The sequence below is a fragment of the Orbicella franksi genome, chromosome 5 (genome assembly GCF_964199315.1).
Source record: "Orbicella franksi chromosome 5, jaOrbFran1.1, whole genome shotgun sequence".
NCBI classification, from domain to species: domain Eukaryota; kingdom Metazoa; phylum Cnidaria; class Anthozoa; order Scleractinia; family Merulinidae; genus Orbicella; species Orbicella franksi.
Genome location: NC_138149.1, coordinates 28,712,656 through 28,856,053, shown reverse-complemented (window position 1 = coordinate 28,856,053; position 143,398 = coordinate 28,712,656). Strand labels below are relative to the sequence as shown.

At 39.0% G+C, this 143,398-nt stretch overlaps 8 protein-coding genes, 3 non-coding genes and 1 pseudogene across 14 annotated transcripts in view; 9 read left to right on the top strand and 3 right to left on the bottom strand.

Annotated features, from left to right (window-relative positions):
- LOC145487981 (cyclin-dependent-like kinase 5) overlaps positions 1–6,293 on the bottom strand; it is a 15,798-nt gene extending 9,505 nt beyond the window's left edge. Inside the window, exons 1-9 of the mRNA XM_081466746.1 lie at positions 6,134–6,293; positions 5,918–6,006; positions 5,229–5,296; positions 3,047–3,107; positions 2,774–2,830; positions 2,297–2,392; positions 1,494–1,568; positions 1,314–1,410; positions 135–204 (exon numbers count right to left, since the gene is read on the bottom strand). Coding sequence (XP_081322872.1) covers positions 135–204; positions 1,314–1,410; positions 1,494–1,568; positions 2,297–2,392; positions 2,774–2,830; positions 3,047–3,107; positions 5,229–5,296; positions 5,918–6,006; positions 6,134–6,170 — 650 coding nt within the window. The 5' untranslated portion in view covers positions 6,171–6,293. The remainder of the gene's footprint in view (positions 1–134; positions 205–1,313; positions 1,411–1,493; positions 1,569–2,296; positions 2,393–2,773; positions 2,831–3,046; positions 3,108–5,228; positions 5,297–5,917; positions 6,007–6,133) is intronic.
- A 110-nt stretch (positions 6,294–6,403) lies between these two features.
- LOC145487979 (unconventional myosin-Ia-like) lies at positions 6,404–45,003 on the top strand. 2 transcript variants are annotated; one of them, XM_081466741.1, is made up of 38 exons: positions 6,404–6,596; positions 10,533–10,614; positions 11,019–11,172; positions 11,474–11,589; positions 13,038–13,132; positions 13,719–13,823; positions 14,329–14,375; positions 14,502–14,565; positions 14,701–14,714; positions 15,239–15,323; positions 15,757–15,863; positions 16,477–16,636; positions 17,103–17,221; positions 17,751–17,837; positions 18,127–18,192; positions 18,679–18,783; positions 19,886–19,948; positions 21,305–21,358; positions 21,810–21,950; positions 22,727–22,841; positions 23,725–23,780; positions 24,296–24,361; positions 24,818–24,885; positions 25,456–25,527; positions 26,177–26,252; positions 26,786–26,854; positions 27,475–27,567; positions 28,362–28,418; positions 29,002–29,070; positions 31,238–31,324; positions 38,519–38,605; positions 40,666–40,740; positions 40,912–41,043; positions 41,432–41,538; positions 41,620–41,752; positions 42,474–42,626; positions 43,305–43,438; positions 43,681–45,003. In XM_081466741.1, the coding sequence occupies exons 3-38, from the start codon at positions 11,023–11,025 to the stop codon at positions 43,796–43,798; spliced, it is 3,345 nt and encodes a 1,114-aa protein (XP_081322867.1). In that variant the 5' UTR covers positions 6,404–6,596; positions 10,533–10,614; positions 11,019–11,022; the 3' UTR covers positions 43,799–45,003. The 2 variants fall into 2 exon arrangements, with proteins under 2 accessions (XP_081322867.1, XP_081322868.1); XM_081466742.1 differs by lacking the exons at positions 31,238–31,324; positions 38,519–38,605.
- Positions 45,004–49,702: 4,699 nt separating this feature from the next.
- Positions 49,703–55,381, top strand: LOC145487978 (uncharacterized; annotated as a pseudogene). Its single transcript, XR_014049467.1, has 4 exons — positions 49,703–50,092; positions 53,052–53,441; positions 54,129–54,185; positions 54,535–55,381. The product of XR_014049467.1 is annotated as an uncharacterized LOC145487978 (transcript).
- Positions 55,382–58,001: 2,620 nt separating this feature from the next.
- Positions 58,002–76,932, top strand: LOC145487976 (WD repeat-containing protein 75-like). Its single transcript, XM_081466739.1, has 25 exons — positions 58,002–58,483; positions 58,574–58,703; positions 60,307–60,372; positions 62,370–62,463; positions 63,050–63,216; positions 63,817–63,887; positions 64,147–64,242; positions 65,095–65,183; positions 65,653–65,808; positions 66,392–66,454; positions 66,792–66,907; positions 67,128–67,235; positions 67,342–67,418; positions 68,018–68,172; positions 68,831–68,940; positions 70,491–70,567; positions 71,887–71,978; positions 72,354–72,452; positions 73,242–73,408; positions 74,275–74,334; positions 74,705–74,774; positions 74,883–74,956; positions 75,702–75,796; positions 75,939–75,982; positions 76,495–76,932. The coding sequence occupies exons 1-25, from the start codon at positions 58,374–58,376 to the stop codon at positions 76,692–76,694; spliced, it is 2,586 nt and encodes an 861-aa protein (XP_081322865.1). The 5' UTR covers positions 58,002–58,373; the 3' UTR covers positions 76,695–76,932.
- LOC145488748 (small nucleolar RNA SNORA16B/SNORA16A family) lies at positions 69,317–69,454 on the top strand. Its single transcript, XR_014049532.1, has one exon. It is a non-coding gene; the product is annotated as a small nucleolar RNA SNORA16B/SNORA16A family (small nucleolar RNA).
- LOC145488747 (small nucleolar RNA SNORA16B/SNORA16A family) lies at positions 70,996–71,133 on the top strand. Its single transcript, XR_014049531.1, has one exon. It is a non-coding gene; the product is annotated as a small nucleolar RNA SNORA16B/SNORA16A family (small nucleolar RNA).
- Positions 73,702–73,838, top strand: LOC145488749 (small nucleolar RNA SNORA16B/SNORA16A family). The gene has a single exon (XR_014049533.1). It is a non-coding gene; the product is annotated as a small nucleolar RNA SNORA16B/SNORA16A family (small nucleolar RNA).
- Positions 76,933–77,035: 103 nt separating the features above from the next.
- Positions 77,036–79,290, bottom strand: LOC145487977 (uncharacterized). Its single transcript, XM_081466740.1, has one exon. It carries the CDS (start codon positions 78,177–78,179, stop codon positions 77,352–77,354), a length of 828 nt encoding a protein of 275 aa, XP_081322866.1. The 5' UTR covers positions 78,180–79,290; the 3' UTR covers positions 77,036–77,351.
- A 2,609-nt stretch (positions 79,291–81,899) lies between these two features.
- LOC145487246 (RYamide receptor-like) lies at positions 81,900–84,935 on the bottom strand. The gene has a single exon (XM_081465973.1). The coding sequence runs from the start codon at positions 84,598–84,600 to the stop codon at positions 83,533–83,535; it is 1,068 nt and encodes a 355-aa protein (XP_081322099.1). The 5' UTR covers positions 84,601–84,935; the 3' UTR covers positions 81,900–83,532.
- A 4,872-nt stretch (positions 84,936–89,807) lies between these two features.
- On the top strand, positions 89,808–103,928 carry LOC145487974 (cytoplasmic dynein 1 intermediate chain 2-like). 2 transcript variants are annotated; one of them, XM_081466737.1, is made up of 16 exons: positions 89,808–90,190; positions 90,949–91,108; positions 91,491–91,572; positions 92,246–92,309; positions 92,940–93,000; positions 93,551–93,640; positions 94,266–94,428; positions 94,752–94,851; positions 95,085–95,210; positions 95,751–95,897; positions 96,596–96,709; positions 97,200–97,333; positions 97,999–98,143; positions 98,689–98,829; positions 99,579–99,704; positions 100,033–103,926. In XM_081466737.1, exons 1-16 carry the CDS (start codon positions 90,110–90,112, stop codon positions 100,165–100,167), a joined length of 1,869 nt encoding a protein of 622 aa, XP_081322863.1. In that variant the 5' UTR covers positions 89,808–90,109; the 3' UTR covers positions 100,168–103,926. The 2 variants fall into 2 exon arrangements, with proteins under 2 accessions (XP_081322863.1, XP_081322864.1); XM_081466738.1 differs by lacking the exon at positions 89,808–90,190 and adding an exon at positions 90,197–90,449 and having other exon boundaries at positions 100,033–103,928.
- Positions 103,929–109,922: 5,994 nt separating this feature from the next.
- On the top strand, positions 109,923–116,019 carry LOC145487863 (uncharacterized). The gene is made up of 2 exons (XM_081466651.1): positions 109,923–110,544; positions 112,343–116,019. Exons 1-2 carry the CDS (start codon positions 110,182–110,184, stop codon positions 113,150–113,152), a joined length of 1,173 nt encoding a protein of 390 aa, XP_081322777.1. The 5' UTR covers positions 109,923–110,181; the 3' UTR covers positions 113,153–116,019.
- Positions 116,020–123,076: 7,057 nt separating this feature from the next.
- On the top strand, positions 123,077–128,735 carry LOC145487920 (uncharacterized). Its single transcript, XM_081466690.1, has 2 exons — positions 123,077–123,439; positions 126,098–128,735. Exons 1-2 carry the CDS (start codon positions 123,077–123,079, stop codon positions 126,902–126,904), a joined length of 1,170 nt encoding a protein of 389 aa, XP_081322816.1. The 3' UTR covers positions 126,905–128,735.
- The last annotated feature ends 14,663 nt before the right edge of the window (positions 128,736–143,398 follow it).

Below are 143,398 nucleotides of genomic sequence, written 5' to 3'. Positions count from 1 at the left end.
CCTGTACATAATGGTAAACCTTGAAAAGTTGTAAAAAAACGCTTGGTTAGCGACGTATTTACCCCAGTAGAGTCAAAAATGGGAAGCGATACCACTAATTAAAACTGAAGGGTTCAAACTTCATCAAAGGATACTTAAAAATTCGTCGCAATTGGTCGTCAATATCGTTTCCAGGAAAAAGCGGTCTGCCCCCATTCGCCATTTCTGAGGAGAAAATTCAAGGCATTAGATAAATCTACAAGCAACTGTACAGTTGAACCTCTATGACACGGATACCGAAGGGGCCAACCTAAGTGACCCTGTTGCGAAGGTGTTCGCGTCAAGGTAATAATATCGTCCCTAAGACCCACGCCTTTTCGGTCAGCGGATTCTGTACACATAATATGTGCACTCCGGTACAAATTGTGTCCCCATACATGATGTACCTACCCTGACCAAAAGGATCGCCGCTCTGGGAACAAGATTGTCATTGAAGAAGTAGAAATTACCTGAATGCTGGTTTCTCTGGGTCTAAGAGAACTGTCTGTAATATTGAGCTCTCCTTCTCACGGAGAAGGCAAGCAGAGTCAGCTGTTCTTTATTGCGTTAGCTAGAGCGAAGAAGTCTAGGCATTCTTTAGTTCGTATTGATCGAACAGAGAAAAGTGTTTAGTGTCATTTGGTCATTGCTTTAAATGGTTTTCAATTTTCATGTGTTGGCTTAAATTTTGCCATTGCTGAGCCCTACAAATGGGTTGAAAAATTAGCGCAAAAGTACTCTCAGAAACCACTAAAACGCAGACGATGTTTTTTCCCCTTTTTCGACCAATCAGAAGCAAAACAAATTATGACTTAGCGTGCGCACGCCTCCGCACGTTTTCCCTTGTGTGGCCTCGGTTGCATGTTTTACTCTTCGAGTTTTGATTGGCTGATTGCGTTTAGGCTAATGCTAGTACCAGAGTTGCTCAGAGCGAGCATATGTAATGTACGCTTGAATTGCCGCAACACAAGGAGAAAGAATGGAAAGGTTTCCATTCTACTCCGCTTGGGCCAGCACTTACGCTGCGGCAGTTCACCTGAACGTATGTTTGCGCTTGCGTTTCCGTCGTAAGTGAACGGAACTCAATCCTCACAGGGGATTTGCGTTTGCCGTGATTGACCAACTTCGGTTTTTGCTGTTCGACTGCCATTAGAAAACAAAACATAAAAACAGCGAACGCGAAGAACAGCCATGAAGGAGACTAGAGAACTGTTGACGCCATATGCATTACGTTCAAGATTGTTCATGCGCACACGCAAACGCGTTTAAAACGCGGTCAAGCTTATTTCTCTCACCTGCAAAAATGCAACCAGCTGACCACATGTCTATGGATGTCGAGTAAAGCTTTGCTCCCATGAGAACATCTGGAGGTCGGTACCACAATGTTACCACCTACAACAATTGAGATAAAGAACAAGGTCTTTATATAAAAGAAAATAAATATAATATGTCAATACAGAGGAATGTTTCCTCACCTCAGCTGAGTAGCATCTGACTGGAATACCAAAAGCTCTAGCGAGACCAAAGTCTGCAAGCTTGAGCTCACCATCCTGACAACAGAAAAATACTGATAAACAAATCCAGGGATCTATCTTAGCTACATTTCTGTAGTTTAGTGAGCTCCCTCTAAAGTGGACATACACAGAACACCAGCTGCTATTAAGTATCGTTCATCGCAAATGAGCTAATAAAAGTGAAGGGCTGAACTGGTAAACAGACTTCAGTTGGTTGCCTCCACTCTCTCATGTCTGGCCATTATTCTCTGTGCAATTGGAGGGGAGCGTACCCCTTCTATGCTGACCAGCAGAAGGCCGGTATTCCAGGTTACTGCTTAGGCAAGGGCCAACTTCAAGTGGTATGCACACATTTTAGAGAGGTGCTTGGTGAAGGTGGAAAATGGGAGAACCTGGAAAATAGCCCTGGAACACAGTCACGATGAATGACAAACTGGACTTACATCACTTCCAGCTGGAATCGACTGGAGCAGTAAAAGTAGGAGATAAGCAGTCAGCCAACCCAACCCTAGGAGTCAAGGGGCTGCTGCCTCTCCTCCCCTAAAACATGAATAGCACAGTGGCACAAACATCACTGAAATCTAAAACATTGGTATTCATAAGGAGCCCATTCTCTTGGCCTTAGGTGTCCCATGGGGCATGATAAGGATGAGTTTAGCTGACTCTCCCTTGTCAAAATTGTTCTGCTAGCCATAGCCACCAATGAAGAAAGACCAGTTTGCAATCAGATCCAGTGGCAAAGTAAAGTTAATCATATACTGTACCTTGTTGATGAGGAGGTTCTGAGGTTTGAGGTCCCTGTGAAGAACATTGCAACTGTGACAGAAAGCAAGGCCTCTCAGCAACTGATACATGAATGACTATGGAGAAATTAAAATAGTCACAAATTAGCACAAAATCAGATAATGGGAAACTTTCAAATAATGTGCTACATCACCAGTGGGTAGGAGCCCCATCCAGCATTTTCACTCTGAGATGCATAAAATATTTTCCCTCCACAATATGCCAGAGAAATTTGAAAACACAGCTTACAATCATTGGTTGTTTTAGATTTGTGTTCAAGGAAAACTCAGGTAGGGAAATCACACGATTATCATCATGCCATCATTTTTGAAAAGCTCTGTTTTTATATTCCTCCAGTTTGAAGAGTGTTTTCGGAAAGCTCCATTTTCATGTGGATTGGTGTAATAAGGTAAACGTTTTAGCAACACATGCTTCTGCATTAATCCTTCTTTATGTACCTTCACAACAGCTGCATCCACTTCTCCCTGGCAACTGTCAAAGTACTTTTTCAGATCCTAAAGAAACATTTATGAATAATAAATGTTTAATTAATATATGCTGCAAGCCTAAATATAAACAACCTGTGACAAATCTAATAGCTTATTTCAAAAAGTAACCACAAGTAACATTATTACAGCCATACATGTATCTTTACGAGCTACGAAATTGTAATACTGTTACAAGTTTTATTACATGTACACCCAGAATATGTAATGTTTCTTATACTTTACCTGATCACAGTACTCAAATACCAGGGTTAACCTTCTCTCACTATGCATTACATCATGTAACCTAAAAATACAATCATGTGTTTAGTTCTCCTAGTAGCTAAATGTCACATCATACTTAAGATGTTATTTTGACGTTTTTTTTTTTATGAATTAAAATTTATAAGGTCAGGGAGATGCAAAATCTTCTTGGAAAAAGATGAAAAGATGTTCTCGTAGAACTTTGTGAAATCTTTCTCCATTAAGGAGAACACACTCTACCTATCAGTGGAAGAAATCCAACCTATCAATAGTTGAGGAAGAAATTTAATGAAAATCTACAGGAAACCAGCAATTCTTGAATTTGGAAGCCTCACATTGTATCGTAATGTCACCTACCTTAACATCACATTGTCTGGGAGAAATGGAAGATTAACATCGCCATACATGACATAACAAGATACCAGATCCCCCACATCAGCGTGGACCCTCCACTACATGTACATACATTTCGTAAGATTTTTCTCTTTGCAGTATCTAGTGTGTTTTTGTGAATTTCACGGGATTTCGCAGGTTTACTTGAAATTTGCAGGTCCACGACCATGCGAAATTTCAGAAGCCCTGTTGGAGTGGTGACCATTGGTCTGAAATTGGGTCTGGATAAAGAGAACCCTGCAGCACACCCAACCGAAGAAGTACCCTACTAGGCAAGAAAATTACTCTGATCCTTGAAGATAAATTCATGATCATTATTTAATTTAATTTATATTTATGTCATGGCTTGACAGCTAAAAAACTGTAATATTAGTTTAATGGAAGCTTGCAATTTGAAATACATGTAGCCTAGCTAGTATATTCTTGACTGATAATTTTTCTCCAGTACATGGTGACAACTGGATCTCCCTTGACTGTATGATACACATACATAATTTTATGTCAGTAGTAATTTCCTCGACTTGATAGATGCACAGGCATGAAAACTCTGCAGGTTGCCAAGACCTCTGACAGCTGCATATTAAAGATACACCACTGAAAGTTAGACTTTTAATTAAAGCCAAAAAAACTCAAATTGATGATTATAAACTCGTCTGTTGATTTTTTGGTATTTCTTGGCCGTGTTTTCTACCATAAAATATACTGAGACTTAATAATCTAATTTCATCCTGTTCTTCAAAAGTACAAAATTGGAATCATTATCACAACAGCTAAGTTATTCATAACAGGAACAAACAAATTTCAGAGTAATTTTGTATCATTTGTAGCCAACCACTGATGTAAATCAAATTGGACAAGCTCAGATGATCAAAACAAAAATAATTATTTAATGAATTCTGTTGCGTCATGCAATATAGTAAGAATTAAAAGAAAATCATAAAACATATATTACAGATTTTTTTTTTTTTTTTGTAAAAGACAGTATTTACAACAGTTTGGAGACCCTTTTTTTGTGGTGGATTATAAGTAAAAGCATTTTCTATAAGATAAAATGATTAATTGAATGAATTCTTATGAAACAGCTGGCTAGCTTGGACCATGTAATGTATCCCTTCAGTTACTGTACATATAGATGTGCATAAATTACAAGCAATGATTAAATTACACAAACACTGCCAACCAGGTTGTGCACTGTTAGAATCTCTCGTGCCAACCCAAACCAGATCTGAAAGAATGTCTCATCTACTGCACAAATTTAAGTTGTGTTTTTTATTGTAATCCAATAGATTTTACTTAATTGAGTTTGCTTGGCTGAATATTGTTTACAACTGAAAATGGTTAATATTAAAGTAAAATATACATGTATTAAATTATAAAATGGAACATACATGTACCAAACAAAAAACCTCAACCATTTTAAATGTACGCTGAAAATTTTGTCAACCACAGAGCAGTCAAATTTAATGCTTAATGTAGCCATACTTGAACTTAAAATACAGGGAATATAATAATATATCTATACAATATAATGGGATTTCCTGACTTCTCAAACCATTGATTTCTTCACCCTTCCGATAGTTCAAACTAAAAGTTGCTTCCCTCTGAAGTTTTTTCCCTGTAATTTCCCCCTCCCCACCAATATCTTAAACTTCTGATTTTTTTGAAACCATTTTCATCCCCCTACAGTTGGAGGAGCAAGAAATCAGGATTCTACCACAGTGTGCGCATAGTAATTACAACCTAAGGCGTCAGAACCCAGCTGTCCTCTTACCTAACAATATTTTTGTGCTTGAGCTCTTTCAAAATGCAAATTTCTCTCAGAGCTGAACTAGGTATACCCTAGAAATGAAGACGACAAGATTAAACAATAAAGTAGAAAAACTTAATACATGTTACATTTGAGGTGAACTTCAGATCTCTGCCTCACTGCCTTGTAAAAATGGCTTACAAGCTTAGTATGCTGTTGTAGATACCAGAGAAATATAAGGTATCAAATTTCAATTACAACATGAAGAAGCTTAAAATCATACTTGAATTTTTTTTCAGCAAAATATATAGAGTTTTTAAATGACCGTGACAAGAAATATACTGAAATGTTCGATTGACATGAATTGACTTTTGGCAAACAGCTGCGGCACAAATTTATTACAAGGCATTTTATGTTACAGTGTAGCTATTAGTTAAAGAATGACACGTTTTCGATTTCGAAATATCAATTAGAACAAACTGTGACATGATACAAAAATATTATTTGCATGAAATATTTCCATTATCTACATTTTAATATCCCACAAGATTCTTTCGGTTAATTCCTGTTTAAACTCTATGAAAAAGGAGACAATTTCCATGTAAAGGAATAAAGACTAGAAATCGGGAAAAGCTCTTATCTCATCAGATCGGAGCTGTACTGATGAAGGAAGAAGGCAAAACACGGTCGTAAACATTCCAAATAATATTTACCTCATCATCCTCGTCGAGTCGTACTCGTTTCAGCGCTACTATCTCGTGCGTTTCTTTGTGTTTTGCTTTGAAAACGGTTCCATAAGTACCTACGGATCGTTGACGACAATGAAGTAAAAAAAAATTTCCCGCGCATTACGGAATCGAAATTAAAATTCAGTAAACCGATCGACACTCGGCATTCATGCACAAAAGCAGGAGATGGTCGAGCCATACCTTCGCCGATCTTCTCCAGTTTTTCATATTTCTGCATAATACGATACCGCCTTTTGAACAATCAACATTCAGAACTCTGTCTGGGATGTTTTAGGGCTCAATTTGGCTAAGACGATTCGGTGAATTCACCGACCTATTCATCGATGACAACAAAACATCATTTATCTTCGTCCAGGCCTTTGTTGATATTTGTCGGGGATCTGGAACTAATGGGAGTCTCCGCTCTCGGAAATAGCGCGGGCTCAACTTCAGGTATCGCGTAAACTTTCTTCGGGGTAAGGGTTAACCAGGGCAACGCCGGGGCGATTTCGAATGAAAAGTTTGCCAAAATTCTCTCCTTCTCTTGGAATTTAAGCCTCGCAGATGCTTAATAATAATGAATTTGACGAGCAAGCATAATTTGGAGTTTGGGAATTGACGTTCGCGCTTTCAAGCTGCTTTTTCCGTCGGGCGCCAAAGGAAGGTGAGCTTATAATCAACGTGTTTACCTGTGTAAACTGTGAGAAATAATTAAGTTTTGGCACTATCCAGTTCTTTTGATGTGATATTTCAATCGTCCATTTCCATTTGTTCGATCGAGAACCGAAGTTAATTTAAACATATAAACTTCTTGTGAACCAACCGTAAAATTGAGTACACATAACCGGCCTGCCATGGCGTGGGAAAATTAAAAAGCCAGATTTGCAAAACCAAATATCACTTTAACAATGGAAAATTAAATTGAGATAAGGGTACTTGAAAGCTAACTCTGGTAGAACAGAAAAATTCTGGCCGTTTTGGTGGGCAAAGCTATGAATTTTATTACAAGCTGGCTGATGGCGCGTGTGCGAGTTGATATTACATACGTGAGATCTGGCGAGATTTGAAAACTAGACATCTTTGCAATTAAGAGCATTGTTTTGCAGCTTGCCAAAATGTATGACAAAGTAAAATAAAATTATAAGATTTGTGGAAATTGTAATTTAGAAACGAGAATTATTTTCACATAACCCACCTGACTACCCGTTGCAATGTAATCTTACGCACTTTGCCTCGGGGCCTGGAACCTCCCAACGTCTAGTTCGAGACTTCACTCTTCACTTAATTAAATTAAGTAGTCGTTTAGAAAAACCACGGGGATGGCATTTGTGCGAGTGAAATGTTTTGAATAAGCCTTTTTTTTTGCTAGATTTTACTCCGGACGATATTTGTATTTAAAGTTGCAATCTTTACAGTTCATTAGCTTCTTTTTTATTTATGATAATTTGTACGTTCTACAAAGACCATTCATTTGTAAATTTCCTCTTCTAGAAACATGTCTCGTCACGTATTTCCAAATTAACATTTATAATGATCTGATAATTTTAAAGGCTGTTTAAATTCCCTTCAAAATGAGATACACTGGAATCATTCAGTCTGTATTTTATTTGAGGCTTTGCCAATATTTTTGTTTACTATGTAAACTATACCGTCAAGAACTTACATGAATAAAATTTTCATCAGTCTGGCATCAGTGGATTAATCAGTCAGGTTTGCTGGGATCGAGCTAATGCTCAAACAACATGAGTTGGTTTTTCAAAGGGTTGGGAAATGTTACTGACTGCTTTAAATCGCTGTGCACCACAATGAATAGTACAGTCTCTGGTTTGTTTATTTTACCCACCAGATAGTGATTTATGTGCTGGATAGTGTTTTACAACCAATTAAAAAAAACAGTATTATGTTTGTAAGAAATGCAAAAAGATCTGCCGATATGAATGATATTCTGTTGCCTTGAATGAGCAACCATACTAAAAGAAAAGGACAATGAAATTCTGATGTCTCAAACTCTGCAATAACTCCAATCCAAAGTCGCTTTTGTTAGATTTGTTTCACTGTACCTTCACCCCTGAGATCATGACCTCTCGACTTCTCAAGCCAATTTTCTGTTCCATTAGAGGCTCAAGAAAGTCAGATTCCACTGTAGTTTGATACAAATCTGGATGTTATCCTGATTGTCTTGACATGTAACATGGTAATATCAGCCTAGCTACCCATTCATGGATATAGTTGTTTATTTTACTATTCATCTTGTTATTTTATTAATATTCACTTCTTAGCATGTATAGCTGAGCAGAGCATTGGGTAATCTTTTAAGTACTAATTTAAAGCAAATATAAAAAGTGAACAGTCACTACAAGATATTGATTCAGAGTGTTTATCTGACTTTTAGTCTTGAAAGCTTTTAATTAATTTTCCGTATATCACCTCTCTTACAGTTTCCCATGACTAACAACCATTATCATATGGCAGTTTCTTTATGTTCAAAAAAAAACCTTCTCAGACTAATGCTCATCCGTTTAAACTGTGTTTGAACTGCAGGGGTTTCATTGATGTTTTCTGCAGAAGGGCAACTGTTTTTCACATGCAGGCAAAACTATTTGAACTGAACTTTGTTTTTAGAAAAACTTTCCTCTAGATGGTCAAACCAGCTGGGGAAAATCGTCTTCACAGCTGGCTTAATGAAACCCCTGGAACTGTTTGAACCATTTTATCAATATTCATTTGCTATTATTTAAGTGCAACCTGTGGGCGCTCAGTCTTTCAGCCAGAAAATTTTCTTCAGGGCCAAAGTGGCCTGTGAAGACCTTTTTTAGGGGCCAGTTTTTGAGGGAAGGGGCCAATAAATTGAAAGCTACAGAAAAAAAATGGGTCAGGGTACCAAGGAAAATAAAGCAGTTTATTAGGATCTAGGATAAAATTTAATAGTAAGTGCTTTTTGAAGTGTTTCTACTTGATAAATTTCTTTTGAATCAGATACTAGTTGGATCCATGCATTACAAGAGAACAGTCCTTAGGTATACATGACATAGTCAATGATCAAGGGTTTGTAATGTATTATAGGATGATTTCAAACTTGGAAGTTTTCCAATGTGAGATAATCAATACAGCAGAGCAACAGGATGGATTGACTTCTCTTCTTATGTTAAATGTTTTAGAAGCAAAGATCTTTCAATATGAATGTCTAGAAGGACATAATGTGTGACAAAATAACCGGATTGATTGTCAACACAGAGAAATGTGGTCACCATTATGGTGACTAAACCAGAATTTTTGCCGAACTTTGGTCGCCTAGGATGAAATGTTAGTTACAATGGTGACTGTATCGGTCGCAATTTCGAGCCCTGGGATGGCTGTTAAAATACTACGCCTGGTTAAGCCTGTAGTCTTGTAAAAGGAAAGGGCCAAATTGGCCCTTTCTTCGTTTTTCTGGGGGCCATTTCTGATTGCAACGCTGGATTCCCACAATGGCGTGCGCTGGTGGAAACTCTGGGCCCTTTCCTTTGGTTTGTTTATTCATATCTGTTTTGACATATTCAGCTGTTCTGAGACTTAATTTGGATATAGTGCCTGTCAAGGAATCAAATCAAGTCTGTTCCTCATTCACAGAGGGAAACAAGGATAATTATAAAGAAAACAGTAGAAAACAAAGTTAATGTAGGTTTATACTGAACTAAGAAATAAATGAGCTTTTAATATGGGTGCAGCAAGCAAAGTACATGTAGCAGTGGGAGCTTTTGAGTTGGCTACTGCTCATTCACAGCGAAGGAAAGGAAAAGCACACAATGCATATTATTGCGTGTGCCTTGGTTAGCACTCCTTTGACTTACAGCCAAATGTACAAACTGTTAGGCCACTGCTTCAAATTTTTTCAAACCAGTTTCATTTTTTTTTTTTCACACCCATAACAACCTTGTGCTTTAAGGGTGAATTGCATTCTGCATACAATGTACATTGTATAGGTTCTGTACGTTCAACAACAGGCAAGTTAACCTACAACACCGAGGGCTGGCCATCCAGCATACTCAGTTGTAACAGGTGTTACAAGTATAGCCCTTTATGACAACTCTGACATAAGTCAATTGTTTTTTCTTGTTGTCTTTTTTTTCAATCACGTCTTTGTCCGAATAACTTGTTTTTAACTGCCAGTAGCTCTTCAGACATTTTGTCAGTATGTCAGTGTACATACATGTACATAATTGCTTACCATAACAGGTGGTAAATTTTCCTTTACCTGTTATCATCAGAATGTCCAGATGCACATTTACATTTTTGTAGAATATTTTTTATGCCAAAATTTTGTATTCAACCTCAACTATTCTAGAAAGAGACCTGTATTTTTGTAGAACTTTACATGTACAGTGACTTGGAAGGGAAGATATTGTACATTTTTTGACCAGGTTTGCATTTTCTTTTTCGAGAGTTTTTTACCGTACAGACATGGATTGTTATGTAGGCAAATGATAACACTTACTTTGGCACCAGTTCTGATATATATATATATTGATCAGTGTGCTATTGTGTAGGGCATAATATATAAAGTACATTGTAAATCACTGAGTTTGGTCTCTTTTTTATTAAAACTTTTCATTCTCTTCAGAGATACTGATCAAGCTAAATGCTGTACAGATGGTTTTTAACCTAAGGATAGAAACTTCCTGAAGTTGTGATACCAACAAACGGTAAGTATTAGACTTAACAAATCATGAGAATTTCTCACTCCTATCCACACATGGACACATGGACACATAGTCTTCACTTGTAATGACAAACAAAATTTTAAAAAAATGACCATACTAAAACTTGCCCAGGGCAAGCAAAATCTGAGAGCTGCTTGTGCGAAGGGCAAGCTGGAGTTTAATTCTTTGTGAGCCCTTTAGAGGGGCAGTGCAAGGGTGTTGCTCAAGAAAGACAGTGACAACACAGTGACCCCAAGCCAGGCCTAGAACCCAAACTACTCAATCTTGAGTCTAGTATACTAACTATTAAAGGTGCACTTCTCTGCCGAGGTCTCACTTCAGTTGATGAAAGTAAATCTGCAGACTGATTAAAATGTTAAGCAATACCTTTGTCCATTTCTTTTAAGAGCCATGACTGAAACAGGAGGCCAGGTGGCAGGGGGTGGACGGAGCATGCTGGACAACATGGTTGGAGTCAGTGACATGGTGCTTCTGGAGCCCTTATCTGAAGATGGTTTGATAGAGAACCTGTGGGATAGATACAACAATAAAGATATCTATGTAAGCAAGGATATCCAGCGTTCTATAACCATCAGCAGTTTTGTTTGCACCACATACCAATCAATGCCATTACTTCTATTAAAACGTCCCTATAAAAATCTCCTGCCCCAAGAAAATAAGCCCCTCAAAACTAAGATGCAAAATTCCTTCCTGACAAATAATAAGTAATTAAAAGCCCCTCCAAAAACTAGCCTACTGTAGAATAAGCCCAGCAAAACATTTTATAGTATTAAAAAGTAATGCTTGATGGTAAAAGAAAACATAAGTTTACATCCAAGTGATCACAAATTTTATATTGCAGACATACATTGGGAATGTGGTGGTATCAATTAACCCTTATCGGAAATTCAACTTATACACACCTGAAAGGATTTCTGAGTACAGATCTAGAAACATCTATGAATTACCCCCACACATGTGAGTATCAAGCCTTATCCTAAAAATTTAGATTTTATGAACAAACTGGGCACATATAATTTTTCAGGTTGTTATTGTAAGATAGTTTTGTGCTGGTATGTAGATTTGTTGGTATGCAGGTTACGTAATTATGCCAAGAAGTTAGTATTTAAGGAGTTTGTCCTTTAGGAGTTGTCACTTCGATGGCATCTCCACTTTTGATCAGTTCATTTTGGAAATTTTGTTTTGGTAAATTTCCGTGTTTTTGTTTACTACATTTATTGTGTTAATAACTATCCTAGGGCAATTTATGTCTGATCAATAAACGAGATGCCAGCTCATATATGACTGATGTTTTCTTACTTATACTAAGTTAGAAATTATTTTGTTTTCGTTTCACTGCAGTGGGATTAGACAACAAATGTATTTAACTTATTAGTTGACAAGGGTGCAGCCCGAGAAATCAAGAGCGAATTATCTTTATATGGGGCTAAATGTAATTTAGGCAAAGTTTGAGTCAAGCCAGTGCTGGCCAGTGGTCTCTCAGGGTGATCATGCCCAGTGGGGTCTCATATGAGGTTTTGCAGGGCTTGCACATACATGTACGTGTTTTGCTTGCCAGCTGTGTGAGAATGTGCAGTTTGCCTTTGAGTGCCATTTGTGCCTGTTGAGTGCTTCTTTATTGTTAATTAGTATAAATCTAGTAGCTGTTCAAAACTTTAATCTAAATCCTCTTCAAAGACATACACTTTGAAAATGCAAAGAAGCAGCCCCCAGTGCACGCTGCTGGGCCACTCGCTTTCTATAACAGAACAGACAATGAATAGCATAGCCAATCAGAGAATTGCATTCATGATAGAATGCTACAGCACTGACAGGGAATAAACTTACTCTGATTCGCTGTGTAGCCTAGTCAGCATGTGGCCAAGCCCAGTGGCTCATTGTCTTTGTCAGTCTTGCCTACAGAAGCAAATTATTATTTGTTGATAGCCATTTCAGGGCATCTGACAGGATGCGGTAGTGTGGATCCGCATAATTCATTAACATCCACATCTTCTGCATAATCAAAGCTTGAAAACAGTTCTAAAAATTGTTTCATATTGGTGATAAAGCAGCTGCTTACCATCCCCACAAGCAAAGATTCTGAAGAGATTGGAATGATTGTTTTGGAGTAGTTTTGCTCCTAAAGAGTGACAAAAACATGCCATTTTGTTAGAGCTCTTGGACCTGGTTGTTCAAAGGTTGGATAGCTCCGTGTAGATGGTAAATTGGCATCCAATGTGTAGTGCAGTTGTTTGATTGTTAAAACTTGTCTAACTGGAGAGTGATTTATCTGGAGCCAATAGTGTTACCCATTCTTTTAACAACCAGGCCCCAGCTGTGTATTTTGAGTACAGCATGTTACCCTACTAAACACAATTATACCTTCCTGGCACAAGTCTTAAACCATTGCTGCTTGTTTAAAACAGATTTGCTATTGCTGATGTCGCTTACCGATCCATGAGAGATTACAACCAGGACCAGTGTATTCTTATCACTGGGGAGAGTGGTGCTGGCAAAACAGGCATGTGGTTTCAAATGCTCCAGAAAAACTTTTCATTTGGCTGGTCACTGTCCAGAAATACAGGACTTGTTAATTGAAAAATATTAATTTCAACTGTGCAAGAAACATGCATGATAATCAGTGTTCTAGATGATGGACAAGAAATATCTTCTAAAGGCAAGGTGAAATCCTTTCAATTTAAATCAGTAAATACTGACCTTGGGTTCAAAGTACAAATTTGGAATGAGCTTAACTTATTCAACCCTCCATGTGTTACATGTTGTATACCACTGTTTCCCCAGAGCTCCCTAGAACGTAACACTGTACTCTCCTTTTGGCCAGTGATGGGAAGGAATGAAATAAATATGGCTCTGAAAATGAGTTAGGTTATTGGTTTGAAAGTAAGAAGTTAGACTTCTAATGTGATCTGAAGGTCTCGGGTCAAAAGATCCATCAGGCTTATTCAAGACAACCAGTTATAGTTACTCATTTGAAGAAGATGAAGCAATAATTTAAAGTCTGGCAGAGTCAACTGTGTTTTAAAGCAGCCAGCAACATGCTTAAATATTTACTGTCTCCACATGTTTTTTTTTTTTTTTTGCTTTAGAGGCATCAAAGGTTGTTATGCAGTATGTTGCAGCAGTGTCTGGCAAAGGCTGGGAAGTGGACAGGGTCAAGGAACAGTTGCTGCAATCTAATCCAGTTTTAGAAGGTGAATGAAATAATAAATGCAACATTGAATTATTGAATGTTTGCGCATATATGCTTTTTTAATGCAAGTTGATGAATAAACAAATAAATAAAAGAACAATTGTTGAAACAAACAAACAAATGGACAAGGAAACAATGATTGTCAAGAGCAATTGTGTGAACAAACGGGCAATTTAATGAATGGAAGTATAAGTAAACAAACAAATAGAGCAAATTGGTAAACAGACAGTGGAAGGTATGAATCAAGGAAGAAACAAGCAATGTCAATTACAGACTAATGAACTTTGGTTTGTTTGAAAAAAAGAGTAATGAGAGAACTACATTACACACTACATTGTAGTGTATAATGTTTGTATACATTATGAGGCAATACTACAAGAGATTGTATCTGATCTGTGTAGCCTATTTTCTCCACCTCTGAGGATAGGCCAATGACGAATAGAACAACTACAAGGGAGAGTTTTATTAAATGTTGGTTGTTGTTGTTGTTGTTGTTGTTGTTGCAGCTTTTGGCAATGCAAAGACACTTAGGAATGACAACTCGTCACGATTTGTAAGTACAGAGTCATCATATTTCGCACAATAAACCGTTTTTCTTTTCAAATTGTTAAGAAAGCTCAAGAATGAATTGTGTACAGTTTACATGTTTTTCTGATTGGAATCTTTTGTATATTTTTAGGGCAAATACATGGACATTGAGTTTGACTTCAAGGGAGATCCTGTTGGAGGAGTTATCACTAAGTGTAAGGATTGGGAAGCAATTTTGAAAAATTGAGTGGGCATTTAAAAATCCAAGAAAATGAGTACTTTTATCTTTCTAAAACGTTTTTTGACTTGTACAAATTCTCTTAATGACATTTCACTCATTTTCATTGCAGATTTGTTGGAAAAGGTAATTGCAAGATGTGTGGTCATTTGTCCTTTATATTTATTTTAAATGTATTTTGTATAAATTTATAAGTTGAAAGAAAATAAAGGTTACAGTAACTGTTAAGTAGCAGATTTATAATACATGTAGTATTCACCTCAAATTGTGAGTATAGAAAGGTGCAAGATTTATGTAATCTCTGCATTTTGGATACCAGTTTGAAAATGAAAAAATTTAAACAAGAACCTATCTTTGATTGATTGGTAAATAAACGTTACTAATAGTTGAATTGGATCGTGGAGTACATATTATTACCAAACAGTTTTGAATTGTTTGAACAACAGATTTTGAAGTCAGAAAGACTTTGAAAACCTCTTTTGAGTGAAAAAGTGAGTGACATAATTATATTATTTTGCAAACAGCACAGACACAGCAAGAGAGAATGGCCAAACAGCATCAGGAATTTTGTTATAGAATAGGATTTTAATTTTTGAGTTGTTTGGAGTAACTGATTAGTTATTAAGCTAAAATACTGTTTTTCCTTTCAGTCACGCGTGGTTCACCAAGTACAAGGAGAAAGAAATTTCCACATTTTCTACCACCTTCTTTCTGGTGCCTCTGATGAGTTTCTTGGTAAATCATCAATCATATGTAATGCTTTTTAGAAAATAGCTGAAAGAAAACATGTACACTGATTGGTTTAAAATTGTGTTTCTATAACTAACTTGAGCTGTTGATGTAATGATGGCATGGACAAAGAGAATTTACATTTTGATGATCAAAGGAAACATAATGTATAAGTTTTTTTTCTTTTTTGGGTTGTGGAATTTTCTAAAAAAAAAATACAAGGTCTTGGTGTTTCTATTGAGCTACAGAAATCCTCATGGAAGTTTGTGAGAACTCGAAAAAGCTGTGGAAACACTTGCCTGTTAGCCCGTGTCCCCACAGCATTTCTGGTTCTCCCAAACTTCCACTCTTGTTGCAGAAAATTGTGCCTAAACCATTTAACACAGAAACAGCGCAGCTCATCGCTTTCGGCTAATAAGCTACCATTTTTGCTATACAGGCAAAATTAATCTCGAAAGGGACTGTAGTACTTACAATTACCTCAATCAAAGTGGATGTACAAAAGTCGACACAATTGATGACAAGAAGGACTTTTTAGTAGTTGAGGTGGGTATATATGTTTTCACCTTCTGTAAGACTTACAGTATGCTGGGTAAACAAAGTTATTAGGGCCTCCACAGACTAGACACTAATTAAGTTGTCGACAACTCTTTTTTATCTGCAACTAAATGTTATCGACAACTAATTGTATCTGATGTGAACATTCCACACATTGGAGTTTTGTTTGTCGATGTCTAAGTTTTGAACTAATATACAGGGCTCGTATGGGTCATGGAAAACCTGGAAAGTCATGAAATTTATTTTTCAATTTCCAGGCCTGGAAAGTCATGGAATTTCAACAATAATAATTATTATGCTTTCTGAGAATAAAAAGGCAAAAAGACAGAAATTAAAAAAAAAATAGCAGACAAGTCAGAAACAGGCTTTAGTTTCAGTACAAATAGACACAAGCGTGCATTTTATCCATCATAATGCTGGGAAATACATATACGTTACATAAATGATTGTTTTGATACTACTGTGAGGACAGCTGCTTAACATCAGTCATGGAAAACTCAGAAAGGTTATGGAAAAGGTCATGGAAAGTCATGGAATTTTGAAAGCTTAAAAGAGTGCGAACCCTGATGTATTCAATCCATTTTTTTTTTTTTTTTACTAGAGGGCAATGGACATTGTGGGGTTTGCTCAGGATGAGAAGCAGTCCATCTACACTCTTTTATCTGCTATCCTGAACCTTGGAAACGTTACATTTGACGAAGTTTTTGATAAAAGCAGCGGACATAATATGCATGATGCAGTTGCTCTTACAAATGAGAAATGTAAGTTGTCTTCAAATTATACTCGTCCTAATTAAGGGAGTGGTACTTTTTAGGGGTATGGATATTTTGTGGAAAAACTTTATACGTTTAGATTTGTTGCAGTTCTATTAGTTACAGATTGCTAATAATCATGATTATAATATGAAAGTTTCCTTAACTCGACTTGTGCCAACAACGCCTTAAGAGAAAATTCCAGAATATTTGATCTGATTTCCAAGAGACTACCTAATGTTCTTGGTCCATAATTGATCATTGGTATCCACTTATTGTCTCATGAATGTTGAGAGACACAAAGTCAAAGTTAAGTGCCCCCAGTCTTGCTCAAGACAAAATAACCCGACGAGGGTTTGAACCAGTGTTTGTTGATCCAGGAAGTACAGGGCACTAGCCATTTGGCATCTTCATCCCCCACAAGACAATTATCAGGGCATTGACCTTTCAAATCTTTATTACTATGTGATTGTAGATTTAGACTGGGCTTGTGAGATGTTGCAGTGTGGAACTCATTTACTCAAGGATGCCCTGACAAAGAGAACTGTGGAAGCTGGAAATGAGAGAATGACCACCCCGCTTACACCTGCACAAGTACGTATAGAAAAATTATGCATTACATATTTGCATTATTAGCTGGGTAAAGTGTAGTCACCTCTGCAACTGATTGTGTTCAAGTCAACACTCCCTGTCTCCATGCTGGGATGTGCTTCCTCACACCAACCTGCATTCCTTTCCCATTGTTTGCCAAATTTTTGGTTGGACCAATCAACACCTTGTTATTGTATACACTGCACCAATTACACCATATCTTGCCACCTTGATGTCTTCTTTCCTGAAAAAACCCTGACTGGCCATTGATTGATGGACATTTTTGGCATGAACCACTGTAAGGAAATGTGTGACTTCGGCCCAGGCAGCTGCAAGGGAGACTGCTGTTAGGTAAAGGGGGAACTTATGAGTTTGTCACACAAACAGTTTTTTCCATGTGCCATGTATTTCCCACTTAAACAAACTTTACTTCTGATACCATACACCTGTACCTAATTGTTTTCACAATGAAAATAATGGTCTGCAAACCCCTACTTTACATTCATCTGGTAGTTTTGTGTTCTTCTGACAGGCTTACTATGCAAGAGATGCACTCTCTAAAGCAACTTATCGCAGGATGTTTTCTTGGTTAATTCAAAGAGTCAATGATAGTATAAAGGTAACACTTATTATAAATTACATCAGTTTTGATTGTGGAATAATTCTTTAGTAGATGAATTTCTCATAGTGTAATCCCAATTTTTGGAAACTCCAAAGGAAACCAAAATTGGTTTGAAAACTTAGGTAGCTCTAATAGTTGGGGGTAAGATTCAGTCTGTGTTCAATTGAGGAGAGGGAAATGACTTTTCATTCAAGTTCGAAAATATCAAGGATTCAAGAGATCAGGATTCTACTACATAAGTGCATTATTACTTTCACCCAATGACAGTCAATGATTCTTTTATCAGGTGAAAAAGAGGGGCAAGAGAAAAGTGATTGGTGTTTTGGACATTTATGGATTTGAAATATTTAAGGTACTAAAATAAAAATGTATGCTCAAGACAAGATCTGTTTATGTCCACTAACCTTAAGACTTCAGCATTTCCACCCTTTCAATCTTTAACTCAAAACTTTGGTTCTGCTTCGCACTTAGCTGCCACTGACTAAGTCATACACTTACTGTATAACCTAGAGATTCTGAATTCACCCCCCCCCCCCCCCATCTCACTGCCCCGCATTCAATGGATATGTTCTCAGTAAGCCTTAGTTCAACTTTCAGTACACCACATTGGCTGCCAGCTACTCTCTAAGTTTCTTGCTAGGCATTTCTTATTGACACTGCATTTATTTGAAATGATTTCATTTGTGTCATGGATCAAAGTGAAAACTATCGAGGGTACCATTAACCTAGTGTTTTCAATTGCTCAGGAATTTTTTTTTTTTTTAAATAATAATAGTAGGAAAAAAGTAACAACATTCTTGATCAAACAATCAAAGGTTGCTGATTGTTTCTTTTGCAGAGGAACAGTTTTGAGCAGTTCATTATCAATTACTGCAATGAGAAGCTACAACAGATTTTTATCGAGCTGACCCTTCAGTCTGAACAAGAGGAGTATGTTAGAGAGGTCAGGAAAATATAAAGAAACAATACAATTAACACAGGCAGGGGTTTCATTAAAGGCCAGGCACCAGGGAATTGATGGGCTTTGACCACCTAGAGGACAGTTTTTTCTTATAATGAAGGTGCAGCTGAAAACATTTTGCCTCTCTGTAAAAACCAGTTGTCCTCCTGCTGAGAATGTTAATGAAACTCCTGTACAGGTAAGCACAGGAACTTACAGGAAAACAGAATTAATTTAAGATCAGTCTGTTTTTTTCTGGTACATAGTTATAACTAGCCAAAACTTCGTAATGATAGACAAGGCAGTACTAATTATAGCATATTATTGTGGAAGTATGAAAGAATATTAGAGGATGGTTGACTGGAATAATAGTTCAAACACATTTTAAGGGGAGAATTAAAGGGAGCAATAAACATTTTAGTTTTCTTCTTCATTGGCCAAGTAGTACAGGCGGCAAGGAGATAATTATCATGTACTGGTTTCTTTAATAATTGGTTGAATGTACTGTCAATGCAATGTGAGAAGTATGAGGGGAGATGAAGTTGGAATTTCTGAATTAACTGAGTTTTGAAAAAAGTGTGAGAATTTTGCAATGGCAAGCCTTGCATACGAATGTTTTGTCCCTGTCAAGGGAGTCATCAGAGGCCTTTCAGCTAACTTGTCAAACATCGCATTTGAAGTACCGCTAGCCTCAAAATGATGGTTGCAATCTGGCCTTATATCACATAAGGATTCCCAATTGCATAATATACCATTCACCGACTTGACTTGACTTACAATGGCTAGCCTACTGAGTTTTGTTTGAAAATACGATTGTAATGTATTCACACTCACTCACTCAATCTTCTTCATCCCTGATGGAACAAAGGTCATCAACTAGTGCCCGCCACCTGACCCTATTTTGAGCAGTGCGCTTCGCTTCCTGTCGTGTGAGCTTTCTCTCCTTCAACTCCGCCATTCTTGTGCGCCTCCAGGTGTGCTAGGGTCTGGCTCTCTTGCACTTCCCCTGTGGATTCCACTCTATGGCCTTCTTGGCTATGTATCCGTCTGGTCTCCATGTATTCACACACTTCTGTATAAAATAAATTGTGCATTTGCTTTGCAGGGTATTGAGTGGACAGCAATAGAGTATTTCAACAACGCGATCATCTGTGACTTGATTGAAAAGGTTGGTGCAAGTAGTCCAAGGAGCCAGAGAATCGTTTGCCAGAGAATGAAGTTTAGACAAGTCTTTTCTGCATTTTTATCAGCTCTTCTTTCAAATATACAGTTGTCAAAATGCAGAATAACAAGGAATTAGCTTCTTTATTATGGTCACTTTCTTTTGGACTGACTGTTGTAAAGCTAAGTCACTCATTGCCTTATGTAAGGTCTCCTCTCATATGTTCACTCCAGTATCAGTGCCAACACGTTTTGTTTATCCATTAGGGACCCAGAAACAATTTTAAAGTAGTAGGGCTTAAAAAATCTGGCCAAGACAAACCAGCATTAGGGGTTACTTTCAAGTGACAAAATTCATACATGTACATTATCCATGTGATCTGGAGCCCTAAAAAAATCAACCCAAACAAGACAGCTGTGGGGCTATAGCCCTACCATTCCCTCCCCCTCCACAGTCCCTTTCCATTGGCAATCTGATCACAGATTGCCACTGCCTGTTAAAATTGTACATAACACATTTCTTGGCAATGTTGATTTTGAGTTGTTACTAGTTAGAAAATGATATTTTACAGTAAGATAAATCTCATGTTTGGTTTTGCTTGCATCATACATTTTCTTTTCCAACATACTCCTTTATTTTCTTTGTGCTTCACTTTAGAGATGCTTTGCAGTTAAAAAATGGGGTAGTAGGAAGGCTTGTAGTCAAGAGAACATTGTTAGTTATTTAATTTTTACATTGGCTAATGATCAGTTTGAGATTAAGAAAATAAAAGACAAATTTGCCAGTTTAAAAACGAAAAGAAACTGAAGCATATCACATCTCGCAGTGGCTTGTGGGATTATTACTGGGGACGAAACAAAAGACGAGAAACTACATTGTATGTTGTTCCCCAGTAACGATTCCACAAATGACTACGAGATGAGACTCGTCCCAGATTCTCGTTTCTAAAGTGGCAAATTGACCACCATAGCAAATTCGAAAAAGCTCTTTAGTTCGTCGTTGTAACCCTTCAATGAAGAGCTAACACTTGAACTCATTACATGTAGGTACGGTGGTTAATGTACCTTCGTCAAATTCAATTTGATAAATAGCTGTATCATTTGCCCACCAACCACTACAACGTTTTGTTTTGAAACTAACAGCTTTGTTGTTTTTTTACATGCACTAATTCATTTCCCCCATAAGCACTGTCACAAATCATTACTCACAGCTGTATCTGGCAGCAGTGAACTTGTACAACTTGTAGGCCATCTGTCAGCTTAAGTTTGTAACTATACCCATTGTCAAGTTTGATTAGGATAGGGAAGGTTTTACCCAATTTCAATTACTCTTATGATTATTACCGTGATCTTTTCCTCCCAGAGTCATGTTGGTATCATATCCCTTCTTGATGAGGAATGTTTGCGACCAGGAGAGGTAAGGAAACTCACAATCTGAACCCTCGTTTGTAGATTTTACCTTTAAGTGTAACAGCAAAGCCAATGACTGCAGTGACATATATATTTCATTTGACGTCGATTGCTCAACAGTGTGCCGTTTTCCTGTTACACGTTAACAATACAATTCAACCTACTACCCTATTTTACACACTTTTTACCCAAATTGTTTCATAAACCAGGGAAAATGCTACTCTGTTTTGAATTTCCAAATGTCAATGGATAACAACCACATGTATTCACATGATTTCACGGCTAAACCATTTATAGGAAAGAATGAAGCTGAACTGGAATTTCAGGTGGTGGAGGTGAGGCTGGGGGTCAACGCTGAAAACTCTCCAGAGGAGTGATAATGGATTTTTTAGGGAACAACGCAATTCTCGTGAGTATTCACTGTGTACGAGAAACGTGATGTGCACTTTATTTTTCAGGTCAGCGATGAGACGTTACTGGCCAAGCTCAACAAACACTGTATCGAGCATCCGCACTTTGAGAGCAGAGCAAGCAAGAAATTCCTATCAGATCTCTCCCTGCCTCACGACTGTTTCAGACTAAAACACTATGCTGGAAGTGTAAGTGATTAAGAACAAACTACACCCTGTTTGAATTTTTTCTTTTTCTTTTTCACAGAAATTCTTCAAGTATTAACTCGCAAAATTCTTTAGGCCGTATAGATCATGCAAACAGCTTTGTTTTCAGATTCAATCTTCTCGCACAAGCACTGTTAGATAACATATTAATCTGATGTTTGTTGGGAATTCAACAGTGTTTTGTACCATGGTGGTAAACGTTTCCTCAGTCGCGAATGTTAGTAGTTTGGCGGGTTTTTATCTGGGATCAAGCAAATTTCTGTAAAATGTGGATTTCAATAGAAAAATTATTTTGCCTTCAATGTTGTTCTTCAAGTGAAACGTTCTGCAAATTGTCGTTGGAGGGGCTTACAGTTGTCTGCTCGGTGACCTGGCCTTTGAATGGCAGCGAGGCTGGAGGTGACCTTGCTTTGATACAGACCTCTCTGCTTTTGTCATGTAAATGCACCTAATTAAGATTAGAACAACTTCGTTTAACACAACTAAAGCAGGGAGGTCTTTATCGAAACGAGGTCACCTCCAGTCTCGCTGCCATTGAAAGGCCAGGTCACTGAGCAGACAACTGTAAAGTGGTTTATTATACAAATGTAAAAGCTCTTAAAATACAGGGCATTTTATGGAGGTGCTGACCCCCATAAAATTGTTTTATAAAAGAACTATCTCGTTTTAGATGCACGATGCAGTAATTTTCAAAAGATTTAAGCTGTGGGCCTTGTATTTTGTGGAATTAGTTTTTGTTTTTGTTGACCTTTCTCTAGGTTACATATTGTGTGACTGGTTTTATGGACAAGAACAACGATCTGTTGTACAGAGACCTTTCGCAGTGTCTGTATGCATGTGGTCACCCACTGGCCAAGACGCTGTTCCCAGAAGGTAAGAGAGTCATTGAAATTGTTTACTCAGCTTGTGTATGTTTTGACTGTTACATTGCATTTTTTCCACTGTTTTGACTGTTACATTGCAGTTCACGAGTTGCCCGATAGGAGCCCTTTGTTTTTAACCAGGTTGTCGGCCACGCTTGTAAATAGCCAACTGGTTTGCCTCCGGCCAGTTGGGATTCTTAACAATGTTATGTTCAATTTTGAATCATTTGTTTCAGTTGTTTGATCAGCCCCACTAGCACTTGTGCTATAACTGACAATGCCGAGGGTAAATAAAGGGTATATTGTTGTTGTTGTTGTTCGGCTAACGCTAACAGGCTTCCAGATAAGTTTTCAAGGTATGGTGCCAATGAGGAATTCCAACGGGTCAATTTCCAATGCTCCCATCAAATCATCATAAATTTTCTATTAATTTGTCGGGTCATGTTGCTGACCTTGTCGGGTTTTTGACCTGAGACCCCTTGCTTATCTGGAACACTGGCTAATCCAGGATTATAAGTTAACCGAAGTCTTGATTTTTTTTGTATGATATATTTTTTTTGACTGCTTACGTTTAGTGTAGTTTGAGATTATTCAAACTCAAAACTGAAAGGCAAACAATATAAACAGAAAACTTCCTCGAAAAGGTACAAAACTGAAATCAAAATTCTCGCTAATCCTGGGTTCAGTAAATCGGGTTTTGAACAACCCGGGCCATAGCCAGGCAAAAAAAATGATTGATGCAATGTCCATGATTAAATTCTCTTCCTAGGTATTTAGGATGTTTATGATGACTATAAACAATAAAAGCGAAAAATTTGTTTGAGGCAACTGCCTCGGTTTGCCTGTTACTAGCTACGACCCTGTTCGGCCCTGATTTTTCACTGTTTTCATAGGTTGCCCTGGCAAGGCATCAAAGAAGAGACCTCCTACAACAGGAACTCAGTTCAAGGTGAAGCTTTGCTTCAGTAATGGTTGCTTTTGTGAGACCGTCGTTATTGAGCAATGGGTCTTCCATTGATGGGTTGTTTGGTGGTGATTAAAGACTTACGCTTGTATTTTCTGTTTATTTGTTTTTGAACACAGCACAGCTGTTAGCTTGCTGTTCGCGACAATCCCTTTCACACTCACTGAATAAGAGATGGAGAAGTGCGATTGCGCTTGAGTGAGTAGGAAGTGTAAAACGATTGGTAAAGGGAGGGATTGGAGACGAGAAGCGCGGTAGCGTGTAGAAGAAAGCGAGAAAGAGAAACAACATGTTGCGGCTGCCAACAGCCTTAGGATTCTTTGGCGAACTGGGCTGAAATGATATGCCCAGCTCTTGTTTATACTCGCCTAGTAAGGAACCGGTGCGAATAAGGAGAAAGAGTAATTTTTTGCCGTCTGCTAATCTGAATTTGAAGACTGCGAGCAATCATGGCCCATCTTTCTTCGAGGATATTATGTAACCGCTTTTCTTTCTGGTAGGTTTCAGTCTCCGAGCTGACGAAGAATCTAAAGTCCAAGAACCCTCATTACATCAGATGCATTAAGGTATGTATTTCCTGTAACAAGTTGTGAAACTTCCTCTTCCACTTTAAAGCCGAGAGGAGATGGAGATGGCAATTTGAACTACTAATACTTACACTACTACGACAGTGGCGCCGTCAGTTTTCTCAGTTGTTTAGGATCTACAGTTTCTTCCACTCAACTGGGAGCCTCTCCACTGCATAATCTTCACCCTGGAACTCTGTCCAAGCTATGATCGAGAATAAAATTAGGCGTTCCTGACGGGGTGAAACAAAACAAAACAAACAAACGCTTACGTATACAGACTATAAAACACTGGTCTCAATGGATGGAAATAAAACCATTGTGATAACTGACTGATTCTTTCGCCAACGATAGAGATCTAATACTTGACTATGCTATTTTTATTTAATTTCAATATCCATTCCAGTTATTATTTTTTTCTCAGGTATTTTTTTTTCTTGTGTTTCCTTTACGCAGCCAAACGACAAAAAAGTAGCGGGGCTTTTTGACGATAAACTAGTCCGACATCAAGTCCGATATCTTGGGTGAGGATTTACATTTTTACGTGACACTTCAATGCTTTACAGTTGAACCTCCAGAGGGGACCATACGGCCCGTATCTAAATGCAAAGATCCCGTATGGGGAGCACAGTTGAACCCCACTATTTCGAACTCTCGGGGGAAACGAAAAATATGGTTTAAACCCGTTATTTCGAACTCTCAGGGAAACGTCTTAAGGGCAGATGTAAGTGAAATGGTTTTGAATTTGAAGCAACGGGGAATACGAAATAGCCGAGTTCGAATAACGGGTTCCAACTGTATCTGCAACTCATTTAGTCTTACTGGAGGGAGGCAATCGTGAACTTGTATCTGGGTGGATGTACTATGCACAGAATAGCAACATCATACGGTATGACACAGGTGTCATACCGTGTGCAAAAGCATTGTTTTCGTTTGGGAGAGACCATGATACTATTCAATTGAGAGGTTCAGTTGTACGCAATTTGGATATTTATATCTAATGAGAAATATTGAGAAATAACAGATGTTGTTGTTGTTGTCTAACAGTTGAGTTGTATCTGCTGCAAGTTTTGTTTGTTTTGGTTCGTTGATAGTTTGATGGAGAACGTTCGTGTCAGAAGAGCAGGATTTGCATTCAGACAAGAGTACGACGTGGCTCTTGAGAGGTACGAAAAGTTTTCTCTTTTATTCCCCCAAGCATGTGGTTTATATTGATATACTGCATTACTTGTAGAATTTTTCGGACATTTTTACCTTACTTCAGACAAATTTTGGACAAAAATTTAGAACACTTTGCTAAAACATAGCCTAAGTAAATTTACGCCTACAAAACACGTTTTAGACTTAAACATCGTCTGTGAAAAGTGATAGTTTCACTGCAACCTCAAAGTTTTAAGATTACACTAATGTGAAGATAAGAACAATCCTATCAAGCCCCTACGTATCTCGATTAGTGTCTTGACTAGAGTTCGCTCCATAAAGGAAACTAACGGCTTTGGAGCTATTTTAAAGTTTTATACTGTACTGTAAATCTTTCGGACGCTTAAATTTCGAACGGTTTTATTTTCGGATACTTTTTTACAAGTCGGAAATTAAAATCGTGCGAAATTAATGATCAGCTCTGCGAATTTAGTGTACATAAAGGCAGTGTCCCCTAGTTGATGCTTTCCTCTCTTCTTACCACCTGACTGCTTAACAATACTTTGATATTTTTAAGAGAAACTACGCGTTCATCACTAAAGGGAAACCCCTGCTGTTAATCAGATGTTCGTAACTGTCGAGCTTGTCGGAGAATTGAAAGTTTAAATTTTTCAGGTACAAGATGCTTTGTGATAAAACTTGGCCAAACTGGGTAGGCATGCCAAAAGAAGGACTTAAAGAACTACTCAAGGTAATAGATGACGTTTGTTCACAATCGTTTTACCTACAATTTGACAGTTCTGTTATCTTCCTCTTGAGGTGGCTGTTCATCTCAACAGTGAGCTTGCTAAGTGTAACAAGCTAACGAGAGTGTTCGCGTTATTTCTGATTGGTTAGCAAGAATTGGAAAATTCTGGGGTCCTGTTAAGAGGACGTGTACGGAGAAACGACCTTATTGCCTGAATGGCTTTGCTTGTTTTCACCGAGTAGAGGAAACTCGAGTGGGTGTTTCGGAGAACCAGAAATGCCGTCGATTTTGGACTTCAAGCTCTCATTTCCACAGCTCACCTTTTCTCCTTAACATCTAGTTGTTTTATCTTAGCTCTGTGGAAGCGGGGCGTCTGTTTCGTTAAATGATAAAGAGTTTTGGCAGCGGTAGGGACAGAAATCGCAAATACTGCGAATTTGGTCATGCTATGTGTGACAAAGTTCCCAAAAAAATGTCACATGATATTTCTTTAAATGCCTGAAAATAAACCTACATAATACGCTTGTTTCTTTCAGAGTCTGAATATCAAACCAACAGCATACGCTTATGGCAGAACGAAAATCTTCATTAGGAATCCACGAACGGTAAGCAAGGAGTCTGACAGACATTGCTTCATAGTAGTTTTGTACAGTTAAAACTGAACATTAACCCAGGAAAAGTAGGTAAAAATTAAGAACCCTTCTCTTAATCACCGCTTTTGAAATAAACTATCTTCGGATTAGGTAGCCTATCATATCTTTTCCTTAGGAAGTTCGCTGTTCATGTGTAGCTAAAACTTGTACGGTGCAATGTAATTGACGTATGTGAACCCACGTAAGAAAAAATTGTTTGATATAAATTTGAAAACATCACCTTTTATATCAGTAGAGATGACACCGTAGATAAAGCTTGTTAAAAAAAAAAAAAAAACGAAATCCGAAAATTGGCGTGGGAAGAAAGGCAACATTCTTTTGGGTACACAACGTGTTGTGTAAGTTTTTTAAATTGAATGTTCATTAGAAAATTCAAATTATGTCTGAGCTCGCTCCTTTCTGGATTGACAAACAACTGTCAAACGAACGTGAATTTTTCATTCCTTCTTTCAGAGAGTCGTTACTTAGTTCTGAGCGATTGTTACTTTCGCAACCTTTACGGTTCGTGACCACACGGTGAAATCTTGACGTCCGAACCTCTCTTGTAACCTGATACTGTTGTATCTCCTCAGTTGTTTGACCTGGAAGAGAGACGTAAACAAGGAATGAACCGCTTAGCTGTTATCATTCAGTCGATTTTCAGGGGCTGGAGACAGCGAACACAGGTATGTACAGTGGATCTATGGAGAAGCCGGACTGGACGAGATAATGACTGATCTATGAGCCATCCACCAGTCCTTCCTTCGGTCTTTTCTGAAAGGGAGGAGCTAATGATAGTCGGCTTGTCGTGGTTTGTTGAAATTTACAACCTTAAACTCGGCGCGTTGCCAAAGCCTTTGACGGTCAGGAAAAGTCAGGATTTTTTTTTTGTACTCTCGATCTTGGGGTTAAGTAGCTGGGCAGGGAATTCAAAATTTATTCTCCATGAAAGTTCAGGGAGACTGAAGTCAGTAATTTCCTATACGATTGCTTCAGGTTTCGATAATGATAGATAAGGATTTCACCCTTTTGAAACAATTCAAGCTTGAGGAGTTTGTTGCAACATTGTCAAGTGCCTGCTTGAAAACATGATTAATTTCCTTTTCTCCTAATTGCATATAATGATAATAACGCAACACTCACTGAATGTTAATTGTGAATGTTAAATGTTAACCCGGAAACAGGAAATAAGCCTTAATTGATGACAAGTTGTGAGCAGTTTGGAGCTAATTTTCATTACGCTAAGCATCCTCTTTGCTGTGGTGTCGAAGAGAGTGAGCGACAAAAAAAAAGCATTGTGTAAGGAGAACCAATAAAGACACACGACTTTTTTGGAATTCTTAACTAGAGAGTGGAATCAATTACGACTGTGGTTTTTACTTTCTAAGGTCGCTTAAGTACTTTGCTTACACGAAACGAAAGTTTGGCGCGTTGAATTTTAAATGGGGTTTAATCAATTTCTTTCATCATCAATCAACAGTATCGAAAGATGAAAGAAAGTGAAATTATCATTGCCAAGTATTACCGTGGATTCAGAGTAAGTAAAACTACAAGCTACATGTTTAAAGAACAATTTAACCCCTCTGTGGTTTGTCGTGGAGAAATCGCGCTATCGTGTGATAAAGATTTTTGACTAGTCAGGGCTCGGAAAAAAGCTTGAATTTTAGCTTGCCCTTAGGACAAGTATCTCTGAAATATTGCTTGGCCTGGCAACTCTTAGTTTGCCCTTTAAATGATTCAGTTGGCACATGACTTGCCTGATCCCTCACCCATGGAGCAAGTGAGAAAGAAAGTCTACTTGTCCTGGAAGACTGGACGGCACTTTTTTCGAGCCCTGCTAGTTCATCTTTGTTTTAAATGCGACTCGCAAGGTTCTCTGAACGGATGTGCCGATTCCTTGAACATTTCTGTTTAATCTAAGTAGCCTTTTACCCGTACGATCGTTGAATCTAACCAAGAAATACTGCTATTTTTAAGGCACAGCTGCATGTAATACAATTATGAAAACGAACAAATACAATTAGTGAAACCTGGACTACGAAGACGGGATCAGTAAGGTTTTGTAGTGACAGTTTATGTGGGTACAAATTGGCTGGATAATTTGTCTTTTGTTTACATAGGATCGACGTCTTTATCTGAAGAAGAGAAGCGCTGCCATTGTGATTGCGTGTTATGCCCGTGGCTGGAAGGTAGGTTTTATTGCCGGGGGGAAGTAGCGAGCACTTATTTTTGTGTTCTTTTCCATTCTGTTGCCACAAGTAGCTGATAATAACTAATTAATGCCATGCATGAAATATTGTGCTTCATCATTCAGTGTAGCTGTACATGAACTTATCAATTCTAAGTTTGGAAATTGCACTGAGCAGTGTTTTTTCCTCAGTAACGCACGTGTAATTACATGAATTAGGAGCGGCTTTCGTTACTTTTAATGGACCGTGAGTATTCGGTGTGAGAGGCTAGGCGAGGATAACTTTAACAGCACTGAAAAGCTATGCCTAAAATTGACCGTAATACCAAGTAGGCTTTGGTACATTATGCTTTTATTGCCCCGCTAAAATGCCCCTTCTTAATGCTCCATTTTTCCCACTAAAATGCTCGATCTCCCCCCAGAAAGTCGCTAAAATGCTCGGTTAATGCTCATACATAGGGTTTTTTAAATTTGAATAATTTTAACGTTTTAACACAATTAACAGCTCAGGGTGCTTAAAAAGACGTATATACGTAGTATAACTCAACATATATAATAGTTTTAATACACCATAAGATAATTCTGTAAATGATCTTTGAGTTTGATTTGACTACCACTGACCTCTCCTCAGTCTCCACTCGGCTATATTAGGGTGGCATTTGAAATCTTTTCAAATTTCAAGTTAAGTCTTCATTTTCTCGTAAAAAGTAATTTTTATTTGTATTTTCTGTACGCGGGAAAAAAAATTAATTTTCCGGGAATATGCCACTAAAATGCTGTAATAATGCTTAATGTTTTTGCCTCACTAAAATGCTCGAAAAATTGCTAGCATAATGTACAAAAGCCTAATACCAAGTTTATCTTACAATGTAAAACCTAAGCTGACCGTAAAACTAACCTCACTTACCACAAACAAACTGCTTAACCATACAAGTGCTGTTATTATAAATAGTACCACAGACTCGCGAGTAACACTTGAGGCCTAGAACACACCATACACACCTTTGCGCGCGATCTTTGATTCCACGGAAGAAACTGTTCCTGGAAACTGTTGCACTAAACATTGCTCGCAACGGTAGGTCTTCGATGGGTCGAGAGGTCTATACCGCCGGGGTGTATCCCGGTTTCCGTAGCATGAAGCGACTAGGAGTATTTGCACTCCCCCGTAGAAGGGATTCTAGTCCTTCACGGTGTTACACCCATCATTAAATCACCGGTTCACGTTTATACGCCTGAATGGAGAAAAGCAATGGGTACAGACGAAGAAACGCTTTCTACTTTTGCAACAATGTCTGAAGTCGTGTGTCAACTATCAGCAACATTGTGAGACATAAGGCTTGGCACGAAAGTTTTGTTGCCTTTCTGAGAGGAACAGCATTACACCATTGCTCTTTCCTCTTGTATGGCCAATGATCCTAAACTCGTCGACATTTTGGTTCAGCTATTGCACTGAAACATCAAAACTTGCCTGTCGTGTCAGCAGTATTGCGTTAAATGTTGCAGTGTGTTACCAGGTCGAGTGAAACTGCCACGCGCAAAATGTTGCGTTCAGGTTTTAACTAAGGTAACGAAAGCTCTAACAGCTAATTATAATTAATGCTAACACGTCACAACTTCCACGGACTTTCATCACATGCATAGCTGCCATGTTATCTTAATTTAAAATTTGTTTGTTTTTCACGGTTTGTTTGTTAGTTTGTTTGTTTACTTTGCCTTAACTTTTCTCATTTCTTTGACGCTGGTTTTTTTTTCTCGTTTCGTGGTACTCGCCCCGTACCCCTGTGTTTTTTTTGGGTCACGCTACTGTCATGCCGTATAAAAGGGGCTATGTCACGCTAGTGTGAAGTTCTGTGGTTATATTCTTTAATTTTTGAACTGCAGATGTAAATGTAAAAACGATTTTTTTCCTTTTTCGATGCATTCCGTGGTACATTATGATCAAAGGTGATTTCTTGGTGTTGTAGACCATTTTTTCATACAAAATTGAGCCTCGAAACTTGTTTCTCCCCGTTTGGCAGATGTCGAGCTCGTGTCAATGTCACATTGTGCAGTTTTCACCATGCTTTATTTCTCTCGTTCCTTTTCCTAGTAAAGACCAGTTTTTATATCGCAGACTCGCCTAAAATAACGTAAAATAGTTACGTTAAGTAAGCCGTTTTATTTCTTAGGCGCGGAAACTCTACAAAGCAATGTTATATGAGAAGAAGTGCATTTGGGCCGTTGGTGTTATTCGGACTTACTTTTATGGATGGCAGGTCAGAATAAATTTAACAAATAGATTCCATGTTGCCGGGCGTCTGTTCAGTAATAGATCGCAGATGATGTCAAAATGTGGTAAGAACAAAAAAGTGGCATACGAGAAGATTAAATTTCAGTTTTCACTTGCTTCACTTAAATATGACTTGCCGACGAGGCGGCCAGTATGGCAATCAGAGGACAAACGCGAACAAGGTATGCTTGGATTTCAAACTAGCCCATGCTTTCAACCTAATGGTTGACTAATCTTGCAGTCTTACTGAGTTTTGAAATAGTTTCTGACTGGAAATTATCATGTATCAGGCTGACATTTTCATTCCGACTCACAAGACTACTGAGGCTAATTTCACTTGCCCAAGGGGCCACTGAACTTTTATTTTCACTTGCCCAAAAGCAAAATTTACTTGCCCCGGGCAATCGGATCCGAGTTTTTTCCTTCCCTGAGATTCTGTGATCGATTACTGAACAGACGCATGGAATCTACCTGTTTTATAATAAAAGAAAGCCAAAAAAAGTTAATGACGTCACCTATGCGTCTGTCCGCCAATTGATCACAAGTAAGAACCAATCAATATGCGAGAATAATTTGACTTATTATATAATGCAGAATATGATGATTTATATTTTGTGTTATTTTACGATGATGTTTGGAGCACTTTTTGGCTCGTAAGCCTTTTGGTCCAAATCTTGAAGATTTTGCTTGTAACGGAATTTCAAAGTGTAACAAATTGCACTTTATTCCTGTTGTTCTCGTCCGTGAGTTTAATCGTCAATCAGTTAGTGCCATTGACAACATTGAAGTTCAAATAACATATCAAATACGAATGATCGTGCTTGACCACATTTCCAAACACAGAGAAGAGAGTTGAAAATTTTTGACACATTTCGAGTTGTTTCAAAATGTAGCCAAACCTTGTCTTAAGTATTTAAGAGCAGCTTCGCCTAAATATCAACTAGACTTGGAAATAGCGAAAAAATCGAATTTCTTCAAACTCGCTCAGAATGAAGCCCTACGGGCACTAGTTACAAAAATATTGTTTTAAGTTCGATAAATCAAAAATTATATTTTTTACGCAATTTTTTCGTTCGAGGCCCCAAATCGGCCAAAATCGATCGAAAATGAGCGGCATATTCAGAGGCTCGTAAACTCAAAAGTAAAAATCTTCATAACAAACTGATTGTACGTTGTATTTGTACTTCCTTTCTTGTATATTTAGAGCTAAACAGATCGCGATTTGATTAGAACTAAAATATTTGACGAATTTTCAAAGGTAACAACCCAAGACAGCTAAACAAGAGGTCTACATTTAGCCTATTTTCAAATGCTAAAAAGGCGTTCTGGTACACGGCTTTTCCCAAAACGACTTCTTTGGTCTGAAAGAGCATTGTTTCTTCTTCAAACAAGAAGATCTGTTAGATCTTATAACCGCGCTTTTAAAATTTAACTGTTTGCTTAGCACTACCGTCGGAACGCAGTGCACATTCCAAAGCAGTCATTGATGATTCTTTTCTTACTGTAGACATCACATCACTTGATCAACACAAACTGTATTATTGCACCATCAGTGGTAGCCGTTGACAAATCTCCAATGACGTAATGGTCCTAATCTAGAACTTTCTTCGGGATATGTATGGTCACGAACGATATGAACCACACGATAATAACACTATTAACAACAGCTTTCTTTCTTAAAAGTCATGATTAAATTTAATTGGTGTTTTCCACGAGTAAAGGGCTAGCAAAGTAGTCACACAAGACATATAAAAAAACCCTATCCCGACCGATGTAACGATTTTGGTCACTGCAGTGACCACAGATTGAAAACGTGACAGAAAATTGGCGTTACTTTTGATTCTCACCAAATTTGTCATATCCCCCGCTCGGGAGAATTTTGTTAAGTTAGCTAATTTAGTATGCAAGCCACCGTAATGGCGGTCGCCGCGGCGAAATGTTTATTTGCTCAAAATTGGGGCAAAATCTTTCGGAGATGGAAATCAGGACATTTGTAAGGATACAGAAAGTAATTTGGGACCAGTTGCTGGCTTCTAAGGCTGAATTTATCCAGAAGTAAGCTGTATTTTCGTTTTCGTGCCGAAAGCCACGCGAAATTATCGGTTTGTTCTGCTGTCTTGTTCTGTTTTTTCTCTTGGTCTTTATTGTAGCCCGCCGAGGCCAGTCTTTCGTCTAAATCAGTTGAAAAAAGTTCGAAAAAGATGTTCCCATTCAAGTTTAAGCTCTCAGGCGATAATTCTGGAGTTTTTTGGCCGAAACGTCGGCTTTGTTATGTTCGTGTCTTTCGGTTGCTGTGGGCGACCGTGGCTTCCTTTGTTAGGTCAAGTCTGGGGAGTGAGGTCACCAAAAAAAATTCTGATTAATTCTGGTTTTGTTCGATTTCGCTGAAATTTTAACACGATAAAGCTGGATTGTTAAGGAATAGATTTACCGCCTGCCAATGTGTGGTAGCTATTAACGCTTAAGTGATATATCGCTTCGAAATCAGGGTTTTGAAGAGATTTTTTTGCAACGTGTGGGTTCGGCGTGATTTTGTAATCGGAGGTTTCGGTTGACCCCGAAGGAAAAAATATCCGGAAAAGGTCATTTCATCGACGATTCAAAGGAATATAAATATGTATATGTTCCGAGCTAAATTTCTGCTGAAAAAATATAATTTTTGACGAACGCTGGGTTTTTAATTTTTTCCCGCGAAAGTCAGTATCGGAGATGAGATTTATAAATGTTTCAACAGCTTTTGGCGAGTAAACATCACAGGTTGCGTGACTAAAAATTTGACCGAGTGGAAGCTTGGGTCTTGTCGCAGACAAAACTGCGAAAAACAAGAAGATCTGTTAGATCTTAAAACCGCGCTTTTAAAATTTAACTATTTTCTTAGCACTACAGTTGCAACGCAGTGTACATTCGAAAGTAATCCTTGATGATTCATTGATTACTGTAGACATCACATCACTTGATCAACACAGACTGTACTATTGCACCATCAGTCGTAGCCGTTGCGAAATCTCCGATGACGTAATAGTGTTAATCTGGAACTTTCTTTGGGATATGTATGGGCATGAAGATACGAACACTATTAACAACAGCTTTCTTTCTTAAAAGTCAAGTTTAAATTTAATATTTTCCTTGAGTAAAGGGCTAGCAAAGAAGTCACACGAGTCACATAATTCAAGAATTGGGTTATCGACGGCTATCTTTAGTACGGTGGTTATTTCCCTACCAATGACGTAATCATTGCATGTCCTGACATGTTCTTTGCTTGGCTTGCAAATATTTCATTTTCCTTCCGATCTATGAACTCGCTGCGATGAAAGAGCCAAAGAATTTACTTCATTTGCCTAAAACCACAAGAAATACTCGCAAACTTGCAAATAAATTAATGACCGTCGCTTCTGGCGAAATAAACTTCCAAAGTAAACACGATCTTATTAGTCACGTAGCGAAAGTGAAAGCTGCAACGTTAACGCATTCCATGGCTGACGTAATACCTTTTTTTAGCGTATTTATTAATCCCTTTGAATCCAACGCTTCGATAAAACCAAAAGAAAATATATTTTACCCACAACAAAGGAAACAATATCCGTAAAATTATCCGTGTATTAATGTTTTAACAGCTTCTGGCGGAAAAAACATCACACGTTGCGTGACTCGGAATTTGGCCGAGCGGAGGTCTGCGTCTGGTCACCGACAAAAAAAAAAAAAACAAGAAGATCTGTTAGATCTTATAACCGCGCGTTTAAAATTTAACTGTTTTCTTAGTACTACAGTCGCAACGCAGTGCATATTCCAAAGCAATCTTTGATGATTCATTGGTTACTGTAGACATCACAGCACTTGATCAACACAAACTCTATTATCGTACCATCAGTCGTAGCCGTTGTGACATCTCCGATGACGTAATAGTCTTAATCTGGAACTTTCTTCGGGATATGTATGGGCATGAAGATACGAACACTATTACAAACCGCTTTCTTTCTTTAAAGTTACGATTAAATTTAATTGTTTTTTCCCTTGAGTTAAGGGTTAGCAAAGAAGTCACACGAGTCACATAATTCAAGAATTGCGTTATCTACGGCTATCTTTAGTACGGTGGTTATTTCCCTACCAATGACGTAATCTTTGCACGTTCTGACACGCTCTTTGCTTGGCTTGCAAATATTTAATTTTCCTTCCGATCTATGAACTGGCTGTGATGAAACAGTCAAAGGATTTACTTCATTTGCGTAAAACCACAAGAAATACTCACAAAATTACAAATAAATTAATGACCGTCGCTTCTGCCGAATTAAACTTGCAAAGTAAACACGATCGTATTTGTCACGTAGCGAAAGTGAAAGCTGCAACGTCAGCGCATTCCATGGCTGACGTAATACTTTTTTTCAGCGTATTTATTATTCCCTTTAAATCCAACGCTTTGATAAAACGAAAAGAAAATATATTTTACCCACAAAAAAGAAAACAATATCGGTAAAATTGTCCGTGTATTTATGTTTTAACAGCTTCTGGCGGAAAAAAATCACATGTTGCGTGACTCAAAGTTTGGCCGAGCGGAGGTCTGCGTCTGGTCACCGACAAAAAAAAAAAAAATAAACCACGGGTAAACCTAGAACCGCGCTCGGCCCATGGCCGCGCGGTTAATAAACCACGGGTAAACCTAGAACCGCGCTCGGCCCATGGCCGCGCGGTTAATTAGTGAAATAAAATTTTTGGGTAAATAAAATCGCGAGCGCTGAGATAGCGAACTAAATGCAGTACTTCTTCCTGAAAACGTGACCTTTGACCCAAGCGTAACGAAACCGAATACTGCAAGAAAACCCGGAAGAAAAGCAAACGCTTCGTTATTTTGAAACATTTTCAAGTGATTTCTCGCCGAAACCATTATTGCAAGAAACTATTTCCAGATATGAAATCTTACAGGGTCAAAGAAGGAGCTAAAGGGCGCATTTTGACACAATAACTTTGTTTGCTGAGAATTGAAATCAATGACCGTTAACGAATTCCAGTGAAATTTGCGAACTTGAACTATGTTAGCCGATACTTACCTGAATATTTATATTTATAGCAGAATCGTCTTCTTGGATTAGCCTTCAAAAGATGCTGGATCCAGCTTTGGAAACCTCTAAAAGAAGAAATGGTTAATGTTCCGTGACCTGCCCGCTGCTATAAATTCCATGCACACGCCGACCGCATGTTTGTCGTAAAACTAACTGAACTCCACTGACAGTTTCCATAGGCAACCCCAAAATACACAATGCCGCAAAATGTAAAGTGAAATTGGCTGTCTTCGGGAACAGTTAGAAGCTAGAGTCACGTTCCATTGCCTTTAAAAAGTGCTTGATTTTACGTCGTTCACTCAGTAGTTACTGTCACGTTCGAATACTGTGTATCAGTCACGCCAAAACACTGCAGACCGTGCAGACTGAGTAAGTTTCCCATACAAAGTCTTTTACGCGTTTGTCTATTGAATCAAAAGTCACATACTGCGCTTGTGCTGCCTGTTGATAAATGACAAACTTTCAGATATATTGAACACCATTTTGTAACTAGCGCCAAAAAAAAGAGTCAAAATTAAAGGCTCAAACAAGTCTGCACGGTCTGCAGTATTTTCGCGTGACCGATTTGCGGTATTCGAACGTGACAGTAAGAAATACTGCGTGAACAAAGTCGACACAAACAAATAAAATCAAGCACTTTTTAAAGGTAATGGATCTTGACTCTAGCTTCTAACTGTTCCCGAAGACAGCCAATTTCACTTTACATTTTGCGGCATTGTTTATTTTGGGGTTGCCTATGGAAACTGTCAGTGGAGTTCAGTTAGTTTTACGACAAACATGCGGTCGGCATGTGCATGGAATTTATAGCAGCGGGCAGGTCACGGAACATTAACCATTTGTTTCCAAATGTGGATCCAGCTTCTTTTGAAGGTTAATCCAAGAAGACGACTCTTCTATAAATCAGTATAAATATTCAGGTAAGTATCGGGTAACATAGTTCAAGTTCGCAAATTTCACTGGAATTCGTTAACGGTCATTGACTTCAATTCTCAGCAAACAAAGTTATTGTGTCAAAATGCGCCCTTTAGCTCCTTCTTTGACCCTGTAAGATTTCATATCTGGAAATAGTTTCTTGCAATAATGGTTTCGGAGAGATATCACTAGAAAATGTTTCAAAATAACGAAGCGTTTGCTTTTCTTCCGGGTTTTCTTGCAGTATTCGGTTTCGTTACGCTTGGGTCAAAGGTCACGTTGTCAGGAAGAAGTGCTGCATTTAGTTCGCTATCTCAGCGCTCGCGATTTTATTTACCCAAAAATTTTATTTCACTAATTTGAAGAAGAAACAATGCTCTTTCAGACCAAAGAAGTCGTTTTGGGAAAAGCCGTGTACCAGAACGCCTTTTTAGCATTTGAAAATAGGCTAAATGTAGACCTCTCGTTTAGCTGTCTTGGGTCGTTAATTTAGAAAAATCATGAAATATTTTGGTTCTAATCAAATCGCGATCTGTTTAGCTCTAAATATACAAGAAAGGAAGTACAAATACAACGTGCAATCAGTTTGTTATGAAGATTTTTACTTTTGAGTTTACGAGCCTCTGAATATGCCGCTCATTTTCGATCGATTTTGGCCGATTTGGGACATCGAAACGAAAAAATTGCGCAGAAAAATAATTTTTGATTTATCGAACTTAAAACAATATTTTTGTAACTAGTGCCCGTAGGGCTTCATTCTGGGCGAGTTTGAAGAAATTCGATTTTTTCGCTATTTCCAAGTCTAGTTGATATTTAGGCGAAGCTGCTCTTAATACATCTTCTCAATCGAAACCAAAACAATGGAGAAAACGGAGAAATAAAATCGTAAGAATCTTTGGTGAGAAAAGACACTCGAACACCGTCACGACCATTATTTCCTTTGTTGAAATCTTTATGAATTATTAATGAGTTTTGAGTTTGAGAATAGTTTATCTTGATGTAATTTGATAAAGCAAACATGGACAGATTCCTGGAAACAAGCTTACGGTGCATTTCAAGTTTCATTGAGTTTCTGTTATGTGCCAGTTTTCGTTGCACCTCACATTTGTGTTCTTTATCAATTTCTTATTTTTTTCACGCTAGATCATTATTCTGTTGCTTACTTTTTGTTTTATTTCACATTCATTCCTTTCCATTTAATTTCATTTCATCAGGCCCGTAAACTTTACAGATCCATGGTTCTTGAAAAGAAGCGAATCCAGGCCGCCACTACAATAGCGGCTTACTATACCGGCTGGAAGGTGATTGAAATGTGAACTCTCTCAACTGTTTGTCATACGTTTTTTTTGGTTGGTTGTTTAGAGAGTTTAGTAGTACATCGAGGCAGTGCCCATCAGTTGATCGTGTTCTTTGTTCTTATTAACTGTCTGATAATAATAGTAAGGAAAATTAGAGGAGCTCAGTCACCTTTGAGTTATTTTGGCCTCGTGCAAAATTATTACGATAGAAAAACACCAAAGGTATAATAATAAACCATAAAGAGACGAAGATGGTTAAGGATGGAGAAGATTAACACGGATTACAAACTACGAAAAATTTAGGCTAAACTTTTCAAGATGCGCAAACCGTGATGGAGCTCCTCTAGAGGTGGGGGTCACGAATTATAAAATGCCCGCATTCTTGTCGTGAAACTGGATCTACAAGCCTCGTCAGGTGACCTATTGAATTACCTTTCGGCACGCCTTGTTTTTTTTTAATGATGATGACTTGTCTGGGTGTGTCTAATGTACCTGGAATGTTATTATTTGCTACCAATCAGAGGCGAAAACAACTCAAAATACCGAGAATAAATTATACATTGCATGAATAAGTTACACATTGCATGAATAAACTACACATCGCATGAATAAATTACTACACATTGCATGAATAAATTACACATTGCATGAATAAATTACACATCGCATGAATAAATTACACATTGCATGAATAAATTACACATCGCATGAATAAATTGCACATTGCATGAATAAACTACACATCGCATGAATAAATTACTACTCATTGCATGAATAAATTACACATTGCATGAATAAATTACTACTCATTGCATGAATAAATTACACATTGCATGAATAAATTACACATTGCATGAATAAATTACACATTGCAGTAATAATATATACTAAGATTTCTACTGGTAAAGAAACTACTTTAGTTTAGTCAAGTAACCAATCAGCCAGGCAATAAACAAATAAGTAAATTGATAAATGAATGGATAAATAAATTAGTAAGGTAATAAATATTTAATTAAAAGTAAATAAGTGGACTATAAATGCATAAGCACGTTAATAAAAAAAATAATAGTTGACAAATAAATTGATAGCCATGTTTAACATCTTAATTAATAGAGCTCAGTCACGGTAGTTTGAGTTATTTTTGCCTGGTACAAAGTACCTTTAAATTGAAGGAAAGCTTAAAGGATTACAAGCGACTAACTTGAAAAATTGTCATACAAATACATCATTATTGCATGCATGTATGTATACTTAATGAGAAACTTTGTAACGTAACATTGAGGTTAGTTTATATTCAGTAAGTTCTGATAATTCTGCTCTTAGTTTGGTTGAATTGAGTAACAGTGAATGATGTCTGTGAACCTCTAAATTTGTTGCTTAGATTTCTTTGAAAACAGAACAAAATAGATCCAACATTCGCCACTTTAGAAACAAGACGAAAATTGGGGGAAAGTCTCGTCTCATAGTGGCTTGTGGGACCGTTAATGGAGCCAAAAAAAGACGAGAAGCTATACTGTTATACCAACTTAAATACCAACTTAAATACGTTTTCTGATTGGAGGAGAACGTGTCACGTGTCGTGGGTCAAAACTCACTAACTTCCTCAGGAAACAACAACTTGAACTTTAGACTCGCTGGTGATCAGGTCGTGCTCTTTGAAACCGCGGCAAATCTGTGAGCCAGCCGGCTTCAAGCAAACGATTTCTTCGCAGTTTTTTTTTTCTCTATTTTTGAGTTGGGAGGTATAACAAAACACTTAATGACTGGTCCCGCGGGAAACAGTGAGTTTTGTTTCCCCTCGACCTCAATGTCTCGGGGAAAGAAAACTCACTGTTTCCCTTGGGGCCAGTCATTAAGTGCCTACTGTCCCCGGTAACGATCCCACAAGCAACTGCGAGGCGAAACTCATCCCAGATTTCTTCTCGTTTTTAAAGTGGCAAATTAGCCTCGGGCTACGTAGACGCAGACGTCCCTTGGGCTCGTCACGCAATCCTCCCCCGCGTGACAAGTCCAAAAAGCGTTTGATTTTGATAAAAGCTCAGAATGTCTTCTATTGTATGTAGATTCGTCGATTGTACCATCCCAAGTTCAGACGGAATGCTGCTCCAAAGATCATGAAGTTCCTTCGACTCTTCTTGGTATGTCGCTTGCTTCTTCGCTTGTTTCATTGTCCATTTGTCCTTGTTCACTTTTCGCAGTTTCCTAGGCGGCCTTCGAGATCGTTCTCGAATTAAGAGTACTGGACTTGATTTCTTTGACAAGAAACAAAGAGGAACTTGAACTGCGCTTTTTTTTCTATTTTATAATAGTGCTATAGATATCTCACCACACTAAAGAAGAATCTGCCGTCTGTGTCACCCACGGATACCCACTGGCCGTCATCTTCACCCATGTTTAGGAAGACTAATGGGCTCCTCAAGGATATATACCACTCCTGGAGAGTAAGTTGGTGTTTTGATAATGCCTTGCAACGTTGCTGTTCTTAACTTTTTCAAGCCTACGACTGTTCAAGTTGGAAACTAAAAAAGAGAAGACAAAAACAAGTAGGGACAGAACAAAGAACACATCCCGAGTCACGTGAGCCTTCTTTGCTGCGATTGGTTGATCTCAGTGATTGGCACGTTTATCGAGCCAGTCAATGAGCCCGACAAACGCAGAGCAAACACGTGATTGCTTTTGAAGGGCCTTGCAGAATAGTTTCATCTGCCAGCTTTGGTATAGGACACAACTGTGTCGCTTAACGAAAAGGACTTAGTTTTATTGTTAATTGTGCTATCTGGCTGTGATGTTTTCAGCAAGAGACATTTCTACCTCGTGTTTTTATTTCAGTGCAAGAAGTTCAGAGACCGTTGCTCTTCAGAAAGACGAGCGATTTTGAAAGAAAAACTTCAAGCCAGCGAGGTGTTCAAAGACAAGAAATCTTCCTACCCTTCCACGTAAGCTGAGAAGCTATGCTATCTCTTGCTCTTTGTACTTCTTTCTTGTTCGTTGTATTTATCGCTGGTGTGTATTTGTAGGGTACCAGTTCCTTTTCAAAGCGATCGTGCCAACCTCATGGCAAATCCAAAGTGGAAAAAGAACGCTAAGAACAACAACCTTCGCATAGTGTGGGCGGACTCTGTGCTGAAAATCAACAGGAAAGATGGCAAGGTGAACTCCATTTCCTTCCTTTCTTTGTCTGTCTGTTTGTTTTTGCAAACAGATCTGTAGAGAACTGAATTCAGGTTCCCTATTGCTTCGCCCGAGTCTCCCCTCTCGCTTTTTTCCCTTCCAGAAGTCTGCTCTATGTTGAGTTACGTTCCATTGACATTCTTCGTGCGTTTTGCTACGACGGTCAAACAATGAGTACACTTCAAACCCGTCTGAAGACTTAGGCGTTACGCAACAGTTGCGTGACGATCCAAATAACATCAAAACATTGGGAGAATTGTTGCGTGACGTGCCTAGAGATACGAAAGGGGACGAAAGGGTGGTTCGGCACCGTGTCCCAGATTGCAATCTCGGATAACTGTCAGCTTTTGTTGCGTACAGGTCGCGCGATTGCCATTTCTTTTTCACAATAGGGAAGTTGTCTTGATATGTGAACAAACTCCGCCAATTCTCAAAATTATAAGAAACGTATGAAGACCAGTGATGGGGAACATTGATATCAGGACTTTAAGATTTAATATATCGTGAATTCTCCCAACTAGTACCATAAAAAATGTATGGAGACATAAGGAGAATTTGTAAGTTGATGCCAGGGCTTAAACAATTACTACATCATCAAATTCCCACAACCAGTATTATAAGAAATGTGTTAAGACATGTAAGGAGAACTTGTGTGTTGAGGCAATGGGATTGTGACAAGTTGTGTGCTGTTTCTTTCCAGGCGGTGCCTCACATCTTGACTGTTTCAGACTCAGAAATGCTGGTGTTAGACCCAAAGTCATTCTTAACAAAATACAACGTGGACCTGGGCGATATCACGAGGATCTCGGTGAGCCCGCTGAAGGACGGAGTCATCGTGTTCCACATTCGAACGGTGGGTCCTGTTTGCGTGTTACACGAGGCAGTGTTGTTGAATAGGGGAAGGGCGATAAATATAGGTTATTGATCATGCGTGAAGTCAAGATGGCTGGATATTGGCCTAGGTCTATTGACCGAATCCGTAAACACTAAAAGAAAAAAGAAAAATAAAGATCGAGGCCAGTATCCGGCTACCTTGACCGAACAAGCAAGCTCAGCTAGTTAACAATCTATTATATGGCACAGAATAAAAAACCACCTTTTTCGTTGCGGGAAGCAGTGGGTGATCCCGAGCGGGCAAGGGCAGCCAATCATAGCAAAGGAGTTGGTTTTAACTTGCTTGCCGAGCTAGCCATATAATAATTGTCCTGAATATTAAACAAGCTGTAATTTGTGTGAGGCATCATCCTTTGTTTTTTAGAACATAAGAGACTACCTTTACCACCATCATTTTTTTGAGGGGGGAGGTACGGTTGGAAAATTCCAAAAAAAAATTCCTGCACAGCAAAAACTGCTGGAAAAAAAATCGTGCAAGGGAAGCCAAGGAGAAAAAAATTAAGCAAGTGCTTACCCAAAAGTGCAAAAAAAACAATGCCTGGGAAAATTACCTGAACCCCCCTCTAAAAAAATAATGTTCCGTTCCTAAATCTTCCTTTATCTGATTGTAATAATTTTGTCTTTGATTGTTCCATAGGATAAACAAGATAAAAATCATCTGAAAGGCGACTTCATGTTCCACACTGAGCACGTGGTGGAGTTAGTGGCTAAGCTGTTAGTTCAAGTTGAATCTCAACAGGACATGTCGGCCCCTGTGCACGTGTCTGACAGGTAAGCAAACGCGTCACGCAAGGTATTTTCCATGGAAAGGTTGCGTGACGTGGTAAATAACTGCGACGAACTTTCGGCTCCTGTAACTTTCGATTGGAAATGAGTTCGGTTTACGGACATGTTTAGGCGTGACATATTTGTTTGGAAAAAAAAAATGGTGGCCAACAATTCACTCACTTCGAAGGCATGAATTCTGTGCTTTAATCTTATTCTTACTCTAAGGTAGTTTTGTTCTTTTCCAGAATCGCAGTGAACTTTGCGGGGTCTTCCGTGGAGCTTAACTTCAAGTCAGCGGACAAAGATCTTCCTCAGCCGTTGCTGTGCAGACGAAAAGGAGCTGTGGTGGATGTCTTGGTGTGAACACTCACTTTTCACTGAAGTCATCTCTCAACGGTCGTGTGTCCGCTTAAGCCTGGTTCACACGAGCGACATAACGACATAAACAGAACGACTTAAGAAAGACGTTATGTGGGTATGTTTGTAGTGTGAACATCCTGACATAATTTACAGTAGCGACATAACGACATAAGTAAAAGATCAGTTTGATCTTTATGTCGTTATGTTCGTGCTGTTATGTTGTTCTTATGTCATTATGACTACATGTTCACACTACAAACATAACGTCCTTTAACGTCGAGATAACGTCCGTTTTATGTCGTTCGTGACGATGTCATTACGTCGTTATGTCACTAGTGTGAACCAGGCTTAACAGTATAAACATAATGACATAAGGGGAAAATGATCTTTTCCTTTTGTCTTTATGCCAATGTTCACATTGCGACATAAGCTATTATGTCGCTTTGTCATTACGTCGTTTTATGTCGTTATTTTTCGGATGCGAAAGTCAAATTGTGTTCTCGAACTCATTGCTCATTGTGGAGTCAAACGTCTTGTATAAAACTAAAGCTTCCTTCAGAATCGCGTAACATTAAAGTAGACCAGTAAAAACAAAAGATGTATGAATTGAACTGTTTTAACAGAACCTTGTAGCAAAACTGAAAGAGAACCTGTTTTCGTAGCAGTTGTAGAAACAAAAATTGTTCTGTCAGCTTTTCACACTCTGGTGCTTCAAAAGCCTCTTCTCGTATAAGCAGATGCTCATCTTAGTAATTGAGAATTATTGATTTATGAAAATTATGACTTGCTTGGTAACAGAGCGCAGCTTTATAGATGCTGTAGTTTTACAACTTTTGGCAAGAAAAAGAAAGTGACAATTTTACAAGAAAATGTAATAATCATTTATCATGATGTAGAAAAGAGTTTAAAGAAAATACGCAATGTAGTGTTCCACAGCATTATATTCTGTAAGTTATAGCCATTTGTGTAACTGGAAGCTACGTGTTGCTTCTTTTGGCTTCCATAGAGTATTGAATGCTATTATTACTGTACACCTTAAGGTTCAAGAACATTCCACATTCCATTGGATGTAAATTGTCAAGACGTGGATTGCAACTTTTATACAATGAACATTTCTTGTTCTTCGTACTCGCTGTGTAGTAACCCAACGTGTACAAAAATAAACTGTTCAAACATATTTTAAAATAAAATTATTCAAAAATTTGGAAACCGTATTTGTTCAGTTACATTTTTTTTAGGTTTGTTTTTGGTTTGTGTGTTGGTTTTTTTTTTTGGGGGGGGGGAGGGGGGAAATCTTGCTAGACTCGTGATTGAATAGGCTATTTCAAAGTTGCCTTTTGCTTCAGTGTTAAAACGAGCCTTCGCGCGAAACCATTCGTATGAAAATGTGTTCCGCCTAGAGGTATTAATCTCATTTTCACATGAAAGGTTTTGCACTAGGACTCGTTTTGAAACAGAGGCACAAGTTAACTCGGAAATGGCCTATTAGAAATTTGAGATCTGAGCTGAAACGAATTGTAACCGGGGACAGCCCGTTGGAAAAATAAAAAAAAGCCATAGGTGGTTGCATTAATCTGCACGATTTATTTTTACACATTTACCCTTCATGTCCGCTTTTAAAAAGAAAACAAACAAGTTGAAATAGTGGGGTATATAAACAATAACTACGCTACGCTCTCGGAAAACTGCGAGCTTTGAGGAACAGATAATGTCCGCGGACAAATATCCGAGCATATTTTCGCATCAAATGGAGGCCATTGTGTTTATTATCCTGCATATGTTTTTCGCAACTCGCGCGGTTATAAAAATTGGGGAACATTACTCGGATATTCCCCAGTTTTAGCTGGGGAATATTCAGTCACATGATGCGTTTAGACCAATCGCGTGCGAGCGAAAATATTTGAGGGATTATAAGCAATTATGTAACCATTTTGTAAAAAATACTTTAAGTATAGCAATTAGCAAAAGTCTGATAAATCGTTTTAATTCTAGGGCATTATTTTCCCCTAATGCCCACTGACCTGTAAAGACATAGCAAAAAGCCATATAATAAACAACTTATTAATGTCGAACGTTCGTTCTTTACGGGGAAATCTCAAATCTCTGCATGCTTTGCCGCATTGACCGAGCGATAACTCGGTCAATACGGCAAGGTTTCGGTTTGAGATTTCCCGCAAAGGTCTCACTCTCGGTTAATAAGTAGTTACTACTAAACTAACACTGTCGAGTACTCTAAGAAGATTGTAAGCGATAATTGATAACTTTTTTGATTGCTTAACAACTACGAATCGAACTAACCTGGCAAGTCATCGCAAACATGCTTGTCACGAAAATTGGTGATGTACAAGATATAACGACCACTTTCCGAAGATTTCCGAAGATTCTCTAAAAGTTGTCCGAAAGTCACAAGAACGTCTACGAATATTCTCCGAAAATTTCCGACGCGTGGGATTGCGTTTTAATAGCGTGGGAAAGCGTTTTGAAAATCGATTTGCTACAACTCGGTATACCCCAAAATAAAATTTTATATAACAGGAGCCCATGGTTCCTGATGGCTCCTGATTTATTAAATCTTTTTCTACAGAAACTTTTTAAAACTGTACGTAGAGACCATCACGTTCGAAACTATGACAATTACCTGAAAACAGGTATTTGACAAAATTGTCTCTTAGACTATTTACACGATCTCTTCTCTTCTACATTTAAAGCACTTATGATACCATTTCTTAGATTTGCTAATCTTTTCTCTGAATTTAAGTGACCATAATATCACCAGTTAAAAACACTCTGAACGTTAGAAAATATCAAGACCAAAAACGTCGCATGATATAATACTGTCATCATAGAGACCGCTAATTTAAAAACCATGCTACATCCTACAAGCTTGAGTGCAGCAAGGTCTGTATCAAAACAAGCTCACCTCCAGCCTCGCTGCCGTTCAAAGGCCAGGTCACTGAGCAGACAACTGTAAAATGGTCTATTGGATGCTTGACCGGTAGAGGACTGGGACAGAGTACGAAGAGTAAGGGGCAGTTGACATTTCCTCCCCTTCACCCTCCCCCTCGCACATGTTTTTCACCTCACGCCTACTCCCTCGACAAATTTTCAGTCGCTTCAGCCCTCCACAGTTACCAAATCGGTCTCGCGCGCCAATAATACGCCTGGACTGAAGGCTAGCGACAAGCTATTGAGACATCTAGTTCAGTACGTGTACTGTCGTAGGTGTAGTCACGAGAATACTTCCGTCTGGACTTGTTGCCATTCTAAAAGGACATGGTAAATCAGTGATAGTTTTTCCTGTGAAGCGGCCGTCTAAAGAAAACTGCTGAATTCGGTCATTGCCTCAATCACATACAAGAAGATTATTGGAGCTGTCTAGAAGCATACCATGCGGCAAGTTAATTTGTCCGTCTTCATGATTGCCTTGTTTCCCAAACTTGTACAAGAAAGTTCCTGACTGATCGAAAACTTTAATGCAGTTATTGCCTCTATCAGTCACAAGAAACTTGTTGTTGAAAGGAATGCAGCTTACTGGATAACTAAGTTCCTCTGGACCGCTGTCTCCAAATATGGAAATAGTTTCTCCGTCCTTTGACAAGACATGTTTCCTATTATTGCAGTAATATAATCGGTTACAGCAATGCGTCCCTCATCATCTAAACTAACGTCAACTGGATTCCTAAACTCTCCTTTTCCCGCACCATGTTTTCCAAAGCTTTTCACAACAGTTCCACTCTTAATATTTATTTGTTGTATTCTATGATTGCTTTCCTCTGCAATAAGAATCTCGTTGTCGTTTAGAAACGAAACGCCTCTTGGGTATTTAACTTGCCCAGAATTTGCTCCTTTACTACCAGGCTTATTTAAACATTTACCATCTCTATCGAATACATAAACGCAGCGACGAATTGACGAATGAGGTCTCATCATGTTTTGGAACTTCAGTTTCACGTAACACTTCAAATCGCTGCTTCAAAGTTTCCTTGTTGCTCATGATATCCGAGCTTGAGCTTCTTTCTACCAGATTTTTAGCAGACTCGACCGCTTGCTCCATTTGTTTCAGCAGAGACTGAGCTTCCTGGATGGCAGAGTTAATTCTCTCGAGCCTCGTTACGCGTGATGTCTCGAGTGATACAATCAGCTCAGTCGCGTTCGCGCTCTCGAATCCCCTCGATCACTTGCTCAGCAGCTTGCGAGACCTCGCGTTTAGCAGTTGCGACTTCTGAACAGCCTCGTCACTTATCGTTTGCATTCTTAAACAAGAACTGAAAACCTGGCTGAAAGAAAATAAACAAATGAAAATTAAATTCAGCTATCTTTGGTTATAATGAATATTTTTAGAATTAAATCTTGGAAGAATAATATGTAGGTATGTCATCATCACGCAGGGTTTTACTTAAATCGCAGTTTGCACTCAGACAGTGGAAAGCTTGGGTCTGTAAATTTTAATCAACAAGATTTTGTCCCTGACACTGGATCTTTCTAAATAGATAAAGCGATATATGTCATCCGGGTTTTACTTTGAATCGAGAGAAACTTGTTTGGATGGGAAAGTTGGCGCTCGTGGCCATGGAACAGTTTTGCAGCTGAGCTTTGTTTGGTTACACAATCGCATAAGGAGTCCACAAAAAAGGGATGCCACCAATAGAAATAGTAAAAACAAAGATGGTACAACGTTACACCTGTAGTTGTCGTTGTGTTTAGAGGTCAAACATCCTAAGTTTTTAATTTCTTTGAGTGGAAACAGGCCAAATGAACATATGTCTGCTTCTTTCTATTCAAGGTTTAATTTCCCTAGCTATTGTCCACTTGAATAAACAAACCAACATTGAAAATAAATAGGAACGCAAGTTTGTTCTAACGGACACCACAGCGAGCACACAATCTTTTTCAGGAGGATGAGAGTATAAATAAAGAAATGAAAAAGAATGAATAGTTTACCTTTGTCTCCTGTTGCCATCTCTAAGGCCACTCATAGCTAATTTACTGTAATACATACCAGTTAGTAGTATACATTATTTGCAAAATAATTCGGACATTTTATTTCTGACGTATGATTTACGGACACCCTTTATCTCATTTCGGACAAATTTTGGACCAAAAATTTTCGAACACTTTACTGAAGCTTAGCATGGTAAATTTACGCCTACAAAACACGAATTAGACTGAAACAACACCTGTGAAAATGATAGCTTTCATGCACTGTCAAGGTTTCACAGATACACCGACGAGAAAATAACACAAATTCTATCAAGTTGATACGTAACTCAAACAGTGTCTCAACTAGAGTTCGCTCCATAAAGATATCTAAGAGCTTTGGAGCTACTTAAAAGTTTATACTGTACTGTAAATGTTTTGGACGTTTAAAATTCCGGACAGTTATGTTTTCGGACACTTAATTTTTTCCCAAATTAAGAACGTCCCAAATTAAAATCGTCCGAAAGTTTTTGTAAGTAATGTACTGTAATACGTACCATATGGACGAACAGTCAGATCATACAAGACTAAAACGTGAAACGGGCCACAAATGTAACCGTTAGACGTAAATGGAAAGTTTTAACCGTTAGCTGTAAAAAAAAAAAAAACAGTTAATATTTTTAGCCACGAAAGTGGAAATCTCAAGATCTCAAGTCAAGCCTTTTTTGTGTCTTGTTTTTTGTCTTTCTATGGTGAATGTGGCGGGAATCTATTTGTCACGCGAGCTTGGGTGAACCAAGTCACGTGCCGAACATCCCCGTATAGGGACGGAAGTTCAAATTCACGGTCTCGATTGAGCGTCGGGAACTGGCACAGAATTTCCAAGGCCCCATGAATTATCCTTCTGTAGTTGTTTTCCTCTCTAGCTACAGCCACCTTACTCTCTTCCAACTTGTGGCCAACGCCCCTAAGATGTTCTCCAACGGTGGAAAGTGTCAATAGATAAGTTTTACAGTAATGAAAATAAATTTTTAACTTTTTACAAACAATGAAGATTAATTTTTAACTTGTTAAAAGAACGTAATTAACTAAGCTCGATTGCTAGGCCTTTGTTTTGCTGCTTAGCCGCGTCGTCGACATTTAGTTCAAATATTTGAGCTTCTCACGGACGAGAAACAACTCTTTGTAAATACATTCAATAACAGCTTCCCGGGTAACTTGTGTATATACATAACTGAATCCACACACACTAAATTAATTTTGAGTACAACAGCAGCAGACAGCTTGATACAAACCCCTCGTTTCAGATACGGATGGCGTTCTTCCATTTACTGAGGGTAGTCCTTGTGGGAGTTTTAATCCCAGTGACCAGATCTCAAGGTAATTCAGTTGGTGGTTTAAACTCAGTAACACTCGAGGGATAAATTTCCATGTACAAAATTTTCCGATAAACAATATTGTTAACAGTGTACTGTTAGCTTCTGCAGTTAGATGTGCCGTAATAAGATTTCATTTTATAGATCCCACGGCTTTCGTGAAAGTTTTGTTCCGTGCAGGAGCACATGATTGTCCAATACTCAGCTCGCCCAATGATTTCAAAAAGGGCGTCTGACATCACAAAATCAACTGGGGATGCCACAAAATAACATAGGGAGACCACAAAATAACATAGGGAGACCACAAAATAACACAGGGAGGCCACAAAATAACACAGGGAGACCACAAAATAACACAGGGAGACCACAAAATAACATAGGGAGACCACAAAATAACATAGAGACATCACAAAATCGCATGGTGATACTACCAATCGAATCAGTTAATTTTGCCCGGATATTATAACCCCCCTAACTCAAAATGGCCAAAAATATTTTATCGTCAAATTAGAAATAAAGATGGTTTCTTCTCTTTCTAAAAAGGAAGAAATCAAAAAAATGTATTTTTATTCAGCTTGAATGAGTCAAATTAATTTTTTTAAAACCAAAATATTTGACGCACAAATGGTAAAGGAGAGCGAGCAAAAAAATACGTTCGTTTTCTTTTCAAAAAGAAACAAAACAGCCAAAAAATCAAACTTAATTTTTAATTGCAAACAAAGGCTTGAACACAGTAAATGGTTTGAACCCAGGAGTATCAGTAGTTCGTATAGTGTGATTGTCCGTGTGAGTGTAGTTCTGAAAAGAACTGTTGTTGGTGACTGACGTTTCGACAACCTGAGCGGAAGTCATCTTCAGAGTCAAGTGAATAGTGTTTGTCAGTCGATGATGTTATAAGTCTGGTCCGTTGAACGTGATTGGTCAGTATAGCCATGACGGTATTGGCTGAAAGACTCGTGTAAAGTTTGTCATCAGTCATTGGTGGGTTTCGATCCGTCTATTGTTAATCAAGTAGGTCGGTTTTTGGTCCGTCTATTGTTAAGTCAGTCTGTTAGAAGTCTGTTTGTCGGCTTCGTTTCTGTCGTGAATAAGTCGTTTGTAAGGCGCCGGTAGTTGTTGACATCTGTTAAGAGGCGTTTGTTCTAGGTTAGTGTACCAGCTTTCCAGAGTCAGTCCTTGAAAATAGTTTGTACTGTAGGTTAAGCACTGAGCAGAGTCCCAGTCAATGTTGTGGTTTGTCAGTTGATGATGCACAGCAATGTGATTGTTGGCATCACCATTTCTCGTGGCTCGTTTGTGTTCAGTCAGTCTCGTGTTAAGGTTTCTGCCAGTCTCACCAATGTAGGAAGCCTGGCAGTCGGAGCATTTGATCTTGTAAACTGCTCCCTGTCTGTCGTTAGGTTCGTCTCTGTCTTTCACATTGGTCAGTAAGTGTCGTAACGTAGTTGTAGGTTTGTGGGCTACACGAATGTTGTAGGGCTGTAGGATCCGTGAGATGGTCTCAGAAGTGCCCTTAATGTAAGGTATAGTCACTGTAGTAACAGGTGTAGGGTTCCTGTTCGTAGCGTCAGCTTCAGTAGGTCGGTAAATGTTTCGTCTAATAAAGTCAGCGTTGTAGTTGTTTTTGTGAAAAACACGTTCAAGGTATCTGTTTTCGTCACGTAGGCTGTCCGGTGTGTCACAAACTAATTGCGCTCGTCTCGTCAAAGTCTTTATAGTCGTGGCTTTGTGAGAAGTCGGGTTGTAGGATGATTCGTCAAGTAATCTGTCGGTATGCGTCGGTTTTCTGTACACTGTCGTTCGTAGTTCGTTGTTGTCGCGGCTTACCAAACAGTCTAGAAAAGGAAGTTTTCCATTTTCTTCGATCTCTTTAGTAAACTGGATGTCGGCGTTCTGTTCGTTTAGGTGGTCGTGAAAATCGTCAATTGACTTTTCAGAACTACACTCACCCGGACGATCACACTATACGAACTAAAGGCTTGAATCATTGTCAAGCTGAGTTTTTGTTCTGATAAAATTATAATTGTCTTTCTTTCCATCACCTAAGCTTCAACAAACTTGATTCGCTTTATACATTTTCGACATCACTAAATGGAACCCAGCTGTTGAATTCAACTATTTTTTGATTAAATATTTAGGTTATTTTTCTTGTTTAGACAATATTTGAAACTCGCTCCTTTGTTTCTTTCATTCAAAAACATGATGCTGAAATAATCACCTTTAACCGAATCGAGGTGTTGAATTTGGTTGTTGTTAAACGAAGAGAGGGAAGATTGCCTTTCCATTCTTGAGGAGGTGCATGTATACGCCAGTGGCAAGGACGGAGGAGGTCGCTAAAAGGACAGAAACGATAAACCTGTGTTTTTAAAGTCAGCAATTGCTTTTAAGGTCTTGCTGATACAGGAGCATAAAATGAAAAGGATTTTTTTCAAGCTGTGAAATATTTTACCACTGAACTTTTTCGGCTGACGGAGTTACTGTAGATACAATTCTGAACGCTTGTTCAATTTGGAAGAATTTCTACTTATGATGGCCACCCGAATATGATACTGTAGCCGGTCAACATTTCCTTCTAACAAGACCTGTTGGCTCATTAAGAAAAAAAAAAAAAAACCTTCAAAAATTATAAGTCCTAAATTGTCCTTAAATCGTTGGCGATAGAACGAAGTCTTCTCAAAAACAGTCGGTTTTTTTCAGGGGAATCTTTTTTTCTCTTTATTAACATTCCTGTTTTCAGTGACAGAACCCAATGCCTGGATACTATTCGACCTTTGTATACTAACTTTTGAGATATAAGATCAGGAGCCATAATCGGGGACCGTCCCCGATTATGGCTCCTGATAAGATACGATATTTTATTCGAGATAGGTCGCCTCAGCTTTTGGAAGAATAACTCATTTATTGGACCGGAGCAAATTAACGCAAGCTTTGCGATATATTTATATACTTTTTTTTTATTTTAGAATCATGTCCACAGGCTTGGATGTACCTTGAAGGCTTTTGCTACAAGTTCTCATCCCAGTCCTTAACCTGGGACGCAGCAAAAACCGCCTGTGAGAATATGGGGTCTATGCTAGCTGTGGTGGACTCAAAAGAAAAGCAAAACGGGATTGCAACCAAATTAAAAGGCCAAAATCATTGGATTGTTTTGGAAAGGGATCCTGAAGACACTTCACGTTGGCTGTGGGTTGACTGGTCACGACTTTGTAACGGTTGTGGTTACTGGAGTGCAGGAGAACCTAACAACTACAAAGGCAGATTTGAAGGTTGCGGTGAGATGTGGCCCTCGAAATCCGGACTTTGGAACGATGAAAGTTGTTCGACGAAACGCCGCTACGTCTGCCAAAAGAAGGGTTGATGCTATTCCCTTGTTAACAAAAGTTTCATGAGATTTAACCTTAAATATGATGAGAAAATTACTTTATTGTGATCATGATTGGCTAAGAGCAGGCTCGCGCGTTCGTAATTTTCTCAGTCATAGAATAAATGAGCAATCGTATGATCTATTCTGTTGAAGATAGTGAGCAGTATAGCGGCCTAGCAATGTGCTGTTGTTAACACAATGGCGGCCGCTTCTTCGCATTTTCGAAGTGTCTGTGAAGTGGCAAAGTTTTGCACGACTTATACATTTATACTAATAAAAACAATTAGATTATTCGCTCTCGATTTCTATACGTAATGGTTGACTCGGGCTGCGCCTTGTCAACTATCACGCGATAGAAATCTCAAGCTCATAACCTAGTTGTTAAATATACCCTTTCCCAGTTGCCGGCCTTAGTATCGGTTTCAAACGAGTCTTACCAAAATTGAAAAAAACAAAAACAAAAAAAAAACAAACAAAACAAACAAAACATTAAAATGAAAAAGTGTTTCATGATTTGCATTGTATTTAGGAAGTGAACAGAAGCGCAGAAATGAGATTTTTTCTGAAATAACACTGACCACATGGTTTTTATGTACTAGTCAGGAAAACAAGCAAAAAAACAAAAACAAAAAGAAAACACCCCTTATTTCACAATATTTATGATCGTATTTTTCAGCGTGTCCTAAAGTTGGACAGAGTGAAGACGAACCCTTGCGAGAGGAACTGGAGGAAGGTAAGTGAGAGTGAATGGGTTGCGAGTTGCTAGGCCTTTTTCTCTGAAAGCGTCAGGTTTCGCTTGCCACATATGTGTTTTAGAATAGCCCTTTTCACGGTTACCTTTGCTCATTTGCATTACAATAAAATCTAGCATGTATGTGAAGCAATTTCGGGCTATTTTGTAGTTTTAGCCCAAAATTGCCTCGCATTTACGTTGGATTACATTGTAATGCAAATGAGAAAAATTAACCGTGAAAAGGGCTATTCTACTGTAGAACGTTTCTGCAATTTGGCGTGGCCACAAGTTTGAAATCAGTTATGGCGCGTTTTCAAGCTAATATTATCTCTCGTTCCACGTTTTGCAGGCTCTGCACAAGTCAGCTGATTTTGATGGATGGACCGATTTACATAGGGGGCTTGTTTGTTAAGTTACATGCTTTTTAGGTAGTTTTGCAAAGGGGAATGTAAACGATAGCTTATAGACTGCAAGCAGTCTCTCTTTTGCTCGGAAATCTTAGGAAAGAACGCAAAACAAGTGAGCGTGCGAGCGCGACATGCGGCCGGCGAGCGGCGAAGCCGTGAGCCGCGAGTTGCGCGGCCGTTGGACGTCTTCCGACGCCCGCGGTACTTGCGGCTCACCGCTTCGCATGTCATGCTCGCACGGACCACTCACTTGTGTTGCGTTCCTCTTTTTGTTCTTCCCACGGAATTTCAAGCGAAAAAAGAGACTGCTCACAGTCTAGGAGCACACTCAAACAATGGGTTGCTTTGGAGATTTTCAGTGGGGTTTGCCTAGCAATAAATATTTGAAACGGTCAAAATTCGACTATTATTTTGTTTCTTGGACTAAGGAGTCTGGCCATCCTACAGAGTGAATTGATTTGAAGGTTACTTCCATGTTTAAAATTATCCACATACATTTTGTGTGGCACGTTAGAGATATCATCTCCTTGGTCGACTTAATACCGCTTTCTTGTTTTATGCCTTAAATCGTTTTCGCTAGGTCTTTTTCTTCCCCCTTCTTTTCTCCATAAAAAACCTGTTTTGGAATATTTAAAACTAGACAGTCGATAGCTATGGAGTTAGATAGCAACTGGACGCAGAGACACAAATTCGGCAATGTGCAAATAATGTGCGGGTAAGAGATTGTGAAGGTAAGAGAGTGAATCCCCCATATAGGCCTTATACCCAAGGTAATCCCTCTTAAGTTATTTTTAGAAAATGGTACCCAGTTTTTCTCTTTCTTAAAAAACATTCTGGTGACATTTAAACACGCAGAAAAGCTCAGAAACGCACCTAGTCTCCATTTTTTTTTTCGATAAAACAAATCTATAAGCCATTCGAAAAACTTCTAAAAAAATTTTTGGATTCGGTTTTCTGTGTCCAACGGAATCTCGAACACAGCACTAAAAACGCCGCCATTTTGCTTCACGGCGGAGTTTGAGGAGAATGGGTCCAGCGGCTATTGTGACGTCTACTCCAAGAAGGTTGAATCTTACGTTCACTCATTTCCTTCAGAATGGTGCAATACACATTCAAAAGTGTACCAAAACGCCGTCCAGAAGTGGAAGTTACATCTGGGATATTGCTGTTGCCGAGATATCTCAGATTTCAAGTCAATGACTTTCTCGTTCCCACAGCCCTTGTCGCTTCTCTTAGCCTGCGAGGTCTTGACACCACAAACGAAAGTCAGAGACGAATCTTTCTAATTGATTAATTCGAAAAGATGCCGGAATTGTTGGAGTCACAGAGTTTTTCAAAGGTTTGGAAATCAGCAGGCGATTAGCCTGCGAGCAGGCTCACTTTTGAGTCACGCACGCGAGCGTCACGTGAAGAGGCGCCAAGAAAGTCTCGCCTCGCGTTTGTGCTCCAACGTATGCCTGTGCAATATTAGGGGTGGTAAATGATAAATGCGAGACTTGGAGGCAAGACGAAGCTAGCTTTTTTTTTTTTTTTTTTTGACAACCCGAGACATTTTGACCTCATCTTCAACTGCGAGCTGGAAACGTTCAGGTTCTAAGATGTTCAGACTCCATTTACATGAAAAACCCAAACAAATCGGTACTTCGAGACTTACTTAGCCTTGCCAAAAATCGAGACTGCGATACGCACCTAACCACTAAAATTATGCAGACTGCGAGACCCGTAAAATTTGACTGACTGTTACCCACTCCTCAGTTTTGAAGATTTCCGTTAACGAAAATAAACTAACCGTGAACCGTACAAAAGCCAAAATATTAATCTTTAGCCGTAAAAGGTGCCACCACTCCATTGTGACCCTCCTACATACTTAATTCATATGGAAATAGTTAGAATTATGACGTTCTCTAAATATAGAGTATGTCTCTACACCTATTATTAAACATATCCTGTATGTTCTGAACTTCTATGAGCAACCACCAATGTTTTAGAAAAACTACTTCGTAACAATTGATAAGCCAAGATTCTTAGCTATAACAATCGATCTGCATCAAATATACATGCATGTTAACGATAAAAGGAAAAACTATGGAAAATGTTCTCTGAAGCATCGTGGGGCTATTGTATTGAAGAGTTTACAAGTTGATCTTAAGGCCGCCGCGGATGCAAAATCTTACAGAATCTTACCGGGAGGATGCTCTGAAAATCATTGCTCAGGGGTGTGCCGCTGGGACACTAAAGCCTTTACTTTTTACTGAACCATGATCAACTTGATTTTACAACCCTGTTCTAAACCAGGCATCAAAAACCACTACCCTATCCCAGACTAGCTATTTTCCCCGCGGATAGTCCAATATACGCTAACTAAACCAGTATCTTACAAAGTCACTTTCTTGTTTCGATTTCTATTGTACAACTCTGGGTAAAGAACCGTGTTCCAAACCAAATTACTCATACACTGTCCACTTCTCCGATAAATTATACCTTATTCTAGACCAAAACTGTCTGATTTCTATACCCCATCCCAGAATAATCTGCCTGAAAAAGCATTTAACAGCGGCACATACCCCCCTCCACCCTCACCCTGGGCTTGGCCTCTTCCAGGCGTTCAGGTAGTTGGGGCTCATCGTGAAAAATGGCGCCGTACGAAACAAACTAATAAATGAGTTTCAGCGGACCATTTTTAATATCTATTGACAAGCAAACCCAAGTGAATATCTTCAAAGAAACCCGTCATTTAAGCTAAGTGCGCCTCTTTCCCGCATTACATTTTCAGGTTTTATTCTAAGTAAAAGTTAAAGAAAGGGATATGTTTAAGTTAAACCAAGAAATTAAATATACGTTGTTTTCATTAGGTGGCATGACAATATAATCAACAATACACAGGAATGCCTTTTCTAGTACGCGACATGAAAACAGTTTCCCTTAATCAATTTATCGTTTACATTGCTGCTTGTGAAACTGCTTAAAGAGCCTAAACATTTGAAACAAGCCCTCTATCTAAATCTGTTTGGGCGTTAAGGTCGGCTTAAGGTTTCTGTTTTCTGTTATGGTTCATCTTGGCTCTTCTGTATTACAGTGTTCCCAGTTAGCACATTAGTGCTAAATACATCGACACTTAAATAAAGTGATTATTATTATTATTACTATTATTATTATTATTATTATTATTATTATTAACTGTGAACCCATCTGCTGACTTGTGCAGAGCCTGCAAAACATGAAACAGGTATGATAGAAAATGAGGGATAACATTAGCTTGAAAAAGCACCACGATTGATCTCAAACTTGTGGCCAGCGCAAGTTGTAGAAACGAAAGTAAAAGGTAAAAGAACAGTTAAGTCTACATACAAGCCAAGTAAAGTGTTTGAGTCGTGAGTGTGTCTACATGAGTGAGTGTGTGTACATAAGTGAGTGTGAGTTAGTCCTGTTGTACCGAAAGTGCTGTTAATTATGTTTAGTAAAGTATTGTACTGAAAGTAATGTTAATAGATCCGGGAAGAATTATTGAAAATAACTCTTAGAATGTCTAACTTGAAATACTCGAATCAATTCACGCTGATGAATGGAAACCATACTTAAGGTAAACATCATGAACGATATGATGCATAATAAGATGTCTGTTCATTCACTTCCTCATTTATGTCTGCAACGCGCACTACCCGTGGGGAGAATGAACTATGGGATTCTAAGATATACTTCGTTACTGGTACATAACTTACTTATCGTTTCATCTATCAATAACACCGCTGGATTATGAGCCTACCACGTGCAGAATTTCAAAATGGTGCTTGGCGAGGAAGACGGTGAAATACCTCAGAATTTTGGATCGGTTCGTCTAGTTGGAGGCGAATCTCTAGTCGCTCATCGAACAGTGTTTAGTAAAGACTCAAAGTATGTGATTTATCTTTTCATTTCTGTACCACATTGCACCAATCAGGGCAAGATTTGAAGTCATTGAACTATTTGTTTGCCATTCCACAGAATCTTGTTTTGCTGTTGTGGTCGACGTATACGGGTTTACAGCGCTTCAACTGGCGATTTATTACGGGAACTTAAAGGACACGAAGGCAAAGTGACAGATATTAAAGTCAATCCGAGAAATCATTTACAGGTTCGTGCTGAAAAGACAATTGATTTTAGCAATTGTAGAACCCATTCATTTAATGACTTTAATCGTGGGTTAATATAAGCTGATAAGTTAGAAACTGGATGTTACTTTTTGAACGATGCTTTTGTTTTTGTAAAACAAGATTTGCATCTTCCATTTCGTGATCAAAACAGTTAATTTTCTTGTCAATGATAATAATCTTAAGGTTTTTGTTGATGATCCCTTGACTTTGTTTTGGCTGTTTTCAACTTGAATTTTAGTACCTTGCTTACATGTCACATAGTTCGTATAGTGTGATCGTCCGTGTGAGTGTAGTTCTGAAAAGAACTGTTGTTGGTGACTGACGTTTCGACAACCTGAGCGGAAGTCGTCTTCAGAGTCAAATGAATCGTGTTTGTCAGTCGATGATCTTATAAGTCTGGTCCGTTGAACGTGATTGGTCAGTATAGCCATGATGGTATTGGCTGAAAGACTCATGTAAAGTTTGTCATCAGTCATTGGTGGGTTTTGATCCGTCTGTTGTTAGTCAAATAGGTCGGTTTTTGGTCCGTGTATTGTTAAGTCGGTCTGTTAGAAGTCCGTTTGTCAGTTTCGTTTCTGTCATGGATAAGTCGTTTGTAAGGCGCCGATAGTTGTTGACATCTGTTAAGAGGCGTTTGTTCTAGGTTAGTGTACCAGCTTTCCAGAGTCAGTCCTTGAAAATAGTTTGTACTGTAGGTTAAGCACTGAGCAGAGTCCCAGTCAATGTTGTGGTTTGTCAGGTGATGATGTACAGCAATGTGATTGTTGGCATCACCATTTCTCATGGCTCGTTTGTGTTCAGTCAGTCTCGTGTTAAGGTTCCTGCCAGTCTCACCAATGTAGGAAGCCTGGCAGTCGGAGCATTTGATCTTGTAAACTGCTCCCTGTCTGTCGTTAGGTTCGTCTCTGTCTTTCACGTTGGTCAGTAAGTGTCGTAACATACAGGTAGTTGTAGGTTTGTGGGCTACAGGAATGTTGTAGGGCTGTAGGATCCGTGAGATGGTCTCAGAAGTGCCCTTAATGTAAGGTATAGTCACTGTAGTAACAGGTGTAGGGTTCCTGTTCGTAGCGTCAGCTTCAGTAGGTCGGTAAATGTTTCGTCTAATAAAGTCAGCGTTGTAGTTGTTTTTGTGAAAAACATGTTCAAGATATCTGTTTTCGTCACGTAAGCTGTCCGGTGTGTCACAAACTAGTTGCGCTCGTCTCGTTTTGGTTACCATGTGACTGTGTTGCATGTCACATGGTAACCAAAACAAATCCATGAAGGAGATAAACTCAAGTTGCCCTCTCAAAACTCATCTTGGTATCATAAAACATACAGTGGTATGCCACTTTACAACCACCCTGCCTTGACGACTGCGTTAATGATGCTACTTTTTTTGGTCTAAACAAGACACTTTGTTAGTCATTTTCTTCTTTTAAACTCCTTTGACGTGAGCACAATTTTCATGTTTCCACGGTGTTTCTTTTGCGTCACGTGCCAATTTGTACAAAACATTACCTACTGGCTACAATGTAGTGCGTGACTGTATAACATCAATTTTACTTGTGCATTTACACTGTCCATACATTTTTTTGCCTCCAGTTAGTTTCATGTTCGACAAGTGGAGATGTAATTTACTGGGACTATACAGATGGACATATACTTAAGGTAGTGTAAGAAATTTTTGTCTAGATATTATTTATATAGGTTGAACTGAAAAAAAAATTAGGACTACACTTAATTTAGAGTTGATGCATGTGCATGTATGTACATGTGGGTGGTATGTAGGCAAGTAGTATATCAAACACTCGCGACAGTGTTTCATTGGGATATCCAAACACTGAGAAGAGAGTTGAACATGAGATGCGCAGCGGAGTATTTTTGACAAAATTCTCAATCAAAATGAAAACTAACTAAGGAGTAAACAGAGACATAAAATCATCAAAGTTTATACTAATATTAAGCCCTGGTATCCAAACCTCCTTGGTGGTGACTTTCTTTGTTTTAACTTGATGAATTGTTAATGAGTTTGAGAAAGTTGTATGCAAGCCAGTGGCCAATCAGGCCGGAACTTATCCCAGATTCTGTTGCGTGGAGCAACTAGGAGTATTTTTACTCCCACCTGGATGGGATGCCAGTCCATTGTAGGGTTACCCCCGGTGTTAAGTTCCCCTGGTGGAGAGACGCATTGTGAGAGTGAAGTGTCTTGCCCAAGAACACCACGCAATGTCCCTGGCCAGGGCTTGAACACGTACCACTTTATCCAGAGACAAGCACACTAACCATGAGACCTGACTGTACCTTCACATATATGTACATGTACATGTAGGTACAAGTAGTAATTTCAGCCATGCTGGTTGTTGCTTACGTCCCAAATTGCCTGCCATTTACTTGTTGGACTTTTCCTTTGTTTTTGCATTGATTCAAGGTTATATATTTGTTGCAAAGGTTCATGCCAGTTAACCTGTTGTCAGTAGTGACTCAGACAAATGTTTTCAGTTACATGTACACTGTAGGTGTGAAAAACTGGTCTGTGTCAGTAGCCTGAGATTTCGTGTAGTTTTTGACTCTCCAGCGTAAGAATTGCACCTTAGATGGTGTTAGGCCCGGTTTAAACGTCCCATTTTACATGCCTGGAATCAAATACTAATTTTAGTTGACTCGATTGAATAAGTTTGACTGATTTGATTTAAATGTCGCATTTTTTGCCGAATAAAATTGCTGAGCGCGAGCGACAGCGACATGTTAATTCCCTTTTGAGCAAACATAATTTATTTAACATAATTTATATAACATAATTTATGAATTAGATTTGGCACTCGTAAAATGCGACGTTTAAATCAACTGTCGAACTTCAGTCGTATATTCGACTGGATCAGTCAAATATTCGACTGAACTCGCATTTAATTGAAATATGTTGCATTTAATGGATTTAAACGTCGCATTTTACATGCACTTAATTCAGCAATTCGATTTGACGCATGTAAAATGCGACGTTTAAACCGGGCCTTAGAGATGGAAAGTGAGAGTTGGCATTGTTGATGATATTTTGCAAGTACATGTTAATTGTGGACTGGAAATCTGTTAATTAATGATAAAGATTGAAACAAATTACAGTTGAACCTCCTCTGATGGCCACCTCTCTGCAACATCCACCTCTCCACAATGACCACTTTTTTATGTCCCAGTGGATGGTCCATGCATTCACTCTTATTTTAACCTCTCCATAATGAGCACCTCTTGACAATGACAATGGCCACTAAAGCACATCCCAATTGCCAATATAACCACTTGACAACAGCCAGTCAATCAGCACATGACAAGCGGTGTACCTTTTTTTGTTGGAAAAGGTCACGAAATTTGATTGGTACCATGTGTCGTTTGTCTCTGTTTCTGTTTCATTGAGATATCTTGATTGTGTTCTGTATAATTTAGATGCTACAATAATAATTTTTTAAAAATAAAATGTTGCAAACCCCCTCCCCCCCCCAAAAAAGAAACGGGTGTCATTACACCCCTACCTCCTATCTTCCCATAATGACCACCCTCTTCAACAGCCACTTTCCTCTGTCCCTAAAGTGGCTGTTATGGAGAGGTTCAACTGTAGTTTTTTAATCCTCTTTTGGGTTTGTTGATGATTGAATGTTAATTATGTTTTTCCACAGAAATACAAATTTGGTGGTTCTTTGTTAGGGGGATTAATAATTCATCCTGCACACAATGAATCCTTATTCGTGATCAAGAAAGAACCCTTGAAAGGTATGATTGATTGATACAATTCAAACAGAATCTTTCTAGTTGCCATAATCATAAATAGCATTATCAAAAGCTATCATTGCCAACTTCAAATGCATTGCAAATGTATTTGCAAATGTATGACCCTTATGAATAATATTTTTACACCTGTACCTTGAACATGAAATTTCTGTAATCAGTAGTCAAGAATTGTTTTATTAATCATATAGTAAGCTTGATTTTTTGACGTAAGTGGACCCTAGTTTACCCCCCTGATTGTGTTTTAGTTGTTTTCCACTTTAACACAAGAGCATCTTAACTGTACTGCGGCCCTGTTATATTTGTTAACAAAATAATTATAATTGTACATGTAGCAAGTAATTTTATTGTATATTAACGGTGTAATATAAATGTAGATGTGGCCCACCTACATGTAGATTGGCCTAGACTACCTGCGGGTTCTCGCTGTTGTCATAGTCAAGTGTTTTTTTAACTTAATTATTTTTAATAATATTTAGTGTTAAGAGTAAAGTGTAATATAGTTTTGTAAAATTGTAAATATGTGAGTAATAAGTTGTTGTTACAATAAAAGGTCTTGTTTGTTTTGTAGAAAAGAAATTCAGAACAAAAGCAGAAAAGAAGCGCAAGTTCCCTGACCCAGAAGAATGTTCTTTGTGTGTTTTTAATCCGAAAGAATGTAAAAAAGTTAAGAAACCAAAACTAAGTGTCCTGCTTGAGGTATCTGGCAACTCCAAACAGACAACAATCAATGGCGATGTAAGTTATTTTCTTACATGAACCTGCTCATTAATTTTGCGTTCCACGTGGCTGTAAAGTAATGATTTATAGTCCGAAGTTTGCATTTTGCCCTCCCTTTTCTGCACCTACATGTTATTGTTTTGTTAGTTTTCTGTCCCTCTGGGGATTGAGAAAAGATCTGTACATGTTATACAAGTCACATAGTCTAGGAACTACAGTGATGTGCACATTTAGTAAAGAATGTGCTGAATTGAAGCAGAGCATGTATTTAACAGAAGTCAGTGAAGGTCTGTGAAAGAATGGTCAGAGTTCGCACAGGTCTTTTCTTCACCAGACCAGTCTTATATAACATTTGTTTTGAGTGATAAATTTCAGGATGCCCACTTTCCAATTCCTGGCTTAAAGTCCACGCATGTGTGTATGTATCTCCCACAAATGAGCACCTCTTGAATTTGCCAACAGTCAAAAAATGGCCCACTAACATTTACAAGTTGTGAGCCTTCAGTTGGTCTCTAATAAAGTATTAAAAAGTTCCTGAAGTGTTGATAAAAATAATACATAAATACTCTGTAAAATTTACATGTATGTGGAACTATTTGTCCTTTTTCATTCCCATAGGGTAGCTTATTGGCATCTGTCAAAGGTGAAAATCTGCACTTGTGGGATTTCAATTCTAAAAAGTTAAATATGTAAGTACAGCAATACAGTCAACTTCAAATCTGACATTACATTTAGGTCAATTCAAAAATTGAGCTGAAAGCAAGCAAATTTTGTATTATTTATTGAAGACGTGTAGGCAACTTGAAAGAACTTTATGTGAAGTAATACCAAGTACTAGGTTTAACAACTACTGTTCAATTGGTCACCAATCTCATCATACCGGTAAGTCTTTTCTGAATAAGTTGTTTTGTATAACTTGGTCTCTTTGTTTCATTTTTCTCTTTCTAGGTTCACATACCAACATGCAAGGTTTACTTGTGCTGCCTTTCATCCTTTAGAAGCTTGTGTGGCTGCTGGTGAAGGAGTAGGAAGGATTATTTTATGGTAAGTCTCAAGGTTAGTGGCAGTGATATCAGCATGCTTAACATCCAGTATCTTCGTGCCACAAGGCACCTTAAGCTACTCTTTTCCTCACATATACATGTACAATGTAGGGGTTTCTGTAATTACCCTATCTGTAGGGGTACTTACAGGGTGAGGTGATTAGCCTCACACCCATCCACCAGTCAGGGGGGCCAGGGCTTTTCTTAGCTAGACCTCTCCCCATGACTAATCTGGCATGGTTGAAACTACACATACACTAGCCTCACCTAGTACTCAGGATCATAAAGAAATGCAAGCTTTAGATGACATTTTTCACATCATGACTTGTTTTGCATGTTCATTAGCCTGCTGTACATAATTTATGTTTAAAGAGAGGTAAAGTCCTAATTGCCATATCAGACTGAGCATATGGACCTTTAGTTTCTCCTCTGTATAGCGTGAAGTTAATGGCCAAGAAGTACACTGTATTGCTACAGTACTTCTTTGGTTGAGATGCCTGTACGGATAATTTTGGTTGGGGTTGCCCTTGGATGAGAATTCACCGGCACTCATACTCCCATGTGTAGAAACGCACTGCTAGAGTCAAGTGTCTTACTCGTAACAATGACAACAACCCTACGTGTAGGTACAGTATTAAAACCTGGTCCTTTCAATCCAGAGGCCAGCCTTTTAACTGTTAGACCACCATGCAAATCCCTTATAAGAGTACAATATACAGTATTATGTAAAACGTTTAATTTTTGCTATTTTCCTGGGTATAGGTACACTGTAGTTCCTTTCAGCAGAATATTTGGCATGCATGTATACAGTGTTTAACTCTTTAAATTTTCTCTAAACATTTTATTTTTTCAGGCAAGGTCTTGACCAGTTAGATAATCCCATTACTATGGAACTTCACTGGCATCCAAATCCTGTTTCTGATATTGTCTTTTCACAAGATGGTAAGGTGTTCAACGTAAAAATTGAACCTTTATGTCTCAGAGGTTTATGTAAGCCATTGACCAAGCCCTAGATCAGTTCTTGTTTCTGCTGTGATTGCAGCCGCACTGCAATCACTATATACAGCAAGTTCTGTTTGTTATCACTATCATAGTGAAGAACAATAGAATATTATTTTGACATAATTACATAACTGGAAAAACCAATTTTTACCTCAATTGCTGCTAATCTTGCAATCTGATTGGCTAATTTGCCATTGTCGATAGGAGTCCAGATAATGCTGCTCACATCAATGTGTCACACACCTTGTGAGTCCACAACATTTTGACCACTGTGGTGAAGTGTATAGTTGTTGATAAGAGTACAGACCATGCTAAACATAGTTGATTTGTTAAACTGATAGTACACTGCAATGTCAAGGCAGAGCAGTGATAACGCAGTCTCTTAAACTGCCTCTGACTTTCACTGTAGGTTCTAATATGCTATCTGGTGGACAGGAAGGAGTGTTAGTGATGTGGCAATACAAGACCCATCATCAAGAGTTTCTTCCCAGATTAGGCGCTCCCATAAATCACCTCGCAGTTAGTCCAGATGATTCTTTGACAGCTGTCAGTCAAAATGAAAATGGTAATGTATGTCTGGTGACTGTTACCAGTCTTTATGAAATTCAAATGAAAATTAAGTTTTAAAAATTTTAATAATAAGGAATTGGGGAACATCAGCTGATTACATGTACAGCTGTACCTCTTTTCATTGTAGCAAATGCATTTGCTTGTATCAACATTTTAACTAATCTCAAAGAATGACTTGAAGTTGTCCAATCTTATTCTGCCTCGCAATTGTCTCAAAACTTGTACTGACAGCAATTAGGGATGTATGAGAGGTCTCCCATTTTTGCCAACAAAAAGCTTTTCCTTCCTCTTCCTAATTAATTTTTATCCTTATTTTATCTTCCTTCCTTATCTTCCCTCTTCCATTTTCATACAATCTCGGTCCATCTTTATAATTTGCCTCCCCCGGCCTCTATTTTGAGTACAGTGAGTATGAGCTATCTGCCAGCAACCATGGCTCTAAACTACATGTACTGTACATATACCTGTTTGGTGAATTACTAAAAAGGAAAGTTTCCTGATGGCCTTAGCATAGCTTTGGGTGGTGCATGAGAAAGCTTCTCTGTAGCTGGTTCATTGTTATTCCTTTTGAATTTCAGTTATCAGATTAATTAACAATATTGAGTGGAAGGTGAAACGTGCTATCCAGGGACTAAGACAAAGTAAGTTCAATGCAAAGTCTTCAAATCAATTGTCACAATAATGTTATGACAATCCATAATTAGTTTTTCTTTACTAGATTAACATTTACATGTATATTCCTTATTGGTTACAATCATGAATTACAAAAAGTACATGTAGTTTGTAAGTAGCTTATCCAAGAAGAGAGTAGAACATTTATTTTCCCTCCAAGACAAGTTTCCCATCTGAGTTTGAACTCACTTAAGACAAGAAAATAGGTAACAGGAGTTTCTTAATCATGAGATGAGTTTCCTATTCTCTTAAATTCAACAATGCTGTACATGTATATTTTACAGTACAAAATATTTCTCTCTACAGTTGATAATCTCTACGCTGGTATCGTGTTTGATCCTCGCTCCAAAGCCTTGGTGACAAGCAACATGCCTGGAGTTTTACAGTTCTACCTACCGCAAACTGATCATCATGCATTTTCTGTAAGTACTGCTGGGACCCCATTATAAATATATATTTTATTAATATACTGATAATTACACATATTCATGTATGGCTTGGACACGAACTTAAATCAAGCTGGGATTTGACTCAGCCAAACAATAGATGCTATCAATGGTCAGTACAAGCAATAATAATTATTGTTGCTTAATGGAAACCTTAGTTCAGTTGCCTTGTAAGTTGACTTATATTCCTTTTCAGCTTGATGTTGTGAGGCAGAATTTTCTATCAAGGACGAAGCGTGAGCAGATTGTCTGTACCAAAATCGATCATGTGGCATTTAGTGATGATGGAGGCTGGCTAGCAACTGTAAGTCACAATGTACAATGCTTAATGCTAAACAAAGAATTCAGAGCTCAGAACTCTAGATTGCCAATGTATTCGCTGATTTTTATTTCCTTCTCTTTTCAACCAGGTTGAGAGAAGAGACGACAAGAAAAATGCCTTGGAACTAAGACTTAAATTCTGGGAATACAACAAACAAGACCAGTGGTAGGATGACATCACGTATCCCTCTGTTGAACACTGTAATTTCATTCCCAATTTTTTTCAAACCACTTTTTATGTGCCTTGGATGTTTGAAAACTTGACATTCCACGGTAGGATTTGGATGGTATATGAACATCCAGAAGAAGTGCGGCGGCCTCTTGGTTAGTGCGCTCGTCTCTGGATCTAGCAGTCTAGGTTTGAGCCCTGGCCAGGGACATTGTATTGTGTTCTTGGGCAAGACACCTTACTCTCACGGTGCCTCTCTCCACCCAGGTGTGCAAATGGGTACCGGCAAATCTAATGCTGGGGGTAACCCTACGATGGATTAGCATCCCATCCAGGGGGAAGTAGAAATACTCCTAGTCACTTCATGCGTCAGAAGTTTTACCGGGATAAGCTCCAGCCTGATGGGCGGCTTGGCTTGCATACAGACTTAACCTTACCTTCATCCAACAGAAGGCGTGTCTGTTTTCTCACTGGTGAAATCGAAGTTGTGTCACTGAGAAAATTTTTCCTAACCAATAGTATCATTACATGTAGTTACATGTAGCAGCTGACAAACACCTGTGTGTTTTTCATGATTAATCTTCTTCCTATTTTAGTTATGTCGCAAACACTTGTGTTGACCCACCTCATGAAAAGAAAATTGTAGCCATCCAGTTCCAGCCGCAACAGAAGACAGACAATGCTGTTGGTCCACTGGCGATGACTGCTGGTAGAGATGGAAAATTCAAAATCTGGGTTCTTGCTGAACAAGGTACAAGTATGTACAATTTACTTGTAATGGATAATAGAGTGTCTGGATGGGTCGGATTTAATGAATGGCTGAAAATTGGTGAGCTGAGATCCTACAATGTACATGAAGAACTGCAAACTTTGCTGATAGCTGGAAACTGGATGTGTAAAGTCACGAGAAATTCAAATCTAACTGAGATTATTAAAAACTAGATCATTATCATTGGATAATGCAATTCAAGAGTTTTCATTGGTGTAGCTATCATGGTACATGTATGTGATAAGCATATGTAGAATTTTTTGGGGCGTTTTTATTTTAGTTTAGTTTTCTATATTTTGTGGGCGTTTTTAATAAAACAATTCTTCCACTCACGCTTGGCGCATATGAGATCATTATAGCCAACTCAGCGCTATGCGCCTCGATGGCTATATATCGTGTCATATCCAACGTGCGCTCATTGGAATACGGTAATTGTTAATTACACCATCCCATGTTGACCCTCGTAAAAAAGTTGTGTTTGAAAAAACATGGTACACAGGCAATATGATTTATCATATCATTATTGGCAGATGCTATAACCTCACTGCAAATGTTTCTTGGAGAGTGTATGTACACAAATGATTTCTTATTACTATTAGTGAATGTTGTGTACTAAGGCTTTGTGTATTCCATTAAAAAGGAAACAAGTTTTCTTGGTCTTGTCGATCAGTTGGTTACTATGGTGACACACCTTGTCAGGATGCAGCCTTCTCGCAAGATGGGTCTCTGTTAGCTGTGGCTTACAATCAGGTTTGTTTAAGGACAAAATGTCAAAATGTGAATACGGACATTTGATTACCTAAAGATGGTTCTCAGAAAAACCAGGCACATAAATTATAAAACCAGACAGGAAAACAAGAACAAAACATAGAACAAACAAAAGAATTGAAAACAACTGGGAACAGCTACAAATGGAACAAACGACCAACAACAATGGCGATGTCTTCTTTATTACTCCATTACCTTTTAATTTTCGGGAGTATTTCTCTGTCTTACTGTGTGGTTTTTCAGTTTCGACAAGAAACCCCTGACATTAAAATGCATGAAATTACTAGTCTAATGGAGTTATTGATGCATATTTACATAAGAGATGCCAACTTACGTGGTCCACCGGTCTTTTTCCCATCTGTGGCCCTATCGAAGCCTACCACAGTTCACTCCTGCTGTTTGTGGGTCAAACTGGTGCCTAAAGAAACATTTTCCAAAGGTCGCTGGTTAGTTTTTTGTCACTGACTTCTCAGCATTACCCAGGAACATGACATATTTAAACATTGATTTTATACATTAAAAATTTATTATATCCCATGTTCTGTGTCTGACTGGGAGGCGCGGTGGCCTCATGGTTAGTGCGCTCGTCTCCGGATCGAGCGGTCCGGGTTCGAGCCCTGGCCGGGGACATTGTGTTGTGTTCTTGGGCAAGACACTTTACTCTCACAGTGCCTCTCTCCACCCAGGTGTATAAATGGGTACCGGCGAACTTAATGCTGGGGGTAACCCTGCGATGGACTAGCATCCCATCCAGGGGGGAGTAGAAATACTCCTAGTCGCTTCATGCTACAGAAACAGGGATAAGCTCCGGCCTGATGGGCCACTTGGCTCGTATGCAGACTTTACCTTTTACCATCTGTGTCTGACTGAAGTATTGTAAGTGTTTTGGTATGGAGAGTATTTCACCTTCTGTCATGATCTACCAAAGTGTTGACAGAAACTCTTTTATTGATACAAGTATTTCAAATGCTTTCTTTTGAGTACCTTGGGCAATTTAATCCCCATCTCCCTAAGATGTATTACCTCCTCTTCGCCAAACATCGATTTCCTATTTTCAAGCTGAGACTGACTACACATGCATGTCCCTGTACATCCACAGTTTATCTCATACTAACTACTTTTGACTGTCATGGTGGGTTTGCTGAGAAATAGAGCACGTTCAAGTCTGAAATCCAAAATGTCAGTTTCCACGTGAATACTTTTTTCAGAGTGATGGCCTGAAGTGCAAGCATGTTTTAGCGAGTGAGCTATTTCGATCGGGCATATGCCATTTTGGATACTGAAAACAGGAGAGACTGGGGGAGAGAGAGCAAAAAAAGTCCCCTAGTGGACAGGAGTGAGGCTGAATGACGAATGCCGCGGAAGGGGGAGGAGGAGGGGACGTTTTCTGGTCTCAAGATAGCTACCAGATATCCGAACAAATTATCCGGCAGTCACCAAACAAAGATATTCACACTGCAAGCTGGGCTATCAGAATGATGGCGATGTGCACCTTTCGTGAACTGAAAGTTTCGTTGTTTTTACCATTACAGACTATTACTCTGTGGACCCCGGAGACAAATGAACTGAGAAAAACTCTTGCCCTACCCTATCCTGACGAAGAAATCAAGTAAGACATGTTATATCACTTGTGTCATGTCTTCTTTGCGTAAGCTAAGACACTGACAGATATTTTATGTTGTAGATATGATAATTTGCACAGGAGTAGTTTTATTTATTTCCTTTTTATTGTATGTCTGATTTATTGTGTTTTTTATTTTTGTTTTTTTTTTCATTTGCGCGCACTGCAGTGCAAATTAACACCGGCGCGTTCTCTGATTTTCTCAGTCATATAACAAATAAGTAGTCGTTTGAAAGTTCGAGTAATTAAGGTCTTGCACTTCTTGTGATATCTGAAAATTCTTTCGAATTGCACTTGTATAAAGGCTCGTTCAGATTTGAGAGAGTTTTCGAATATCACTCGTTGTGTAAATCGTTAATTACACTCGCATTCATACGATTACCTATATATATTTCTGCGCAATACGTTCGAGTGTGCTATGGCCCTTTCGAAGCTCAGAGCAGTTTCCTGTACTTCTCTGAGTCAAACAGGTGCCTAAAGAAACAGTTTTCCACATGGTCGCTAGGTTGGATTGATTTTATACCATCCTTGCATTACCCAGGAAAAGAACACATACATGTATAAGTAAGTTTAATAATCGAGCGCGCGGGGGAGGGCAGGGGTCAGAAATGATCGGTTTTTCGTAGTATATGTTTCAGTCTCTCAGAAGTCTCAGAAGGATCCTGTCTCTCTTGGAGAACCACGTAATATTACCCCTTAAATAGCCGGTCTATACCTACTGAATAAGGTTTCTCAGGCTTACGGCAATGAATCAGCAGATCTTCACTACCATCCATTGCGACACGGTCAATGTGCAGTGCTTGAATGAGTCGATATTCACTTGCCTGTGATTGAACACGACCAAACCTATATATCCCTTATTGTTTCAGTACTCTTTCATAAAGCAGGGGGAGGGGAGGGGCGCTTATTTGAGTGGAGGCGCTTGTTTTAAATTTTGGCTGATAGGAGGGGCGCTTATTCGAAGGGGGAGCTTATTTAAGGGGAGGCCCTAATTCGAAGATTTACGGTATTGTAGTACCGGATGCAAGAGCGGTTAATATACATGTATACGTTTGCAAACGTATGTTAACTGACTTACATGTGCTACAATATTAGCATGAAGCGTTAACTTTTAGGAGTAAACAGTCTACATGGAAAAGAACAGCGGCTTTTTTGTTTAGTTTTGGACTGAAGCAAGATCAGTTTATCTTTCAACTTCGTTAACAAGTTCAAAAAACTGTGTTATTTATATTTAATTTTGTTTCACGTTGGGTAATGCTTTTCTTGTTCGTACCGGAATCACGTCTCTGTTTTTCTGGCTTGTTTAGGAAAATCAAGTTCGGTAACAACAGCTCTTCTCAATACTTGATCTCCATCACTAATCAATATCTCACTGTGTGGAATCTTCTTTCGTGTACTGGTAAGGTGAAAGTAATTGTGTTTCTCTAAGAGCCTGCTTTCAAGCATCTGGGACGTAAGGTGTACTCCTTATTAGCTCAATCCATTAGCTTTTCAGCTCAACAGAGCACAGGAAGAGTGTTTTGGGGACTGTTCGTTCAAATACTGTCAAAGTAGAATAAATTTATTTATTTTTTTGGTTTTCTTTCGCTACTACGTTTGAAGCAGTCAGGCGCACAGACGGACGGACGGAAAGGCAGTCAGTCAGACAGACTCAGAGACAGACAGACAGCCAAGAAGATAGATACATATACAGACAGGTAGACAGACAGACAGACTGACAGACAGACATCTCTGTTGTTGTTAATGCTAACTATGCTATTTTTCTTCTTTTTAGTTTGGTGGAGTGTTGAAGCGCCTGTGACGTGTTTGGCCTCTGATCCACAAACAAATCTAATCTGCGTGTTTGTTTCATTTAACAAGAACAGGTCACACTGTAAGTAATGTGCCGAGTTGTTTAATGATAGTTCTGCTGTTGTGTGGCCCAGTACCATGACTGCCCTTAATACTGGTGGTTTTCCATGTTCTTTTGTAAGCTCTTCACGATGTGAAAAACTCAACAAAGCATACACAAGGCTCCTTTTATGTACGTTTTCATTTTCAGAAGCAGTCTGCGAGACCGAGAAATTAAAAGTTACATTGAAATTAATTGTGTGCGGTTGTAGTTGTCAAGTCATTGCGTGGGAAGTTTGCAGAACCAACAGGGGGATGTTAAGAAGTCGTGGTTTTTATGATTGGCCTAGAGCAAGTTTGGAAAACCAACACCGAAATATCAGCCACTTCCGTGTGCTCGTGATTTGTTAAGACGTTTGGATAAGCAACTGATAAATGTCAAACGTTGTGCATGCAGTTGTCTGTTCTTTAATTGGCTGAAATGTTTTCAAGACAAACACAAAAGATTTCAAAAATAATACTTACATGTGTGTGGTTTTCGTAAGCCTACCATGTTTTTCGGGAACGACTAAGCAGCCCCGCTTTGTTTCTGCGTATCTCCGCTGTCCAAAGTAATCACTGGCGCACTAAACTTTGAACTTGTTGACAAATATTTGCTGTGCCACCTACACGATCAAATACATTTGTCACATAAAAATTGCTGGTGTAGACTGGGCTTTACGGTCAATCGTCGTGTATCAGTGCATAAAACGGACCGCTGTAAGTAGTTTTAAATGTAGCAAACAACAGTTATTGCTATATAACATTTTCTTCGGGGTTCGGTTTCTTTCAGTGTACGTTTTTGACCCAGCCTCCCCTCGTCCTGTAGCGGTGCAGTCCAAAGTGTCTAAGAAGTCAGATGTGTTGTCAGCAGCATTCGATTCTGGTTACTTGTCTTGTACCAGCACAACAGACCATCCCATTAAAATGTCCAAACTGTATTTCTTGAATCACAACCAGGTAAGATTATTTGTTTCGAAACAACTAGACTATATACAATACACCAACGGCCAACTTGCAATTTACAAGATCTGACAAAACCTACGACATACATGTACTGTATTAAGAAATTAATTTTTGTGTGCAAAAGACGTGTGGCAGAATTTTGTTTATACCTCTAGTTTAACGCTACTCGCGACTGCAAGACTGGTTGCATGAAACATTGCCTCGTTATTCCTTGCTGTTGATTCAGATTTTGACAAGAGATGCCTATCTTTTTGTTTTGAAGTGTTTTTTTCTTTCCCATCATGATCTTGTGGCCCTAGCGAAGCCTACTGCAGTTAATATATACTGTTTGTGGGTCAAACTGGCGCCAAGAGAAACATTTTCCAAAGGTCGTTGAGTAGTTTTGTCCAGTGACTTCTCAGCATTACCCAGGAACATGACATATCAACATTATTATATTCTTCTCTTTAACCCATGTTGTTTGAGCCACTACTTACAGTAGTAACTTTAGGATCGCTTTTAATGGACTATGTTGACGGTGTCACGCTTTTCCGATTTTTCATTCAAACGAAACTTAAACTGTGCCGCTAGATTTATCGTGCCAATTTTAGTGAATAGGCGAATTTCGCAAGAATCTGTTTCAAACTCATATAAATATGGGACCCCAAACGTGCCAAAGAGATGTATGCTTTGCTTTGTGAAAAGTGGCAAGTTTAATTAGCATGTAACGGATTCCTGTGAAATCTCGCATATGTACTAAATTCGGCACGATAAATTTCTTTGTGGGGGTGGTATTTGGCCTATATATTGCTGATTTTGTGTGACATCGTCGACGCGGTCCATAGCGTGGCATGGTACAATGAATGTTTGCCTCATTTCAGGAACTGTTCACTTTGGATTGTGGTGAACCTGGAGAGGAAGAGAGCCAGGCCATGTCACGGGTGAGCGACATTTCATTTCATACATTGCGTTAGGTTTGTTTTCTGCATCAGTGCAATGTTGGTTGGAGCACAGTTAGTAGAGGAGACTACTAACTGTGGTTGGAGTTTTCACAGAGTGACTCTTGCTTACTAGACAATTTAAACGGGAGTTGTACTGATGTCTTGGCCTGTTCATCTTGCAAACCTTTGGTGAGAAAATATCGCACCATGGTCCCCACCTGAGTGTGACTATGCCTCTGTAGGGAAACAAGTGCGTGGCATTTACTGCACACTTGCTTTAGTCCAATGAATGTCACCGAAATCTATCCAACTAACCAATGAATGAGAAGCCTTTGTTTTGTAGGAAACTTACTTAGTAGTTCTGTTGCAGGAATCCATTATTGGCCCGCTTGAAGAGCAGACTGAATTTTTCAAGATCTTTGGACAGCCAGCAAAAAGTAGTAAGTACTAGGAACTGCCGTCTTTCGCCAGATGAACTTTGTTCCAAACGTTTTCCCCTTACTCCTTCACGCATTGATGCAAAGGTAAACCTTTGATAACTGTTTCAGAGGGTGAATCGACATCGGAGCAGAGTGTTGGAAGAAGTGTCAAAGGGACTCCATCTAGCGCTGTGGTCAGACAGGTGAGGTCTTTTACAGATCGATATCTACTTTCCCCTTATATTATGGATACGTTGTCGGGTCGACAGGTGAGGAGAATAAAGAAGTTTATCAACTAGGTGATATCGACTGGATGTACCACAAAATACTTAGAACTAACGTGTAAAAATGCCTCTCAGTCAGAAACGAGTATAAGGGATTGAAGCGCGAGGCTTGCAAGCAAGGATGACAGCAGTTTTGAGCAGAAAAATTTTAGCATTGTTTTCTGTTGTCTTGAGTGAGGTTTGGCTACTCGATGGTTAGTGTGCAAGGCTTGGTATCAAGGGAGTGATCCTGGTTTGTGCCTTGGCAAGCTTTATTGTGTTGTGTTCGTTAAGCGAGACACTTGACAGAGATTGTCTCTCCTTCCAGGGCTTTAAATAGGCATCGACAACATCAGAGGCATCAGAGCAACCTGACAAAATGATGGGGGGAAGGGGTGGGGGGTAACCCGCGACGGACTAACCCCATCCCGTCCAGGTATAGTGTAAGTCTGCCTTCGATCCTGGTGGCTTATCAGGCTGGTCTTAACATGAACCGAATTTCTCAATCCGGCGTCCTACATATCCGCCCTCAGGCTACTTTGTACCTCCCACCCTCCTTTAACAATAATCCACCTTTATGGTTCATCAACCGCGGGAGCGAGAACCGTGGACATTAGCAGAAAGCACAAATAGTAAAGTTTTTTAACTGATAATAGCTTGAAGCTGTATTTGTTCCTTTTCGCAGATGTTGCAGACTCCCTCGCATGTTCTACCTTCAGTTACTTCTCTGTGCTCATCGTTCCTGAAGTCGTTGCTGGTCAGCAAACAAACCTCTCAAAGGTACCAGTAACTTGTGGTCTCCTTCGCAGCCGTTATCGAGCTGATCACGCAACACTTCAAGAGATTTGTTGCGTTGCTAAATTGTCTTGCTCATTTGACAGTGTATTTAATTTCGAGTGGTTTTAACTTTTCGATTTTTTAGGAACGATCAAGTTGACGACGAAGATGATGCAAGTGAAAAGGAAGGTACGTGTTCAGTTTTGCAAGCTTGATCATTCTCTTAGGACCCTTCACACAACTTCCTCGAGTCTGAGAATTCAGTGAAAGTGTTTTTCACAGGCTATTTACAGCGACGTGAAACAAAAGAATGAACCACGGCGGGTTTTGGCTTGCTAGTCTTAGTATCCTCAGTTGTTTAAAAAGCACTTTTCGTTTCAACTGTTCGAGTTACAGTGTTTCCCTTCTAAATATCTCCCTCAAGTCGAGGAATGATATTTAAAGAGGAAAACAGTGAAGCTTAAACTCTTTGTAATCGCTTTAAAACGGCCTGATAGAACTCTACAGCAACAAAAGAAATACTTAAAAGGAAACGAGGAAAAGCGTTTTGTGGTGTACTTCTTGTCGTTTTCCTTCATTCCCATGCAAAGTACTTTACTTTCGTTGTTTAGCAATATAACGACCCTCGCGCAATGAGCTGGGGATACCTGTGTGTAAGCGATGTAAACTTAAAATCTCTTTTACACATTTGTGCTTTACAGATGAAAGTATGGAAGAACAAGGCGACAGCGATTTGGAAACGCGCGTTGCCGGTGGAGCTTCAGCACAACCTGTTGTTAACTCGTCTGTAGAAATGTTAGACACTGATGTTTCGCAGAAGCCTCAACTTAATACTGGACAAAGATCTCACTTGGACAATGTGAATTTCAACTGGCTTCAAGACTATTTCGCATCTTCTTGAGTTATTAGGCTTTCTGGAATCTTTGTTCCCGTTAGTAAGATGATCGAATCGTTTAATATTCTATTTGAATCAACTAGTTTCCAGGCGTTCTCCTCCCGCTAATACTCACTCGTTTCCAATCTCTTGGTACTTGTAGAAGAGAGGAACGAGCGTAGACTAGGCTCAAGGTGCAAATCAAATCTTACAAACTCAAATCAAATTTACAAACTCTTAGGTGTAAATAAAATCTTTCTCTTTCTCTTTCTTTGTTGTTGTCTCATTGTGGGTATTAAATCCATAAGTAGTCTAGTTGTAAACAGATATTAATTAAGATCCCTTTATGTCTGATGAGGATAAAAACTCTCGTGGCTCTTGAGTTTTGGATTTTGGAATTTGATGACGTCACGTGAAAACGATCTATCGCAATGTAATGGTAAAATGAATGTCCTAAAAAGTTAAAACAAGAGTAAATTCTGCCATAAAACTCTTCCTGAACAGTTGATCTTACAACTACAAGTGTTAACAGTCCAGAAAGTTCCTCTCTGCAACAACACAGAAAATGTCGATTATATCTTACAAAGTTAAACCGGAAGTGTTTGATCGCCTTTTTTAAACCCGGAAGTTGTTCTTGTACTTGTAGACTTATCTTTCGCTACTCAACAGCAGTTTAGTATCTGGTTATTTAAAAACATACCGAAACACTGCGATCGCGAGCATCGCTACAACAAGGGCAAGTAGAAATCTTTCCAGTCTGAGACTCATAAAGTAAGAGAAAGCTCCAGTTAATCCACTTGTTGGATTGTTTCGAGATGCCTGCTCAACTGCAGCGCTTGTGTAGTCCTCAGACACTGACAGAGTCCTGTACAACACTCGAACTTCTGTCTCCCTTAGTCCGTTCTCTCTAACCGCTATTTCTCTGGCAAATCGTTTAGCAAACTCTAAACAGTCGTCAATGATCAACCGATACCGCGGTGGAACTACAGTAAGACAGAGCAACTGAAGATAGAAGTACGCCATGGCAGTCTCGCCAACATAGAAACTCCGGGATTTCTGCAACCAGATCATGTAGTACATATTACGAGCCAAAATATACTTAGTGCTGGAGTCATCCAGGCAAACGTGATATTGCTGTAGTGGTATGGTGGTAGCCATTCTTTTAGCAGCTTCGCTGTCCTCCCTGAATGTGAGAGCAGGCCCATCTATCATCTGTCCCCAAACAGGCGGAAATAAAAGAGTATCGAACAGTTCTTTATCAACAACAACGATCGATGCATGGCCTTTGAATATTGTGATGAAAACATATTTATCTTTTTCTGGCGACATCTCTCTTTTGGCTGCTTCTAAATCGAAGACACTTTTACCTTGTCCTCGCAAATGCTGAGCAATCTTAACCATGTTTTCCTCAAACAGACTCTTGTCAATGTTTTCTCCGAACAACACTTCCTCGTGTTGACTGTCCGCCATTTTGGAACCTGTAGACCGGAAGTAACATGAAAGCGAGACCATCTGCCCTTCGTGGCGTAAGGACCTTACGTGCAAGGAAAAACTTTCTGTATATTTTCAGTGAACATTAACTAGTATTAGTTGTTATTTTCATATTAAATGCTGACCAGTTATTTTGAACCTCGCTATTTCAAATATTTTTTTTCTTTTGCTCCCGGGTAACCCGAAAATACTGACCCCCGGTCTGCGGACCCCGACAACGGACCGGGTCCGCGGACTACCCTACGGACCGGTCCATGGGCTACCCCTACGGACCCCCTCTACGGACCACCCTAAAATAGTGTAAAAATAATAAATAAAGATTTCACTTATGGGTTGTCTAATAGATTCAGACTCGTGTCGGTGATTTTTCGAGTGTTACACTGTGCAAATGTGACAGACTTGGGTTTTTAACACCCCATCCCCCCTCCCCCCCCAAAAAAATGCCTAAAAGCTATTTTCAGCGTAAGGAGATGCCGATGGCAAGAGGGAAAGGTCTTACCTTCCATTCGTAGCTCAATCTGGCCATGGAAGATATAGTTTTAGGCTGTTTATTCTTAGTTGTATCTGTTATTCCACTGAGCAAATTGTGAAGCCTGGAACGAGTTCACGAACCCACGGGAGAATGGGCTGAACAAAATGGCAGAGGCGGAAAGAACACAAATTTTGAGGCTTCCCGGAGGCTTCCCCGTACGCGTCTTTCGTATACTTTATGGCCACGGCGAAGGAAACAATGTGTGAATCCAGGTCTGTTACATCTGCGCAATGTAACTTTCGAAATTTCGCCGTCACGAGCAATCTATAAGACAACCCGTAACTGAAATATTTATTTATTTATTATTTTTATTATATTTTGGGGGGTGTTCCGTAGAGGAGTCCGTAGGGGGAGTTCGTGGACCGGTCCTTAGGTAGTCCGCGGACCCGGTCCGTAGTGGGGGTGTCCGCGGACCGGGGGTCAGTGTTTTCGGGTCACCCTTTGCTCGCAGAAAAAAGAAAAAACGAAAGCCAATGTACTCCTCGCTGTGACCTTTCTACAAAGATCTACAAACGGTTTATTCCTGTTCAAGTGTTGCATTGTATCCGTGCATGCTGCATGATTACAAGAATCGAAGTACCTACTCAGACTTCAGTAATTTCTTTTGTACTATTATTATCACAGCAGTGGTAACCTCTAATTTATGAAACAACAGAATGACGGCACATTTAAAACACCCCATCGTGGAGTCGCTAGTTTTGTTTTGAAAAGTTTTCAAACAGGTCAAATTTCAAATGGGGGGTACCAAATTATGCTAACCTAGGCCTTTCAATCGTGTCATGTGTTGCCAATATGATCATGGATTTCAATAGTGACTAAAAATACATCGTGTAAGGATTCCCGACCGCACATATAAATAAATGAAAGAACGAATGAAGGAAAGAAAGAAAGAACGAACGAACGAACGAACGAACGAGCGAACGAACGAATGAATCATTACAAAATAAATTGATATGAATAATGACAAAAGACATTGAACTAAGGTCTGACTGCTGTCATCATATTTTGGTGGCGAACAAGACTTTCAGTAAGTTTCCAAAATGCCTTTTAGGAAACTTGAACAACTTATATTTAATTTCTAGCCTATGGAAAACTGCATTCGACTCTAACTTCTTACTACATAGCGGAACTGATAGTGCCCTCAAAAACTAAATACAATGTACTTGTTTGCACATCACAGCCGAATTCCCTTGGCGGAATCAATCATTGACCACGTTAGTTTTTGGGTTCAGCTGAGCAACGTAAGTTACTCACGGTGAGATAACTATTAATTTAAAGGGAGGCGAATTTTTCCTCAAAATCCAGTTAGATTTTGTTTTTTTCGAGGCAGGGTATTCTACTTTTAAAATCACTGTGGGAGGAAGCAATGGAAAAAATCGTAAACGAGCCGCGAAAATGGCGCAGGCTGAGTCTATAAGTGGAACAAACAAACAAAAGTAGAAGTGGTTTCACTCAATCGTGGGAGTTTACAAATACGCGATTTTGCAGTTGTGGCTTCGTTTAGTATTGCTTAGTAAATCTGAGCACAACATCTTTTTAAGATGTAAACAAAAATTTCCCCTGCTTGTTTTCTTTTGAATGTATTCTGAAGAATCAACTTCTAAAGCAAAAATCTCAAATCAACCAGAAATCGCACGAAAGAGGTAACTTTGTATTTTCATATACCGTAGGAGAACTTTAGGGTGTTGAAAAATGTATTCTTATTGAATTTTATACCTCTTCCTCTAAATACGTGTATTGAAGCAACTTATCTTTTGTTAGTGCGGTACTTTCTTTGCATCACAAAACATATAAATATCGATAAATACACGCAAGTAAAGCAACGTTTACAGTGCAGTGAAGATACCTACAGCCCTTCGCTTTGTCTTGAATTTGACCTCAATGAAGGTAGCCTTCAGTTTTCAAAGTCCTAGCTGCAAGCTGTTTATGATTCGATCTAAGTTTTAAGGGTCTGTCATGTTTAGCTACAACTTATAACTGACTTAGCCATCTGGTGAAATTATTTGCGCTACTGAGTAGAGTTGTTTGGCCTCTTAAAATAGCGATTAAAAGACGGGTGTTAATGCTTCAGAACTTATGATTATCAATTTTCTTCGAAATTGATTTTGTTGTAATAATACCGGATGTGGTCTATAGCTCAGTGTTCTTGCAAACACCTATTAGTGTAAAACTATTAGCGTTCTATCACGAATGCTGCTCACTGACTGGCTACGCTACTCACTATCTATTCTGTTGTAGACAGTGGGTAGCCTAGTAGTGTGCTCTTATTAACGAAATGGCGGCCTCTTCTTTGCGTTTTCGAAGTGTCTGTGAAGAGGATTTAGATAACATTTCGCTCTCGATTTCTATCTGTGATAAAAAATTTCGAACTCATAATCTAACTGTTAAGTACCACATGTTATAGACCACAAGATAGAAGGGTCTTACCGTTGATCAGCACAAAACATGCAAATCTCGGCATGATTTCAGTTGTTCTAAAAAGGGACTTATTTCAAGTTAATGATTAAATAGCTGGAAAACGTGGATTGTCGAGAATCCTGTGGAGATTTCATCGTTTTGAGTTTTCAGCCGTGTACCCTATTTTATCTCTCGCAGTGTCCTCAAATAAACAGGCATTTGCCACAGATTTATAGCTTACGAGTCCACTTCACCATAAGGTTTTTTTCAAAGGTTTGAAAGGACGATTTACTCTAAGGCGCTGAAACTTTCAATAGCAGTTCCTTCATTCTCTGCAGAAATTTTGATATGTCAATTGTGCGTCCATCACTTTTGACGTTGCCATGGCAACCGTCAAATTTCATGTAGTTCTGGCCAAAAAACAACCTTTTTGAGATAATTCTGTATTTTTTTAGCTTTCTTCATCAAATTGCGGAAATTCATGAATTTCTACATTTCATAAGCATCGCGGCTTGATTTTGTATTAATTTCCGTTATTTCTTGAGTTTTGAGAAAATAGTAAAATCCAAGATGGCGAATCCTAATGTCGTCATTTGACGTGTAATGACGTCATAACTAATTAAATGATACCATCTTGTTGAGCAAGCTCAGGGCTATCTAATAGCTGCTAATCAACGTAAATTTATTTCGCCCTACCGTAACAGAACGAAAAACCAAAGGGGAGTTCCATCCACCCCTCCCCACCACACCTTGTACCACTATGGGGGTATCAGGAGTCATGGGCTCCTGGTGTATGAGTTAGCTCGTGTAAGTCCGAGGGTTAAAGCTATTTTCCGCTCTTCGACTTTAGCACGTGGTGAAGTGAAATCTGTTTACCAACGATAATATTCATTTTATTTGCTGAGGATCTCTTTTCCGTCCATTGAATTGTTTAGTCTTTTTGTCTTCTGATTTATGTGTCATGTTGACGTTTTTGAAGTAAGCCTTGTCTGCTTTCAACGACGACAGAGTTCTCAGCTGTCTACCATATGGTCGTAGCCAGCAAAAAATAAATAAATATATATATATCACTGAGTCATAAAAAAAATTATGACAGTTGCAACGCCCGTGGTTAATTTTTTATTCCTAAGTATTTGGGGTGTTTATGATGACTATAAACAACAAAAACGACAGAAAATGTGACTGAGGTAAATGTTCCTAGGTCTTTCTAGCTACCGCCCTACACATAAGGTGACAGTTTTTACACAATTTCATTTCTCTCCCCCGCAAAGGTTCCGCAATTTCATTAAAATCGCTGTTTGCACTTGAAAGGAGTAGTGGAACCTCGTTTCAACTTGTTCTTTTTGAAATACAATTCTCTCGGTTTAGCTTCATTCATTCGTCTTCTATAAGACATAGATCGACCACTCAGATGCGTTAAATTGAACCAACTCTGATGGAAGTTGTTGACACAAGGTGTTTATTTCATTTTATTTTTAAAATACTTCAGGGAAAATGTCAGTATTGGCTGGTCTCTGGGTGCTTTGAGGGTTTTAAATTAATGCAAATGTCAGTCAATCTCCATGTTTCCCGTAAGCAAATAAAACTTTTTATTTGCATAGTTTTAATTTCAAGTCGACTTAAAAGTCCAATACAAAATATGTTTCGTGCAATATAATTCATACAGCATAGGTAATATCACTGAACATAAATTCATGTCTAATCGCAATATCGAAATAGAGTTATATATCTCGTTTAAACAAACCACAAAAGAGTAAAAGATTTAATTTTATAGGAAGCTCTCTGCCATTGAAACGAGTTATTATCCTTTCAACCGCCGTTTTTTTTCCACATATGATTTCGCTTAATGCAGATAGATTATAGGCGGAGAAGTCAAAACCTATTAAATGCAGGGAAACAAAAAACGAAATCTTTTCCTCCGACCAGAGAGATTCAAAATAAAAAAAAAAAAGAGTGACGAAATTAAGTAAAAATCGAAATCCTTCCTTCCTCCAAATGGCAACACATTGCCGCTGGCAACTTATTTTCGTTTCATGCATGTAAAGGCCAAACTAAGTATTAAAACGCGTGCTGTCATTTCCTTCCTTCGTGTGACAAAAATCTTCTATTATTGCTTCGCCCTTTGTTCTCACGAATTTAATTTAACCAACAATCTGTTTTCAGGTTTGCCCTGAGCTAACGTCCTGTCAGCTTGAGCTGCTTTTGAAAAAAAAAAAATGACATAAATTACCTAGCTCTAATTTGAGCCGTAAAAAGTGTTTTTTCCAATGGGCTTTTTTTATTGATCACTAAACTGAAATAGCTTTCGGCTACGATTGGAAACGACAGTATTTTAGGCAGTATTTTATTGGTTAAGTCCACTTTTTCGCTAAGGATTTTAATTTTGCTGTCCTAATGGTCTTGGAAATAAACTTTCAGTTTAATAATAAATGTTAGTTGACCGTCTTATATCTTCCTGGTCTCTTCAAATTCGCTCGATTCCTGCTTGAGGCTAAACTGGTCGCATCGCCCGTTACGGCTATACAACTGATTTCTTTCTGCCCTAGTGACCTTAACTGAGGTGTGGCCAACACGATTTCTCCGCCTCCTCTTGTGGAGGCCGGGGAGAAGTTTGCTCAGCACAACAAGAAAACCCGCGCGAAATTGCTTCTTCATGCAGAAATAGATAACAGGTTTTAGCGCACAGGTCAAAAATACTGCATAGGTGGCCATTAAGGAAGCCTGTCTGGGCATCTCTACCCCTCCAGCTGCGAGCAGAAAGAACAACAGCATCGGAAACCAGCATAGCAGTACCATAACAACCACAGAAAACAGTGTCTTCGCTGAGTCGATTTCTTCCGACGCGATGGAAGTTGCGGACGGCAACGATCTCATACGTTTGTTTACTTTGATCAGGTCCCTCACTTTCACAAAGCAAGCAATGATAACCACAACAGGCAATCCGATCACTAAAAGGGTGAAAACTGCAGCGTAGGGCAAACTTGAACCAAAATACACAAAACACATTGCGTTTCCGGGCAGGAAGATAAAATCGCCGCCTCCGACCAAAGGCGGAAAAGCGGAAAACAAGGCCAAGGTCCAGATAGCGACAAGCATCCACGCGATATTTTTCTTCTTAAAAACGCTCATGTACTTTGAAAGGTTCGTTATCAAGAAATATCGGCTGACGCTTATGGTTGCCAGAGTTACTATTGACACTGTCAGAAGAACGCATGATATGTACGCCACGAATGAACAAAGAAGGTCTCCGCCGATCCATCTTCCCGTTATCAACACAACTAACCCGAACGGTACGCAAAATAGAGTTGCTAGTAAATCGACTACGATCACGTTTAGAAGCAGCAGATTATGCCATGTTCGAAGGCGAGGACTTGTGTGCATAATAAAACACGCGAAAATATTGCCAATAGTTGACGCAAGAAAAATAAATCCCAATACAATTGCCTCGATTACGACGAGGTACGCCGGTCGCTGTTCCAAGTCTCTTGCAGCTTTCCAGCTACTCACATTCATGTCAACGTTAGATGAAAAATTTGCTCCACTTTCAGTCCGCAGCCAATTAACTCCCCGTCAATATTGCCGGTGAAAATACGTTTACAAAGTCGATATTTCCAGTATCCACTCCGTGGGTCCTCCCGCTCATTTAATTTCCGTCGTTGCCATGGCTGAAAATTTCAGCTTTCTTCGATGGTTTTTTTTTCTTTGTTTAGTCGCGCACTCGATCAACTTGGCATCTAACCTTGTCGATAGTATGCTGCTGTCATAACGCCATAAGCTGCTTGGTAGAAGAGTTTCAAGTGTCTTGTGTACCGTACGTCTTTTTCCGTACTTTTTTTTACCTGTCAATAACGCTACAGCTGCCAGCGATTCTGAAGTCACTCAATACAGAGATGCAAATAGGATTTTCTTTCTTTTAGTCCTAATTTGAAAGTGATATTAATCGTAGGTCCCTGAGATTCATGTTAGGATATCGTATTAATTTTTATGGACAAGACAAAATAAAGTGAACCTTTAATTAAAATGGAATTTGACCATCTGTATTTGCCCTGGGGCAGCTGTTTCTACAACTGTTTTATAGCTCGAGGATGACGATCTAAGAACGGTTTAACTGATTTTTATTATTATTATTATTATTATTATTATTATTATTATTATTATTATTATTATTTTTTTTTTTTTTTTTTTTTTTTAAAGCAGGGGCACCCAAGAACGCCGTTTTTCACGTTTTGAAACCTTCAAGTCCAAACTACCGAGAATTTTGCTTTTTTGCCGTGTCAGCTTGTCTAGTCTAGTCAAAACGATATAAGTTTTTGTTTTTAAAACTTATATCTATGTCAAACTTATATCCCGTGACTCTCGAAAATTTGTCAAGGTTCAACTAGCATCTAGTAATCCTCGATCTTTTTGACCCTGAAAATTTTTAATCCATTTGCTTTCCAGCCGAAATTTCCGGAGGTATATTGGTCAATGTAACGCTCTTCATTTGCCTGGAAAAACCGGTGAGAATTCTCCGCTAAATGGAACAGTACAAATTTAGTTTTCCTTAAAAAGGAAACATTAGACGGGAAAAGCGTGTACCATTTGGCAGCATTTGAAAACCTTCCGGATGGAAAGGACTGTTCTGTTCCATTTACCACCGAAACAACAGCGCATTTCATAAAGAGGCACGAGGGTATTCCAAATTTTCCGAAAACTGATTTCGAGTACGTGAAAGATTTCCCACCGGAAAAACACAGTTTTCCTTAAAAATGGAAGTACCCCGGAGCACCCAGGTTTCGTCTATAAACCCAAATTACCAAAATAAGATCGAAGCACACTTTTTGGGAGACACAAGTCTCAAGATAGAATATCAGCGATAAATATGAGTACAGCTGTGCGGAAGCCGATAAGGGTCTGTCTCTTCCCAAAAATATGCGTAGTCAATTATTTGCCTTCTCTCCCGGCCATCGATGCTGAATTGTTTGGCGTTGTCTTACGCAAGTCAAGCGCGGTGCCAAATCAGGTTTAGTGAGAGAAGACGACGAATTTTAAAAGTACTACCGGTTCAAACCTTGCTTTACTTTCATAGTGCCTTTCTCAAACCGCAATATCCCGGCGGCAGTAGCTGCCCGTTCGTTTCCAATCTGTTCTCGGCTTCACCGGAAGGGGCTTTAACTGTAAGTATCATTTCACGCAGACCTTTTCTCCCCTGGTGTTGGGGAAGTGTGAAAATGTGTCAAACTGCAGGAGATCAATTTATCCTCGCTTCGTACTGGCGGCGTGTTAAATGTTGTAACGCCACTTTGAATCTCCGATATCAACTTATCAACACCTCTTGAGGTGGTCTGGTAGGATAAAATGCGTACCGAAATTAAAACGTCGCATATTTTATTATCGGTTTTAAGCCGGTTAAAAAAACTTTCAGGATTCGAGATGATGGATCCGATTTAAGCTGGATATTAGCATCTTTAAGATCATTTTCGCGCGGAAAGCTGCATTTGTGGTTAAGAAAATTATATTCCGGGGATTGACGAATTTCATTGTTTTGATGGCGAAACACGCAATCACAAACTCTACGCTTGAAATTTGGACCACATCCATGCATGATAGTTTGAATACAAAAGTTAAGTAACCAACTTTTCTTTACATATATCAAAACGCATTGGCCGTAAAGGTCTGTGTGAATTTCCCATATCTGCGACATCATGCAAAGAAACGCGTGGCTTGTATTTTGAACACATATATTTTCATCATGTCGCATTTAATTGCGCTGAAAACGCAGACCTTGCAGCTTTGTAAATGCGCCATATTATGATCAGCGAAAGCTTCTTCTCGCCCTAAGAAAGCCATACGTCCTCTTATATTGCATAGAATAACAAGATATATCTAACACCCGCCGTGTGAGCAAGTGTGAGCCGTGTGAGCTTCTCAGTGCTCCGTGACATCATGGCATTATTGAACAGACCTGTAAACTAAAAAAAAGAACTCTTGATGAGAATGGTAAATAAACGTGTTTTGTTTTGTGTTGTTGTTGTTGTTGAGGGTGATTTAACAATGCCATGGCATCTTACTCACAGAATCACGGGCGTGTCACCTAGTGTTTCTGTTGCATTGTTAAAAAGCACTTAGAAGTTCTAGACACCATGGCATTATCAAAGACCCACAAGTTCAGACTGAAAAAATGAACCCTTTTATTAGAATGGTGATTTCATAATGCCATGGCGTCTAACTCACAGAGTCACGGGCGTGCCACCTTGTTTCTGTTCCATTATCAAAAAGCACTTAGGAGTTCTAGACACCATGACATGATCAAAGACCCACAAGTTCAGACTGAAAAAATAAACCCTTTATTAGAATCAAGATGATTTCATAATGCCATGGCGTCTAACTCACAGAGTCACGGACGTGTCACCTAGTGTTTCTGTTGCATTGTCAAAAAGCACTTAGGAGTTCTAGACACCACGGCATTATCAAATCCTCCTCACTCAAACCAAATAAATTCCTCCCAGCCCATCATTGATCATAACTTTTGAAACCAAACGCGCCATCAAGCCAATAAATAGACGCTAACTTACCTTGTTCCACCAGCCGGTCGGACAGCGGGAAAATATGGTAAATGTTTCTTTGTTCATGGGTCGGTCCACACACGGACGAATATACTGCCGCGAATCAGCTGGGGTCATATCGCTCAGTGTAATATTTTGCTTTTTGAGGAGTAAGGAAAACTAACCTGCGATCAAACGCTTTTTTGCTAACGAAAGCGGGACTTTCATTCGGAAAAAAAGCCTGTTCACAAATTAAAACCAGAGAACGATAACAAGCTTTGTTGGTTCCTTCTATTCAAGTAGTACCTTCTATTCACGTAAGTTAAAAACACAAGCGCTAATTCCCTATTAATTTTTCATTACGCTCTTCTTTCGCTCCCTGCGGTCTGAATGCCTATCAATATATCTTTATTTAGTAGAGACCAAAGTAGCTAACTGGTACAGTGTCCAGCAGTGAAGAGTTATCTGCCATGAAAGTTCAGAATTACCTTGGTCCCAGAGGTTTTTCTTGATTTTTCTTCTTTTCACGACTCATGTTTTCACCGCTTCGCGGCTCTCTAGCAGCTCTCTCATGCGGAGAAAAATCAAGAAAAACCTCTGGCACCAGGGTAGTTGAGAATCGAATTTCTTATTGATTCGACAAAATGTGTCAAGCGGTGACGTGTGAATGATACGTTACATTCGTTTGCCAAGGTCTCCGTAGCATCGTAATGCGCGATCCATCAACGCTTGTATTGTATTATATTGCGTAATCGGGTAACTTTTGTGTACCCATGGCCGCCGGAAAGAACCAGTTGCTAAGGCTTGAGGGTTTTCATGCAAGCCCAAAACAAAGTTTGTAAAGGTCGTTGTATTTCTATAGCCTTTTCACGGGGCTCTGTTACCCAAACATTTCCTTGAAGTTTGACCAATATAGAATTTTACATGTGCATAATGGTACTGGCGTGAAGAAGCCGTATAGTACTACTACATTCGCAATAGTGTTAAGGGTTCCAATAATCAACACAACAGACTAAGAAAGCCCACCAGGTTAAAACTTCTTTTATTTTAGTGCTATTTACTTGACGCCTGCCCAGGGGACTATTACCCAGAGGATGTACATTGCAATGTCATGTTAGTCGCATTAATGTTTTGCTTGAATTCAATATTGTGACAGTCCAGCCAAATGTGGTTCCGCAATAACTTATCTTCTTCCCTAAACGGGCCTTACCTTGGTTTTGCCCATGGTCATTCGATTGTTTTCTTAGAGCACTGATGCCTTCCACTTCAGTCGCATAATAGACACGCGCCAATTCCACAGCACAAGAATGTTCCTCTCCTTCTTTTTGTCCACGAATTTCTCGTATTTTCTCGTCTCCATTTGTTTCTATTGTCGCGCATCTTGCGTTTTCCCTCAAGTGAACTGTTTTCACGCAACTTTTATGGACGATCGATCAGTTTTTCGGAAGGGCGCGCTTTCCTCTCGTTCCCGACTCTATGGTAAAACATATCATCGCAAGGTTCTGTAGCTTGTTTATGTGCCCGCGTTTCAATGCATCTGACTCCTTATATTTAAATTCGAACGGGCAGCGGCTCATCGCTAAACAATAGTAATAAATTAGCTGGAAAGCAGGAAAGCGGGAAAGCTTTGTCCCTGGCGTGAATGTACGCAAGATTTAGGAAGATGCTACTTGTAAGAAAAAGCAACACTTCTGACGAGCTTGTTTTCTTTTCCTTCAACGTGCTAATTCCAGCAAAATCGCGCAAATTCATCTTGTTTTGATTCATTTCAAAAAAAAAAAAAAAAGTCAAAGAAGGTACGTGACCGAAAAAAGCGTCATGCGATCTTGGTACAGTGTTGGTGGCTACAAGGCTAATAAAGCCGACGCTTATCTTTATGTCCATTTTTTTTTTTCTCACAAGGTGACACGAACATTAGCATTAAGATGCTGCATACTTGTTTAATTCGGTTAAGCTTAAGTTGTAGCTACTTGTTATAAAGTTTTCTGAAATATAAAATGCATTTTCCTCGAGTTCCAATATCATCCGACTTACGCACCTTATTTATTATTTCCTTATCAGTGGTCCCTTGAACCGATTACGTCGTGTTCATTTGCAAAGTTTGACAAGCGATGACGTGTCATTGATGGGTAAAATTCCTTCAGCTGACAATTGATACATGCATAGGTCTGTTGGTGTTCTGGTTTACTTTTAGTTAAACAACATTTCTGTCACAAAGCGGCAAGATTATGACACCTTGCGGTAAACATGATAAAGTAACCTGGAGCGTTACCAGATACTCCAGATAAAAGCCCATACAAAGCCTTAGGAAAGTTTCCTAAGGCTCTGTATGGGACAACAGGAGGTACTTACAGTGCACGTGTTTTCCGTCCCTTCATCTTTAGTGCTGATAAGAGAACTGGGTACGAGCGATTGAAGGTGTTGTTGTCGGCCATATTGGATACCTGCTGAAGTACAATATTTAACCAAGACTCGTTGTACGAAAAGGTTCGAGAAAGATGTCTGATCGAAAAGCTGAGCTAGAGAGAAAACGAAAACGCCTAGAAGAGATCAAGAAAGCCCGAGAGGAAAAGAAGAAGGTACGAAACGTGGAAGAAGAAACAATTTGCTTAATTCAATATTTGACTTGAGCTAACTGATTTTGAAGACTGGATCGAAACTGGTCTGGTTTTCGTGATTGGCTACATTTCTGCGATACGTGCTATGCATGAAAAGCTTATCTTTTCATTTGCAGTGGATATATGGGTGATTTTTGTATGTGGAAATACCTAAGACTTCTGTGCATGCAAATATCGATTGGATGGACCTGTTAGGTCGTGAGTCATACCGTATGTACATGTAAGCTTATGTACGTGTAATTTGCTTGATATCAGTTTAATAGGTAGCCAGGTAACGGCAGAATGTCTTGCCAACTGAGACTCTTTCCTGAAGAAAACCCGACAGGACAGATTTCCGTATAGTCCGATATATACTCAATTGTGCATACAATTTCTCTTAGTATCATTTTGACATGGACGGCAGTAATGAATGGGACAAAACCTACAAAATTGTATGCATGATTAAGTATGGAATTATACCGAATTCTTGCTGACTAATTTCCTCAGAATATTAGGATCATATATACAGGGTCGTCGGGTGATTATTGTACTTGTACTGTACGATCGAGGTTGAAAATAGTCGTCCAATGTCGTATCTAAGACCAAAAAGATTAAAGAAATGTTTGGACCGTTATTGGAATTTCCAGAGGAGTGGGGGGTCTTAGAAAAAATCCCTTCTATGAGGGGGGTATGGATATTTTCTAGAACTACAAATTCCTTCTCACCTTGGTTTGTAACAGGATTTAGAGCACAGTAAAGTAGCAGCCACTCCAAAGACTATCACTAGTGCTGCTGCCTCAGCAACAGAATCCAAAGAGACTGATATTGAGAGAAAGAAGAGAGAAGCTGATGAACTGCTCAAGGGAATTATGCCTGATGATGTGATCGATGGCTCAGCAGGTTACTTTTATACTCGTCATTAGAGACTTTAAGAATGAGTCTTTTTGACAATTTTGGCAATTGCATGTAATTCTGCATAATGAGTGTAACCATGCTAACAGTTCCTAAATAGTTTTTTAACCAGGGTGGTCCTCGAGTGTGAAATCTGTATGATTAGTAAAAACCATCCAATTAGATCTGTGATGTGCATGGAATCGATGTCGTCAGAAAGGAATTTTTCAGCTGGATTGTCAGATTTTTGGGTAGCTTCAAGTGACTGGAACGATAAAACTTGGCTATAAAACTTTTTGACTTGATTGTTTTAACTTCTACATGCACACTGTATCTATTTAGTACATGTAGCAGTTCTAAATAAATTGAAAATATTGTTTTTTTCTGGCAGTGTCTCCACTATTACAGAAGTCTATGAATACTGAAGCTTCCAGCCCAGGCAAGGATGTAACATCAAGACCTTATGTATCACCGTAAGTCAAGAATATTTTAACAGAGTTCCATCAGTGAAATTTATAATATTCAGAGCGACATGTATGTAAGAAGGTCATCACAGGTGTATGTGAAGAGGCACCAAGGTGGGGGGGGGGGGGGGGGGTGCAACCTGGGAGAATAGAAGCAGGGGGAGGTGGGAGACAGGAAAAGGAGGGATGTAGGGGTTCTCAATGGGCAGGAAGCAAGACAAATGGAGAGTATAGACCTATTAATAATGTTAATCTTAGCAAATTATAAAAAAAAAAAAAAAAATTAAAAAATTAAAGAAAATAAGACATTAAAGACCTAGGAATGAGGTGTCCTGACACAGCTTTATCGTTGACTAACATGGTTTTTGAAGCCTTTCAGTTTACTTGGGTATGGGAACAACTTCGAGAATGAGGAGTGAACATTAATTGAGGAGACATTGGTTGGGAGGCAGGAGAGTAGGGTACGGGACATTTTGACAGCCTCGATCCCCCTCACCATAGTGACCTGTTACCAAAAAACGTTATTTTTGTTACTAATAAGTATCAATGTACCCATTTTGTTCTTGATAAGAAATGCAGTTTTATTTTAGCTTTGGAAGGAGTATTTCTCATAACTTATTTGACTGTAAAGCAAAGTTCCTCTGAAACTAATTTTCAACTCATTCTGGCCTGGTTTTCACAGAGAGAAGAAAAAAGCAGTCAAATTGGGTGTGTCTCAGCTTACACAGACAAATATTCCACCAAAGGTAAAGGTACCTTTACAAGTAATAAACCTATGCTTACATTGGAAAACTGTGCGTCGAGGAGTTATTTCCCATTGATTTAAAATTTTCAACCAAAGCACTCCATAAGCAAACACAAATGGCAGTTGAAGTAACGACATGTACATGTTTTTACACACTGTCAGGTGGAACCGAAAAGGCATGAACCCTGCAAAACCCTATGAGACCCTGAAAAGCATGGCCATCTAATTACAAATGTTGAATTCCGTGTCATTGAACCCAAATCCATCTAGCTAGTGACAGGGAGGAGGAGGAATGGAACTTGGGACCTCTGGATTACAAATCCAGCCCCAACCGCTAGGCCACATGTGCTGCCTCCAGTTATATGCAACAATACAATGTTCAACCATGTACATGTACTCGTCAGAAATCTACTTGTAATTGGATGCTTCTGTCTGTTAGTTTTATGTACATGTACAGTGCGACAGGGAACGAAAGAGAGTACAAACAATCTGTGCACATATTCCTCTTACTACTGCATCCTTTAACTTGTTTCAAGTCCTTTTGGTCCTGGATCTAGACAAACTCTTCACATTTTTCTTTGTCTTAATTTGGTATACATGTTATTTCTTTCAATGTGGTTTTCTTCTTCAGGAACCTGTCTTATACAACAAAGAGACACAAACTCAAAGTGCTGAACCAGAAGAACCCCCAGGTGAGTTTTATCATGGTCTGATCTAATTAACAAATGATTTCTGCAACATTAGGCTTGGCTTATGGCAGTGTTCACATCGGTTTTACCGCAGCTTAAAAAGTGATCATCTGTAAACGAGTAACTTATTATGATCATGTGCCTTAATAGTCAAGAGTCAAGCTAGCCAGATAGAAAAGAAGGTGTCCAAAATGTGCTTTAGGGCCTGCTCAACTGAAAAATTTAAAAAGCAACGTATGAAAAATAAAACAATTAAGCGGACATCCACAAGACACCTGGACACCCATTTGGCCAAAAGCCCGTAGCCACCTTTTACAAGCATGTTTAAAACACAAAACTACAAATATTAGATGCGTTGGAGAAAATGCTTTGAATGATGTAGCTGCTCTTGTTTATTGCATTCTCCTTGCCATTATTGTTATTCATTATTATCGTATTCTTTATTTTTATTCTTTATTCAAATCCTGTAAAAGGGTCATTTTGGTACTTTGGTACTTTGGTACTTTGGTACAGTCAATTTCAATGTGTGTGTGTTTGTTTTTATTATTTCTAGATGAATTTGAAGCCTCTGCTATGCCAAAGGCAAAGGAGACAGACGCACAGTCAGAACCAGAAGATGGAGAAGAAGACAGCAGGGAAGAAGGTAAATTCTTGAAATATTCATCCTGCTTTAACATTACTGATTGTAATGCAGAAACTCTGGAAGTATGTAGGTACACTGTAGATCTCAACATTACTCCCTAGTTTGTATCCTGTATTCATCTCATTTTCAAATGTCCTTTTTGAGGTCCCCTGTTGAGCAGTCAGTCATGTTTTTCCTTGTATTTGGCCCACAGGCAGTTGAAATACTGTTGAAATTCTGTTGTAGATAGTGACTAGTGTAGCAGTGCACGCTTGTTAACAAAATGATGGCCACTTCGTTGTGTTTTTGAGGTGTCTGTGAAGGGAATTTAGATCAAGTTTTAAATGACAACTAGATTTATACTATAAAACAATTAGATCATTCTCTCCCTAGATTTCTATTTGTGATAGTTGACCTGGGCTGTGCCCTTGTCAACTATCATGCGACAGAAATCTCGAGCTCAGGATCTTATTGTTTAATAGAAACACAATATTAATCCAATCAGTGCGTGTATTTTCTTTCGGCTATTTTCTAATATAAGAAAATATTGCATATGTATTATTAGTGTAGAACTCTTACATTATCCCATAGCTATTCCTCAGCTTTTCGTATCTATTACTGTAAGGTGTATTTTTTTCCATCACAGTTACAGTTATAGAGCTTAGTGATGAACAAAAGGAACACATTTTGAATTCTGGTGAATTTAGCAAGTTCTTTGACAAAGCCACCCGGCTAATGGAGAGAGCCTTGTGTGAGACAGTGGATATCACATTTGACTATTCTGGCGCCGAGACAGAAGACATGGAGGGGTGGGTATATTATGTTACAACTTCTCAAATAATACTACCCTGGGTAGTGTGGTTGCTGGGAAGGAATCGCAAATAAAAAAAGGAATGAATTCTTTGTGAGATGCATCCTGTAAATTTTTTTCTAATTTTCTTCAAAAAGTGATATATCAGTGGTTCTCATGTGACACAAGTCTTGTTTTAGGATACAAGTACATGTAATGCCTACATCTGTACTTTGAATAACAACTTCAAGGAGAAAAATATTAATTAATTAATTAATTGATTAATGGAAAACATTAAAGTATGATTGTGCTTACCCATTTTGCTATTTAATTCTCTCGCAGAGATACACAGGCGTCTGGCAAACTGTCAATCAGTCGACAGTTCTTTGATGAGCGGTGGTCAAGGCATAGAACAGTGACATGTTTGGACTGGTCCACACAGGTAGAAGAGTGACTTACAGTACTGTTTGGTTGTCTACTTGTTCACTTGTGCCCTGACTGTGCTTAGCTCTTGGGAAAGATGCTCAACCCTCGCAGCTTCCATCTTCATCTGGGAGAGAAAGGAAGGGGGCGGAGGGTGGGGGGGGGGGGGGGTGGGGGGTCAAATATCCAGTGCAACAGTCCAAGATGATGAATACATTGACATTCTGTTTTTTGTCTTGTGTTGTATTCCAGTACCCAGAATTGTTGGTGGCTTCATATAACAACAATGAAGATGCCCCTCATGAGCCAGATGGCGTCGCACTCATATGGAACATGAAATATCAGAAAGAATCTCCAGAATACATATTCCACTGTCAGGTAAAAGAGTGCATTGAAGCTACTCCTTCCTTGAACATCTGGTTGAAATGCATGTGCATACATGTACATGTGCATACATGTACATGTGCATACATGTACATGTATCTTCTGGAATACAGTACGACAGCCCGTACAACAGCCTGTACTTGTGACAGCATTGAACTTTTTGCCCCCTGTGTTCTTGTGGTGTAAGGAGTTGCATCACTTCCTGTGAGTGGCTTTTTTTTTGAGGGGGGGTTGGGGAAGTGTGTTGTGCTGTAAATTTCTGCGCATTACGTGATGTAGTCCAGTTTTGGCCTTCTCTCTGTCACATAATGCAGTACTCTTGTGAGAGAATTGCATAAGAGAGAGAGGCTGAACTTTACTATACGTGATTTTGCTGTCTAGTTTAGTTTGCTTTTTCCATACACTTTAACACGTACCCCTGTCATTGAGACAAAAATGCAGGAAATCATGATCTGATAACAACATTGATTAATTAACGTGAATGTAGTGTTATGAACTTGCTTTCTCACTTGTTTTGAATCCTTTCCTTTTCAGTCTGGTGTGACATCTGTCACTTTTGCCAAGTTTCATCCTAATTTGATTGTTGGTGGCACATATTCTGGTCAAATTGTTCTGTGGGACAACAGAAGTAGTAAAAAGACTCCTGTTCAGAGGACACCACTGTCTGCCACAGCTCACACAGTAAGTCAGTCACTCACACTGGATTTTACCATCTGCACATCTCCTGTTCTAATTTTACCACTTATCTTCCCAATAGTGTGACTGATATTATCGCTAGTGCATTCCCTTATTGATTTGTTCATCAAAATTTATCTTAGTATCATCTTAATATGATGAATTTATAAAGGATGAAAAGGACTATTAGTAACATGTACATTGTATGCAGTCATCATTTCAATCCAGTGTAATAGTATATAATGCAAACTTGTTATTATTTTTATTTTCACCCCATTTTCCCGACAGATTTTTCAAGATGAAAGTTTAAAACTAACAAACAAAACAATACTAAAACAAACCTTTATAGTGCGCGCCAAAATTCCAGTGCCAGTTTGCCCCTTTTAAGAACATCGTGCTATTTGTACTTGACTAATCGCAGCTTGTTTTATTTCACATTTCCCTACTACCTTCCCTAGTAAGGTTTTACGCAACCCACCCACGAACCTTCATGTACCTGTTAAGAGAGTCGCAGCATGCATTTTGGCGTCTCAAAGCAATGAAGTGGCGGGCATGCTTGTGTCCCAAACCAATTCTGTGGAAGTTGAACTCTTTACCTGTGTAAACAATTTCACTGTTTGCAATAAATTTACATGGTTGCTGGCCATGTGAGTGAAAACACTCTATTCAGTAACCTCAAGGGAAGTTTTTTTTTTTTTTTGCAGCACCCAGTGTATTGTGTAAATGTTGTGGGAACTCAAAATGCTCACAATCTGATCAGTGTCTCTACTGATGGTAAAATGTGCTCCTGGAGTCTTGATATGCTCTCGCAGCCTCAGGTATGTGTTGACTACAGTCTACTGTATCTGGGGCGGATACAGGATTTTAGAGGAGGGAGTTCAAGATACGGACTGCTGAAGACAGTCCCCTGTAGGGGGGTCCAAGTGCATCCTCCCCCGGAAAATTTTTAAAATTGGTCCTCAGATATGGGATTTGCGGTATTCTGAGGCCAAGTCAGCATGTGACTTGGGGGTTTGACCAACCCCCCGAACACTTCTAGATCCGCCCCAGTGTATGGTTAAAAAGAAGGGAAAATCATTCCTTTATTTCAACTGCCAACGTAAATTTTCTTTGCTCTCACGATTATTACGTGAACAGCTCGTGCTGGTTCCCTGTGAATAATTAAGGTGGCCGAACACAGATTTCGAAAACAAACTACATGTATTTTGTCAAGTCTTTCACATTGTTTCTACATGCATCTTCGGACGGTGTAGTTATTATCTTTCTTACATCAATTTCATTCTTGGATTGTCATTTTATTGCTTGCAGGACAGCATGGAGCTTCAGTTCAAACAATCCAAGGCAGTGGCTGTCACGTGTCTGTCGTTCTTGGCTGGCGATGTCAATAACTTCGTGGTTGGAAGTGAGGAGGGCTCTGTTTACACGGCCTGTCGACATGGAAGGTAATTTGAATACATTTCTAGAGACTGCAGGCTAAGCTTAAAGGACCTGTTGCAAAACAACGAGCAAGGTATTTTGCAGTGCTGAGAGAGTCAAATGTCTTGCCTTAGAACACAGCACAATTCAATGAAAGTACTCAGACAGGGCTTGAAACAAGGCTTCTTACCCCAGAGTGCCAATCATCAATCAATCAGTCAGTCATCAATCAATCAATCAGTCATCAATCAATCAATCAGTCAGTCAGTCAGTCAGTCAGTCAGTCAGTCCGTCAGACAGACATTCTGTCAGTCAGTCAGTCAGTCAGTCAGTCAGTCAGTCAGTCAGCCAGCCAGCCAGCCAGTCGGTCAGTCAGTCAGTCAGTCAGTATGTCAATCAGTATGTCAGTCACTCAATCAGCCTGTCAGTCAGTCAGTCGGTTGGTCGGTCGGTCGGTCAGTCAGTCAGTCAGTCAGTCAGTCAGTCAGTCAGTCAGAACGGGTGTAGCACACACAAGTTTGCGATTAACAGCACTGTGACCCTTGGATTTACAATCAAATTAGAATTTAGTTCAAAATGTTGGTTTTGTGGAGAAAAGAAAACGGGACCTAGAAAAAGGATAATGGAAAATAATTGGGTCCCTAGAATAGAATGGGCTGTAAAGAGATCTTTATGTGTTTTTGTTTTATAGCAAAGCGGGTATCAGCGACATATTTGAAGGTCATTACGGTCCGGCCACTGGTATTGACACTCACTCAGCAGCAGGTCCAATCGACTTCTCTTACCTCTTCTTAACATCATCCTTTGATTGGACCATCAAACTCTGGAGTCACAAGGTGAGTCAGTGAAAAGTACTTAGAAACGACAACAACTGTAAGGTGGAGAAACTTACTTACTTACTTAATCTTCCTCGTTCCCTGTGCGACAAAGGCTATTATGGCAACAACACACACACTCTCTCTCTCTCTCTTGTGCAGAATGTTATGCTTTGCCAAGGCACAAGTGAGGGCCACAAGTTTGTCAGCGAATTTCTACTGTTATGTGTTAACCCTCGATAAATAGAGGCTTTATCTTATTTTATCTTATCGCCCCATCTGAGTTTTACCGCACTGAGCCATGACAGTTCGGCGCTAGCTGGTTTTTGGCCGACCAGGTTTCCTTTTGCCAGGTGGTGTCTATCGCAAGGCAACCTTAGAAATACGAGCCCAAATCATTTTAAGTAGTTGACCCAGCCGTAGGGTTCCCAGAAAGTGGCGGAAAATAGAGACTTTTGTCCTCGCACTTTAATGCCAACTATTCTTTCCTCAGCTTTTCCTACGCCTTTTAAGCAGACTAAGGCACATTACTGAAGCTAAGTTATTAGACCTCTTTTTGTTTTTAGAACCCACGCCCGCTGTACTCTTTTGAGGATAATGGCGATTACGTGTATGACGTTCAGTGGTCCCCAATCCACCCTGCTTTGTTTGCTGCTGTGGACGGTACAGGGAGACTGGACCTGTGGAACCTTAATAACGATACAGAGGTAAATCTTGATTAACGTTTGCTTGAGGTTGATGTTGCGTGGAGACTTTGTTAATGGTAATCTTAATTCATGTTACCGAGGAAGTGACATTTGAATTGACCAATCAGGATTCAGCAGGGGAGAAAAAGTGTACGGTCCTGACGTCAATGTTCGTTAACAGGAAAGGCATTGAAGTCGAGCAACTTTCTCATCAGTCACAGAGAGGACATTGAATATTCAGGAACTGTAAGGGATTTAGAATTCCAGAAACCATTTCATATTGTAAAAGGTGAAAAATATGAAACGTGTTGTGTCTCCAAGTTTTTACTTTGGCGCCAAAAATGGGTCGTCCGCGTCCGGCAATTTACTCGTAGTTTGTCCAGTGTTACCAGGTAGGAAAACACTTGTGTAATTTTGAACAAAATATGATGTTCCTCGTCAAATTAAACCCAGAAATCTCGAGTTAAGTATTAGAAAAGGCCAAAGCAACTTTAGCATTGTCTTTATTTTTCTTAGCTTCCAAGAAAAAGACTACGATCGTGTCTTTTCGGTAGGACGCATCGCTTTTGACTGCCGCTTGTACTTCGGGCGAAGTCGCCCTATGCAAGGATGTGTTTAAAGACCCACCTTTTCCTCGTGCCAAGGCTTCGCCGGCTAAGACGGACAGGTGGCCCTGGGTACGAGAACCCATCAAAAAGCCTCGCACAGAACCTGCCAACACGTCACTTATGAATATTTTCGTAACGCAAGCCTGTTTGTCCTCTTTGTAGGTGCCCACAGCAACCACGAGTTCAGAGTCAATGACGTCACTAAACCGTTTGAGGTGGACGCATTCTGGTCACCAGATCGCCGCGGGCGATGACGATGGGCATGTGTTTATTTATGACGTCGGCGAGGTAAGTACAACCTTAAAAGGAAGTAAAAATTAGTGATAAATACAGTTATTTAAAGGAGCTCAGTTACGGTATTTTGAGTTATTTTGGCCACATACAAAATTACCTTTAAATGGTAGGAAACCTGAAAATAACAGTTTAATAAGATAGAAAAACACCAAAGAGATAATGATAAACCATAAAGGAACAAGGATGGCTAAGGATGGAGAAGATTAACACGGATTACAAACGACAAATTTGAAAAATTGAGGCTAAACTTTTCCATATGCGCAAACCGTGACGTAGCGCCTTTAGGTTCATGCCTATCTTTTTTCTGTCTCTTTTTTTCCAGCAACTAGCTGTCCCAAGAGCTGATGAATGGTCCAGATTCCAGAACACCATTCAAGAAATTCAAGCGAATGCCTCCTCTAACATTGGTGAAATCGGTTCTCCAAAAATGTCGCCGTCCAAGTTGCCATTTAGTTAACTACACAGCAGTTATAATATTGTGAAAATATTACTGTAATATAACAAAGCGGAGCCTGTAGAGCTCTGTTTCAGGGGAAACATGTATTCGTTACAACCAGGGTATTTATGTGACGGTCTCGGGATGTAGTCGTTTTGATTGTCAACTGAAGGACTCCTTGAAAATGTGTAGCTTCGTTTGCCGCCTTGCTTCTTCAAAACGGTACATAATTATCTTGTTATTGCTTTTTGTTCGCGGCTTCGCCAGTCACTGAAAACCCAGATCAATTATTGTAAGTTAATGTAGACAAGAGGCGGACAGTTCAAAAGTCAAGGAATTACCTGGTTTATGCGTCTGTAGTTGGCTAAGCAGATTGGAAATCCATCGAAGAGATGTCAAAACGTTTTACGCGTGGTTGTTAGTTCCTTTATTATAGGACTGATAAAATTACTTCATTGTGTGGCCGTGAGTAAGCTAATTTATCGTTGACTTTCATTTGCACTGCAGTTCAAATTAATGCGCCCGCGTTCGTAATGTTATAAAAGCTTGAGCAATTGTAAAAGGATTTACACTACTCGAGATATTTGAGAACTCTGATATTTACACTGGCCTGTAATTTTTTTGGAGAGAATTTGCTAATATCAAGTGCTCCTAACATAAATCGTTACTTCATACTTGCACTCGCATTCGCAGGATTTGCCGCGCACTAGCGGATTTTTTGTCGTAGAACTGCAGATTTCTAGTTGGGGTCAAATCGGGTTAAAATTTGTCGGGCCATGAGCTTGCCGCACACTGGCCGATTTTATGTCGCGACTAACCGCGTTGAGGCTTGGGGCTGAGTCATCCAAAATAAAGATGGCGCCTATTCCACTGACGTGACTCTCATGACATTTCCTAATTGGTCGAGGCGCGCGCGAGCCCCGACAAATGGTCCTGGTCTACCGCAAACTAGCCGGCAAGGCCCAACAAGACATTTTGAGATCTAGCACTGTTAGATATCGCCCGACATGCCCCGATCTTGTCGCAGACTTGTCTGAATTCACCGCACACTAACCGACAAGTGTGTTAAATTTTTTGTAGAATAGTGGCATAAGTTAGTCGGCGCGTGGCGCTTGAAGGGAAAAAAGCCTTAAAATAATAATACAGTGAAATCTCTATTAAGTGGACCTCCAATTAAGCGGACTCCCGAAATTAACGTGTTATATTTCCCTTTATAGCGAACCCCTGTTCAGCGGACACCTTTATTAAGCGGACACGGACACTAAAATAAATTGTATTTGACTAATTTCTATTGTTAAAAACCGGACTGAATTGACCATGTGGCATTGATTGATTAAATGTATTACAAACAAATTAAAGTTGGTAATGAAAGCTGATGAATTTGAACTCTGGATAACTTCGTTAACAACCTGGAACTTTATTACAGTACAGAGGAACGTTGAACGTTAATTGTTAACAAACATAGCGCAACTGTTGTAAACCTTTATTAAGCGGACACCATGTATTAAGCGGACACTTGAGAAGGTCCCGAGGGTGTCCGCTTAATAGGGAGTTCATTGTGACTGGCCTGTTTACCCGCGCTTTTTTTTTTGTTGTTGGTACGTGAACTACTTTTAGAACAAATAAATCAATCGGAAAGCAGGAGAGGTTTCGAACTATAGATGAAGGAAAGATATTGGATGGGTGGTTTAGACTAGGCTCGATTTCCGACATTCTTTCGAGTCTTGTCTTCGTTCCACCCTGGGAGAGGAGCTCAAGATCCTCTCAGCAACAGCAGCTGGTAATGGAGCCTATGTCTAGCTCAAACAATTCCCTTTTTTACATCAGGACTGATATAGCAACTTGAAGTTCGCTTCTCAGGAATGTTTATTGCTCTTGCCTGTTTCAGTCCGGCTCGACCGCAGGCATCCTTAAACTTTGCTTTGTGTATAAATAGTGACATATTGATAAATAAAGTGTAGCTGGTGTCGCATTCCGGGTTTTCTCTCATCTAGGCACAGAGGTGAGGTGGCAATTTGTCGTGGTACCATCGTTAGTCTAAACTAGCTTAAATTGAGCTGACTCCTCGTTTCAATATAGCTTGGATGGCCTGTGCTCATGACAGGAAATGCAATTTTTAAAATTCCCGAAGTAGAATGAGTAGTGGAGCCTGCACTGACCTACCGTACGTTACTCTGGAACCCGGATCTTCAACAGCGTCAAACAGTGTGAGGTATGGGTACGAGAGTACGTTTGAGTGTACTGCGAAGAAATAATGACCTATCGAAACGTTATTGTTGACGCGGCGCAATAATTTAACAGCCCAGATTTTTGATTTCATGTTATACTCTAAGGACCATTTTTTTTCCTCACAATGTTCATTTCGACTTCATATCGGACATACAGTCGAACCTCCCGCAAGCGCTTACGGGAAGTGGTTACGAGAGCGAAGACCATATTTGGTTAAAATTTTGCGTCATTAACATATGGTGACTGTAGAGACTTACCCCATGTTTTAACTGTTTTGTTCATGCCAAAAGTTAATCTCGAGAAAAAAATCCTGTACTTCCCATTTAGAAATTCCCGTCTCCTGCACTACCCAGGACTGCGATATGGCCACAACACCTTATTATCCAATTTACGTTCTCTTATCTGTCGCGTGGTCGCTTGTAGGAGGGCAAAGACAAAAGAAAATTTCAAACTTTAAGCCCTAAAAGTGGTCGCGGTCACTGACGAGAGGTGGTCGCTTGCAAGAGGTTCCAAATATATTGATTTGACTTGAAAACTTTTGGTATTTTGGAAAACTGGTCGCTTTGGAGGTTGTCGCTTACGAGAGGTGGGTTCGACTGTATATACCAAAAATGCGTTTTAAGCTTCTGAGAATACAGTGGAACCTCCGGTTGCAACCACCTCTCGTAAGCGACTGCGAAAACTTTCAGAGTTAAAAGTTTGACATTATGGTTTGTTTTTAACCTCCCGTAAGCGACCACTTGACAGATAATAACTAGGAAATTTGGAGGTCTTCAAGCAACGCGTACCCAGGCTCTCAATGTTATCGGCCAAAAGTTTACATCTTAGTGAGTGACTCATTTGCATATTCTGCCCCATCACAATAGTCGTTCCTACGCTTCGTGTATCCACTACTAAAAAAGGGTCCACTTGCAAAAATGGGTCACTTTTGTAAAAATGGGTCACACTTGCAAAAATGGGTCACTTTGGTAAAAATGGGTCACACTTAAAAAAAATGGGTCACAATTAGAAAATGGGGCATACTTGGGAAAAGGGGTCACACTTAGAACAACGGGTCACACTTGGAAATAGGGGTCACACTTAGAACAACGTGTCACACTTAGAACAACGGGTAACACTTGGAAAAATGGGTCACACTTGGAAAAATGCGTCAAACTTAGAAAAATGGGTTACATTTCGAAAAATTTGTCACACTTGGAAAAACGAGTCACTTGGAAAAAGGGTTACATTTGGAAAAGAAGAGTTGAACTTCAAAAAATGGGTCACACCTGGAAAAGTGGGTCACACGTGGAAAAATGGGTCGCACTTGGAAAATGGGTAATTCTTGAAGAAATGGGTCACACTTGGAAAAAGGGGTCACACTTGGAATAACAGGTAACACTTAGAAAAATGGGTCACACTTGGATAAATGCGTCACACGTTGAAAAATGGGTCACATTTCGAAACATTGGTCAGACTTGGAAAAAAGGGTCACACTTGAAAAAATGGGTCACACTAAGAAAAATGGGTCAAACTTGGGAGAAAAAGCTAAACTTGGAAAAATGGGTTACACTTGGAAAAATGGATCACCCTTGGAAAATTGAGTCACTCTTGGAAGAAAGGGTCGCCGTTTTAAAAATAGGTCAATCTTATTAAAATGGGACGCTTTTGAGAAAAAGGGCCAAACTTGGAAAAATGAGACACACTTGGAAAAAAACGGTCAAACTTGGAAAAATGGGTCAACTTGGAAAAATGGCTTTCACATGGGAAAAAGGGTTACACTTGGAAAAATGGGTCACATTTAAAAAAATGAGTCACATTTCGATAAAAATCACATACTTGAAAAGGTAGGTTATATTTCGAAAAGTGGGTCAAAACTTGTCAAACGGGTCACACTTGGAAAAAAAAGTGACACAATTGAAGAAAAAGATTACATTTGGAAAAATGGGCTACGCTTGGAAAAATGGGTCACACGTGAAAAAAGTGGTCAAATTTGAAAAAATGGGTCAATCACATAAAATGGGTCACACTTGGAAAACTGGGTCACACTTGTAAAACGGTGTCGCAGTGTAAAAATTAGTCAACCTTAATTGCGAAAAAGGGTCTCATATGGAAAAATGCGTTACACTTGGAAAAAAAGGGTGACACTGAAAAATGGGTCAAACTTGGAAAAATGGGTCACATTTCCATAAAAGGGGCACAAACTTGGAAAAGTTGGTCACACTTGGAAAAATGGGTTCCATTTCAAAAACTAGGTCAAGCTTAGAAAAGTGGATCAAGCTTGTAAAAACTTGTAACACTTGAAAAAAAGGTGAGAACCAGTTGAAAAACTAGGTCACACTTGAGAAAATCGGTCACTTTTGGAAAAATGGGTCATACTTGGAAAAAATGGATCACACTTGGAAAAATGGGTCACACTTAGAAAATCGGGTCAAACTTGGAAAAAAGAGTCATAGTTGGAAAGGGCCACACTCTGAACAATGGGTCACACTTGAAAAGATGGGTCACAGTTGGAAAAATCGGTCAAACTTGGAAGAAAGAGTCGCACTTGTAAAAATGGGTCGATACTTTTGAAAATGGGACATACTTGGAATCGGAAAAAGGTCACACTTGGATAAATGGGTCACTAAAAAGGAAAAAAAAGGGTCGAAAAAGGGTTAAATTTGGAAAAATGGGTTACACTTGTAAAAATGGGTCACAGCTGGAAAAATGGGTCATATTTCGAAGTACCGGGTCAAACTTAGAAAAGTTGGTCAAACTTGTAAAAACAAGTTACTGTGATAATATGGTTTTTGGCCTGGGAAAGCACTTCTGTAAAAACTGAGGAACGTCTCTGGCTGCTGGGATCAGTACCGGATATGTTACAGGGAATTATCCTCAGAGACGTCAACAGCACTCAGAACTTATACTGGGGAATAACCTTAAATTCGATAGAAATTCGAAGTCTGAATCGGCTGCCGCATTTCTGCCTCGCCTTCGACTGGTCTTGTCGCATTGTGCGACACCGATTTAAACGTCGAATTTCTGCCGTGTCGAATCTGATTCATACATTATGTTAATGTATTGAGCATGCGTAAATTTTGTCCCGCCAAAGAGAAAGAAGAAACTTGGCCATTCTCGTCCCAATGCAACCTGAAAATATTGCAAAACGATTTGCTGCATTGTCAACCTTCTCCTTCTCGTTCCATTGGCGGACAATTTTTCCCAAACTTAAGTCCTTCGTCCCTCAGTGTCTCCGTCCGCCATATTGAATACTCTACGTTTAAAACATTTTCTGCTGACCGACATACCCGACAGTATTAATTCTGAATGAAATTCGACACAAGTGCGACGTATGAATCGACAGGCGCATTTATGCCGCACTTAATTGAATTGAATTCGACACGGCAAAAGTGCGACGTATGAACCGGGCCTAATTTAAATTTAGTTGTTACTTCTATTCCAAAATGGTTTACACTTGGAAAAATGGGTCACACTTGGAAAAAATGGTCAGACTTGAAAAATTGGTCACACGTGAGAAAAGGGTGTCAAGCTTGGAGAAATGGATCACTCTTGGAGGAAAGTGGTTCACACTTGGAAAAATGGGTCACACTTTGCGAAATGGGTTACACTACTAAAAAAGGGTCACACTTGGGAAGATGGGTCACACTTTTAAAAAAGGGAAGAGACTTTGGAAAAAGCGTCACACTTGGGAAAGAGGGTCATACTTAGAAATAGGAGGTAACACTTGGAAAAATCGGTCCCACTTTCAAAAATGGGTCATACTTGGAAAAAAGCTGCTCACTCTTACAAAAATGGGTCACACTGGAAGAAAAACGGGGTCACACTTGGAAAAGAGGGGGTTGCACTTGCATTAAAGGGTCGCACTTGAAAAAATTGCTCACACTTGGTAAAAATGGGTCACACTTGGAAAAATGGGGTCTCACGTGGAAAAAAGGGTCAAGCTTTAAAAAAAGGTCACACTTGTAAAAATGGGTCACACTTGTAAAAATGGGTCATACTTGTAAAAATGGGTCACGCTTGGAGAAAGGTCACACTTGGAAAAATGGGTCACACTCGGAAAAAAGGGTCACACTTGGAAAAATGGGTCACACTTGGAAAAGTAGGTGGCATTCGGAAAAGTAGGTCACACTTAGAAAAAAGTGTCAAACTTGGAAAAATAGGTCACACTTGGAAAAATGGCTGACCCTTTGAAAAATGGGCCACACTTGGAAAGATGGGTCACACGTTTTGAAAAATGGGTCACACTTGGAAAAATGGATCACACTTGGAAGAAACAGGGTGACACTTTGAAAATGGGTCACACTTTGAGAATTGGGTCACTCTTGGAAAAATGCGTCACACTTGGAATAAAGAATCACACTTAGGAAAAAGGGTGTTCCTTGAAGACAAATATTTATGTTAGCCTATGTTAATTGCTTATCTTAAAAACAGCAGTAAAAGCTAATCATGGATATGGAAAATGCCTCTTCCCCGTGGTTATGTATCCATAATTAATGCATGTATATTTTGACTTTGTAGTTTGAGGATCCTGTTCATAATATATTTTGAAACTGGTGTTCACATGGACCTTGGCACAATATTCAAGAAAAATTCATGACATGATTAATTTATATTAGGTTTGAGGAGTCGGGTTTTATTGCACTTACAAGAAAAACTAAGTTTTAGTCATTTCGATAAGAAAAACTATCTTCTTTGCCAGTGACTGGTCACTCGGGCGATGTACAGTCGGCTCCCGATATCTCGAACCTTCAAGGAAAATGGGAAAAGGCTCGAGTTATTTTGAGTTCAAGTTATCAGGGGTTGAGAACAAAGGACCGAAAATAAGGAAAAAACGGTCCTTACCATATTTCTACTTTTCATACAGTGGTATTACTACTATTCATACAGTGTTCATTTTAAAGAAATTCAATTATAGACGTAACGTGAAACAGAACGAAGCAAAGCTACAGGAGATCGGAAGTCCATTTACTGCGAACTTTGCAGGTTTCAAAAGGAACAACGTCGGGCTACTGCTAAAGAGTTCATGGACTTCATGCGATTAGTACTTTCAATGTTTTGCCGGGACTACAGTACTGACTGTTTTGAGCTGTCACATGTTGACCAACGTTGTTCGAGTGAATGAAGGTTAAATGATATAGAAAAAAAACCGGAAGGGAACGAAAATTAACTCTGTCAAGTTAGCAGAAAGTTCCAGTTACATAGTTATCGCAGGAGTAAAATTGCAGTAAATGTATGACGGAAACCCCTGGGGAAATCAATTTTGGTTCGAATTAGAACGAGGTTCGAATAAGTGAGGGTTCGAGTTATCACAAAGTTATCAAGAGTCGACTGTACCGTGTTTCGTTTGAGACTAAATGATTATGTTAGCTGTATCGAAATTTACAACGAGCAAGCAGCCGTTGAATACAGAGAGCGCTCTCCGATCCGTGTTTGTTAGATACCAGAGGTATTTTCAAAGATGCCACGCATAATTTTGAAAGAAAGTTAACTACTTCGATTTTCGGTTTTAACCAAATTTCAATGGGATACGAAAATCTGGTGATTTGAAGTGGGACTGAACCGTAGCAGTGTTTTCCCCGCTTTGTTAGGCGTTAATTTATAAACGGAAACATTTCGGGCAAAAAAACAACACGGTTCAGTTGAAAGCGAAAAACCCGACTGTTTTCCCGTTTTGACAGTGAAAAAACTATCGCGAGTACCATTGCTTTATATATAAGTCTGAGTGTTGGGGATTGGCGCTATAAATGTTTCCAGAAAACTGAGAAGTTTTTAAATTACCTTGATTTTGTTTTCGGAGTGATTCCGTTGATAGCTAGATGCCGCCTTTAAGACGTTTCTTGTCAAGAGGCATCAAATTATTTTTACCCTGCGGTTAAGTTGGCTTGGATTAAAACTAGACCCCCTCCTGACTTTTCGCTATTCACTAGCGCAAAGTCAGTAGGGGCAGCTATTTCAGAACCTCATGAATGTCGTCGTGTAATTCAACGTGGATGCGGGGCAATTTCGGGCAAAAACTACAAAATTGTCCGAAATAGGCCATTCCCGAGTTGCCTTCTGCCTCTCTGTCAAAACGACTGTAAGTGCGAAAGCATTCATATGAAAATGAGTTTCGCCTACAGGTTCATTTTCATGCAGATCAAAGTAAGAATGGTGTCGCACGTAGACTCCTGCTGAAGCAGAGGCACAACGGAACTTGGAAATAGCCTATTAGCGGTCGGAATTTTGCATCGCGAACTGCTAAGATGGATTGCTTAAGAACTAAATTCGGCGAATTGCTTTTTAAATTCATTGCACAAAATAGCTAAACAGCTCTTTTGGTTAAGTTGAACTTCTTTCAACCCCTAGGTTTGAAGGACAATTTCAGTCAAATTCCTCACAAAAGGAAGGTGAGAAACGTAAATAAACGCTTACCTTTGGCGCGAGCGTTTACGAAGAATGAAGTTTTTGTAATATGGGTTAGCTTTTCCAGTCATGCTTTTATTTTGGCTTGCTGGCGTTCGTAAAAAGTATATTTTTACGGACGAGCTTTGCTCTTTTCGGGGTGAAATACGTAAGCCCGTTTCAACAAGAAAATATAAAAATCCAAACAACCTGAAAGTTACAGTTTTGAAACAAGTTCGTAAATACCTTCTTCCTGACAAAGTTTGAGAAAAGCAAATTATTCTATCCTGCATAGGTATAGGTGACCGTTAGAGCAAGGTGCTCTTAATAACAACACAACGAAAATATAGTGACTGTGGCCCAGTTAAAATACTTGACGTACTTTCTAATTAATACTAATGCCGCCCTTTGAAAAGGAAGCTAGTATTTGTCATTAATATTCAATCTCTCCGACAATTTAACTTATTTTCAGTTTGTTAAAAGGCCCAGAATTAATTATTGATAACTACCCGAATAAAGATATAACAGATATAGAACGTACTTGGATGTCGCCCAGACAAAATGCTCTTTATTTATTAAAACAAGCTGTTAAAACTGATTTTCCAAGAGAATCATGATCTTTTGCATTTTGACGGACGAACTTCTCGAAGCTGATGCAAATTGGCACGGAAGAGTCAACTCAAAACAGTAGCGGTTTCCTTATTCCTCGATCTTGCTATTTATTTATTTTACTACTGCTTGGCCCACACCGAGGGGGACATGTGAGTTTGCGGTGTTGCGGGGTTGACTGCTTTTCTAATGTGGTGATGCAGTGAATAAAATCCCACCTTGCGTCGTTGCGGTGATCTTAAAACCTACGGTGTGTGATGTGTTTCGAATTTCTTGTTTGCCCTTTCTCAGACCTAAATTTAGCATGTAAACGAGCTGTTTTCGATCATTACAGACATCAGCAGTATTGACCCGTATTCAATGACAAGCGTTGTCATGTTTTTATTGCGTGGAAATTGTTGAGGAATAAAGTGTTATGTCAAGTATAAACGCTAAAATCATGGGCCTAAATAACTTGTTGCGGTGACGGTGTTTCGTCGACTTTTCTTGCCGTGATGTTCGTTATTTATTTATTTATTTTTTTGGCGGTGTTGCAGAGATCATTGTGATCATCCAGTGACTGTCAAAGTGCATTTGACAGGTATAATAGCTCACCCCTGCAGGCAAGGCAATAAAGTTTTCCTCGCAAATAAAACAAATTTAGGTCAGAAAGCCTCGGAGTCATATTAGAAGTATGGCCTATTAGATCAGGTTCTTTTGTCACGTGATCACGAGTTAGATCCAATCAGCCTAATCCAACAAACTAAAAGTCTGGTCGCGGGGACAACCCAGGCATCTAAAGGCAATAAATACTGATATTTGCTAGTCTAATAAACCTTGGCAAAAAAACGTAAAATGGATTTTCGTGGCGTTTTATCGTTATTATTCCTAACGGTGCTCGTCATTCACACCGCACAAAGCCACTGCACAAATGGCATGTGTGAGAAAATCTCTTTTAGTCTCGCCTCTGACACGACGAAAAAGAATTTTGCTCTTGTCGGGAATGTTTTGGAGACTTTAAGCTCCATTTGGGACTGGAAGGAATGTTTCAAGAGATGTTTACAGAATTGCCAATGCCTCTCGTTCAACTTCAACGAGGTCAACACAACAGAAAACTGTGTGCTGAACGATGCCAACACTAAAGTGGAACCAGAAGCACTGAAAGAAAAGGAAGGAGTCATCTATTGCGAACCGGTCAGGAGTTATTTTGACCACAAAGTAAGAAAGCGTTTTTATATTCAAAGTGTTTGAGACTAAGCATGTTAGAATGACATAAATAAATACATGCATTAGGATCTTAATTTTTTGGTCCTGTTTTCGAAATAGTACTGAAAATTTGTTAGAGCTGTTGAAAATGTGAGAGCAGAATGCGAATACAAAAGTAATAAAAATGTTTTTTTTTTCCTGCCTTCAAACTGTCATCCCGACCGCTCTTCACGAAACACCGGCTACAAGTTGGACTGAAATAGAAATTTTAAATTAAGACGTTTTGAAAGATTGGCAGCTCATGTACAAAACTCAAGTTTTTTCCCACGAACCACTAAAACATTAAGGTAAGAGATGCCAATATTTGATTGACATTTTGCTTGAGCTCCAGCTGCAAACTCAAGTCGACATTTATTTCTGATGGATTATTAAAATATGCAAGGCTAATACAGAGAGCCCGAGAGTAAAAATGTTCCCGAATCGTTCCTAAAACTAGCTGTTGGCCAAGGTTAATAATTTTGTGTCTTGTTTTGGTCATCGCCTCTTGTAATAAGTAACAATATTGTCGTGCGAGGTAGTTTCTTGAATAATTTTTGTTTTCTCTTAATTTGGTTATTTACTTTATTTGCATTGCTTATGAAAGGAAACACATTTCTCGACATAACTTAAAAACATCACGTCACCTACGATAAAAATTGTTGATCTTACTTGAGCGCAAAGTTGAAGTATTTTTTCTTCAACAAAGGTCAGTAAACTGGATCCCAATTTATTTATGAACTTCCAGAGTGTGACGTCAGTTTGTGTGTTCAGGTTTGTTTACGCCATTCGATTTTCAGTCGCTAAGGGACTCGCTAACAAAAAAAAATTATCGTTTTATCGTTTTTATAGTTTTCGTTGATGCCACATGACCTATTGACCACGACCTATTGGCCGCGCGACTCGAATTCCATTTTTGAGGGTAAAATAGCTCAGATGTGCGCACTTGTAAAATCGACAGTTTTTATCGTGGGCTTCTCACATTTAGGAATTGAGCATTTGAAACTGTGCACTTTTAAATTCTGTCGGAAAAGTTTGGCTTCATAGGCACTTTAAGTAGTTTCAACCAGGTTTTGTAAGATTAGTGTCATGTATTGCAGTAATTTAGTTTTCAGTTGTAAGCCTGATTTTTTGCTCAATGTCAGTTTTGTTTTTTTTGTTACGCATTAAGAAAATCTCGTTCTTGGAGTTGAATATATTACTCTGGGAAAGAGAGAGAGATGGAGAGAGAGAATGTTGGAGCTTGGGGATAAATGTACATTGCTCGTCCCATCACCATAACTCAGTGTATGTTTTATGTCATCGATCTCGACGATTTTTCCATACAAACCTTCCACTCGAATGGCTTGTACTGCCTGAGGGCGCTCGTGAAATGACCTCCTTAGCCCAGGTCAGAATTGACTCCCGCAAAGTAGCAAATCAGTTTGAGTACATAATTCAAACTAACGAGTAGTGTGTATGCTGCTAAAATAAGCTGTAATGAAAGTAACTATAGTATGAACGACTAGGAGTATTTCAACTTCCCCTTGATGGGATGCTAGTTCATTGCAGGGTTGCCCCCCAGCATTAAGTTCGCCGGTATCGATTTATACACCTGGGTAGAGAGAGGCACTGAGAGAGTAAAGTGTCTTGCCCAAAAACACCGTGAACACAATGTCCCCGGTCAGGGCTCTAACCAGGAACGCTCGATTCGGAGACGAGGGCACTAAGCGTGAGGCCACCGTGCTTCCCACGAGCGGCAAAAATAACAAATAATTACTGTCTTCTTTTCTAGGCCGGTGTTGCTCAACAGACCTGCTCTGGTTCAACCTGCCATAACAAGTGCTGTATATCTGCCCCCTGTCAAAACGGTGGCACGTGCAGTGAAATATGCGATGTCAACGAAAGAAGATACCTATGCTCCTGTCCTCCGGGATTCACGGGGCACAAGTGTCAAATCCCACCACGGCGATCATGCAAAGACATCCTGATGATCGACAGAGTCAATGTTAGTGGCGTGTACAACATTTCAGACCAACACAACAAATCATTCCCAGTCTACTGCGGCTTTGGTCCCGAGCCTGGTGCCGCATGGACTCTGATCCAGTCTCACTCACTGAACAACAACGATGATTTCAAAAGCAAAGCGTTCTACCTACACGACATGCCGAGAAACCAAAATGTCCCTGAGTGGAACAACTACCGCCTGTCGATGTCCCGTATGAAGTCTATCCAAGATGTTTCAACTCACTGGCGGGCCACTTGCAATTTTCCCACGGATGGCATTGACTATCGAGATTACATACGCGTGTCATTGAAAAACCTGAATCTGCTTCAAAAACCGACTGAGAGTGAGTTCTGTCTTCTGACCGAGTTTGTCAATGTCCGTGGACACGCATGCTTCAACTGCACCGTCTTGATTGGTTACAACTCGGCGTATTCTCTCCATATGGACAGCTACTATGGTCGCGTTAAGGGTTGTGATTTCGGTGAAGACGCAATACCTAGCGAAGATAACTTTGGCGCGTACCTTGAGCAGAACCGGGCTTTTCGCTGTACCTCCTCGCCGAGTTCCACAACTCAGTACTGGCTCGGGAGCTTTTAGTTGCGTCTAAGCAAAGTCACGATCAAAGGCCTAGGCAAAGTAGATGGATAGTAGATATCTAAAGTGTCCTGTTTTAGTATGTGATAGTTGTGTAACCGAGCGAACTAGGCCAAGCAGTGTAAGATGTTTGAGTGTCTCAAAGAAAAAGGTTAGGACATAACCTGCAGGTGAACGTTGATTTCAGTTTTTGGATAAACAAACAAAATAACGTTGTTAGTCATTTTAAATTTGTTCTGGAAACGACTTAACTTTTAATTTACGAAACTTTTTCACAAGATAAGTATTCTTTAATACGCATTTCATTTCATTTTGCTTGAGTTTTTCTTTGTCAAATCCTTGTTAAAAAAAAAAAAAAAAACCGGTGAGTTATTTAGAGCTTCCTACATTTGACATAAACATTTATCTGACTACTTTGAAAACTGAATTTTTCCAATGAGGTCAGCAAAGATATCCCTAATGTTCTCTCACCTCGGGGTCCAGAAAGAAGTGACAGTGCGAGGGACGCCCGTCCCGTCCCGCTCGACCAATCTCCCGCACATAGCGTTCAAAACTGCGTGGTAAGTTGTAATGGATTATAGCTCGTACATCTGATTCATCGAGATCAAATGCCACAGTCGCCACCACGGTACGTAGCTGACCAGTCATGAAACGCTTCTGACTGACCGGCTCACAGACTGACTGACTAACTGACTGACTCACTGACTGACTGACTCACTGACTGACTCACTGACTGACTCACTGACTCACTGGCTGACTCACTCACTGACTGGCTGCTGGCTGATTGACTAATCGATTGTCTATTTTCTAATAAGTGATTAATTTCCCAACATAAGCATAATATAGATATATTATTAATCAGCGGAATTAACCCCTAACTTGTACATACCTTCGGTAATCTTCTATATAGGGGATATTACACGACGGCGCAAAGATTTGAATTTCATTTTCCAGTGGTAAACGCAAAATGTTTACAAAGGAGCACAGCAGATGAGTAAAACATCGTTTTTAGCGCGAGAGAAAAAAAAAAATTCATGTCTTCAAGCCACCGTGTAATTTCCTTCTGTTAAATAAACACACTGACTTTTTGCATAAACAACCGTGAAAATGCAAGAAATGACGTCATCAATATCCTCACTGTTGAGGATATGGAAAATACGCCACTCGGGTCCCGGATGTGGTTTTGCATGAGTCTTTTGAGTGGAGCAAAACACTCATGTCTATATAACAATAATTGATAGAACGCGTTTCGACTGACATTCAATTTAGAAACAACTATTGCCTAGCTTTGTATATATCGTAATCACCTCCAGCAGCTTCTTGCGGAGACAAAGAAAACGTCTGCGTTTCTTTCTCACCCCAAGACTCAAGAGCGGTTATTTATGTCTCGGTGATGGCACGTTGAGAGTTAACGCAAAACTCGGTTTACTTATTATCATGATTGATTTTTAATCAACGAGGCTCAGTTGTTAAAAGGGCGGGTCACGCTATCTACCCGACAAACCACTATCCAGCGGATAGGTGCGTTGACAAAACAAACTAAGTTGTCTATTAGATTGCGGTTTATTCGGTGGATAGCGTTATCCACCCTCTCAACATTTTGGCCAGAAGTGTTTTAAATTGATCTATAAACGTTTTTATACAACTCTCTATATGATTCTGAAAAGAGAATTTCTGTTAAGGTTTTTGGAAGGCGTTTTTTTTTTTTTTTCAATTTTTAACTAAGATAGGTTTATTTAAAGACTCGTTGAGAAACGAACATTTGCTTTCAATTGACATGCTTATCAATATTTTTTAAATTATCGTTTGACTCTTTCAGGTTGAAGTGAAAAATACTGCTTTAAAATCGTCAAGAAATGATGAAAATCGCTTTTTTCTAACCAGATGCAAGAATAATCAAGCCTAGCGGTTAGCAATGACTGACATTTGCCGCTTCAATCTCAGGCACAAGATTTTGAGAATAAACAAAAGCAAAGGAAAAAACTTTAAGTTAGTAAAGTTGCTAAATTTCCCTTGTACTTTAATTTACGTTCTTCTGCCCTGGTTTGTTTTTAGCTTTTATAAAGACTCTTTAATTGTGAAGTTTAAATCATTCCAACTTGACTTAATGGCCAAGGCTGAATTTTGACTTGATATTAGAAAAGATTTCGTTCACCATGTTACAGATTTGAGCACTATTCCTTCAATGTTAGCTATTATAAATGGTTTTGAGTGGCATTTTAGTCGCAATTATGGATTTTTGACTTACAAAATTAGAGAATGTTTTAAACTTCGCGTTTGTAATGTGAGCTTGTACGGTTAGCGTAACCCACTCTTCAGATCATTAAAGCGAGTTGAAATGTAACCAGTTTCCGCCACCTTTCTTTATCCTTATTACATTGGTCCCAGAGCTCACTCGGGCACAATTTGATGTTTTCCTGGGTACACAGCACTGAGGGGATGAAGTTTTCCAAAAGGGAAACAAAAGGTATCTACACAGGGACGTATTCATTCAGGGAAATCCTGATTTTTCGAATCTCGAGGGGACACGGAAGGGTGACAGGTTTTATCATAATCTTTGAAATTGGGTAGTTCGAGAAATCGGGGGGAAAATTACAGTGTTCGACAGTTTCAGTCATCGGGATGTTCAAACAATCGAGGGCTTGAGAAATCGTGATTCTACTGTATATCACTTCCCACTTCACTTCCCGTGTTCCGTAAGTATTTGTTGAGTGGAAACATTATCGAACAGGCCATCAATGGCCAGGACAATTAAATCTCCCAGCTCCACACTGAAGGACGTACTTTCTGCTTCATCCAAACTGCAATAAAAAAAATTACACTATTTTAATGCTGATGTTTTCCTGAATGACAAAACCGTGAATTATTCACTGGTAAGAATCTTAACTTCGGTATCACAATAATGCTAGTTCAAAATGTCATTAAAACTGGCATTGGAAAGCAAAGAGGACTGTTTGGGTTAACGTGTAATTCTCTGACAGTCGTCATACCTAGAGAATTTATCAGACTACATATATATATAGCAGGTCATTCACGTTGCAGTAGAGTTCTTTCAATGTGGCAGTGCAGCAGGCAAAAGAGCTTTCTGAGTCTGTGTTACTCTACGATGTTCCACTTCTCAGGTGCGTCAGCCAGTCGCATCTCTTCTTTCGATCGAAAAACGTGCGGTAAGACAATCGGGGACCCAGCTTAAATTAGTCATTCAAATTGTACATTTGAAGATCTGTGAAGGGACGAAACCGTTGGCAAATTAATTTTTTGAACTATAAAACACCAAGAACTTTATTTTTTTTTGACGGCGGAACCAAGGCTAAAGCTGGACCTCTGCGTCTATAGTCACAAGAAGAACTATTAGTGGAGAAAGATACGGTCAGTAAGATATTATTTTTGTCTCTGTTCTGAGAGTCTGATTCTGAGAGAGTCGAATTTCGCGTGAAATTGAACAATTTCAGTCATGACTACATATGTTTTTGGCAATGTATACAAGTTAGTTTTCTTTGTTTATTTCAGTTCAGAGGAAGCGATTGGAGGAATAACTCAAAGCCACGACATACAAAACGCAATATCTTCCAAACAAGCCTTGCGAATTATTCATGGCAGCGAGATGCGAAAACGTTGCTCGATACATGTATCTGTCTCGTGTAGATTACCACAGACTAAGTTCAATGCAGTGTCATCTGTAATAAAGTTAAATAGGAAACTTTGTTTTATATAAACAATAACCTACATTTAGCACGAAACTGCTCGGATATTTGACCGCGGACATTATCTGTTCCGAGAGGCAAAGAGTTTTCCGAGAGTGTAGCTCGAGGAAAACTGTGAACGGATGAAAAAGGATGAAAACGTCATCTAACAAAAGGTTTAATGAGCAGAACAATGGTTATTGTACCCTTAATTACAGTGGATCTATAGAAGGAAAATCTCAAATTTACTACGTTCTTCTTCGTTTTAGATATTGGCGTGCTGAACAGATTGCGATAGTTACGAAAGTCGAAGGTAAAATAGCAATCTGTGTTTTACTAGCCTTCATCCCTGGCGTCGCCGTCGTCATTGCATAAGGTTCCTATTGTAACCAACGGAGATCTAAACAAACAATCATTTTCAAGTAAATTAAGCCCCCAGTAGAATAGACAATTACGAAATAAATGACCTCTGTCTTGGTAATGAGAATTTAGCATTTTTGCTCTCTACTAGTATGTAGAAACAATCCGTTTATTGATGAAATGAATATGTCTTAAAGGGTTTTTTTCTGATGCAAATCTTTTCAACTGCGTTCAGCCTTTAGCTCATCCCTACCAGTTCGTTATTTTATTTATATAAAGGGACAGTGTCCGGGCGATCAGTAGCGACAGTTTTTGTCTAATTCCCATTTTTCCATTTTATATTACCAAATGCATGACACCAAACTACAAAAAAATAGAACAGATATTAGCTTTGTGAAAAGTGAACTGATCAACATGACCCGAGCGTGGGACAAAGAAAAACAGGCCCGAACAACGAGAGGGCGCTCTATCCACTGAACTACGAGAACTCATGGAGAGCAAGGTCATATAACTGAGTTCATATGTGAAGGCTTCTTTATTGGAACTTATATTGGTGCTTGTACTTTAAATGTGAATTAGAATGCGTGATAAATGCAGTGGTATTAAGCAAGAGATTATCAAGGCAATGGCACGACGGGTGTCATTATGTTTCTTTTGTGATGTACATTTCTGGTGTCAAGTTTAAAGAACACTGCTTTAATATTTCTAGAGTTATTCTCGATTGAGTGTTCTGCTGTTTTAGAGGAACCACCTATGACGTCATCACTCTCCTCATTGGCATAATACAAAAACGTGAATATCTCTAGAAAGAAAAAAGATATTCCAAAAAGGAAAACGCCATTCTTCTGTACTTTGAAAAGCCTTTCAAATGAGCAGCAATTATTTTTTACTTCATAGGCACTTTAAGACAGTTGACCTGATCGTTAACAGTGCAAGATCGTTTACCGTTGGGAAAAAATCTCTTGAATTTTGCGGCAGCCGTTTGTGACTCGCTTTCTTAATATAGTGATGTTTACAGTCGTTCAAGGGAATCCTGGCAACAATAAGGACTTAGAAGATTTACACGTGCTACATGAAGGTCAGGTGGTATTTTTTGGAAAGTAATCCTCCAGTCCAATCCTCCTTACCGGCATCCAGGTGTCTCGCAATCATGTTCTTAGGCAATTTTGGCCTGTGATAACGCTCAGTAGTATGATTAAATCTCCGGTACGTTAAACTTTCTTTCTGATTCTTTGCTTTGGTTTTGATTCACAAGAGATATTAACATTTCGGAAAAACACCAAACGGATTTCGAGTGGCATGTAAACCCGACCAGGGGAGAGGGGGGAGGGGGGCATGCAAAAATGACCTCGAATATCTTTGCCACATTATCCAATTTTAACAAATTGAACATGTGCGGGATTCGAAACCCTAGGACCGCACGTGACGCACATGCCACCAACGACTTGAGAATAACTGCAGGTGGCCATTTTTTAGTTGTTATTGTCATGTGATACCACACTCGAGGATCACACGACCGCGGCATAAAAATAGTAGATCCAGGTTCTTCATTTCACCGTAATGAGAGTTTCAAAATTTTGTAGACTTATTTCACAAGAGGCTTTATCAAGTAGTCTCAAAGCATTATGATGTCAAATGATATAATAAATATATTTTGATGAAATCGATTTGCGAAAATCGATTTGTCAATTATCGTCACGCCATCTCACCGCCATCACACCCGGTGTAACGCTGCTGAGTAAATCAAGCCATGCATGTGGACGGTAAGTCAAAAACTATACGTTGTTTTAAAATCTGAGAAGAAAACCTTCTACTTGACAATACCATTTTGTTTTAATGAGAACACGAAACGCCTTGCAGCACACGAAATAGAACTTAGATGGAATAAATTTAATATTCACAAATTTCCGCTTCAGTGAACAAATACGCACGTACTCATAAACAAGTTAGCACTCCTTTTCAACGTAAAAAATATTACTTTCGATAAAATTGCCCACAGAAGATAAAGAATGACTACAAATCATTTAAATGGGGGAAAGGGTCGCATTCAGGCTAAACTTTCAACTGTTGTTTAGGTTATTTCTTATATTCATGAAGACAACTGTAAGTTCAAAGGTCATAAACTTCAAGCGGGTACCGTAAATATTTTCGGTCGTCTAAATTCGCAGTTTAAGTTGCCCCAAAATTTTATTTCACAGAACGATAGAGGAAGCCTTATTCTTTCTATAGAACACCGTCCTTACAGCGGAATCCATGTACCAGGTAGGGAGTTTTGCCGTTGAAATTTGCCAAAATCGAGCTTTCTGATAATGATGTTTAGGAGGGTAAATTTGAAAATTTTTTAAAAATTCAGGTTTGAATCTTTTCCAATTCTAATAACGGTACTTTGTAAAGGAAGGGTCATTGAATTGTGTAATATCGAAATAGTTTTGTTATTTGTTTTAGTTTTCTTACACGAGTCACAAATACGAAGCACATTTTTCAGTGGATCGAGGGCTTCCCCAAGGGTGAAAATCAAAGAATCGCTTTACTTGAAAAATATAAATCCAAACGAACTAAAAGTTGCACTTTCTTAAATAGTTTCCAGAGGGCTTTCTTGTGAAAAAGTTTGAGGGAATTCGATTTTTGCATTTTGCACACCTATTCGTAGCATTTACAGGAAGTCACTCTTAAGAGTCTCTGTCCATAAAAATGGAAAATAACTCGGCAAGGATCGAAAATTCGATTTCGCTCATATGTTTATGGTAGATAGGCTCGGGCATGACAAAAACTACTGGATAGTTTTTTTGGCAAAATATGCTTTTATTTCAAAGAAATATGCAAATTACCAAATACCGTTAAAATCGTCATTTGACGCACCATTTTATTAAACAAGTTTGAGAGCCTCGCATGCAAAACCACATCATTCTTCCGTCTTTAAAACACTCAAATATTTTTGTGCAATGTTTAAATGTGTACTGGGTTGATTTTAGGGAATGTTGCGTTGTCTTTTTGGGTGCACAATAATTAAATTTCGAAGACATGTATTTCATTCACTTAAAAGTACTTCGTGAATATAATTAATTTTCACCATGTGCGAAACTTTCAAATGGACCAAGCTTCTGGTGGTTGAATTGCAGAAGGATGGTCTACAGATTCCTGTAAATATTTCTTTGGGCAAATGATTGTGAGCGACGCGAGAGCTTTTCAAAGTACGTCAAAAATGCAAATATTTGACCATCCGTCGTCAAATTTCAATTTACGAGTTAGACGTATATTTTAGCATGCGCCACATGACTTGACCTATGTTAAGCTGAAATAGACACAGAGCTGATAATTTCGAAATGTTCTTACCTTATTTGCTGTAAAAGGCAGGTCCAAAGCCGATTTGACGTGTTTCTAGTCGATCTCTCACCATTCGTCGCAAATAAAGCATATGTTCGCTTTTGTTTACACAAGGTTAACATCCGATGTACATCGCCTACTGTCAACCTAATATTGGTCGAATACTATGAATCTGTGACCATCTTTCTGCGCATATGAACATCACTGCATCAAAGTCTAAAACGGCTGAGACATTTGTAGATAGTTGCTCGCTTTGCGCTGCGCCAAAATATTGCGTTTGATCGATTGCTGACCATTGCTGATAAGCGTGTCGGCGCAGGACAATCTTACAGCAGTTGTTGTTCGTCACGCAGTGCTGTCACGGCATATGCTGCACATTTTGATCTATTTTGTAGAGTACTCTCAGCATAAGTGAAACAATTTAATCATTGTTCTTCTGTTTTTTCATATATATAATAATAATATATGTGTATATTTATATAATCATATTCTATAGTGTACGTGGCCTCGGTCCATATCACGTTTGTTGTACGTTCCGATGTTTCAGACAACAGCTGATAAAGCTAGTACCTGTACTCACTAGAATTTTAAGACTGAATCGCCATAAAAAAGTTATAGATTAATGAAGCAAGAACTAGCTGAAATAAAAATAGGAAATCACAACGTGTCTAATTCGTGAGAAAAACAGACTAAATTTAATTAGTAATTACGTGAGTAAGTAGCCCTGGCCATGCCATTTTGTTTGGCGTATCAGTTGTTTGCTTAGTGGCGAGGCATTGGTATGTAACAGAAAATAGAGGACTGTTGTCAATACAGTCCAAAATTATCGTCAGTAAAATATTGTAAATAAAACACCTATTGACCGGTTACCTCCGCGGCCATCATTTGGTCATTCCCATAAGGGTTTCATTATTGTCTTTACCCCTATTAAGCGGCCACCCAAAATTTAAGAACTTTGTTTTGGAAAGGGCGATGGCAGAGAAGAGTCTGAAATTGAAGGTGCATGACGAGTGATAATTCAAACACACGTCTATCATGATTGTATTGAATTGACTCCATGTTCACCAAGAAATTTATAGCCCGATAGTGAAAAATTAAATATTCAAGGTACACCAACCTCTATTTAAGCGGCTAGCCCCATTAAGCGGTCGCCACCCATTTCCCCGGGGATAGCCCACTGTATTACATGTAAACCAAAAATAATTGCATAGCGCGAAAAGACCTAGGTATGAGTTTAGCGTTACAGTATTACGCAGGGGCATGTAGGTAGCGGTGGTCGAGTAAAAGATAACAACAGGGGCAATGGTAAATTATTCATTCTTTTCATTTCTTCATTTAATCTCTTCCTACTCAACCCGATTACGTGCTCCCAGTGATTGCAAGCCTTACGGAACCTTACGTATCAGGATAGAAATTGTCCCACCCCTACCCCCTAAAATGGGATGACAGAATTGCGTGACGAACAAGGAACCGCTGCAAGCAAGGATTCAAGCCATCAAACCATGATGATCAAACGTAATATTTTGGTGTAGTGCAAAGCAAGCAACTACCTACAAATGACTTAGCCGTTTTTGACTTAGATGCAGTGGTGATCATATGAGTCGAACGAGGGTCACAGATTCATGGTATTCGACCGTTAAATAAGTTGACAGTTGGCGATGTACATCGGACGTTATGTAAACAAAACCAAACTTCTGCTTTATGTGCGAAGAATGGTGATAGAAACACGTCAAATCGGCTTTGGACCTGCCTTTTACAGCAAATGCAGTTAGAACATTTCGAAATTATCAGCTCTGTGTCTATTTCAACTTAACATAGGTCAAGTCATGTGGCGCATGCTAAAATATACGTCTAACTCGTAAATTGAAATTTGACGACGGATGGTCAAATATTTGCATTTTTGACGTACTTTGAAAAGCTCTCGCGTCGCTCACAATCATTTGCCCAAAGAAATATTTACAGGAATCTGTAGACCATCCTTCTGCAATTCAACCACCAGAAGCTTGGTCCATTTGAAAGTTTCGCACATGGTGAAAATTAATTATATTCACGAAGTACTTTTAAGTGAATGAAATACATGTCTTCGAAATTTAATTATTGTGCACCCAAAAAGACAACGCAACATTCCCTAAAATCAACCCAGTACACATTTAAACATTGCACAAAAATATTTGAGTGTTTTAAAGACGGAAGAATGATGTGGTTTTGCATGCGAGGCTCTCAAACTTGTTTAATAAAATGGTGCGTCAAATGACGATTTTAACGGTATTTGGTAATTTGCATATTTCTTTGAAATAAAAGCATATTTTGCCAAAAAAACTATCCAGTAGTTTTTGTCATGCCCTAGCCTATCAACCATAAGAATATGAGCGAAAGCGAATTTTCGACCCTTGCCGCGAAATTAAGAATTTGTCTGATTTTTACGGGCAGGCACTCTTAATTATTGATAACCGCCCAGCGTAGATATAGTGTCTGTCACCCAGTTAAAATGCACTTTACTAAAAATAATTTTACCATTTGCCGGGCGTACTTTCAGAAGCTGGTACACCTTGAGTACGGAATGGAAATAATTCGCGGTTTCTTCTTGCTTTTTTTCTTACTACTGCTCAAGATTAACACTTCAAACAGTCACTGTACAAGTGGCGCGTGCGAGAAAGTTTCCCTCTCTCTTAATACCAACGTGAAAAAGAATTTTTCTCTTGTTGGTTATGTTTTTCAGAAGCTGAGTTCCCTTCGGAACTGGAAACAATGTTTCAACGTCTGTTTGAAGAATTGTCAGTGTCTTTCGTTCAACTTTAACGAGGTCAACACAACTGAAAACTGTGAGCTGAACGATGCCAGCACTAAAGTGGAACCAGAAGCACTGAGAGAAAAGGAAGGGGTGAACTATTACGAACTTGTCAGGAATTACTACGATGTGAAGGTAAGAAAGTTTTTGTCATGCAGCAGAACTGGTATGCGATGAAAAGGAGAATTCCCTTAGCGGTCCGAATTTTGCATTGCAGACCATAAGGATGAATCATTGCTCACGAATTAATTACACAAAATAAACAGTTTGTTTCTGTTGTTGTTAAGCAGAATTTCTTCTTTCCTTCATGTTTTGCAGACAATTTCAGTTCAATACCTTACAAAAGCGACGTGAGAAACGTAAATAGATGCTTACTTTTCGCGCGCGCGTTTGTCAAGCTAGAATGGATCAGCCGATTAAAAAGCTAAAAACCGTTATCGTGAACATTTTATTGAACTAGTTCTTTAGGTCCGTATTGGAGAATATTGGCCTCGTTCAATTTCTTGCAGAGTAATAGACCTTGTCGGCCGCTTGGTCAATAAACCTGTGGGGAAAAAAAAAAATCTCGACCAATATTTCTTCAATATGGATATCTACATATTTCTCGGAATTTTGGGACTAGATAAATGTATGGTTAGTATTAACTGTAATATGCATTGAGTAATAAATACTTAATTACTCGGCTGTAATTACGGAAAATTTACCTGGCGTCAGAGATTCAACACCTGTCAGACAGCCTAACTTGCTACAGAAACACCAGTGTTGAACTAATACATTGTCTACACCGCCCCGGAGGATTTGAAAACGGAGGTTCCACTCTGAAAACACATCATATAAGTTTTCTCTTCCACACTTCACCGGAGGAGTTTATAAACGCGATCATTTTGGATTTGTTTTCGAGGAAAACTTGGTCGCGAGTCTCATGATTATCGTGACGTCATCGTTTGCGAAAATCTCCCTTTTCAAAATGTTTTCCGTCCGTTTTAAATTCATTGAACTTCTTTCAACCTTTATGTTTGGAGGACAATTTCAGTCAAATGCCTCACAAAAGGAACGTGAGAAACGTAAACAAATGCTTACCTTTGGCGCGAACGTTTACGAAGAATAAATATTTTGTAATATGGGTTAGCAATTTTCCACTCACGCTTTTATTTTGGCTCGCTGACGTTCGTAAAAAGTATATTTTTACGGTCGAGCTTTGCTCTTTTCGGGGTGAAATAAGCAAGCCCATCTCGACAAGAAAACATAAAATTCCAAACAAACTCAAAGTTACAATTTTGAAACAAGTTAGTAAAAACCTTCTTCCTGACAAAGTTTGAAGAAATGGAATTTTTCTATCCTGCATAGGTATAGGTGACCGTTAGAGCAAGATGCTCTCAATAACAGCGCAACGAAAATATAGTGACTGTGGCCCAGTTAAAATATTTCACGTACTTTCTAATTAGTACTTCTGCCGCCCTTTCAAAAAGAAGCTAAGAGTTGTCATCAATATTTACTATCTGCGACAATTTAACTTATTTTCAGTTGCACAGTCCGAGACAGAGAAATTAATTATTGATCGCTATCCGAATAAAGATATAGTACGTATGTGGATATCGCCCAGGCAAAATTCTTTTTATTAAACCAAACTATTAACATTTTGAGAGAGATTATGACGGGTGAAGTTCTCGAACCTGTTGCAAATTGGCACGGAAGAGTCAATTCAAAACAATAGCGATTTCCTAATTCCTCGACCTTGCTATTTATTTTACTGTACTCCTTGCCCCACACCGAGGGGGACATGTGAGTTTGCGGTGAAAATTTGTTAAAGCTGTTAAAAATATGAGAGCAGAATGTGAGTACAGAAGTAATAAAAAAAATGTTTATTTTTTTTGTCTGCAAATAATCATCCCGACCGCTGTTCACGAAACACCTGCTACAAGCTGGACTGAAATAGAAATTTGAATTCGAGACGTTTTAAAAGATTGGCAACTCATGCACAAAACTTAAGTTTCCTAATGGATTTTTAAAATATGCAAGGCTGATACCGAGAGCCCGAGGGTAAAAATGTTCCCGAATCGTTCCTAAAATTAGTTGTTGGCCAAAGTTAATAATTTTGTAGGTTTTTTGGTCATCTCTTCTTGTATTAAGTAACATCATTGTCGTCCGGGGTAGTTTCTTGAATAACTTTTGCATTCCCTTAATTTGTTTATGTACTTTGTTTAAATTGCTTATGAAGGAAAACACGTTTCTCGACATAACTTAAAATCATCACGTTATATTGGAAATACCCAAATCAAAAGTTTGAAAAGCCTACGATAAAAATTGTTGATCTTACAAGGGCGCAAAGTTGAAGTATTTTTTCTTCAACAAAGGTCAAAAAACTGGATCCCATCGATCTCGACGATTTTTCCATGCAAACGTTCCACTCGAATGGCTTGTACTGCCTGGGGGCGCTTTTGAAATGACCTCCTTAGCCCAGGTCAGAATTGTTTCCGGAAAGTAGCAAATCAAGCTGTAATGAAAGTAACTATAGCATGAACTACTAGGAATATTTCAGCTTCCCCTGGATGGGATGCGAGTCCACTGCAGGGTTACCCCCTAGCATTAAGTTCGCCGGTAGCGATTTATACACCTGGGTAGAGAGAGGCACTGAGAGAGTAAAGTGTCTTGCCCAAAAACACAACACAATGTTCCCGGCCAGGGCTGTAACCAGGAACGCTCGATTCGAAGACGAGCGCACTAACCGTGAGGCCACCGTGCCTCCCACGAGCGGCAAAAATAAAAACTAATAATTACTGTCTTCTTTTCTAGGTCGGTGTTGCTCAGCAGACCTGCTCTGGCTCAACCTGCCATAACAAGTGCTGTAAATCTACCCCCTGTCAAAACGGTGGTACGTGCAGTGAAATATGCGATGTCAACGAAAGAAGATACCTATGCTCATGTCCTCCGGGATTCACGGGGCACAAGTGTCAAATCCCACCACGGCGATCATGCAAAGACATCCTGATGATCGACAGACTCAATGTTAGTGGCGTGTACAACATTTCAGACCAACACAACAAATCATTCCCAGTCTACTGCGGCTTTGGTCCCGAGCCTGGTGCCGCATGGACTCTGATCCAGTCTCACTCACTGAACAACAACGATGATTTCAAAAGCAAAGCGTTCTACCTACACGACATGCCGAGAAACCAAAATGTCCCTGAGTGGAACAACTACCGCCTGTCGATGTCCCGTATGGAGTCTATCCAAGATGTTTCAACTCACTGGCGGGCCACTTGCAATTTTCCCACGGATGGCGTTGACTATCGAGATTACATACGCGTGTCATTGAAAAACCTGAATCTGCTTCAAGAACCGACAGAGAGTGGGTTCTGTCTACTGACCGAGTTTGTCAATGTCCGTGGACACGAATGCTTCAACTGCACCGTCTTGATTTTTCACAGCTCGGTGTTTTCTCTCCATATGGACAGCCACGAAGGTCCCTCTTCTGGTTGTGATTTCGGTGGCGGAATATCTAACGAAGATAACTTCGGTTATTACCTCACGCAGAACCCGGCTTTTCGCTGTACCTCCTCGCCGAGTTCCACAACTCAGTACTGGCTCGGGAGCTTTTAGTTGCGTCTAAGCAAAGTCACGATCAAAGGCAAAGTAGATGGATAGTAGATACCTAAAGTGTCCTGTTTTAGTATGTGATAGTTGTGTAACCGAGCGAACTAGACCAAGCAGTGTAAGATGTTTGAGTGTCTCAAAGAAAAAGGTTAGGACATAACCTGCAGGTGAACGTTGATTTTAGTTTGTTGGACAAACAAACAAAATCACGTTGTTAGTCATTTTAAATTTGTTCAGAAAACGACTTAACTTTTAATTTACGAAACTTTTTCACAAGATAAGTATTCTTTTCATTTCATTTCGCCTTTAAAGTCAAATCCTTGTTAAAAAACCGGTGAGTTATTTAGAGCTTCCTACATTTGACATGAACATTTATCTGACTACTTTGAAAACTGAATTTTTCCAATGAGGTCAGCAAAGATATCCCTAATGTTCTCTCACCTCGGGGTCCAGAAAGAAGTGACAGTGCGAGGGACGCCCGTGCCGTCCCGCTCGACCAATCTCCTGCACCTAGCTTTCAAAACTGTGTGGTAAGTTGTGATGGATTATAGCTCGTACATCTGACTCATCGAGACCAAATGCCACAGTCGCCACCACGATACGTAGCTGACCAATCATGAAACGTTTCTGACTGACTGACTCACAGACTGACTGACTGACTGACTGACTAACTTACTGACTGACTGACTGACTGACTGACTGACTGACTGACTGACTAACTGACTCACTGGCGGACTGACTGACTGACTCACTGACTGACTCACTGACTCACCGGCTGACTCACTGACTCACTGGCTGCTGACTGATTGACTAATCGATTGTCTATTTTCTAATAAGTGATTAATTTCCCAACATAAGCATAATGTAGATATATTATTAATCAGCGGAATTAACTCCTAACTTGTACATACCTTCTGTAATCTTCTATATAGGGGATTATTACACGACGGCGGAAGGATTTGAATTTCATTTTCCAGTGGTAAACGAAAAATGTTTACAAAGGAGCACAGCAAGTGAGTAAAACATCGTTTTTAGCGCGAGAAAAAAAAAAATTCATGTCTTCAAGCCACCGTGTAATTTCCTTCTGTTAAATAAACACACTGACTTTTTGCATAAACAACCGTGAAAATGCAAGAAATGACGTCATCAACATCCTCACTATTGAGGATATGGAAAATACGCCACTCGGGTCCCGGATGTGGTTTTGCATGAATTTTTTGAGTGGAGCAAAACACTCATGTCTATATAACAAAAATAAATAGAACGCGTATCCACTGACATTCATTTTAGAAACAACTTTTGCCTAGCTTTGTATATATCGTAATCACCTCCAGCAGTTTCTTACGGAGACAAAGAAAACGTCTGCGTTTCTTTCTCACCCCAAGACTCAAGAGCGGTTATTTATGTCTCGGTGATGGCACGTTGAGAGTTAACGCAAAACTCGATTTACTTATTATCATGATTTATTTTTAATCAACGAGGCTCAGTTGTTAAAAGGGCGGGTCACGCTATCTACCCGACAAACCACTATCCAGCGGATAGGTGCGTTGACAAAACAAACTACGTTGTCTATTAGATTGCGGTTTATTCGGTGGATAGCGTTATCCACCCTCTCAACATTTTGGCCAGAAGTGTTTTAAATTGATCTATAAACGTTTTTATACAACTCTCTATATGATTCTGAAAAGAGAATTTCTGTTAACGTTTTTGGAAGGCGTTTTTTTTTTTTCAATTTTTAACTAAGATAGGTTTATTTAAAGACTCGTTGAGAAACGAACATTTGCTTTCAATTCACATGTTTATCAATATTTTTTTTAAATTATCGTTTGACTCTTTCGGGTTGAAGTGAAAAATACTGCTCTAAAATCGTCAAGAAATGATGAAAATCGCTTTTTTCTAACCAGGTGCAATGAATGACATTTTCCGCTTCAATCTCGGGCCCAAGATTTTGAAAATAAACAAAACCAAAGAAAAAAGACTTTAAGTTAGTAAAGTTGCTGAATTTCTCTTGTACTTTAATTTACGTTCTTCTGCCCTGGTTTGTTTTTAGCTTTTATAAAGATTCTTTAATTGTGAAGTTTAAATCATTCCAACTTGACTTAATGACCAAGGCTGATTTTTGACTTGATATTAGAAAAGATTTCGTCCACCATGTTACAGATTTAAGCACTATTCCTTCAGTGCTAGCTAATGTAAATGGTTTTGAGTAGCATTTTAGACGAAATTATGGATTTTTGACTTACAAAATCAGAGAATGTTTTAAACTTCGCGTTTGTAATGTGAACTTGCACAGTTAGCGTAACACACTCTTCAGATCATTAAAGCGAGTTGAAATGTAACCAGTTTCCGCCACCTTTCTTTATCCTTATTACATTGGTCCTAGAGCTCACTCGGGCACAATTTGATGTTTTCCTGGGTACATAGCACTGAGGGGATGAAGTTTTCCAAAAGGCAAACGAAATGTATCTACACAGGGACGTATTCATTCAGGGAAATCCTGATTTTTCGAATTTTGAAGGGACGCGAATAGGGGTACAGGTTTTATCATAATCTTTTGAAATTGGGTAGTTCGAGAAATCGGGGGAAAAATTACAGTGTTCGACAGTTTCAGTTATCGGGATGCTCAAACAATCGAGGGTTTGAGAACTTGTGATTCTACTGTATATCACTTCCCACTTCACTTCCCGTGTTCCTTTTAAAAGTATTCGTTCAGTGGAAACATTATCGAACAGGCCATCAATGGCCAAGACAATTAAATCTCCCAGCTCCACACTGAAGGACGTACTTTCTGCTTCATCCAAACTGCAATAAAAAAAATTACACTATTTTAATGCTGATGTTTTCCTGAATGACAAAACCGTGAATTATTCACAATTATTTGCAAAACACTGGTAAGAATCTTAACTTCGGTATCACAATAATGCTAGTTCAAAATGTTATTAAAACTGGTATTGGAAAGCAAAGAGGACTGTCTGGGTTAACATGTAATTCTCTGACAGTCGTCATACCTAGATAATTCATTAGACGACATAGTTCTTTCAATGTGGCAGTGTAGCAGGTAAAAGAACTTTCTGAGTCTACGATGTTCCACTTCTCAGGTGCGTCAGCCAATCACATCTCTTCTTTGGGTCGAAAAACGTGCGGTAAGAAAATCGGGGACCCAGCTTAAATTAGTCATTCAAATTGTACATGTGAAGATCTGTGAAGGGACGAAACCGTTGACAAATTAATTTTTTGAACGATAAAACACCAAGAACTTTATGTTTTTTGACGGCAGAACCAAGGCTAAAGCTGGACCGCTGTGTCTAGAATCACAAGAAGAACTATTGGTGGAGAAAGATACGGTCAGTAAGATATTATTTTAGTCTCTGTTCTGAGAGTCTGATTCTGAGAGAGTCGAATTTAGCGTTAAATCGAACAATTTCAGTCATGACTACATATGTTTTTGGCAATGTATACAAGTTAGTTTTCTTTGTTTATTTCAGTTCAGAGGAAGCGATTGAAGGAATAACTCAAAGCCACGACATACAAAACGCAATATCTTCCAAACAAGCCTTGCGAATTATTCATGGCAGCGAGATGCGAAAACGTTGCTCGATACATGTATCTGTCTCGTGTAGATTACCACAGACTAAGTTCAATGCAGTGTCATCTGTAATAAAGTTAAATAGGCAACTTTGTTTTATATAAACAATAGCCTACATTTAGCACGAAACTGCTCGGATATATGATCGTGGACATTATCTGTTCCGAGAGGCAACTGAAGAGTTTTCCGAGAGTGTAGGTCGAGGAAAACTGTGAACGGATGAAAAAGGATGAAAACGTCATCTAACAAAAGGTTTAATGAGCAGAACAATGGTTATTGTACCCTTAATTACAATGGATCTATAGAAGGAAAATCTCATATTTACTACGTTCTTGTTCGTTTTAGATATTGGCGTGCTGAACAGATTGCGATAGCTACGAAAGTCGAAGGTAAAATAGAAATCTTTGTTTTACTAGCCTTCGTCCCTGGCGTCGCCGTCGTCATTGCATAAGATTCCTAAACAAACAATCATTTTCAAGTAAATTAAGTAAATTAAGCCCCCAGTAGAATAAACAATTACGAAATAAATGACCTCTGTCTTGGTAATGAGAATTTAGCATTTTTGCTCTCTACTAGTATGTAGAAACAATCCGTTTATTGATGAAATGAATATGTCTTAAGAGGTTTTTTCTGATGGAAATCTTTTCAACTGCTTTCAACCTTCAGCTCATCCCTATTAGTTCGTTACTTTTATTTATATAAAGGGACAGTGTCCCGGCCGATCAGTAGCGACAGTTTTTGTCTAATTCCCATTTTTCCATTTTATATTACCAAATGTATGACACCAAACTACAAAAAATAGAACAGATATTAGCTTTGTGAAAAGTGAACTGATCAACATGACACGAGCGTGGGACAAAGAAAAACAGGCCCGAACAACGAGAGGGCGCTCTATCCACTGAACTACGAGAACTCATGGAGAGCAAGGTCATTTAACTGAGTTCATATGTGAAGGCTTTTTTATTGGAACTTATATTGGTGCTTGTACTTTAAATGTGAATTAGAATGCGTGAAAAATGCATTGGTATTAAGCAAGAGATTATCAAGGTAAGAGTGTGAATCCCCCATATAGGTCCTCTAACTTAGGCAATCCCTCTAAAGTTATTTTTAGAAATTGTATCCAATTTTTCCACGGATATTACACGCGCGTTGCGTGGATGTTTTCGTGGAGAATCTGTTTATGTCGTTTCGTTTCGTTTCGTTTCAAAGCAAAGGAAAACCTCCAACGCTGTGGAGATGTATCCTTTGATATTTTGATTACAAGCAAAGGAGCTTCGGCTCTCGGTATGTTTTAATATATTTTGAAACTTTAATAAGAGTTTAAATACGAGACGGATGTCCCCTACACAAACAATTACAACTGAATGAACGGCAGAGAAATGAGCCGACAAACGAGACAGTACAAAGCAGACAAACGCCCAAACACAAGCTTGGCAATCAAACAAACAGATGGTCGAAAGTGCAGGAAGACGCTCGCTGCCCAAGTAGCAAAAGCAGTTTAAGCAGCAACGGCAGCAACGCCAAAGGCAACATCGATTAAAAAACGACTTAATATCCAGCCTACGAATCTCGCGAGAATTTAGACTCATCGAGTTTGTCTATGCTGTCAGAGATATCCTAGATAGAATGTGTAAGAAAGCGTCAAAGTTCGAAAAAGAAATTTTAAATATTGGCCGTCGTATAGTTCACGTTCTCTCGAATATGCAGAATGTGGTTATTTCACGTTGTTGTTTTGTGACCTTTTTGTAAACAACGGCAAAGAAATGAACAAAGAATTATAACGCACGCTTACACAGCCATTGTATTAGTTACCGTTGCCGCTAAAGTGTGCATAATTAAGCTCCCAAAAACCGAATAAACGGCGAAATAATGAAGAGCTAAACGAACACAAAATAAACGAAAGGCCGGCCGAACAAAAAGACAGCTGAGAGTGCAGAAAACATCTCTGCTATGAAACGAAATCAAAACATATAAAATGGCGTTCCCGCATCAACACAGCGGTCAAATGTCTGCGCATGTGCAAGCAATGCAGTAACTGAAAGGCGGCCAAAATATTTTTATGTTATTATATGGCAAGCTCCGCGAGCGGGCAAGATGAATCAAATCCTGCGCTGTGATTGGCTACCCGAGCGGGCAAGATGGGGCTATCTTGCCCGCTCGGGACTACCCGCCGTGTCCCGGAGGAAAAATTTCCTCGAAAGCCATATAATAAATCCTTTATTGACCAAACTTGTTCGGTCAAGATGGCTGGATATTGGCCTCGTTCTTTTTTTGCGAGTTTATGGACCTCGACTCCGTCTCGGTCCATAAACTCGCAAAAAAAAAGAACTTGGCCAATATCCAGCCATCTTGTCCTCATTCTTGGTCAATAACCCATATATTGTTCTTTTCGTGGGTCATCGGCATCCTATAAATGACATTTTCCTCGTTATTTATATATTTATATATTTTTTTTTATGTTTTAGCCTGTACAACGAGAGCTAACGGAAATAAGAGTTAAAAATTGTTGTACCTTCTGCTTGTTGCAGGTCTTTCTTTTCCGCGGTATATATTTACCGTGCTCCCTGAATTTTTTGTCCGCCTCGACTTTGTATTTAGTGCACCAGTTTTTCCCAGGTTTGTAGTTTAGAAAAGATTTTCCCACCTGGTCAAAGACCAGGTACGGGCTGTTTGGGATCGGTATTTTGGTTAGCTATGACCCCATGACAATGGACATGAACATCGTTTGTCGTTTCGATTCATCTCGTTCCTGTGCTTTAGACAAATTAGTCCAATCTCCGGATGGAATCCCCACAGTCCTTGTCATAATTTTTCCAGCTCGTCTGAGCGAAGCCGAATCACTGCAATTGTCTTTTTCTTCTCCCATTTTTCCTCCTTTTCCACACCGTCTGTCGACCTTTTCCGGCGTCACGCATCGTATGATTAATAAAAACAAATAAAAATATACTACGCCGTCGGCTCGTAGCATGACACGGGTTTTCAAGACTTAGAAACTTTTTTGGTAAAGCTCAAAACAAAATGGTAAATCAACAGAATACCGGTAACTTAATAAACTTTGTGTCTGAAGAGTCTTAAGTTTTCCTTTTGCCTACTTTCTTTTCCTTTTACAGATTTCTATGAACTTTTCAATTTTTTTCGTAAATTTTGCGTGACACCGGTTGTTTCCCATGTTTTCCTTTAATTTTTGCGCGGAAAATTGGCGCGCGGCTGCCAAAAAATGTACCCATTTGCGCATGCCCGACGTTTGACCGCTGTGTTTCCCGCATCGCGCGAGTAGCATCCTCGGAAGAACTGGGTGCCACACGTAGGGGCCAAACCACCCCCCTAATGTTTCATGAAGGCTATATTTGCTTGGTTTATATATTTCTAAACCAAGTTTGGTAGATGAGCTTTCTTTGTTCTCCAGTTTATTTTAATCTGGAAGTTGTGACAAAATGTCAGATTATGACGTCATAATTGATGACGTCACCAAAACGTGCTATAATTTTTTGTGAAATCTGATGTAAAGATTATGTCATTGGAAAGGCCTTGACTTGAGGAGTAAAATGCTGAAAACCGTTTTTTGCTATGATGATTATTTTTTGAGATATGGTAAATTAAATATTTTTTGTTGTCCTCCCCGGAATTTGCTTAACCATACTGTCCTTCTTAAGTCAGCCTCTCTGGTTTATTTTTTTCAGTTTTATTCTAAGAAGGCTAATAATCTCGAAAAATAGAAAGCTTGATGTTGTCAAAAATCGTATGGTTTTAGAAATTTGATTTTCGGCTTTATTAGGTTGGTATTAAAAGTAAAAAAACAGGTGATGTCACAGGTTATGACGTAACAAAACTTATTTTAACGCAATAACACTAGAGGGATAATTTTTTATCTCGATTTTCTCCTTTATTTCTGCTTTAGTCATCTGGCACATCACATGTGAAACATAGCTGCATTTGCCTGAACAAAATTACGGCTCCAATTTGGGGATTTTTCTCAAGGGGGGGACCCTATATTTTGCAGAGTTATTTTTCATATTTAAAAATGCCATATTTCATTCAATTTTTATGATATGGACAAAATTTTTTCAGGTTTCAATTCCCCTTGATGTGCTCTTTCGAACACATTGTAAAAAATATGCATATCAAAAACTTCAAAAGTGGCAAAAAACATGACGTCATCACTGTGACGTCACAACTTTGACATTTACTGACATTTTTTACGTAAATATAATTGGCAATAGGTCACCTGATCATCTGCCAAGTTTGGTGTAGAAAGAGTCAATACTTTTTAAGTAATGCGAAATAATGTGAAATACCCAAGAACTGACGAAACATTTGGGGAGTGGTTTGGCCCCTTCGTGCACGTCTAAAAATAACTTAAGAGGGATTACCTTAGTTAGAGGACCTATATGGGGGATTCGCTCTCTTACCTTGATAATCTCTTGTATTAAGATAATCACTTCCCATGTATACTGACATTACAACAAAACAAAATCACCAAATAGCGTTTAAAAATCTAACTTTGATGCACCACTTTCGCGCAACTCTCAATCCTTCGCGTCACCTAACCCCAACTCCACTAGAAAAAAAAAAAGAATACCTGCACGGTTTCAGTGTCGTTTCACAAGCTGGGAATATTTTTAAACAAACTGAAACTTTGTCGCAAACAAAGACAGAGAAAATTCCACGTAGATTTTTGTACCGCAAGCTAGAGCAGGAGCAAGCTCTTTATAGGAAGCTTGAACTTGGGTCAATATTAAACGTTGCCTGGCTAAGCTTCAAATTCCAGCAGCAAATGTTCCGCTCTGTGCTTCCCAGTGGTAACGGAGGTTTGACTGTTTATTTAATTGGGATAACACCTGGAGTAACATCTACGGTGGTCTTAGTACGAAGTGGGAAAGCGACATCGCGTGGCGGATCGCTCACGGCGTAGTCAAGACGCGGGCGTACCTGAAGTCCTGGCGCCGACTGGCTGTGAGTGATCGGTGTGCAGGATGTGGCGAGAAAGAAACCATTTCCCACGCTTTCTGCGCGTGCCGCCTGGTGTCCCCTGTGTGGAGCTGGGTGTCGAAATTAATTAACAAACTTTATGACACGCCAATTTTATTAACCAACCCTTTAATTTTATTACGCCACGGCCCCCCTCGAGGCAAAGCATTTTACTTTTCGAACGAGCTTAGCTCTTTCCTCAAAAAATTACTTTAAATGAATTGTGGGCCGCTCGGAACCTCGACACATTCGAGTCCAAACGACCCTCAGTTCAAACAATCATCTCCGAAATCAAAGCGCGTATCCGCCATCGCATCCATGCCGCTTACCATATATCACCTGGTCCCTATTTCTTCAAATCGTGGACCCACCGTAACGTTCCGTGTTCCTATGTGAACCAGAACTAAACTATACATATTTAGCATTATTTTTCTTCCTGTGCTGGGTCTCCTTAATTGGTGCACTGCACGGAAGTCTTTATTTTTAATTCAAAATTTGTCCTCTTTCAAAGAGCCTGGGCGCGAATGGTTCCTTGCTCTTGTTTATATAATTTTATTTTTCTTTGTTAACGAAACTCAATTTTTCCTAGTTCCACTGTGCCAGGTCTCCTTCGTTGGTGTACTGCACAGCGGTTTTTTATAGTTTTATTTTTCTTTTATTTTTCTTCCTGTGCTGGGTCTCTTTAATTGGAGTACTGCACGGAAGGCTCTGTTTTTCGTTTAACACAATCCCTAGCTCTATATACACCATTTTATTTCTATTTCTACATTTAATTTATCTGTTGTAGTTTTATTTTTCTTCCTGTGCCGGGTCTCCTTAATTGGTGCACTGCACGGAAGGCTCTATTTTTCGTTTAATACTATCCCTAGCTCTATATACATCATTTTATTTCTACATTTAATTAATTTTCCGAATTTTCACTGCTGGGTCTCCTTCATTGGTGTACTGCACAGCGGTTTACTCTCTTTACATTAATGTAGGGGGTCTGGTCCCAGGCTCTATTATTATTGCCAACCAGCCAGCCGAGCGAAGAACGCGAGGCTGGCGAGGCGGCAGCATTATAGAGCCGCGCGAGGTTGAGGCAGGCGGAAAAAATCTCGAGTGATCCGGAGAGATGTAAGTAATGTAAGATTTTATGACGTAATGCCAAAGAGACCTATTGTCCTCCAATGGACCAATCGTAGTGCGTTAACTTGGAATGGACCAATCATCGTGCGTTTAACTTGGAATGGACCAATCATATTGCGTTGCGTCAACTTTGTGACTTCACGGCAGCATGGTTATCTGGGTCAATTGCTCAACTGCATTGGCATCTCGTCGAGCCGCATCTCGTTAGTGGGAAAGGAAGAGTTTATAGAGGTAAGAAACCTTTTTTTTTAGCGTGCTTTTGAAGTGTTATTTGTTCTGAAAACCACGATAAGTGGGTGTACTTTAGTTAAGTACCATTGTGGGAAATTGATCGAGAAGCCCAACCATCGGCCAGCGAGCCACAAGAGTTGTCAATTCGATCTGGCCGGCGTGCCAAACTCGGCCAGCGTGCCAAAACAGTCAAATCGTTAACCAGTTGAAAACGCCAGCGAGCAATAGAGCAATCAAACCAACTGATAAAGTCAAAGACGATAAAACACTAAATTCAGTCAAAAACAAACTCAAACGGCCAGCGTGCCAAGCATTAAAAGAAAATTGTATACCAAATCAAAATCTTAGAACTTGAGAGTACATTCCTCCGTTGTCGCGCTCGTCACGTGTTTTTCGAACCAGATTATGGTACAAACTAAAGTGCAAGGTACACGCAGAACATGTAAAACTTACAAGAGCTCAGATAAAATGATTTATGTATTGTTTATGTTGTTATATTTTCACAATCATACTACCAACAATGATTTGTCTAATTTTGGGAGTATGTGTCAAAATGTCAGGGTCGTCGTTTTCAAATTCAAAGGGAGATATTTGTCAAGGCGCACGGCTCATCCTTCTTATGGTAATTTCAATCCTTTCCTCATTTCGAACAAGGAAGCACACATAGTGAATGGAAACATAAATAGAGAAACTGCTTAAGTCTTGGACGACAAAGAGCATGCGATACTTGATAACACTGATAGTATTTGTGCACACGAGGGGTCAAATGTGAGAGATCATTTCCATAATTATTGTTTAACCACTGTAGGGAAATTCTCTTGTGCAGTTGATTGCTTTCTCGAACTATGTTTTTTAGTTTTCAGAAATCATCTTCAAAACATTACATGCAATGAGTTTTTTCGTGTTGTATATGAGTCATGCATCCGAAGGCAAAATCTTGGTGCTGTTGAGGTTGTGCGAGAGCCTGTATGGTTACTCGCAAGAGATTGTTGTGATTCATTTTTTGCAATGACAGCTGATGCTGTTTTTAGTGATATGTTTACGGTGCGGAGAGTTGGAGATTTAACTGACGACCTGAAATCACTATTTCTTGTTCAACAATGTAATCAAACTTGTTGCGCCCTATGTAACAATCAAACAGTGAAACTGAACTTCAAGTACAGTTGTATTGTATATTACTTGCCCAGGTATTTTGCCCACTGATTTTGAAAACTGTGTTTCAGAAGCTTCTCTACCTAATAGCAGACCAATTTTTTGTGATTTATGCCAAAAGCATTCTGATGATGTTTCAGTTTTAGAACATTTTGTTATTATGCCGAAATTTTTATTCATTGAATTGTCATCAACCTGTATTGATCAAATTGTTTTCCCTGCAAGTATGGAAGTCTTAGGTAATTTTTATTTATTGAAGGCTACTGTACGCTGTGCAAACCACCATTTCACCATTGCCATAAACAGTGGCCCACACTGGTTGTATAATGACGATTTGTGTACTGCAGTCCAACAATACTTGTAAATGTAACAGCATCCATCTCTTTGGGTAAAGACAAACCGAAGTCTGTGCCTGTGAAATCCACGCAAAAGATGACGATGGTAAAAGAAGACTGGATTTTGGAAGACGAGACTGGAACCGCAAACATTTACATCTGGAATGGTCTTATTGACAAGCTAAAAAATGGATCAACGTATGAATTTTAAAACCTTAACGTAAAGACCTTCCAAGGAAGAACCCACCTGACAACGACACCAACAACTACCATCAAAGAAGCAGATAAAAAACGGCAGTCGTTGCAGGGACCTCTGTTACTGGAGACCCCGGAAAAAGAAATAAGCGTTAAGAATTTTAAGTTCGTAAACAAGCTAAGTGTGTTTATTGCTTGCCAAGCCTGCAAGAGAAAGATAAAAGAACTATCTAATCACAACTACATCAAATGCAAAAGTTGTGGTGTAAGACAGCGTCAAGTTGAATACAACCGAGATGCCTCAGTTCAAGTCAAAGTAGAAATTGAAGAGAAAGAGGTTTGGCTGACAGCGTTCACTGACACCATAAACTGCCTGTTGTCAGTGTCTTCACAAGTTACTCTTTCAAGTGACTCAGATACTATTGAAGAGTTTCTGATGGACCTTAAAGATATAAAGTTTACTTATAATGCTAACAGGAATGTGATTACTAAGGTCACATCTGCTTGCATTGGTGATGTAATTGCACAAACAACTCTGTAGCAGCATAAAGACTGTTAAAAGTAATATCTTTAAAAACTGATCCACAGACATCAATTAAGTTGTGTGCTATTTTAGTATCAATCATAGAAACAAACTTCAATATGCTTAGATTTCATGATCAATTTGCAAAAGATAAGAATTGAGTGACATAAAAGACATTGCAACTTTTTATAGTTAATGGCAACAATGTTACAGTTTGTTTAAAATTGTTTTGTTTAAATTTTTTAAATTTTATATAAGATTTTAGTAGCATAAAGGCTGTTACAAGTCATATTTTTAAAACCTGATCCACAGACATCAATCAAGTTCTGTGCTATTTTAGTATCGATCATAGAAACAATGTTGATCAATTGAGAAAAGAGAAAAATTGAGTGACATAAAAGACATCGCAACTTTTGTTTTTGTAGTTAATAGCAACAGTGTTACAGTTTGTTTAAAATTGTTTTGTTTGAATTGTTTAAATATTATTATAAGGTGTTTGTTTTAATAAGTTTTGGAAATCAAAACATTTTCTAGTAGCCCTTTAACAAATGTTAATGTTTAACACATTTGACTACAAAAATTAAAAGCACAGAAAGTGTGTTTCCTACTTTATATTCGTTAACTGTATGAAATCTATTTTAGCTCCTATAAAAAGCCTATTCTATTGGCACAAAATTCCTATATTTTGAACTTGAACAGCCTATTTTCCTGAGATTTTCCAAAAATTGGCTGGGAGACCTGTTAGTTTACCCATAAGAAACAATACTATCTTGTGAACCTCGCACAAGTAAGAAGTATTTCTCATACGACAGGCTTAGCAACATTTAACAAAACATAGTTTAAAAAACGCATGTGCTTCAAATAACTCTACCGTTATATTCTTGAAGGTTAACTACAAACTCTGAGGACATTCTAAGAGGAAATTCATTTTCTCGGTTAGCTGTTATAATATGAATAAAATGAAACTTTCACTGTTCAATAAAAGTTCTATAAAAATCTATAGTATTTACTCTTCATTACTTATACTGTAATACAATTTATAACGAGTAAACATTAAGTACCATACAAAAATGGTAAGGAACAACACCCTTCCTAAATTTAAAAGGTACGTTAATATGAAAAGAAATATGGGTAATGTTCAAATTGCGCAAGTTTCCATTTGCTCGTTGGCACTGTACCGGTACGTATGACTAGTAATAGATATCATAAGACCTGTAATTTCATATGATTTTCAGATGATTCCAATCACTGCACTTACTGTAATCCTCAATCATTGTAAATTAGATACATCACTTGTGTACAATAAAAAAAAAATAAAAGTAAATGTTCTGGTGACGTGTTTATCATATTTTAGTCACTCAGACCTCTACTGAAATGTTTTCAAAGGATAAATAATAAAACGTTTCGACGGAATATGTACATGCAACGCCATACCTGCCTTGTGATATTTATTTACATTATTTATGGTGGTTTTTCATTATATGCGGTGGTTACATCATTATACGCGTGACTTATTACGCTGGACAAAACTGTTCTGGATCGACGGTTTACAGCAAAAAACTGAAATAAACATAGTGACACAAATAATTTTGTGACTGTCTTAAACTTTACTAAATACCACACATGGAAACTTATTTTTATATGGATCACGCAAGAAAAGCTTGCGTTACACCTTGTCCAAATTTGGTAACTGAGTCACAGAAGTAATCAAAATTAGGTGATTTCTGAGAAAAACGAGTCACATTTGGAGAGTTCTTTTGCGAAGAAACTCTTTACGTGTCGGTGGATTTTTCTTTTGTCAAGATTTTGACAAGAAAGCATGAGAAAGACTTACAACTTATTTGGCCACTGAAATACAGTATGATCTTATAACTCTGAAGTCTTAAAACTGTTCTTGCCACTAGATCGGTCTTGCCACACTTGCACAAAATACTGCTGTGTCAAAGCGTTGTCAGCCAAGAACATCAGGCACTCCTATTTGTGCTTTTAGGAAAGTTTACGGGCCTGTTTCTGGGCCCATCTACCGGTGGCTTGCCATTTTCTTGGACTTTCTTGCATAAACAGCTTGAAATAACTTCGTTTAGTTTGCTTTGTGGCACTTCAGTAATAACATCACAACGTGAATCTTTAATTCTCTGAACCGCTGATGTATCACAGGATTATAGTGCTGTTTAAATGGATTATCGCTCCTTCCTCATGCCATCTCGTCGTATTCACGAAAAGATCCACAAATTAAACACGCAACTATGTTCTTCGCACAACAACACTGGTCTAACACTACGATGGCGATGTAAACCATGGCAATTTTCATCTTCGAAATCGCGCAATTTTCCGTACTTTTGCGATTCAGTCCGCAAATTTAGATCATTTTGTACGCTTTAACGCAAGCCTTCCTTGCTTGATCTATATGGAAATAAATTTCCATGTGTCGGGAATTAAGTAAGGTTGGAGAGAATCAAAAATTATTTGCATCGCTTTGCTTGTTTTAATTTTTGGTTGCAAAACGTCGATCCAGAACAGTTTTGGTAGGTTTCTATATTTTGGGGCGTTTTTAATAATACGATTATTCTACTCGCGCTTGTTGGATATGATATGATTATAGCCAACTCATATCCAACGCCCGCTCGTGGAATAAAAATTCTTGAATTGCACTATCCCGAGAGATCCAGTTGTTCACTGAATATCCCACTTGTCAGTTGTATTTTCTTGGTACACACACTTGCCTAAGTTAAAAGACCGTATGTATAACGAGAAAATGCGAGTGAAAAGTGAGATCTTTTATGGTCTACTACTCGAATGCGTTGAATAATTACTACGTGCGCCCTCTCCTGGGGTCAGTAATCGAATCCTTCTATTTCATTCTATCCCGCACATCAGCGCTTTTAATTAAAGTTTAAGTAAACCAAGCGCAATTCCACGTCCGGCGTCAAGCATCATTTACATGTGATATTGATCACTTTGGTTTGCATTGTCGTCATCAAATCTTTAAAGCGGGAATAAAACACATAAACCTCCCCTTAGATCCAAAATCAAATCTAAAATCTCTTTATTTCGCTTACCATCTTTTACTATAAGCTAGTTAGCTACGTCACGGTACTGCAGACTATAACTCACGTCTCACTGTGTGCTAGCCAAAGAAGGCTTGTTTAGCGAATATATGTGAAAGTAATTCAGTGCTCGGAGCAGCTGCCCCTCCATTAATGCTGTTTATCTGTAATTTAAAACCTACCTTACGGACAATCCGGACCAATGATAAAATCGGTCAGACATGCGTTAATTATTCTCTTCTCTTGATTCATGAATAAACTGACGACTTTACTAATTGTCATTCTAATTCCTGACGAGCACCTATTAAACAGCCAGTTGCATTACGGCCATTTCCCCGAGGGTGCCTTCTTAATATTGGGTTCGACTGTAGTCTCAAAGTAATAGACAAAGATAAAATGAATAACAAAAAACAAAAACAGAGAATCGAACTAAAAAAAAGCAAAGCCGAAGTGAAAACTTGATCAACTGGACGCCTACAAGAGGAAAGAAGGTTCCGGGTTAAAATTATTTTAAGCCGCACTATTTTGTCGCGTTGCATTAAGTATTAATGTGGTATATTAAAACAAATTAACTTGCATGAAATTAAGATGTATGACGCCCACCGTGTACGGAGGAATATGTCACGAAATGGTTAAAACGTTAAAGTTTAAATAGTAATACTAGACTGGGAGTAGTCTTTCTTTTGGGCTAAAATCAGTGCGGAAGAACACGCAGAAACTGAGCGAGATATTCCAAGGGCGAACCCGCGAGTCGTGAGTATACAGCAGACGCCACTCCCGACTCCCGCTCTACTCGCACTTCGAGAAAAGCTCGTAGTCGTACTTGTTCACTCAGTTTTTGCGTTCTTTCCCGCGGAATTTAGAGCAAAAGAAAGACTGCTCGCAGTCTATTGCCAAGGGTGATTATCCAACAGGTTCTGTCGCACACTTATAATTATAATTGTTGCACTTTGCAATAATCTTGTAGCACTTTTAATGGCAATATTTGACGCGTTTTTTAATTAGTACACTTGTCGCACTCTGAAAAGAAAATTCTAGGTATCTGTTGCCGGATTTTCTGGCAACTAAAAATCACTCTTCTTAGTTTAGAAACTTGAACATTTAATTTTGCTGTTATAATTTAAGCTAGCACTCATCATCAATAACCGTTTCCTTGATAATTTAACATGCTCTTTAAGGTCTTTTAATAGTTGCCCAGTTTGCTAAAAGACAACATTAATTATTGATACCCGCAATACGTAGACATAGTGTCTCTCACCCAGTTAAATTGCACTTTACTAAAGTAATTTTACCATTTGCCGGGTAAACTTTCAGAAGCTGGTACACCTTGAGCAC

Bases quoted from the DNA above. Each gene is read 5' to 3' on its own strand.
- LOC145487979 (XM_081466741.1), top strand. From the start codon at position 11,023: ATGACTGAAACAGGAGGCCAGGTGGCAGGGGGTGGACGGAGCATGCTG. The intron at 17,222-17,750 runs GTACGTATAGAA...TTCTTCTGACAG, and splicing joins CCCCGCTTACACCTGCACAA to GCTTACTATGCAAGAGATGC. The intron at 42,627-43,304 runs GTGGGTCCTGTT...ATTGTTCCATAG, and splicing joins TCGTGTTCCACATTCGAACG to GATAAACAAGATAAAAATCA.
- LOC145487976 (XM_081466739.1), top strand. From the start codon at position 58,374: ATGGTGCTTGGCGAGGAAGACGGTGAAATACCTCAGAATTTTGGATCG. The intron at 58,704-60,306 runs GTTCGTGCTGAA...TTTTGCCTCCAG, and splicing joins ATCCGAGAAATCATTTACAG to TTAGTTTCATGTTCGACAAG. The intron at 68,173-68,830 runs GTACAAGTATGT...TCCATTAAAAAG, and splicing joins CTGGGTTCTTGCTGAACAAG to GAAACAAGTTTTCTTGGTCT.
- LOC145487977 (XM_081466740.1), bottom strand. From the start codon at position 78,179: ATGGTCTCGCTTTCATGTTACTTCCGGTCTACAGGTTCCAAAATGGCG.
- LOC145487246 (XM_081465973.1), bottom strand. From the start codon at position 84,600: ATGAATGTGAGTAGCTGGAAAGCTGCAAGAGACTTGGAACAGCGACCG.
- LOC145487974 (XM_081466737.1), top strand. From the start codon at position 90,110: ATGTCTGATCGAAAAGCTGAGCTAGAGAGAAAACGAAAACGCCTAGAA. The intron at 94,852-95,084 runs GTAGAAGAGTGA...GTTGTATTCCAG, and splicing joins GTTTGGACTGGTCCACACAG to TACCCAGAATTGTTGGTGGC. The intron at 98,144-98,688 runs GTGAGTCAGTGA...TTTTGTTTTTAG, and splicing joins TCAAACTCTGGAGTCACAAG to AACCCACGCCCGCTGTACTC.
- LOC145487863 (XM_081466651.1), top strand. From the start codon at position 110,182: ATGGATTTTCGTGGCGTTTTATCGTTATTATTCCTAACGGTGCTCGTC. The intron at 110,545-112,342 runs GTAAGAAAGCGT...CTTCTTTTCTAG, and splicing joins GGAGTTATTTTGACCACAAA to GCCGGTGTTGCTCAACAGAC.
- LOC145487920 (XM_081466690.1), top strand. From the start codon at position 123,077: ATGGAAATAATTCGCGGTTTCTTCTTGCTTTTTTTCTTACTACTGCTC. The intron at 123,440-126,097 runs GTAAGAAAGTTT...CTTCTTTTCTAG, and splicing joins GGAATTACTACGATGTGAAG to GTCGGTGTTGCTCAGCAGAC.